The following is a 144,179-nucleotide window of genomic DNA, read 5'->3' on the forward strand; positions in this document are numbered from 1 at the left end:
ACTCAATGATGTGCATTTCTGCTGTGCAGCACAAAACCAGAAAGTACAGACCACCATCACTGTTGTATTTTTCTGATCTGTAGCCAAACAAAGCAGTACCTTTAGTATATAAAGGACAGCAAACAAGCTTCAGTGCATTTCTGATGTACAGCAATATAGCCCTTATAAGCAGAGATGTCACAAATCTCAATGTGTATATCTGCTGTGCCACAAAAACATCCCAGCAAGGACAAACTTTCACTACTGAGGTCTACTGGTGTGCAGCCAATGAGGAGTCATGGTCTATCCCTTTATGAAATAACCAACAGGCAATTTATTTCATAGGCATAGCCTGGGCTGTAGATACTAAACCCCACCACCAGTGAAGGAACAAATCCTAAAATGGTTGGACACCCTACTATTAGTAGTTGTTGTCCTACCTTACCTCCATAGACTGAGCAAACGCTAGCCAGCACATATCCAGGTGGTGCTGATTAGCAACTAAAGTCTCAAATGAGCCCAGCCCTAGAGACCGATTTAAGACAGCCTCTAGAAGAGGTGGTTACCAATTTAGCCTGGGGGGGTAAATATAGGGTTGCCACCTGTACGGGATTCACCCGGACAGTCCGGGTTCTGAATCATCTGCCCGGTTTTCAGACTGCCTGAAACCCGGACAGACCATTCTGGCAGTGGCAGGGGGGAGCTTCATTACAATACATGCCACTGTGGAGACAGTCACAGCAGCAGTATCGTTTTGTCTCAATAAATACACACACTGTGCTGGTGTGTGTGTGTTGGGAATCTGAAGCTCCTTTCTGTCTCCCCCCTCTAGGCTCCTGCAGGATCTCCATTATCTCTGTTCCCCCTCTGCAATCACTAGTGCCTTGGTCTGGAAGAAGGGGGAGGCAGAGCGGAGGAGATCACTGGAGATGCTGTCGGGCTGCCCACTGTTCATCAAGAGGTGAGCAGACTTTTTATTTTACTAAGCAAAGTTCCCGGAGAGTTTATTTTGTGAAGGTTAAAGATAAGCAGAATCGGAAGAGACAGCAGTAAGTGTATGGGGGGGGGGGGGGGGGAGTCTGCAGTCCATCACAGTATCTCCCAAGCAGCTCACTTATCTATGTACACAAACTTCTCCATCCTCTGTCAGGATTATGTGATGTCATTTATGACCATTCACTTAACCCCCTGTGTATGTGGTGAGTTTACACCCCTGATAGTCCAGACTCAGAGCCTGGACAACACAGGATATATGAATGGTCATACATTACCTCCCCATCATCTGTACATACAGAGTGCTGGGGGCAGCATCTTATAACACATTTTTTTTATTTAATAGTATTGTTGTATATTTTAGTAGATGATCACAATAGCTTTTTTTTTTTTAATTATAGACATCCCTATCTGACCACTTCTCAGCCCCCAACTCCCCCCAGCTTATATCACCCCCAGACCACTTCATACAGACATCACTCCGGACCGCTTCCTACCCCCCAGCTGAGGGACTACATCCCATAGTCACCCCACAGACACCGCAAGAAATCCCTCCCCATACTGCCTCCATCATACCCTCTGCACCCCTCTCCTGTACATACTGCCTCCATCATACCCTCTGCACCCCTCTCCTGTACATACTGCCTCCATCATACCCTCTGCACCCCTCTCCTGTACATACTGCCTCCATCATACCCTCTGCACCCCTCTCCTGTACATACTGCCTCCATTATACCCTCTGCACTCCTCTCCTCTACATACTGCCCCCATCATACCCTCAATAACGCCTCTCCTGTACATACTGCACCCATAATACCCTCCACACCCCTCTCCTGTACATACTGCACCCATCATACCCTTCACACTCCTCTCATGTACATGCAGCCCCCATCATACCCTCTGTACCCCTCTCCTGTACATACTGCCCCCATCATACCCTCTGCACCTCTCTCCTGTACATACTGCCCCCATCATACCCTCCGCACTCCTCTCCTGTACATACTGCACCCATCATAGCACTCCTCTCCTGTACATACTGCACCCATCATAGCACTCCTCTCCTGTACATACTACACCCATCATAGCAATCCTCTCCTGTACATACTACACCCATCATACCCTCCACACTCCTCTCCTGTACATACTACACCAATCATACCCTCCACACTCCTCTCCTGTACATACTGCACCCATCATAGCACTCCTCTCCTGTACATACTGCACCCATCATAGCACTCCTCTCCTGTACATACTACACCCATCATAGCAATCCTCTCCTGTACATACTACACCCATCATACCCTCCACACTCCTCTCCTGTACATACTGCACCCATCATAGCACTCCTCTCCTGTACATACTGCACCCATCATAGCACTCCTCTCCTGTACATACTGCACCCATCATAGCACTCCTCTCCTGTACATACTGCACCCATCATAGCACTCCTCTCCTGTACATACTGCACCCATCATAGCACTCCTCTCCTGTACATACTACACCCATCATAGCAATCCTCTCCTGTACATACTACACCCATCATAGCAATCCTCTCCTGTACATACTACACCCATCATACCCTCCACACTCCTCTCCTGTACATACTACACCCATCATACCCTCCACACTCCTCTCCTGTACATACTGCACCCATCATAGCACTCCTCTCCTGTACATACTACACCCATCATAGCAATCCTCTCCTGTACATACTACACCCATCATACCCTCCACACTCCTCTCCTGTACATACTGCACCCATCCCCCCCTCCAGAAATTTTATTTAATCACAAAACTATATGTATAGTGTATACAACATAAAAAAAGATGTTCATTACAATGTACAGTGGTAATGAATTTAATGTACTACAAAAAAAAAAATATTTGCCGATGTTCTGGCAGATAGTGTCCTGCCATCATATAGCGTCCGCCCCATACTGCGCATGCTCAGTACGGAGCAGATGAAGCTTCGGAAAATCTCCGAAGCTGAACAGCGCCTGCGCCGTGAGTGGAGGTGGTAGCCCCACCATCCAAGCGGACATAGGGTTGTGAATATTAGAGGGCCCCTCGCGGGCGAGCTTTGCTCGCCACGCTTTGGGCTCGGCCTCGCTGTGCTCGGCTCTTTTATATTCCTACTCTATGTCCACTTGGATGGTGGGGATAGAACCTAGACTCACAGCGCAAGCGCCGTTCATCCTCTGCAATTTTTCGGAATCTGTGTTGCTGTGTACTGCGCATGCGCAGTACACAGCGGACACTATCAGATGGGGGACCTTATATGATAGGACACCGGCGCTGCTAAAGTGTTCAGGTTTGGCTTGAAGAAAAGGTGGCAACCCTAGGTAAATAGCTATTTGCAGGCTTCAAACAAGCAATTATGTAGCTCTTGCATAGGTTTGCACAGAAAATCCTCAATTAAAAGGATGTAGGAAGCGATCTAAGGTGAATCGCCTTTAGATCTGCCACTGAGTGGATTGTAGCCCAAACCAATAAAAAAAAAAAGTTTCTTCTTACCTCCGATACTATAATATAACCACAGTGTAAACGTGGAGTGGGAGGTTGGAGCTTATGAAAGTTAACTATAGCACGCAACCCCCAAAAGGAGGATCTGTCACAAGGGAACCCCTACTGTGCCACACAGTAGCTTGGTCTCTGCCCATCCTTGAATGTTAGGTCAGCTTTTAAAACATTGTGAAGCAACTTCAGATTCCTAGCAGCTGGGTTAATAGGGCCGGTAACCTAGTGCACCTGCTGACCAGGGGAGCTTCTGAATCCACCAAACACTGCCCAATTAATCACTTGTTCAGCGGTATACCTGGCCTGTAAGTAACTTTGCATCTACCAGGTCCCCTCTGTACGCCATATTCATCCCTACTAATGTACCACAACTGGGCATGTAGGGAGAGGCTGGCAACCTACTGCTGCGATAACCACAGTGTCTCTGCTGTAAGAGGGAGCTGTGGCTGGTGGTTTTAGCAGTGGCGTCTGCGCTATTTGTATCCCGACCCCAGGTTCTGCACTGCACCAGTCAGTATATACACGGGGAAGGGGGAGCAATGGCCTACCTACCTCTTTCTCATCTGAGGTGGTTTAGGCACACTCGTTCCTCTGCACCACCTGTCCACCATACAGCTTCTCTGATGTAAGAGGGAGCTGCAGCTGGTGTTTTTAGCAGAAGCTTAAGGGCTATTTGAATCCAGACCCCAGGGGAGATCTCAAATGCCCAGAAACCCTCTGGCTGGAATTGGGGATTTTGCAGCTAAATTCCCACAGCAAAAAGGTAAGTACTCACCGTTGTCGTCTTCCTCTTTTTGCCACAGCCAGCGGGCTTGCTTTTCCCATCCTTATGGTCCACACGCAAGGAGGATAGCCACCAAAGTGCTTCCCCCCCAACTGCTGTCCCCATAGGGAGGTGCCAGGTTAGGCTGTCTCCTGCACTGTACCAGTCAGTCTATATACATGGGGGGGGGGGGAAATGCCTTCCATTCCTCATTCCCATCTTCCCATCTGAGGTGGTTAAGGCAGACATCCACCGTAGTAAACTGGTGCCTCCTTGCTCTAGAGAAAGGAGGATGTGGGCACCTGCTCCTACTGACTCTCAGCCTTCCCTCCTGGGTAAGAATGCTGCCGCCATTTTCCCGAAGTTTGAAAATGACGCGGGTGCTTGTTGCCACGCCCTCTCCGGCAGCCCACGCGAGCTACCGGGGACCCAGGAGTCGGGGACATGATCCCCCTGGAAAGAACCAATGGCCAGCTGTACAGGTAAGGAGGGGAGACAGGATAATGGCCCCTGAAGTTCTGGGTACACCACTGTACCCAGGGTCCTTCAGCTCTCAGGGGGGCTCTTCCAATTTCTGCTGCCCCCCCTGAGGAAAAGATAGGGGAACCCCCCAGGAAGGACAAGAATATCCTACCAGACCCAGAGGCTTCCCAGGCTTGTGGTCCGGCTCCCAGGGGGAGACCACCAGCCCCAGGCTTCGGGTCATTTGGAAAAAAACAAACAGTTTCGCTGTGTAGGGAGAAACAATCAAAAAACTGAGGATCAAGGGGAAGGGTGGGGACTTAAAACAGCTGTCGATTGATTGCGTTTCCTGTAGGGAGGAGCCTCTCATCTCTCAGGTGTGCAGTCCTGGAAGATGACTTGAGAAAAAAAGAATTGTTGCTCTACATAAAGATGGCCTAGACCCTGATGCCAAGACCATGAAACTGAGCTGCAGCACGGTGGCAAAGACCATACAGCTGTTTAACAGGACAAGTTCCACTCAGAACAGGCCTCACCATGGTTGACCAAAGAAGTTGAGTGCACGTGCTCAGCGTCATATCCAGAGATTGTCTTTGGGAAATACACAGATGAGTGCTGCCAGCATTGCTGCAGAGATTGAAGGGGTGGGGGGGTCAGCCTGTTAGTGCTCAGACCATACGCTACTGTCATGAACAGGTGTACCCAGATTGTGTGGACTGCAAAGAGGAAACCAAAACGCATGTAAAGTGAATAAGAATAATCTTTATTTAAGATAAGTGATATAAATAAGTAAACACCCCAAATAAAAATAGTGCTCAACCAACAGAAACCCACAGACAACAGATAATATATACAGCCGAAGGGAAGTACCGAAATCAAACACGTTGACCAGGCCTGGGTCGTAGCACTGATGTTGGATCAGAAGGCCTGTTTCTTAGTCTCTGCTCGAATTCACCCCAAAGGTGTTCTATCGGGTTGAGGTCAGGACTCTGTGCGGGCCAGTCAAGTGGCCCTTGCTTTGTGCACTGGTCTAAATCATTTGGTAGATGTGGCGATTATGGTGTGGGGCTGTTTTTCCAGGGATGGGCTTGGCCCCTTAATTCCAATGAAGGGAACTCTTAAAGGGGTTGTAAAGGTTCAGGGTTTAAAAAAAAAAAAAAAAAAATGTCATACTTACCTCCCCTGTGCAGTTGGTTTTGCACAGATCCTCCTGGGATCCCTGAGCAGCTCTCCTGGCTCCTCCCTTCTTGAGTGCTCAGTTGGAGAAGCGCTCTCCTTCGTGGACACCTGTGGGTGCACGCTCACACAGAAAGTGGGACTCGGCCCTGCCCCCCCGACACCCGTATCATTGAATTTGACCGACAGCAAACATTCCCATAGACACTCCTAAACCTTGTGGACAGCCTTCCCGGAAGAGTTGAAGCTGTTATAGCTGCAAAGGGTGGGCCAACTCAATATTGAACCCTACGGACTAAGACTGGGATGCCATTAAAGTTTATGTGCGTTTAAAAGCAGGTGTCCCAATACTTTTGGTAATATAGTGTATATAGATAGAAAGATGGGCACATATATTTATATTTATGAAAGGGGAAATGCCTCTGGAGCGTAAGGGCACTTTCACACTGGCAGCGCCCAGGCATCAGCAGTAAAGTGCTTCAGCTAGCGGGGTGCTTTTAACCCGTAAAAAAAAGGGTTAAAAGCACTGCCCATTCATTTAAGTGGGCAGGGGCGCTTTAGGAGTGGCGTATACACCAGTGCTACAGCGCCTCAAAGATGCGGCTTGCAGGACATTTTTTAGCGTCCTGCCAGCGCACCGCTCCAGTGTGAAAGCCCTTGGATTTTCACACTGGAGTGAGAGGAGAGGTACTATTTTTAGCGCTATAGCGCCTCAGTGTGAAAGCAGTATTATGCCGCGTACACACGATTGGAAAAAGCTCTGACGGTCTTTCCGATGGGAGTCCGCTCCAGCTGTCCTCCATACACAGTCACATTAAGTTCTATGAACTTTCGATCATCAAGAACGCGGTGACGTACAACACTACGACAAGCCGAGAAAATGAAGTTCAATGCTTCCGAGCATGCGTAGGAATTTTTCCCATCGGAATTTGTACAGATGATTGGAATTTCCGATCAGAACTTTTTCAGACCGAAAAATTGAGAACATGCTCTCAATATTTTGCTGGCCGAAATTCTGCCAGCAAAAGTCTGATGGAGCATACACACGATCGGAAATGCTCTCATCGGACTTTTGCTGGTGGAATTTTCAATCGTGTACGGTGCATAACTGAATAAACACATAGGGCAGACTATGATTGGAATGGTTTCACACTTTGACCTAACACATACTTCTTGAGCCTGAACTTGTATTTCCAATGCACAAACTACCACACTGTTCTCCTATACTGACTGGGGAGGGATCCTTTTCCTCATACTACACTTCCCAGCATTCCCTTCTCCTCGCACATGCGCAGTGTCAGCGCCCTGCGCTCAGTTGAACCGGGCAGCTTTATTGATAGACGGCGCGGTGTACATCGTTGCTATGGCTGAGCTGGTGCAGGCCTCGCAGTCCCGGAGCAGCCTGCAGTCTCCAGCCGGCGGACAGAGCGCGACAGCCACGGCGGCGGCTGGGGGGAGCAGTTCGGGCAGCAGTGACCCAGCTAGGCCCGGGCTGAGCCAGCAGCAGAGAGCCAGTCAGAGGAAAGCTCAGGTCAGGGCCCTTCCCCGGGCCAAGAAGCTGGAGAAGCTCGGCGTGTTCTCAGCGTGTAAGGTAAATAGAGAGAGCTGGGACCCTCCTCATAGGGCGCCTTCCTTCATTTCCATGACTGGTCTGCCTACTCATAGGACACAGGCTGTGTCTCCTACATACACTGCACTTCATTCAATAGGAAGGCTCCATCATTGATTCCTGGTCTGCCTGCCCATAGGACACAGGCTGTGTCTCCTACATACACTGCACTTCATTCAATAGGAAGGCTCCATCATTGATTCCTGGTCTGCCTGCCCATAGGACACAGGCTGTGTCTCCTACATACACTGCACTTCATTCAATAGGAAGGCTCCATCATTGATTCCCAGTCCTGGTCTGCCTGCTCATAGGACACAGGCTGTGTCTCCTACATACACTGCACTTCATTCAATAGGAAGGCTCCATCATTGATTCCTGGTCTGCCTGCTCATAGGACACAGGCTGTGTCTCCTATGTACACTGCACTTCATTCAATAGGGAGGTTGGTCCTCTGTAAGGCTCATAGGACACAGGTTGTGTCTTCTGCCTGTAGAAGCAGCACCTGGACTGCTACATACATACAAAATAGGAAACTGCAGAAAAGTGTTTTTTGGCTTGAAAAGCTCCCAGTGATTTGTAGGAGCGGACCCGCTCACAACCCTCCCCTATTGCACAGGCACCATCATTGTCCCGTAGCACTACCCCCAAAGGAGCTGCTGGTTAGATTTGGGCTTACAGTTACCTTCTGTTCTCCTCGTTTCACATCTAGGGGTGTCCCGTGGTAGATGGCCCAGTAACTCGAGAGACTGACAACAGATCCACTTCAATGGATTTTATTTGCAAAACGTAGACAATGAACAATTGGGATCAGAGGGTTGGAAGGGAAGTTCAGGTACTCTTAGTGTCAAAGTCAAAATTTTGAACTTGCTTACTTTGACTGCATCCAGAGAATAGCCATTCGCAACTGGATGTTCACCCAGGTTGGACAGTCCCTCTCTCACAAGGCCTAGTAGCCAACTAGGTGCTTACTCAGGAACAAAGTCTTTGTCACAGACGTTGTAGAACGTACAAGATAATGCCTCTGTCACAGACGTTGTAGAACACGTAGGGAAACTAACCTTGAAAACGCTCATAGGATACCTGGATCTTTCAGCCAGCTTGGCGATATCCATGAGACCGGATTCTCTTGGGTACTTCAGCCCTTCCAGGTTCTTACTAAGAAACCAACCCGTACATGGTCTTCTTCTGAAGAGTCCTCCCCTGCAATGCTTGAAGTCACTGGGTCTCTCCCAAACCAGAGACGGCACCCATAGCCTTCCTGGGGTCTGGACAGGAGGACCATGAAGTCAGTACATCATTCTGGACTGGAACCTCAAACCACATGATGTCCGTATCTTAAATACCCTCTCCCAGAACGCACAGCGAGAGCACCACTCCCACTGGGCGGGCTCAGAGAGAGAGAGAGTAACTTAAAGGGGTTGTAAAGGTACATTTTTTATTTTCTACATACCGTAGGTTCATTTAAGCTAGTGCATTGTTGGTTCACTTATCTTTTCCTTCGATTTCCCTTCTAAATGTTTTTTTTCTTTGTTTTCTTTGTCTGAATTTCTCACTTCCTGTTCCTCCTCAGTAAGCTGTTCTGGCTAACTAACCACCAGCTCAGATGATGGTGAGAAGTTTACTGAGGAGAAACAGGAAGTGAGATATTCAGACAAAGCAAAAAAACATTTAGAAGGGAAATCAAAGGAAAAGGTAAGTGAACCAACAATGCACTAGCTTAAAGGAAACTATGTAGAAAATAAAAAAATTACCTTTACAACCCCTTTAAGCACCTAACCAGGCCATAGTTCCATGCCTGCCAGAAGAGACAGTGCCCCCTGTGGCCAGGCTGAACATCTCACAGTCCAGTCAGACTGATGCTGAAGTCTAAATTGACACAATTGTACCCAAACCAAACTGCAGTTCAGGCATAACTTTAACTTTGAAAAAAGCATAGCGCGTGCTCTTCAGGAGCCGCCGCTACAGTCCATTACCATTTTTTTGCAATACACCTAGGGCATCCCATTCATTTTATTAGGCTATCCTCTGAATCGCAACACGCCTTTTTGATCATTGAGCTCTGTGTGTTTGTTTGCATTCCAGGTGCCTGCGTTTTTGCAATATTTGGGGTGTTGTTTACAATGAATGGCAACGCATGCACAGCAGATGTGCTTTTTTTTTTTTTTGGCTCATTTCGTACATGCAATTTTGCGAGCGGTCACAAAACATTAAAGTGTGAATGCAGCTTTACCACTTGCAGACTGCCCAACCACAGTGTACTACCAATGGGCAGCTATGTCATTAGTGCAGTGTATAGTATTAGCACGTTATAGGAGTTAGTCAGTTCCCTCAGCATCAGTTGGTGTCAGATTGCCCACCACACTGTCACAGTCCCATTATAAGTCGTTGATCGCCAACATTAGTAGTATAAAAACCATATATATACCATAGTTTATAGATGCACGGATGACCACTATCAATTTGTAGCTCTCCCTTTTGGCCTAGCGTCGGCACCATAAGTTGATTTAAAGTATCCCCTATAGTCAATTTTTGCAGATTAAATGTAACTATACACAGCATGAGGACTTTCAGAGAGAGTCAAATCTGTTACGGGATCGCCTTCTGGCCAGAGGGTACAGTAGGACCTGTCTGAAAAAGGCATATAATAAAGTTAGGGGCTTGAATAGACAGACTTACCAACAAGTTCAGAACATCTACCAGAAATTCTGGCATCTTTTGGCAGCAGATGAGAGAATTAAAACATTTCTCAATTCCTATGCAGAGATTACATTTAATCGATCACGCTCATTGCGAAACACTTTTGGTGTCTAGTCACTATGTGGATACAAGAACTACTAGGAATAGGATATCGGGTACATATCGGTGTGGGAAATGCGTTTTTTTTGCTGCTATATCCTAGAAGGCAAAAGCATTGCACTTCCGGATAGAAGTGTGTGGACTCCGAAACATAGGACTACCTGTCAGTCAGTGGGCTCAGTTTATATAATGAAGTGCTCTTGTGGAGCCTTCTATGTGGGCAAAACGAAGCGCTCCCTTATATTGCAGAATGAGGGATCATGTATCTCTGATATCGAAACATAAAATGGAGACTCTGACAAGCTGCCACGTAGGGCTACATCATAATTTCAATCTTAGTGTTATTGGATTTTTTAGCTTGGAACATCTGCTGCCACAAGGACGGGGAGGGGACCTGGATAATTGCTACAATTAGAGACTAAGTGGATTTATTCACTACGGGCGACTCGCTCTCTGGGTTTGAATGAGGGGATCCGTTATAAACCGTTTTTATAATGGTGGTCATGATCTATTCCCTCTTTGAAACTGTATAGTTTTCTTGGTTGACCTATTCCAGGTTCATTTATTTATTTGCTCTCTTCCCTTTTTCCTCGGCCCTTATCCATTTATGAATTGAACCCGGTGCTTTGTGCTTCTCCTTGGGGGGATTCTCTGTTGGTGCCCCGTTTGCTGTTGTTCTCCTCCTCCAATATTGGAAGGGCTGTATATAGTTTGGTGATGTTAGTGTTATTCACTTGTAGTGTATGCAATTTTCCCTTTCATTGGGAGCGGTCTAAATAGTTATTTTGGAAACGAATTGATGTAATGCAGATGGATGTGTGGTTTCAAATATTTATCTGTCTGTTTTCATGGCTCATACACTCCTCATTCCCAACCCCCCCCCCCCCCCCCCCCCTTTCTTTTTCTTTTTCTCTCTTCTTTCCCCCTTTTTTTTTTTCTCTCAGTTGCCGCAGTCATCTGGTCTATGTGCCACGGACGCCCAAGTGTCTGTGGGGGGGGGGGGGGGGGGCATCTGGCTTCTGCCCACTTTCTGGTGGGTATGGTTTGTTCTCTCCCCCATAGGCCCGTTTATGGAGGTCTCTGGAGAGATACAGTTCTCAGGAGCCTCTATGCAGGCTTCTTTATAACATCTTAGACCTACTGGGTCTCCCTTGGGCAGTGTCTGCAATGGGTCATTTCCCATTGCAGATCGGCAGTGTTTCACTTCCGGCGGACGGCTTGTGCTGTGTGGACTTCCGTTTTAGTGTCCACGTGGCGCCACAGCGGTGTGATGTCACATGCCGCTTTTTGGCGCCACTGAGAGGGGTTACTTAAACCCGGCTGGACAAGTGCCAGCCGAGGAGTATAGCGGGGCTCAAGATACTTCAGAATCTCCTTGTTGAGGTATAAAAGTAGTTACTTATGGATTTTGGGTGATGCTTGATTGGTTTCTTCTTTGGAATTCTATGGTTGTATGGTGTTTATTTGACATATACATTTTTTAACTAGACCAATTACTTGGAGTTCTGATTTTCTTGGGGTGGTAATCTGTTCCCGCCTAAAGACTTGGGTGATGATTGGGACCACTTTCCTCCCCCTGGGGATCCACTGAGATGCCCTTTTATAAGTGCTCTGGATGCCACTGAAAGTGAGAGCGCTATCATATATTTCTTGAGCACATTGGTGATTTTTTTTTTTTTTTTTTTTTTTTTTTATAACAAATGCTACAAGGTGGTGGAGCTGCGGATATTTATTGTTACTGTGTTCTTGTCTCCATCTCTATACAATATATTTTTTCATTTTGTCGGTGCAAGCAACTGCCCATCAGGCAACTGCCTGCTGTGAGATTCACCCGAGCCCCTGGATTTATTTTGAGGTTTCTATTTACCCATTAATGGGAGGTAGGTGCAGTTCAGCGTTGGAAGCCTGTTTTGTACGGTTTTCCTGCTTCCTTATATCTTTGCTTGATTGCTTTTTCCTTTTATTTTTTGCTGCTGAATGTTCTTACAGATATCGCGTTTGTATGGTATAGGAAAAACTCACCCCTCTCTGCGGGCATTCTGGCTCTTTTATGGACCACTTTTGGCTTGCGTGGGCAATGAGTCCTTTGGGGAATTGCTTCTGTACTGGATTTGGATATACATCTAGTGTGGGATATATTTCTCTATACTTAGATTACTCTGCGTCCTTTTTCCTGAAGAAGCCACATTGGCAAAACATGTCGAAATAAATGGGAACGGAGTGTTTTATGTATTTGAGTACTGTAATTCCTGTTTTTCTGTAATAGGCTTCATGTATAGACCTATGATAGCAGGCATGATTGCAGTCACTACATTTTCGTCTTAACTTTTTCTAAATAAAAAACACTTGTTTGTTTTAATTTGCTACCATGTGTTATTTGTTTCATTAAGTACCTTTTAAAAGTCCCGTATCTCCAAGTTTTTTTTCTATGTCTCTTAATCTTGGGATGTTGGTGCCATATTTTGTAGCTATGAAACTAATCTTTATCCAATACTCCTTAACTCCAGAAGTTGGTGTTGGTGCCGACTCAACGCCTGGAGTACCTGGGCTTGATTCTGGACTCATTAGAGGCGAAAATCTTTCTTCCCTTAGACAAGCTGCAGACTCTTTATTCTGCGGTGAAGTTGTTGGTGTCCAGCAGGTGGTTGTCGCTGCATTTTTTGCATGTGAGTTCTGAGTCTCATGGTAGCCACATTTGAGGCGGTATGGTATGCTCAATTCCATACTTGAGTCTTGCAGAAAGAGATCCTGTTCAAATGGGACAAATCTCCAACATTCCTGGTTTGTCAAATTCATGGGGAGTCAGCTAGTCTGGAATTCCCTTCTCTGGTGGCTGAGGTCTCCAGCCCTTCAACCTGGGAAGTCGTTCCTTCCTCTTCATTGGACAGTGATCAGAACGGACGCCAGTCTCACCGGCTGAGGGGGAGTTTGGGGGCGTACAGTCGGCCCAGGGTCGCTATACGCAAGAAGAATCCCTCCTGCCGATCAGTATGCTGGAGCTTTGGGCGATCAGGCGGTGCCTCTCCACATGGTGACAGGCTGAAGGGACGTCCGATCAGGATCCAGTTGGACAATGCCACAGCGGTGGCATATGTCAACCATCAAGGAGGGACAAGAGGCTCAGCTGCAGCATTGGAGGTCGCTCACATCCAGCAGTGGGCAGAGCGCGTGCCGGCTCTGTCGACCGTGTACATTCAACCTTTGGTGACTCATTCATTGGTGAGTACATTTGTTCAGGGTGTTCGACATATGGCCCCTCCGGTTCGACCACTGCTGCCTCTACGGGATTTGAATCTGGTGCTCTCGGTGCTTCAGAAACTGCCATTTGAAACCATTAGGGAGATTCTCTTATTGACACTCTCTCAGAAAGTAGCCTTTCTAGTGGCCATTACATCTGCAAGGCGGGTTTCTGAGTTGACGGCCTTGTCTTGCAAATCTCCCTACTTGATACTCTAGAAGGATAAGACGGTGCTGTGTCTGCAGCCTTCATTTCTTCCAAAGGTCGTTTTGGCCTTTCATCTAAATGAGGACATTGTGCTTCCGTCCTTATGTCCTTGGCCGTCACATCCCAAAGAGGTTGCCTTGCATTCTTTGGACATGGTCCGGGCTCTGCGAGGTGTATCTGTCTTCTACAGCTCCTTTCTGGAGGTTGGACTCGCTGTTTGTATCGGTGGCTGGTCTGAAGAAGGGCCTGGCGGTATCGTCAGCCACCATTTCTCGGTGGATCAGACAGATTGTGATTCAGGCTCATGCCATAAGACCAGGACAATTGGTGCCTCCTGCTCTTTCCGACATCAGTCGGCTGTTTCCCAGGTGTGTAAGGCGGCGACCTGGTCGTCTGTTCCCACTTTCACTAAATTTTGCAAGGTTGATGTGAGGGCATCTTCGGATGCTTGGTTTTGCAGGCAGCCGTTTAAGGTTGCAACTGATCTGAGGAGTTCTGGTTATGGGTGGAGTTTATTTTCTTGCCGTTACCACCCACTTGGGTTTTTTTTTTTTTTTCACACAGTTAGGGACGTCCGCAAAGGTCAAGATTAAAGGTGCTGTGTCCGTCAATGAACGAAAGAGGATAATAGGATTTTTGTACTCACCGTAAAATCCTTTTCTCTGAAGTTCATTGACGGCCACAGCACCCAACCCTCCTATTTAAGTTTGTACTGCTTTTTGGACAAACTGAGCTGCTGGAAGCAGGGTGAGGGGTTATAGCCAATAGGACCGCCCCCTGGGCGATACTGTGCAGTTTTTCTGTTGTTACATGTTCTGCCTAGTCCTCTCCTGAAAGTGGCGATATAACCCTAAGGTCAAGATTAAAGGTGCTGTGTCCATCGATGAACTTCAGAGAAAAGGATTTTACGGTGAGTACAAAAATCCTATTTTCCCCCTTAATGATCATGCCATTTTTTTGCAATACGAAACTGCATAGGTTTAAATGACAATTGCATGGTCATGCAAATTTGATGTCCCCCCCCCCCCCCCCCCCAGAAATAGAGCTTTCTTTTTCATGGTATATGATCACCTCCTGCGGTTATAGTTTTTTGCACTATAAACAAAAAAAAAAGCGTCAATTTTGAAATGTATTTTTTATTTATTTTTGCTATAATATACTAGGGCTGTGGAAATTTAAAGATGAATTTCTTGATTTAATCGCTAATGTTTGTTTTTTTTTTGATCGGTACTCCTCTCTGCCATCTTCAGGGTGTTCTGTCAGAGATCCGGTAACATCATGGACATCGATGTCACCGGACACCTAACAGACATTTGACACTTTTTTTTTTTTTTTTTTTTTTACAGTAATCAGTACAATAACAGTGCATGGTTTTTAGCACTGGCAGGGAAGGGGTTAATACTAGGGCCGATCAAGGGGTTAAATGTGTTCCCTCACTGTGTTTACTAACTGTATGGAGGACTGTCACTGGGGAAATACATAGATCAGTCTTCCTGCATAGCAGAAAGACAGGGTTTGTGTGATTTTTTTTTTATTTTTTTTTTGCCTTGTTTACACAGGCAAATCTATGTTCTATCACTGTGGGGAAAGATTGCTGGTGGCCAGCAGACATTGAGTCCGCCCCACCCGCTGATTGGCACCTCTGCCAGTGCACGCCCACAAATTGCTGTGTACTAGCTGACGTACAATGACGGTGATTCGTGGGGACCAGCCACATTGGCGGCGGCTGGTCCTTAACCACTTCAGCCCGGAAGGTTTTACCCCCTTCCTGACCATAGCATTTTTTGTGATTCGGCATTGCTTTAGCTGACAATTGCAGGGTCGTGCAACGTTGTACCCAAACAAAATTGACATCATCATTTTTTTTATTTTTCTTTCCTACAAAAAGCTTTCATTTGGTGGTATTTGATCACCTCTGCAGGGTTTTTTTTTTTTTTTTTTTTTTTTTTTTTTTTTTGCGCTATAAACAAAAAAAAAAGCCGTCAATTTTGGAAGAAACTGAATATAATTATTTTTTTTTTTTTGCTATAATAAATATCTTTAAAAAAAAATAAAATAAAAATAAAAATGCAATAAGCATATATTGATTGGTTTGCGCAAAAGTTATAGCGTCTACAAATTGGGGGCTAGTCTGATGGCACATTTTTATTTATTTGTTTTTACTAGTAATGGCGATATGCAAATTACTTTTTATTTTTTTTATTTACATTTTTTTATATATTGGGACTGCGGCATTATGTCTGACACTTTTATCACTATTTTGGGACCATTTTCACTTATACAGCGATCAGAGCTACTAATAGCCACTGATTACTGTTTAAATGACACTAGCAGTGTTTTTAGGGAGTGATTCTAACTGGGGGGGTGGCTCGGCTCACTGCTGGATCTCTGTCATGTTGCTAGACAGAACAGGGAAATGCCTTGTTTATAAAGGCATCTCCCATTCTGCCTCTCCTCACATCAATCGCAGGCCACCGGCGAACATCGGCACTGGGCTCTCATGTATGAAGATGCTGATTTCTTGGCTGTGTCTTCTGGAATTTTGAGTGCCGGCTTTGAACAAGAATGCAGCAAATTAAAGGAAGTGTCAGATTTCCTTGTCTGCAAAGCTTGTTCTGAATTGGTACTTCAGACACTATAGAAGACAGTCAAGCATTGAGGTGTGAATGGTACATTTTGTGTTTATACAGTGGAACCTCGGATTGTGAGTTAGGCCCCTTTCACACATGCGGATGGTATGTCCGTATTTCATCCATCCGTTTGCGGATGAAATACGGGCCATACATTCATCCCTATGGGATAGCGGGTGTCTGTGGATGAGCATCCGCAGACAGCCGCTATTGTCCGCCTCCGCAACTGTCCGATTCTGCAGACGGAGGAAAATCCTATTTTTCTGTCCGTCTGCAGAGCGGATCGGATGAACACGGACAGACGGTCCATGCTCGTCCTATCCCCATAGAGGAGAGTGGAGAGCTGACAGGGCGGTCCCTGCACAGTGTGCGGAGACCGCCCTGTCCGCCGCCGGCTCAGCGGGGACAACGGAGCGATCCCCGCTGAGCGAGCGGATCATCACGGGGCGGATCTTTACTGATCCGCCCCATGTGAAAGAGGCCTAATGCGGTTAACGAGTGTTTCTCAATAGGAGCAATTTAAAAAAAAATACTGACTCTGAGTGTCTTGCAAAACGAGCAGGACTTAAGCCTCTGCGGTCTGCAGTACCGCATTTGGCCAGAGGTGTGGGGGCACCAGTGACACTTGGAGCTGTTCGTAAATACTCTGTGTACTTTTGTTTAGAGGGCTAAACAGAATGGATTTGGTAGGGCCTTATTGTACCCATGAGTGTTGGCTATAATGTTTGTTTTACTTTGTGAGAAAAGTGGAACTACTGCATCTGGGAACCAAAAACACAATTTTTTAAATTCATTTTTAATTAGTAATCTCCCCCATCCATGTCTCCATGCTTTATTTTGCTGAGAAATCACTTTGATAAACGCCCCCCTAACATTTGTGGTCATAGCCATCTTAAATAAGGGTAGATGATTCATGTAACATTTACTTCCTGAAATCCATCTGCCCTTAGCTCAGGCAGGAGGGTGATTAGCTGAGAGAACCCCTCCTCCCCTCCCCTTCTGGAGACTACTGGGCTCTATGACATAATTTGCCTAAGCCCAGAAACCAGGAAATAACTGAAGAGAAAAAAAAAGAAAAATAATGTCCTATTTACTAAAGCTATCGGCATAAGCCTGAAAAATAGTCAGATTTGATTGAGAGACGTTACTCTAACTTGCAGTATTGCATGCATAACTTCTTTTTCTTTCCAGGCAAATGATGTGTGTAAGTGCAATGGATGGAAAAACCCAAACCCACAGACAGCACCAAGAATGGACCTCCAGCAGCCTGCGGCCAGCCTGAGTGAGCCATGCCGAAGTTGTGGGCATTCTCTTGGTATGAACACTTCCTACTACGTTACCTGACTTCTAATCGTATCCATTAGGATTTAATGTGTTTGCAAATTTTTACTCGTGTTCTGGTCATAATGATCAGTTCCAGCATGGACCTTCTTGCTGGAACTCTCCAGACACCTTAAATCGGTTGTCGGCAACCTGTAGTCAAGGTCACAGATCATGGCTCGACATCCTGATCGCGCCAAATGGCTGCAGCAGAGTGGCGAGTGCGCACCTGCACTTGGCACTAGTATGTAAAGTAATGCAGGGCTTGACAAATTTGCTTAGAATCTAGGAGCCAGCTGAAAAAATTAGGAGCCAGTTATTTAAATCCTCTGCCCAGCGCCCAGAACTGCATGTCTGGGGCATCGAACAATAAGAATTGCTCATACCTGATGCCAAGAGAAAAAGACCATATTTAAAAAAAAAAAAAAAAAAAAAAAAAAAAATCAACTTTTGTTTTGTTATAAGATTTTGCAAATACGTTTTTTTTCTCCTTCACTGATGTGCTTTGACAGGCTGCACTAATGGGCACTGATGTGGCGGCATTGAGGTTGGAACTGATGGGCACCGGCAGGTGGTATTGATGGCCACCAATAGGCAGCACTGAGGTGCCACTAATGGGAACTGGCAGGTGGCACTGATGGGCAGCACTGGCAGGTTGCACTGCTTGGCACTGGCAGGTGGCATTAACTGGCACTGGCAGGTGGAAATGGGTGGCACTGATTGACACTGGCAGGTGGCACTAACTGGCAGATGGCATTGGCAGGTGGCAATGGGTGGCACTGGATTGCACTGGCAGGTGGCACTGATTGGCACTGGCAGGTGGCATTGGCAGGTGGCACTGGATTTGCACTGGCAGGTGGCACTGGATTTGCACTGGCAGGTGGCACTGGTAGGTAGCACTGGCAGATGGCATTAGCATGTGGCACTAACTGGCATTGGCAGGTGGCACTGGATGGCACGTGGCACTGACAGATGGCATTGGCAGGTGGCACTAACTGGCATTGGCAGGTGGCACTGGATTACACTGGCAGGTGGCACTGGATGGCACTGATTGGCACTGGCAGGTAGCACGCACTGGCAGATGGCATTGGCAGATGGCACTAACTGGCACTGGCAGGTGGCACTGGATTGCACTGGCAGGTGGCAATGGGTGGCACAGATTGGCAGATGGCACTAGCAGATGGCACTGGCAGGGGGCACTAACTGGCATTGGCATTTGGCACTGACAGATGGCACTGACAGGTGGCAATAACTGGCACTGGCAGGTGGCACTGGATGGCACTGGCAGGTGGCAATAACTGGCAGATGGCACATGACACTGACAGATGGCACTGGCAGGTGGCAATAACTGGCACTGGCAGGTGGCAATAACTGGCACTGGCAGGTGGCACTGGATGGCACCGGTAGGTGGCACTAGGTGGCGCTGGCAAATGGCATTGGCAGGTGGCACTGGATTGCACTGGCAGGTGGCAATGGTTTACACGTGGCACAGGTTGGCACTGATTGGCAAGTGGCACTGGCAGGTAGCACTAACTGGCACTGGCAGGTAGCACTAACTGGCACTGGCAGGTAGCACTAACTGGCACTGGCAGGTAGCACTAACTGGCACTGGCAGGTGGCACTGTATTGCACTGGCATGTGGCACTAACTGGTATTGGCACGTGGCACTGTATTGCACTGGCACGTGGCACTAACTGGTATTGGCATGTGGCACTAACTGGTATTGGCAGGTAGCAATGGCAGGTTTCACAGCCGATAGTGTAACTGTGAAACTGAATGGTCCCTGCAGTGCTGCATGCACTGTGTGAAACTGTATGGAGAGAGAGGAGCTGACGCATTCAGCGTGATGTCAGAGGTGGGCGGGACCAGGGGTGGACGGGACCCGGCAGCTAGCCAGCCAATGATTGGGCTGCTTAAGAAAGGGGACGGGCCACATACACATATCGGCCCGCCCAGATCCCATCCCATTGGCTGGTGTTGGAAAGCAGGGTCCCGCCCACCCCGACATTTGGCCTCAATTTTGACAGCTCCTCTCTACACACAGTTTCACACACTGCAGCGCTGCTCTGCCAACAGTGTGGGGAGAAGGGAGGAGGATGTCAGGCTGCTGAGCCGCTCTCTTCCTGCTCCATCCCGACTACCAGACAGTGCTCTGTGTCTGGAGGCACCAGACACAGAGCAACAGAGGCACCTCTCAGTGACAAAAACCCAGGCGCCAGGGCACAATTTCTAGTCGCAACCGCGACCTGGCGCCTGGGATTTGTCAAGCCCTGAAGTAATGCATTCTGTCAGGCTGAGTACTCACCACCCGACAGACCGTTTTCATTCCCGGCCTTTAACTGGCTGTCATTCAGAGGCCTGGAGGCGGGAGGGGCAGTGGTTAACCACTTTCCGCCCAAGGCCATCATATGACTTCCTGGACTTTGATTGGAGATATCTGAATGATGCCTGCAGCATCATTCAGATATTATTTTCAGTTGGTGATTCGCTACACCATAAGAACAATCCTAGTGGCTCCCTCCCGTGCTTCTACTAGTTCACCCGTGCGATCAGCGAGCCAGAGAAGTAATCAGTCAGCGCCAGAAGTTGTAATGTGACTCCTGGCAGATGTAAACACTGCTGTGTACCCAGCTGAAAAGGCAGAGATTGCTTGTTTGTTTTTGTTTTTTTGATCTCGGTCTTTTATGCCTAGAGGACAGATGTGGGGGTCTTAATGATCCCACATCTCTCCATAAAGAGGCCCTGTCCTGCCCTATTACAAGGATGTTTACAAGTGAACAAAAAAAATAAAGCACCCTTGTCCCCGTGTGCTCACACGCAGAAGCAAATTCTGTAAAAAAAAAAAAAAAAAAAAAAAAAAAATATAATATTTTTTCTTGGTTTCTGTTATAAAATTTAGCAGATTAGTAATTTTTCTTCATAAATTTTGGCCAAAATTTATACTACTACATATCTTTGGTAAAAATAAGTACAAATTAGTGGATATTATTTGGTCTTTGTGAAAGTTATAGAGTCCACAAGCTGTGGTGCCAATATCTGAAAATTGATCACACCTGAAGTACTGACGGCCTATTTCAATTCTTGAGACCCTAACATGCCAGAAAAGTACAAATACCCCCCAAATTACCCTTTTTGGAAAGAAGATATTCCAAGATATTTAGTAAGAGGCATGATGAGTTTTTTTTTGAAGTTGTCATTTTTCCCACAATTTTTTGCAAATCAAGATATATATATATATATATATATATATTTTTTTTTTAATTGTCATATTATCAGTTTATTTCTCTCACACGGCATATGCATACCACACATTACACCCCAAAACACATTCTGCTATTACTCCCAAGTACAGCGATACCACATGTGGGAGACTTTTACACAGCGTGGCCACATACAGAGGCCCAACATGCAGGAAGCGCCATCAGGTGTTCTGGAGCACCCAGGACAATTCTGACATTTCTCTCCTACATGTAAAAATCATAATTTATTTGCTAGAAAATTACATAGAACCCCAAAACATTATATAATTTTTTTTTTTTTGCAAAGACCCTAGAGAATACAATGGTGGTCGCAACTTTTTTTTTTTTTATCTCGTACGGTATTTGCGCAGCAATTTTTCGAACAAATTTTTTTTTTTTTTTTTTTTTGGAACTGGTTAAAAAAACGAAAACAAAAAAAAAAACATAACATTAGCCCAATGTTTTTGCATAATGTGAAAGATGAGGTTACGCCAAGTAAATGGATACCTAACATGCACATGCTTGTGCAATGGCGCCAAACGTCGCTACCTAAAAATCCCCATAGGCGACGCTTGCTTTTTTTTTTTTTTTTTTTTTTTTTTTTTTTTTTACTGGTTACATGTTTGAGTTACAGAGGAGGTCTAGGGGCATCGCCGGCTGAAAAAGCTGATATCTGAATGATGCCTGTAGCTGCACCCATCATTCAGATATCCCCGCACAAAGTCAAGGACGTCATATGACGGCCGGCAGGCACAGAAGTGGTTAAAATGCATTTTTTTTTTTTTTAACAGAAAGTTGTCTATTTTATACAATATGTCTAACACATAGCATGTATATACCAAAAATGACACCCCAAAAATAGATTCTCCTACTGAGTACGGCGATACCACGTGTGAGACTTCCACAGCCTGGCCACATGCAGAGGCCAAGAATGGCTGAGCATGGCTGGGTATTACCGAGTATTGCAGGGTATCACCGAGTATGGCAGAGTATTGGCAGGCCATTGCAGATTATTGCTGGGTATGGCAGATTATTGGCAGGGTATTGCGCAGGGTTAATTGTCAGTGAGCAGCGCTGTGGGCACTACAGATCCAGCCCACAGAGCTGCTGTCACCGATCTTTCCCCTCTGCTGTACCGATTGGTACAGAGAGGGGAGGGAGGAACCGGTGTCATGACATGACGCCGGATTGTTTACAATTGATCGCTCCGTCAAATGATGAGTGGCCGTTTACCGTGATGTGCCGAGTCCTGTGGACCCGGCGGTCATGGATGCGCTCGAGTGCACGCCGAATTCTGGGAGGATGTGAATGTACGTCCTCCCAGAGTTAAGCAACCACCCTGTAGCCGTCATTCTATGGGCCAGTTATTTAACTGGTTAAGTACAGAAGTTTGGTGCCATTCCAGGAGTGTGCGCAATTTTAAAGCGTGTCATGTTGGACATCTATTTACTCAGCATAACATCTTTCACATAATGGCAAAAAATTGGGCTAACTTTAGGGGGGGGCTTTAAGTTAGAAAAATTGCTTCGCAAATACTGTGTGACATAAGTGACGACAACCACCATTTTATTCTCTAGGGTCCATTCTGCTGACGTACATCGTTGTGCGCAGATTTTTATTATATTTCAAATATTGAGAGCTGAGTTATATATTTTAGGGAGGTATAAGTGGTGTGTTTGTGTTTTTTTTTTATGCATTAGTCACAATTGAAAATTTAGTGAGTATGGTGACAGGTAGAGCCTGCATCCGTTGTGTAATGGCTCTCCTTTTTCTTTCTTTTTTTTTTTGCATTTAATTGATTGTGGATGGCCCCCGCGCCCAAAGTTCTCAAATTCTGAGGACCTAGCAGGGTAATTCTTTCGTGCTGTGTATCGACACTTATAAAAGCAATCCAGCAGCTAATTAGCCACTAGGATTGCTTTAAAAAAAAAAAAAATTGGCATCACCTGCCCAAAAAGAACAATATCGAGACGACCACTTTAAACCAGCAAAGTAAATGTACAGTAGCTGGGCGTAAACCTCACTAGCCTTAAAATTGCCCCTTACCCCTCCTAACACCAATGTTGATTAACAATGTGAACCAGAGGCATATGTAGGGGAGAGGAGGGAGCGCCCACAACTGGGACATGAGAACTTATGGCAGACATCACCGCTCCCAGATTTTACCACCTGTTGTCAAGTGATGTCTCCTCTGCAGCCACCGGTGGCTGACATGGGGAAGATCACATGACTGAGGTAGGCTGAAAATGGGTATTTTAACCACTTCAGTTCCGGACCAATAAACACCTTAAGGACCAGAGGTCTTTTTGCAATTTCGCACTGCGCTGCTTTAACTGGTAATTGCGCGGTCATGCAATATTGCACCCAAACAAAATTTGCGTCCTTTTCTTCCCACAAATAGAGCTTTCTTTTGATGGTATTTGATTGCCTCTGCGATTTTTTTTTTTTGCAATATAAATGAAAAAAGAGCGAAAATTTTGAAAAAAAAAGATATTTTCTTCTTTTTGTTATAAGAAAAATCGAATAAACTAAATTTTAGTCATACATTGAGGGCAAAATTTATTCAGCCACATGTCTTTAGTAAAAAAAATGTCAATAAGCGTATATTTTTTGGTTTGCGCAAAAGTTATAGCGTCTACAAACTAGAGTACATTTTCTGAAATTTACACAGCTTTTAATTTATGACTGCCGATCTCATTTCTTGAGGTGCTAAAATGGCAGGGCAGTACAAATCCCCCCCAAATGACCCCATTTTGGAAAGTAGACACCCCAAGGAAATTGCTGATGGGTATGTTGAGCCCATTGAATATTTATTTTTTTTGTCCTAAGGGATTGAATAATGACAAAAAAATAAATAAAAATTTTTTTTTACAAAAAGTTGTCACTAAATGATATATTGCTCACACATGCCATGGTTATATGTGAAATGACACCCCAAAATACATTCTGCTGCTTCTCCCGAGTACGGGGATACCACATGTGTGGGACTTTTTGGGAGTCTAGTCGCGCACGGCACCCCGAAAACCAATCGCCACCTTCAGGATTTCTAAGGGTGCAAATTTTTGATTTAACTCCTCACTACCTATCACAGTTTCGAAGGCCATAAAATGCCAAAATAGCACAAAACCCCCCCAAATGACCCCATTTTGGAAAGTAGACACCCCAAGCTATTTACTGAGAGGCATGTTGAGTCCATGGAATATTTTATATTTTGCCAAAAGTTGCGGGAATATTACAAACTTTTTTTTTTTTTGCACAAAGTTGTCACTAAATGATATATTGCTCACACATGCTATGGGCAGAAGTCAAATTACACCCCAAAATAAATTCTGCTGCTTCTCCCGAGTACGGGGATACCACATGTGGGGGACTTTTTGGGAGCCTAGTTAACTAGCTACCTAGCGACACTAGCGACACTGATGCAGCGTTCAGAAAAATTATCGCTTAGTGACACTGGCAAAAGGGGGTGAAAGGGTTAACTAGCGGAAATCAGGGGGTTAAAACCATTATTGGGTAGTATATCGGGGTACCTAGCGCTATAAAAACCTGGCGGTGAACCTAAAAAAATAACTAGCTACCTAGCGACTGTAGCGACACTAATGCAGCGATCAGAAAAACGATCGCTTAGTGACACTGGCAAAAGGGGGTGAAAGGGTTAACTAGCGGCAATCAGGGGGTTAAAAACATTATTGGGTAGTATATCGGGGTACCTAGCGATATAAAAACCTGGCGGTGAACCTAAAAAAATAACTAGCTACCTAGCGACACATGCAGCGATCAGAAAAATGATCGCTTAGTGACACTGGCAAAAGGGGGTGAAAGGGTTAACTAGCGGCAATCAGGGGGTTAAAAACATTATTGGGTAGTATATCGGGGTACCTAGCGCTATAAAAACCTGGCGGTGAACCTAAAAAAATAACTAGCTACCTAGCGACTGTAGCGACACTAATGCAGCGATCAGAAAAACGATCGCTTAGTGACACTGGCAAAAGGGGGTGAAAGGGTTAACTAGCGGCAATCAGGGGGTTAAAAACATTATTGGGTAGTATATCGGGGTACCTAGCGATATAAAAACCTGGCGGTGAACCTAAAAAAATAACTAGCTACCTAGCGACACATGCAGCGATCAGAAAAATGATCGCTTAGTGACACTGGCAAAAGGGGGTGAAAGGGTTAACTCTAGGGGCAATCAGGGGGTTAAATCTTTATTGGGGGGTGATAGGGGGCTACCCTGGACCTAACACTAACTGTCCTGACAGTTTTTACTGTCACAACTGACACTGAATGCATTGATCAGTAAAGAAATGATCAATGCAATCAGTGACACTGTGACTGGGGGGGGAGGGGGGGCGGGGGGGGGATCGGGGGGCGATCGGGGGGGGGATCGGGGGGGGTTTGTGTGCCTGTGTGTACCTACATGTCAGTGTAGTGTTCGTGCAGACTTACTTTTACTCTTCTCCTCGTAGTCCGGTCAAAAAGACCGCCCCGAGGAGAATGACATCACTTCCTCCTTCCTGTGTAAACAATACACAGGGGAGGAAGCTTCTCATTGGCCAGGAGCGATCCAGAGGGGGTGGCCGAAAACGAACGGCCATCCCCTCATCACGGAGCGCTCCTGGACCGAATCGGACCGCCGTATCCAGCGGGAGGGGGTCCGATGGGACCCCCCACCCGCTGGAAGGCAATCACGTAGATGTACGTGATTCTGCCTGCCTGTGCCATTGTGCTGACGTACAATGGCAATACGGCGGTCCTGAAGTGGTTAATATATATCAAAATTTCCCCTTTTATTTTTTATATATATCTTTCCGTTCTGCTTGGTGGGCAAAATTTTATAAAATGTCTAAAACAAGTTGTATCTCAACTGGCCCATAGCAACCAATCAATTTATGTCTTATTTTTGTACATGGCTTAGAAAATTTAAAGCTGATTGGATGTACTCCCGGTTTGAGTCAATTTGTCTACTTTATCTCATTCCCAATGCGTTCCAGTGCTTTTTTTTTTTTTCTTCTCCCTTCATCCAAAATGCATAGAAAGTAGGTTACATGGTTTACACCAGTGCTTGCAGTCCCATAAACAAAAGTAGAACATGCTGCATTTTTCCTGCACAGAACTGTACACGCACATCAAAAACACACCGGACCCCAGTACAGTAAAAAAAATAATAAAAAAAAGCACTTAAACAGCAAAAACACATCCGGAGCAGATCTGAAAGATGTTTTTGTGGTGTGAACTAGCCCTTGGCTTAAATATGCACCTCCTGGAGACAGGTTGAATCTGCTAAGATCACCTGGTGACAAAGGAAAAAAGCCCCCCCAAAAAAGGAAAATTAATGCTGCCACATCTAGGAACGGGTAAGCTTTAATTTCTCTTATATTCACCGACAGACACCGCTCCTCTCTGTAACTAAATGGGTTGTATAGCCTGCCATTAGGAGAACTAGGCAAAATTGTTACACAATACACAATCATGTACTTGTATGAGAAAGGATCCTGTTCTTTTTGTATTGCTTCCTGTATGTGAAATCCTTGGTTTCCCTGCCAGTCCCCTATGCTTTTCTATTATACTGACCACACTAAGCAGTAGAGCACTCTGATCAGTTCTCTAGCTATGCTGGGAACTGGGTATGCTCTCCTCCAGTGATCAGACTTGTCCTGGCATGTCCCTGCTGCACAACTATTCACTGGGAAACTCAATGTGCTGCTGCTTCTCCTCCCCCCAACTCTGCAGCTGAGAATGGAGGGAATATGATCAAGGTATTATAAAAATTAAAGGTCTACCGATATGGGTTTTTCTGTGGCCGATGTCGATATTTACAAATCATGGCGACCGATAGCCATATATACGATGCCGATTTTTTTGGGGCCGATATGTTAGGCCGATTTTTTTTATTTTATTTATTTATTTATTTATTTATTTTAAATCCCCCTTGATCTCATAAAATCTAACACACCTTTCCCACTGGGAAATTTTTCAGGCGCTTTTGGGCTAAAAATAGCGCCTGCAAAACGGCTCCCCTGCAGTCTGTGTGAAAGACAGAGTGCTTTCACACTGAGTGCCCGTTCACACAGGGGCGACACGACTTGCAGCGCGACTCAGACGCGACCTGCACACGACTTCAGCAGCAACTTGCAAAACGACGACTGTATAGAAGTCAATGCAAGTCGCCTGAAGTCACCCCAAAAATAGTACAGGAACCTTTTTCTAAGTCGGAGCAACTTGAGTCGCTCCTATTAGAACGGTTCCATAGTACAGAACGGAGCGCGACTTGTCAGGCGACTAAGTCGCCTGACAAGTCGCGGTAGTGTGAGCACTAAGTGTGGGCACTAAGGCGATGCGCTGGCAGGATCTTAAAAAAAGTCCTGCAAGCAGCACGTTTGGAGTGGTGTATACCGCTCCTCCACCACTCCTGCCCATTGATATGAATGGGCACCACTGCCGAAGCGCATGCAATGCGATTTGGCAGCGGTGCTTCACGGGCGCATTTAACCTTGGCCGCTAGCTGGGTTTTATGTGCTCCACTAGCATCCAAATAGCGCCGCTAAAATGATGGTAAAGAGCCACTAAAACTTGCAGCGTTTTACCATCAACGCCTGCCCGCTCCAGTGTGAAAGTGGCCTTCATAAGTGATACAGAAAATTTCTTACATTTGAACATTTATTAAACAAAACAAACCTCCAATCAGTTTACTTGTATGTATGATTTAGATAAAAAAAAAAAAAAAAAACGGTAGTCAAAACTTTTGGACGAAAAAAAAATGGGCTAACTTTACTGTTTTTTTAAATTTTTTTTTTTTATTTTTTTTTTTTTTTTTTAAGTGTATTTTTTCCCCCAAAAAATGCATTTGAAAGACCTCTGTGCAAATGCCGTGTGACATAAAATATTGCAACAACTGCTATTTTATTTCCTAGGATCTCTGCTAAACAAAAATATATATAATTATTGCGGGGGTCTAAGCGATTTTCTGGCAGAAAATATAGGATTTTTACTTGTAAGCAACAAGTGTCAGAAAAGATTTAGTCTTTAAATGGTTAAACTGAGAACTTCTACACAGAGATAATTTCATTCATTCAAGTGTAAACATTGTATCTTTTTGTTCTTTTCTTGGCAGGCTGCCCAGAGAGGAGGAAATTTCTATGAGGACTCAGGCAACTTACACTGACTTCTATTACAGAAGTCATTTCCAAGTCCCGCTGTTCTAAATCGGCCTTTTTATCAGCACAATCGGCCAATGCCGATTAATTAAAAAACTGCAAATATCGGCCGATATATCGGTCGACCTCTAATAAAAATGTATTTAGAAAAAACATATCTATATGAAAATGTTTTGCCTTTCATTTTTATTTTAAACTGAATGGGTTGTTTAAAAAAAAAAGTGGTTGTTAACCTACTTCTACTAAATTGTCTAATCCCTTCTGTACCATAATGTGTCCCTGTTTAACCACTTTCAGACCGGACCAATTTGCTGGTCAAAGACCAGACCACTTTTTGCGATTCGGCACTGCGTTGCTTTAACTGACAATTGCGCGGTTTCTTTTGGTGGTATTTGATCACCCCCTGCGGTTTTTATTTTTTGCACTATAAACAAAAATAGAGTGACAATTTTGAAAAAAACACATTATTTTTTACTTTTTGTTATAATAAATATCCCCCAAAAATATATAAAAAAAAAATTTTTTTTCCCTCTGTTTAGGCCGATACGTATTCTTCTACATATTTTTGGTAAAAAAAATCGCAATAAGCGATTATTGATTGGTTTGCGCAAAAGTTATAGCGTTTACAAAATAGGGATAGTTTTATAGCATTTTTATTAATAATTTTTTATTTTTTTTACTAGTAATGGCGGCGATCAGTGATTTTTATTGTGACTGCGACATTGTGGGGGACCCATCGGACATTTTTGGCTTATTTTTGGGACCATTGTCATTTATACAGTAATCACTGCTATACAAATGCGGTGATTCCTGTGTAAATGACACTGGCAGTGAAAGGGTTAACCAGTGGGTGGCAGTGTAGGGGTTAAGTGTTCCTAGGGGTGTGTTACTAACTGTGGGGGGGTTGGGCTTTCATTTAGTGAACACTGATCTCTGCTCCAATCACATGGAGCAGAGATCAGCGTCACTAGTTGCTAGGCAGAATGAAGAAATGCTGTTTACAACGGCATTTCTTCATTTGGCCGCTCCGTGAGACGATCGCGGGGATGCCCGCGGCGATCGGGTCCCGCGACTGGACTCACGGGGGTCCCGACCAGCGCGGGAGCGCGCCGCCGCCGGCGCGCTCCCGATGGCAGGGCGGCAAATTTAAAGGGAAGTACATGTACGCCCATTTGCCTGCCCGTGCCATTCTGTCGACGTACATCGTCGTGCACTGGTCGGCAAGTGGTTAATGTAAAATATCTGCCCATCTGTACCAATATAGGCCAAGGTGCTCAGCTTATTCCTCTCCTCTTTTCTCTCTGGCTCACAACTGCAGTGGGCGGGGTCAAGCCCTCCCTCTGACGTCAGCTTGGGAGGAGAGGGAGAGTGCCGACAATTGGCTGAGCGAGCGGAGCTTATACGGCAGATTTTTTTTACATTACACAGGCACAAGGACACATGTTATGGTATAGAGGGGATAAGACAATTTAATAGCAGATATGAGAGCAGCAGGGGTGGGCGGTCGCTGGTACGAGCAGGGGCCGGACAGAGGAGACACAGGAGAACTGCAGAGAGCAGGGCTGCGGATGACGGAATCATGAAAACTGACCACGGTGTCAGGGCTGAGCAGCCATGATTATCGTGGTCAGTTTGCAGAGGGGAGGATATAGCCAGCCAGGATCAGTGAGGTTTTTTAGGGTATGCAGGGGGCCAAATTTCACAGCACAAGCAATGTGCTGTATAACATGCTTTAACCACTTGCCGACCAGCCGCCGTCATTATACTGTAGCAGGCATGATCCCGTGAACCTGTCTGTCTTGTTAAATAAATCTGTTACAATCCTTTCAGAATATATCAACAAATTGCTACATATTCTGCACTTAGAGAAATGCATGACTTTAGCATTTGTTTGAAATTGCAGCTGACCACGTGTCGCATCTAGAAAATGTTTCAGAAGATGAAATCAATCGGTTGTTGGGCATGGTGGTGGATGTGGAGAACCTCTTTATGTCTGTGCACAAGGAGGAGGATACTGATACCAAACAGGTCTATTTTTACCTGTTTAAGGTAAGATACAAGCAGCAGCTTTTAATTTGTGTTGTTGTATTGAACTCGAGTTGATACCAATATTTAAATGGTTTTTTTTTCCAGCTTCTTAGAAAATGTATTCTGCAGATGATCCGACCAGTGGTAGAAGGGTCCCTCGGAAGTCCACCTTTTGAAAAGCCAAATATTGAACAGGTAATTTTTAGCCAGTTATTGATGTGTCCTCATTTTTATTATTACAGGCAGTCCAGTATGTTTTCTTAGTAGTTTGTCATATCCTTTAATACCAGGTGTCCATATAGTAATTACATAGTTACATAGTTAGTCAGGTTGAAAAAAGACACAAGTCCATCCAGTTTAACCAAAAAAAAAAAAATATATATATATTATATTATAATTAATATCATACCAGCCCATATACCCAATTCTATACCCACAGTTGATCCAGAGGAAGGCAAAAAACCCCAGCAGAGCATGATCCAATTTGCTAAAGCTTGGATTTTCCCCGGATCAACTTTACCTATAAATTTTAGTACCCAGTTATATTATGTACACTTAGGAAATAATCCAGGCCTTTCTTAAAGCAATCCACTGAGCTGGCCATAACCACATCTGCAGGAGGTCTATTCCACATTTTCACAGCTCTTACTGTGAAGAAACCTTTCCGTATTTGGAGATGAAATCTTTTTCCTCTAGACGTAAAGAGTGCCCCCTTGTCCTCTTTGTTGACTGTAAAGTGAATAACTCAACACCAAGTTCCCTATATGGACCCCTTATATATTTGTACACGTTGATCGAATCCCCCCTTAATCTCCTCTTATCAAGAGTGAATAAATTCAGTTCCTCTAATCTTTCCTCATAGCTGAGTTCCTCCATGCCTCTTATCAGTTTGGTTGCCCTTCTCTGCACTTTCTCCAGTTCCCCGATATCCTTTTTGAGAACTGGTGCCCAAAAGTGAACGGCATATTCCAGATGAGGTCCTACTAATGATTTGAACAGGGGCAAAATGATATCTCTCTCTCTGGAGTACATACCTCTCTTAATACAGGAAAGGACTTTGCTCGCTTTGGAAACCGCAGCTTGGCATTGCATTTATTGCAGTAGTTATTGCGGTCTGTGCCTGGTGCTATTGGCAGGGTGATAACAAGGAATCTCTGGGAAAATCTCCCTATGCTGTTTGTGGATGTCAGAATAAGCTAGTGGGTAATAAAACCTCTAGCATGTGTGTTTTTATTTTTTGTGGTTAGTGGGTAATAAGGCCACAGTGCTGATTTCCTAGATAATGTCACTGTTGGCGTAATAGGGCTCCTCAGACTGAGGGAACCTGAAACTAGCTTCAAACCTGGAACGTGTTGGAATAATCGTAGTGAGAATGTGTCAGAATCTACATTAACCACTTAAAGTGGATGTAAACCCAAAACATCATTTATTTTTTTTGATGTCATAATGTAGTGTATAAGATTGCCTATCATTTGAGCCCAGTCTTGCCACAAAGAGTTACTCCAGCTCTGAGCAATCCTATTTTATTGTTCAGTGAGAAATCTTGACAAACAGAGAAACTTTGTCAAATCCCCCCTTGCTGTGAGTAACAGGTGATTTACATATCTTGCGCACTAGCCTAAGAGACATGCGTTATTTTTTAATTCCCTCCCACTCCCTTCTGCTGCTCTACCAGGATTGGATGTTCCACATCTCATGATAATTGGGCATGCTGAAGTCATGTGGTTACTTTCCTGTCTTTTCACTGGATGTTAGAGATCATAGCAGAAGTTCAGTGTAAGAAATACACAGGAGAATATACATATTGACAAGGGGAGTGTAGAGGTGGGCGGGGAGACTACTGACATCACGACTCCACCCACCGAGCTCCAGACACCACCCACATAATCTGCAGTTTTCCGGGTCTCATAACAGACAGAGGGGACACATTTGACAGGTAAAGATCCATGCAGGAAGCAGTAGTTTTGGAAGGATGAGGTTGGGTTTACATCCACTTTAAGGACCAGAAGATTTTCCTGCTTAATGACCAGGCCATTTTTTGCGATACAGCACTGCGTTGCTTTAACTGACAATTACACGGCAGTGCGACACTGTACCCAAACAAAATTGATACCCCCCACAAACAGAGCTTTCTTTTGGTGGTATTTGATTTTTTATTTATCTTTTGCGCTATAAACAAAAAAAGCATCAACTTTGAATAAAATAAAACTTTTTTTTTTACAAAACAATATTTTTCATCAGTTTAGGCCAATATATATATTCTACATAATTTTGGTAAAATTTATTTTGGTAAAATAAATCACAATATGCGTAATATTGATTGATTGGTTTGCGCAAAAGTTATAGCGTCTACAAACTATGAGAAAGATTTTTGGCTTGCTAACTGTGAGGGGATGTGACTGACAGAGGAGGAACAGACTACCTGTATCTCCTACCCTGTCAGGACACATACAAATCCCTGTGCTGGCTCTCGTGACCATGATCGCAGGTGGCCACGTGCATCAGGTCCCCCGCTGTGCAGCGGGCATGCACATGTGCCTGCTGTGGGTCTTAAAGGGACAATATACCCATACGGGATTTCGCAGGAGCGTGACACTTTGCTGATGTATATCAGCGTGAGCCGAACGGCAAGTGGTTAAAACCCCTTTCTCACTTTTTCAGGCGTTTTAGCACTAGAAATAGCGCCTGAAAACTGCCTCCCATTTATTGCAATGGGTGCTTTCACAACCAGATGGTGCTGCGCTTGTGGGACGTTAGAAATAGTCCTGCAAGCAGCATCTTTGGGGCGGGTTGGGAGCGCTTTATGCAGCATCCCCAAAAGCCCCTGGTTGCTTTTCAGGCACTTTGGAAGCGCCGCAACACCTGTGTTTTTAACCTCTTTGGGGCTAAAAGTGCCCCGCTAGCAGTCGAAAAGTGCTGCTAAAACAAGCGGCGCTTTACCGCTAACACGCGGGCGGCCCCAGTGTGAAAGGGGTCTAAGGAAAATGTTCACACTATTTGCTCTTGGATGTGCTAGGCAGCATAATCCCAATTCAAACACAAGGCAATTTGTTTTATATTGTGTCTGTGCACACTGCTGGTGGTGTGCACTGAAAGTACTGCAAGGTTGTTTATTATGTATATTATTATACAGTATTTATATAGCACCAACAATTTACGCAGAGCTTTACAATATAAAAGGAGACAATACAGTTACAATAAAATACAAGAGCATTAAGTGTGCCCCGCTCAGAAGAGCTTACAATCTAATAGTTTATTTAGCATGGGTTGCAATGGAAACCACTGTGTCCCAACACTGCATTGTGAAAAGAACGTGATGAAATATCACTTGTGACATTTCAATAATGTTCTAACAAAGCAGGGGGGAAAAAATGAACTGCTCAATGTCCTGCAATCGGGGCGTTAGCACTGTGTCCTTCCTTCCCAGCACACCCTAGCAGATGTTCGATCAGCTTGGGTTTGAATCAGTCCTTGAGCCTAGGTTCACATTGATGCAATTTGACACGTCAAATCGCATGCCAAATCGGCGGCAATTGCCAGCAATGGCAATATCCGAATCTGTGCGACGCTGCATTTGCGGCGCTGTGCCGATTCTAAAAAGTAATTTCTGTACTACTTTTGGTGACTTCGGGATGCGATTTGTATAGATATCTGTGCATCTGTTTCATGTCTCTGAAATCTCCCCTGAAGTGGCATGATTTCAATCCTGCTGTCAGTGTGAACCTGGGCTAAGGCTGGGTTCATACTAGTGCAAATTGGATGCAAATCTCTCCACATCGCATGTCAGGAGATTGTGACTGGCTCTCTAGGGAAAATATGCTCATGAAGTCAACTCGCACTATCGGAGCGAATGCTTCCTGGGGTGAGTCATTGGTAAATCAGGGCAGTGAAAATGTCTTCAATATACTTGAGGGTAGGTGCTTTGTTGGTTTTCTGTTGATTTTTGGTAGCGAACAAATTAAACAAACATGGCCATATGAAACTTATGAAATGCAACTTTCTTATACCAGTAACGGGACTTTCAGTTGTAGCATCTGATCATTTAAATTCCCCCCCCCCCCCCCCCCCATATGTACAGATTGTAGTTGTGGACACATTCAGGCTTTACAACGGGGCCGCATCTTCTTTGGATCTCCACAAAGTTGTCATTGTGGATGGTAGAGAGGATGTGGACATCTTTCTTGTCTCTTCACTTCATGGCCAATACCTCATCTGCTGATTCTTCTCTCTTCCTCTCTCCTCCTTCCTCTCTCCTCCTTCCTCTCTCCTCCTTCCTCTCTCCTCCTTCCTCTCTCCTCCTTCCTCTCTCCTCCTTCCTCTCTCCTCCTTCCTCTCTCCTCTCTCCTCCTTCCTCTCTCCTCTCTCCTCTCTCCTCCTTCCTCTCTCCTCTCTCCTCTCTCCTCTCTCCTCTCTCCTCCTTCCTCTCTCCTCTCTCCTCTCTCCTCTCTCCTCTCTCCTCTCTCCTCCTTCCTCCTTCCTCTCTCCTCCTTCCTCTCTCCTCCTTCCTCTCTCCTCCTTCCTCTCTCCTCCTTCCTCTCTCCTCTCTCCTCCTTCCTCTCTCCTCTCTCCTCTCTCCTCTCTCCTCTCTCCTCTCTCCTCCTTCCTCCTTCCTCCTTCCTCTCTCCTCCTTCCTCTCTCCTCCTTCCTCTCTCCTCCTTCCTCTCTCCTCTCTCCTCCTTCCTCTCTCCTCTCTCCTCCTTCCTCTCTCCTCTCTCCTCCTTCCTCTCTCCTCTCTCCTCCTTCCTCTCTCCTCTCTCCTCCTTCCTCTCTCCTCCTTCCCTTTTTTGGTACCGCAGGCTTTGTTTACGGTAAAGGTGGTGAAAAAGGGGCAAGCTGGTATAATAATTGTCCACATATAAATGGTATCCTTTTTTGAACAGGGATTATGCCAGCTCCTAGACCATTTGCCCACTGGTTCCAATATACGTGGGGCACTCACGGGGCTGAAGCTGGGAGTCTTTGCCTTCATAAATATGAAATGTGTGATCGTATCCAGTGGCTCGATCACACAATTTTATTCAATTTCAACCCGTACCTGGCTCTCTTACTTGGGAATGTACTGCTTGAAGTGCAAGAATTAATTTCCCTGGGACCACAGTAGTCAAATTTGTTGCAATACGGGTGATCTTAATTTCACCCACAATCGGCTTCAAGGCCAGTAACATGGGACAATTATTAAATACTAATCTACCCTTCACACAGTATTAGATAAAATAAAAGTATACATTAAGATACAAATCCTATAATTTAGGGAAGAGAAAAATATTATCAATTATATGGTCAGTATCTCACTGCTGGGGAGGATGTATATTAGATTCATCCTAGCAGCATGTCCAGCGAGATGGGGAGTGGTTTCTTATTACCAAATTTGTGTTCATCCAGAGACTGTATGTCAGCGTGTGGGTCTGCGGTCCTCTCTATGAATCATGTGTGTCTCCTTTTTGTATGGTGCAAATTTTTGGATGGTAACCTCCCTCGCTTCATGTTTACCATCTTGTGATTGGTTGTTTCCAAACATGGGAGGTAACTGCCCTGATTCCCACCAACCCATTTTGTCATCATGGTAAAGGTATAATCAGAATATGATGTCTAGTGTTGTTATAAAATGTGTTTTAACATGTTTCATGTTAATATATGGCATTTGCTGGACTTATGCCCTGTTATTTGCTGTCCCCATCTCATGTACCTTTCTGGCTATAAGAAATCTCCACCTAACTAGATATATTGACAGATTTATGGAATCAAACATCACCCTTTAACCATAACAGACTGGTGCTAAATCCTTGTCAAATACTTGGATGACTACAGTACACATTGATTTTTACAACATTGGTTGCAACATTATAAGTTAACATAGTTAGTGTGATTATATATATATATATATATATATATATATATATATATATATATATATATATATATATATATATATATATATATATATATATATATATATATATATATATATATATAAATAATTTTCTTAGTTCCATTTTTAACTTGGATGTCTTCTGCCATTGTCTGGGGAAAAGATTCAACTCTGGGTTCTTACTAAGGAGACGATCTCACCCTCTCAACAATGGGGTTATTTACCCTGGCTTTCCTTTCTCAAAACACTAATTTGACCATTGTCAGTTGGTTTTGTGTAAAGTGGTACCATTGTTCAGGTTACTCTGTTTCAACATAAGGTTTGTATCTTGACCTCAACCCTCCACTGGAGGGGATAATTCAACCATTTTATGGTGGGGGATGCTCCCCTGGTATGACGACTCCAGGTTTCATGAATTATGAAAATTTTTATGTATCCCAGCCATGACAGTACTAAATATAAAACATGACCATGTGGTCAAGAGACATGAACAACATACAAATATGACATATTTACAAATGTTAGAGAGAGAGAGAGAGAGCACCCTGAGCCTTGAATATGCTGGCGCACCAAGAGTGGCCTGTAGAAGGCCAGTTCTTATTGAAGGTGTTCACATAGCAATTCAACGCATTTTGGATTTACATGTATTTTCCTTCAAGGAAAGGGTGCAAAAATGGAAAGTCGTCATGTATACAAAACTGTGTATAAAGTGGCGTATTCCAAAAGATATGTGCTTGTCACGACCATCCAGCCTAAGATAGATGTAGCAACACTGCAGATTACCCACGCTACTGCTGGGACCATAAGTTAGGGCAAGTATAATCTATCCCTCATTGTGTTCATATAGGTCTGCATAGATGTGTGATGGTATGTGGAAAATCACCATGCGAGTCTGAAAAAAACGGACACGTGGCCTTGATCGTGTGAAAGGGGCCTTAGATGTTTAAGGACATAATATTTATATACATGACATAAATACAGCATGTGATGTCATTTATATAAAATATTGCATATTTGTGTATATGTACTGAATTTATGCAGGGGCGTCAAGGTAATGCACCCCAACTAATGAATGTATTTTCTTTTGGTTTTGTGAGCTTATGGTTAGATGGCTGCCAATGGATGGCATTCCCTTATCCAGTTATAACATGTGTCCCTTGTATATTTAGGAAGCCCCATCCTTTTGACAGGGTCAATGGACAAATTTTAGACCACTGAAGCAGGAAGAGCATATCGGATTATTTAAGCCCTACCAACAATAACCTAAAATTATTATGCTTTTTTTTTTTTTTCCCTTCAGGGAGTACTCAATTTTGTGCAATACAAATTCAGTCACCTGCAACCAAAAGAACGCCAGACAATGTATGAGCTTTCCAAAATGTTTTTGCTTTGTTTAAATTACTGGAAGCTTGAAACTCCATCACAGTTCCGACAGAGGTCCCAGAATGAAGATGTTGCAAACTATAAGGTTAACTATACAAGGTAAGCTATGTTTTGGCTGCTTAAAGCAGAGTTCCAAACAAATGTTTAACTTATTAAAAGCATTCTTGCAGCATAATCATTGTGCAATGGATTATTATTTTTTTTTTTTCTGAAAGGTTACCTGGGTCTTCCTGTCTCTGCCACCCTCGGATATATCCATCATATTCGGCAGCGCAGTATCTCCTGGGAGCTATGTGTCATAATTCTCAGTGTGGATGGCCAGTGTGTCAGTGTGGATGGCCACTGCTCGTTATCGTGATATTCCGAAACCGGAAGTGACACGTGATGTTTATCTTTGTTACCATCACAATGGGACAGGCACTTCCGATGACACTGACCGTTGTGATGGCAACGTCTGAAGTGTGCGTCGCTGCGAACCATACATACTGTGCATACGTGCGAACGGGTGGTGCATGCTGGTCGCTCAGCTGCACTGTAACCCGGAAGATAGTGCTTGTGGGCTTCACACGCCCACACGCAATATGGAACATGTCAGGGGGAGAAGACTATAAGAAATCGTATGATCAGCAATCGAGCGGCGATCGATCCCTAAAGCGTGAGTCGTATAAATAATAGTATTTTAAAAAACTATATTCATCCAAAAAAATAAAAACGTTTATAGTTGGAATTCCTCTTTAAAGGATAAGTTCACCTTTGGAAACATGTTCCACCTGTTTATTAGGGTGTGGGTGGCTCCGCCCACCTGCCTGTGTCATTCATTGGCAGAGTTCTACGAATGAGAGAACTACAAGTACTGATACCCTTTGCAGCTGTCGGCTTGTAGTTCTCAAATTAAGTTCATTGATGCTTCCTGTCAGTGTGCAACTGCTGCTCGTACTAAGTACGAGCAAACCGCTTACACTGACAGTCTGCAGAAGTCCTGCATTGCACCCACAATCTATGGATCATGTGTGCAATGCTTTGCAGGCTCCTAGTTAAAACATAATAATAAATGCAAATGATTTTACCTGCAAAAGAATGTGAATTTATTATTATTATTATTATTATTATTATTATATATATATATATATATATATATATATATATATATATATATATATATATATATATATATATATATATATATATATATATATATATATATATATATATATATTTTTTTTTACGAAAGTAAACTTCTCCTTTTTAGGTAGATAACAAATAACTACCATATCTGGTTTAAGAAGAATTTGTCCTCAACCAAAACACCTGCCTAAAATCTTCAAGTTCTGGGTTATTAGCTACCGTATTTATCGACGTATAACATGCACTTTTTTTCCCCTTTAAAATCAGGGGAAAATCGTGGGTGCGTGTTATACACCGATCTCCGCTGATGGCGATGAGGAGTGAATGGAGCAGAGATGCACAAAGCCGAGTGTACTTTCGGCTAGACTCTGCTCCTCTCGCAGTCCCGCCCCTGACTGAGCAGAGCCAAGTCTAGCCGAAGTACACTCTGCTTTGTGTATGTCAGCGCCGCTCACTCCTCTCCTCTGATCGGCGCCAATTTTAAATGAAACGGGGCTGCATATGGACACTGGGAAGGCTGCAATGATGGACAAGGCTGCAGATGGACACTGATAAGGCTGCATTGATGGGCATTTAAATGTAAGTTTTTTTTTTTTTTTTTTTTTTTTTTTTTTTTTTCCCTTAAAATTCCCTCCTAAACTTGGGGTGCGTGTTATACACCAATAAATACGTTATGTGAAGGGACAGTAATTAGGTTCGTCTTCACTGCTTCAGAACCTGGATTTAATTTTAGGAGTTTGAGGGCTAAAAGATACTTTGATCAGAGGCTTTTGCAGTAGATATCCTATCTTTGTGATAGCATGCGTTAGCACTTCAACCTTGCAGCCTGTGTCTTGTTGCTTGGAAGTCTGTTTACATGAAGTTTCTGGTCTTCCATGGAAGTCTTCATTGCACGTTTCATCTTTGTTTCTCCTAGAAGTGACCACAGGAGCATTAGACTGAGGCCAGCCGGGTTTATCCTTGTGTCTAGTCTGTAGTATCTTTCTGGGGAATGACAAACCATAACAAACAAAAAAAAAAAAAGCCTCAGAAGTCACTATGTGGCATAGGGGAAGATTTTAATGTACAGGTGATCTTTGGGAAACTCTGCCTTATGTGGCTACCCTTGGTAATAAAATTAAATATTGGTTTACTTGCCCTTGTGCCAACATTTGTTTTCCATTGTGCAGAGGATTAAAATGTATATGTGTGAAAAAGCAGAAAATGGTAGGTGGGTATACTGTGTATTCTATCATCTTTGCTCCACCATAGGCAGTAAGAGGTGGATTGTATTTACTGCTACTAAGTGAATTGGATTGCTGTTGATGGAGGAGATAGTTGGGCAGGGCAAAGAATGGTGTACGAAGTGATTAGGAGATGTTGTATCAATGCCAGGGGATTTTTAAATAATTCTCTGGTCAGCCAGGATATGTTCTGCTTATGGTTTTCCCATCACTCATAGCTGTTCCAGTCATATATAAAAACTCCCTGTTCCACACCTTAAAAAATGCTCAAACTATTTTTCTCTTGATTTGAAATGTCTTCAGATGACTGAACTTGCCAAGATCATCTTTGGAAAAGTTTCCAGCTGACAGGTGTATACAATGGGCAAAATAAGTATTGAACCCATCGCCATTTTGCTAGGTAAATATATTTCTAAAGGTGCTATTGACATGAAATGTTCGCCACATGTTGGTAAAAACCTATGCAATCCATACATACAAATACATTCAGAAATTGGGTTATGTGTAATAAAATGGAATGACACAGGGAAAAGATATTATAAAGGGAGGTGCACAAAGGCATGGAAAGCTGAGATCTATTAGTAATTCGAAAACAATCCTTCCCCTTTTCAGTGCAAATTTAATATCAGCTGGTTCAGTCTCAACTGATAGCCCATAAAAAGGGTGTCAGATTACCAAGGTGTCGCACACAAAACATTCCATGATGGGTCAAAGTAAAGAGCTCTCTTAACCACTTGCCACCCAGGCAAATTCTTAAATTTATCTCCTACATGTGTAAATCCTCATTTATTGCTAGAAAATTACATAGAACCCCCAAACGTGTGTGTGTGTGTTTTTTTTTTTTTTAAGAGACCCTAGAGAATGCAATGGCCATTGTTGCAACATTTTATCTTGCACTGTATTTATGCAGCAATTTTTCAAACTTTTTTTTGGGGGGGGGGGGGGGGGAGACAGTTTCATGCTTTTAAAAAAATAAAACAGTAAAGTTAGTCCAAAGTCCTCTCTCGCCCCCCGTAAGAACAATCAAGCGGCTGAACAGCTATGATCTTATTGCTGGCTGAAAAAAAATGATAAATGAACGTCTGTAGCTGCAGGCATCATTCAGATATCCCAGCTCAAAGTCAAGGATGTCATATGATGGCGGGTGGGAAGTGGTTAAAGTGGTCGTATACCCAATTTAGAAAGAAACCTGCAAGACAAAGACATAATGAGCTAGTATGCATAGCATACTAGCTCATTTTCAAATACTCACCATATATCGAAGCCCCCCAGCAGTCCCGGCACACTGCTCTGCCTGGCGACATGTCTCCCGGAGTTATTTCTGGGTATCGTGGGCTCCGGCACTGTGGCCAGAGCCGCGATGATGTCACTTTGGTGCATGCACACAGGAGCCACCAGATAACGGCAGGTCAGCTGAAGCAATGGCACTAACGAGATGTTTCTTCAGTGCACATGTGCCAGTAACACAGGGCTCGACAAAACCCGGGCGCCCGGTCGCATTTGCGACTAGAATTCCAGACCTGGCGCCTGGGGCAGCACAGCTGGGGGTATGCTGTCTCCGTGGCCCCCCCCGGCGCGATCGCGTCGGGCCGCGCCGCCGCCGGCCGGTAATTTAGCCCCCGGCTTTGAGGCCTTCTACGATCCTATGGTTCCTTCTGTAATCTGGCGCCCTCTTGTGGTGGCCGTTGGAATTACAACCAGCAATGCTAATGGATGTAATGCTAATTTTCCCTGTCTGCCAGCCTATCTTTCTTCCCTTTACTCAGAACCCCTAAAAATTATATATATATTTTATTCTAACACCCTAGAGAATAAAATGGTGGTCGTTGCAATACTGTTTGTCACACCGTATTTGCACAGCGGACTTACAAGCGCACTTTTTTGGGGAAAATGTATTTAATAAAAAAAAAAAAAAATAGACAGTAAAGTTAGCCCAATTTTTTTTAATATTGTGAAAGATAATGTTGCGTCGAGTAAATCGATACCAAACATGTCATGCTTCAAAATTGCGCCCGCTCATCGAATGGCGACAAACTTTTACCCTTTAAAATCTCCATAGGCGACATTTAAAAAATTCTACAGGTTGCACTTTTTAAGTTACAGAGGAGGTCTGGGGCTAGAATTATTGCTCTCACTCTACCGATCGCAGCGATACCTCACATGTGTGGTTTGAACACCGCTTTCATATATGCGTTCGCTTCTGCACGCAAGCTTGGCCGGACAGGGCGCGTTTAAAATATTTTTTTTTTATTTTAACTTTTATTTTTATTTTTTTCACTGTTCTTTAAAAAAAAAAAAAAAAAAATGTGTGTCACTTTTGTTCCTATTACAAGGAATGTAAAAATCCCTTGTAATAGAAAAAAGCATGACAGGTCCTCTTGTATATGAGATCTGGGGTCAGAGAGACCTCACATCTCATATTTACACTAAAATGCAATTTAAAAAAAAAAATTGTCATTTGAAAAAAATAAATAAAATGTCCCTCTAAGAGCTATGGGGGGCAATGACTTGGAGACAGGTGGGGGGCTTGGGGCTATCTTCCCCTCACTTGTCTCCATGTCAGGCCAGGGACAGGTCCGGATCGCCATCACGGACCCGGCTCCTAACTTTTTTAGCTGGCTCCTAGATTCCAAGCAAATTTGTCAACCCCTGCAGTAACATATGTTTTGGGGGTTCTATGTAATTTTCTAGCAAAAAAAGTGCACATGCTGTTACAGGGACTGTCTCCTAAACCGTGTAGGAGATATCCACGGTAGCTACAGGTAAACCTTATTATAGGTTTACCTGTAGTGAAAAGTGGTTGTAAAAGGTTTACAACCACTTTAAGAGCTTTGCAACCTTATTGTTGCAAAACCTACTGATGGCATTGACTAAAGAAGCATTTCCAAACTTCTGAAATGTTCCAGTGAGCACTGTTGGGGCCATAATCCTGAAGTGTAAAGAATATTATTTCACCATAAACAAGCTGTGACCAGGTGCTTCTTGCAAGATTTCTGACAGAGGAGTGAAAATAATTATCAGCAGAGTTGTCAAAGAGCCACTTGTGGACAGCTTCAGAAAGACCTGGTATTATCAGGAACAATTGTTTCAAAGAAAGCAATAAGTAATGCACTCAACTGCCATGGCCTTTGTGCATGCTTACAACGCAAGACTCCATCGCTGAATAAAAAGCATGTTGAAGCTTGTTTACGTTTGCTGCACTACATTTCGACCTGTAAATACTGGGAGAATACAGTGTGGTCAGATGAGACCAAAATGTAACTCTTTGGATACCATAATACACACCATGTTTGGAGGTCAAATGGCACTGCATATCGCCCCAAAAAAACATACCAAGCGTGAAGTTTGGTGTTGGGAACATCATGCTGTGGGGCTGTTTTTTAGCATACCGTGCTGGCAAACGTCATTGCCAAACTTCATCTCGTTGAAGGAAGGATATATGGAAAATTTTACCAAGACACTCTTTCTAGACATCTGCTGCCATCTACCAGGATGATGAAAATAAAACAAGGGTGGACATTTCAACAAGACAAGGTTTCCAAATGCAAAGCCAAGGAAACTCTGTTGGTTTCAAAGAAAGGAAAATTAAAGCTGCTAGAATGGCCCAGCCAATCGCCTGACTTGAATCCAATAGAAGAACTATGGAAAGAACTAAAGAGGCGTCTTAAAGATGCCATTACCAACAAAGAATTTTGTAAAAAGTATTTAAATACATTTCAGTTAGCATGTGCAATATTTTTTCCATGCAGTTTTCATTTTATTACACAACTTAATTTCTGAATTTATTTGTATTGGTTCCCTTGTATGTATGGATTGCACAGGTTGTTGCTGGCGTGGTGAAAATGGTGATGTTTTCAATACTTATATAATCTGCTGTATATCGGGAAGGGCTAGAATAAGCAGAAGTTAATCATAATAGGGTAGTTATTTTTAGATTTTAGTGAAATATTTAATGTGGCGTAAATTTAGCGTTTAATATGTTAAATGTTTCTGTAATGGTTGTATGTAGTATCTGAATTGATTTTCTTTCTTGCAGGTGGCTTTGTTACTGTCACGTTCCTCAAAGCTGTGATAGCTTACCACGATATGAAACCACCCATGTGTTTGGACGGAGTCTTCTACGTTCCATCTTCACAGTTACACGCAGACAACTGCTGGAGAAATTTAGAGTGGAGAAGGACAAGCTGGTTCCAGAGAAAAGGACACTTATTCTTACCCACTTCCCCAAGTGAGCGCAACTGGAGAACCAAAATATTTTGGCTATGTTTAGGCCCAGCTAATCTGAAATGTTGTTTCAGGGTTGCATCGATACAAAGTATTGGCACAAGTATCGGTACTCGTGCAAATTCTCCAATATTAGAAACCGGTACCTTCAGGTTTGGTTCTTTCAACTGTCAGCAATTCTCCCCCCGACACCTGAAATGTAAACAAAAGAATGCTCGCAATTATTTCTTAACCACTTAAGGACCACCTCACACCGATATGCGTCGGCAGAATGGCACGGCTGGGCACAAGCACATACAGGTACATTGCCCTTTAAGTGCCCAGCCGTGGGTCGCGAGCGCCGCCCTCGCGACCCGGTCCTGAGCTCCGTGGGCCGCGGGACCCGATCGGGTCACAGCTGAAGAACAGGGAGAGGCAAGTGTAAACGAACCTCTCCTCGTGCTTCCTAGTGAGCCTGTCACTGATCGTCTGTTCCCTGTCATAGGGAAAGAATATCAGTGACATCACATGCCAACCCCTTCACTGGCAGTGACATTTTTACAGTAATCGGTGCATTTTTAATCGCACTGATTGCTGTATTAATGCCAATGGTCCCAAAAATGTGTCAAAATTGTCCGTGTCCGCCATAATGTCAGTCACAATAAAAATCGCTGATCGCCGCCATTACTAGTAAAAATAAATGAAAAAAAATGCCATAAAACTATCCCCTATTTTGTAGACACTATAACTTTTGCGCAAACCAATCAAACGCTTATTGCGATATTTATTATTTTTATTTTTTACCAAAAATATGTAGAATACGTATCCGCCTAAACCGAGGAAAAAAAATTTTTTTTATATATTTTTCGAGGATATTTATTATTTTAGCAAAAAGTAAAACCCGGGTGCCTTCCTCGCCTCCTCTCCCTCCCGCCTCCATGTCTTTCCAGCTCCCTCCACTGCTCCTAACACACACCACCTATCCCTCCCAACATTGTCCCCCACTCCTAAAGCCTCCTACTGTTTTCCATTGCTGCAAATGAATAACTGAATGACCTTGCATTCCTTTGTGTCCACAGCCAATACATAGCCCAACTTTCATGCCCTATCCTCTACCACCCCAATTTAATACTTGAGGTCCCTTCTGGCCATCCATCAATTTCCCAATGACCCTACCATTCCTCACCCCAGCAATCGCAGCCTTTTCCATCTCAACCACCCCAGCTCTCCCACCCCACCCTCAACTATTCTGTACTCACTTGCCCCCCTACAGTTTGGTTGTCCTGCATCTGCTGAGAGCAGTGGTATTCCTGCTGTGTTAGGTGCCCAACAACTCTCACACTACCCCTCCTTGTCTTAATTGCACCTATTTGATTTACTTCCCCAAAAGTTGACTTTACTAGACTGTCTATTACACTGAATTTACAGAGCAGATTCATGCGGAATAGAGAAGCGAGTCAAAACAAATGTAAGTGTGTATGTTCTATGCATGTGGGGTCCTTGTGGCAGCTGGAAATCACTGTAGTGGGCACTGGATCCAGTGCTGAGCAGCTGCCCCTGTTGTATAGTGAACACAGAAGGTCTCCCACTAGACCACTGCACATGGGAACACTGCATTTTCTCAAGGAGGCAGAGATCGTGGCATCACAGCCCTACCTCCCCACCGTGTTCAATCAGTGCATGTTGCATCCTTTGAGAGAATGCAAAGCGTTCCCCAAATGGCAGCATGAGCAACATTATGTGGAAAACAGATGGTGTCAATTCTTTTCCATTTAATATGCATAAAAACTTGGTACTCGGTTCTTGGTTATCATAGTGATGTTGGTGACTGAGAAATCTTCTCTGGAGATTAAAAAAAAAAAAAAATTCATGAGTATATTGGAGACGGTGTTGGTCCAAATGCACAATAAAGCATCTGAGTATCAGAGCGCACATTAATAGTTTACAAGCTAGCATAAGCTTATCTGCCACTGAGCAGTATATTTTTTCAAGCTTATTTAAAAAAAAAAAAAAAAAAAAAAAAGCTGGAAGGACCCTATTGTAAAAGACCATATAAAACCAGATCGTGTACTGAATATGAAAAATATGATTTTATTTTCTGTGAAAATGGGTTATTGCATATTTTATGGATTATCTCTGGTAATTAATTTCCTCCCTTTTTTACGTTTCAGGTTCCTCTCCATGTTGGAAGAAGAAATATACGGTGAGACCTCTCCAATCTGGGAGGCAGATTTCACTGTCCCTAACACAGAAGTTCCTCAGCTAGTGTCCCGTCCAGGTAGAGTAATTAGGCTGATAATCCTATTCAGCATCTTGCTGTTACTGGTTATGTGATACTATGCCTTGAAAAAAAAAAAAAAGAGGCCCCATAAGGTTTCATAGTCTTTCGAAGTAAAGAGACAGACATTTATTACCTATGGGTGCATATCATCCAGGCACGGTTTTAGTGAAAGAAGCAAAACCTCCACCACTGACACTATCACAGCAAATAGACCAGATTTTCTATGTACTTTTTAAAGCAACTGTCTTACCACTTGCAAAAAATGAATCTAGGTTTTTTCAAGACTAGCTTTTGGGCCTTCTGTTTTGTTTTAGTTACCAAGTGTTTGTAGTGTACTGCAGAGATCATGGAAGACCCCAAGTGCCCCGATCTCTGTGGTACAGGAAGTGATATTTCCGGTTTCCTGAATGTAAGCAGTGCCATTTTTAAATGGGCAGAGCTTCTGAACACATCGATCTTGGTGTGATCAGCTGCTTTTAGAGCAAAGGAGAGGTCTGGGGTCCAAAAGACCTCAGATCTCTCCATAAAGAGTACCTTTTGCTGTTAAAAGGGATGGTTTTTAATTGTGATAAGAAAAAAAAACTTTTATTTTTTTAAAGAAACCACATAACAATAAAGTTTAAAACCTCCACCATGTTCGCGTGCGCATTGGTCCCACACATGTACATAAACTGTGCTTGCACCACACGTAAGGTATAGCCGCGAACAAGTAACTCTAAATTGGCGACTTGTAACGGCTTTTAAAGCTTTGCCAATGTTGATGTAGTTTGTCGTAAACATCTTTTATATTTAACACCCATAGGATGTCCTCGAGTTTCAGTGGTTATACCAGGATGATGCCTGCACCTACAGGCATCATCCTGGTATGTATCTTTTCAGCCGGCCATTCCCTGTAAGACAGATGTGATCCGAGTGGCTAATTATAGCCACTCGATCACTTTTATGGGTGGCGGAAGGGGGTAACCCTCATCGTCGCTGCTTGAGGCCGCAACCCTCTTCAGCTGTCTTCCTTTTTGAGTCCGCAGACTCCGGCTGTGTGACTGGCCACAGCTGCGTGACGTCCCACGCGAAAGCCGCCAGTCACAGCACGGGCGCCCATTCCTTCAGAGCACCTGTGCTGATGACTTGATCGTCGCAGTATACAGTAAATATCTCCTAAACAGTGTGTGTTTAGGAGAGATATACAATGCCTATAGGTAAGCCTCATTATAGGCTTGCCTATAGGTACAAACATCAGAGGGAAGTTTACTTCCTCTTTTAAAGTCGTGTTTTATTTTTAATTTTTTTTGTTTTGTTTTTTTCCCAAAAATTTGCTTTCACCTTTTTAGTTTACCAAAACTATATATAATATGAGGACTTCCCAAAGCTAACCAATCAATCTGTATCCAATCTGGCAAACCTTACTCTGCATATAGTGGGTATAAAAAATATACACACTCCTGTTTAAAATTTCAGGTCTCTGTGGTGTAAAAAAACTAAGATAAATCATTTCAGAACTTTTTCCACCTTTTTAATGTGATCTCTAAACTGTACAACTCAGTTTGACAATAAATTAAATCTTTTAGGTGGAGGAAAGTAAAAATAAAAAAACACTGAAATAATATGGTTGTATAAGTGTGCACACCCTTAACCCTTTCATGACTAAGCCTATTTTCTTGCGCTCTCTCATATATATATATATATATATATATATATATATATATATATATATATATATATATATATATATATATATATATCTCACAGACCCTAGAGAATAAAATGGCGATTGTTGCAATATTTTATGTCACACGGTATTTGTGCAGTGGTGTTTTTAAACGCAGCTTTTTGGGGAAAGGGACACTTTCATGAATTAAAAAAAAACGAAACCGTAAAGTTAGCCCAATTTTTTTGTATACTGTGAAAGATGTTATGCAGAGTAAATACAAAATGTGTCACGCTTTATAATTGCACGCACTCATGGAATGATGACAAACCACCTAAAAAAAAAAAAATCACCATAGGCGATTTTCCAGTTAGCAGGTTAGAGTTAGAGGAGGATTATTGCTCTTGCTCTGACAATCGCGACGATACCGCACATGTGTGATTTTAACACAGTTTACATATGCGGGCGCGACTTCCGTATGCGTTTTCTTTTCTGCGGCTTCATTCCAGTCTGTCCCTAGCCGCCAGAAGTGGTGGATGTTCGATCAGGGCTCCCGATGGAGCAGGAGTCCCGGTAAGAACGGCGGGAGGGGGGACGTCCCCTCCCGCTCCTACGGTATAACAGCCGAGTGGCTTACAGCCACATCGGTTGCTATATCTGGAAAGCCGATCGCTGGCTCTAAATAAAAAAATAAAAAAAACTGTACCAGAATGATGCCTGCTGCTGCGGGCATCATCCCGGTATAACCCCTGAAAGCCGAATACGCACATCTGCGTACGCTCGGCGGAAAGGGGTTAAACGAATACTTTTGTAGAAGCACCTTTTGATTTTATTACAGCACTCAGTCTTTTTGGGTATGAGTCTATCAGCATGGCACATCTTGACTTGGCAATATTTTCCCACTCTTCTTTGCAAAAACACTCATTCTGTCAGATTGAGAGGGCCTCTCCTGTGCACAGCCCTCTTCAGATCACCCCACAGATTTTCAATTGGATTCAGGTCTGGGCTCTGGCTGGGCCATTCCAAAACATTAATCTTCTGGTGAAGCTATTCTTTTGTTGATATGGATGTATGTTTTGGGTTCTTGTCATGCTGAAAGATGAAGTTCTTTCTAGCATAAGCCTGAAGGTTTTGTGCCAATATTGACTGGTATTTGGAACCGTTCATAATTCCCTCTACCTTCACTAAGGCCCCTGTTCCAGCTGAAGAAAAACAGCCCAAAAACATGATGCTGCCACCACCATGCTTCACTGTGAGTGTGGTGTTCTTTTGTGATGTGCAATGTTTTGCGCCAAACAAATCTTTTGGAATTTATGACTAAAAAGTTCTACCTTGGTTTTATCAGACCATAATACTTTCCCACATGCTTTTGGGGGACGTCTGATGTATTTTTGCAAAATTTAGCCAGGCTTGGATGTTTTTCTTAAGAAAAGGCTTCTGTCTTGCCACTCTACCCCATAGCCCAGACATATGAAGAATACGGCAGATTGTTTTTACATGTACCACACAGTTGGATATTCCTGCAGTTCTTTTAGGGCCAGTTCACACCACATGCAGTCCAGGGCGTTTTTTTTTTGTATGCATCAAAAACGCATGGAAAGTAGGTTATATCTGCATTTAACACAAATGCAGAAAAGCATCTGGAGCGCATCCGAATTGCGTTTTCTATGGCCCTTAATGTTTGGCAGCCTCCCAGGCCAGTTTTCTTCTTGTCTTTTCATCAGTTTTGGAGGGACGTCCAGTTCTTGGTAATGTCGCTGTTGTGCCATATTTTCTCCATTTGATAATGACTGTCTTCACTGTGTTCCATGGTGTATCTAATGCCTTGGAAATTCTTTTGTACCCTTCTCCTGACTGATACCTCTTAATAAGATCCCTCTGATGCTTTGGAAACTCTCTGCGGTCAATGGCTTTTGCTGTAGAATGCGACTAAGAAAATGTCGGGAAAGCCCCTACAAGAACAGCTGAACTTTATTTGGGGTTAATCAGAGGCACTTTTTGGATGATGGCATGTGTGCACTGACTCCTATTTAACATGCGTTTGAATATGATTGCTTAATTCTGAACACATGCCCAGTTAAGAGAGTGTGCACACTTATACAACCACATTATTTTATTTTGATATTTGTATTTTATTTTTTTTACATCACAGAAACCTGACATTTTAACAGGGGTGTGTAGACTTTTTATATGCACTGTAAGTCTGCAATAATGTGCTAATATGCAGTACATTCTAGCACATTATGGCATAAACCATATTGAAGAGTTTTAATTCTGCTTAAACTGCAACTTACCTTCCACTATTTTTCTTTACCTGGAAAGCAGATGGTGTAATTTTGGAATTTTTTTTTTTTTTGTTTGTTTACAGCTGACTTTTTTTGTTTATCTTACTAGCTGCTGTAAACACTACTGCTGCCCCTAGTGCTCCACTCTTCAGCAACAGCCTGAACAACAACTCAACTCTAACATCCAATGGAGATGCTGGGATTTCAGAACCTCTACCTGGTAATGCATAAAATATTGCTACATTTTTTTTTTTTTTCTAATGATGATTTGCAGGTAAATTAATATTAAAAAGGGAACTGATTGCTCTACTTAATCGCTTAGTTAGTTTCCTATATATTTGGACAGGATACAGGCACAATGTTTTTTTTTTTTTTTTTTTTTTGTTTTTTCATGGTTGTTTTTTCAGGTATTTACCAAAACATTCAAGTTTTGGTAAATACCTGAAATAGTTAGTTCTATAATGAATATGGGCTGAAAGTGCACACTGTTTAAATTGAGGGTATGTGCATCCAAATCGGAGGAAGGGTTTAGGAATTGCAGCTCTTAAGAACAGCCACACCCACCCCAGCCCTCTTTTTTTTCAAGGGACCAAAAGTAATTGGACAATTTAAAAAGCTGTGTGTGATAGGGGAACAATGGCTCCGTACCAGCGCAAATTATGAAATTATAAAAACAGCTACCCATTCAAAAAGTAAAACCAGTGTAACTAGAAAATGCATTTCCTGGAGAAAAAGCGTGGGAATGCTGAATAGCATCAAAACTGCCCCATCAGAATTGCCCCACCAAAACTGCCCCATCATATTCCTCTATTATAAATCAGTACATGGTGTGTCTGTGCTCTCCCTCACTGCCCATCACTGTGTGTAAGAAGCTTTGGTAACCATGGAAACAAAACAGACAACAAAAGCCTGGCTGCCCTAAATTTAATGACATTTTCGGAAATGATCACTAAACTTAAACAGCTTTTTCACAAAAACTGTAAAAGATAGCAAACTGAAAAGATATAGCCAGATAGCTGAATATTTTGTGAACATTTTAAAGTTTGTTTGGCATCTGTAGGTGAAAATATGAAGGAGCTGAAACTTGGTGGAAGAAGATTTTATGGATTTTAAGCATGCGCTCATGGACTTCAATGTTAAAAAAAAAGTGTTAATCTTTATATTTTAAAAAGTATAAGGCCTCATGCACACGAGACGCTGTTAAACACACGTTCAGAGGCAGTTGGACACTTTTTTCAACTGCCCCTGAACTCATTCAATGTTATCCTATGTGTCCATGTACACAGTCTCGTTTTTTTGCCGTTTTTATGCAGTTGCATTTAACCTCGTTATTTCAGAAGCAAAAAAATGGGTTCAGGCACAAACGTTTTCCACGTTTCAGACACAAAACGCCGGTACCACCTTTTTGCCACGTTTTCGTTTATAAGCGTTTTTTAAAGGTGACTTTTTTTTTTTTTTTTTTTTACATTAAAATTCTCAAATGATGGCAAATGATGTAAAACCATTAAAAAAATATTTTAAACAATTGCAATGGCAAGTGGACAATCCACAACTTGTGACAAGTGGACAATCCACAACTTGTGGCAAGTGATGTGGCAGGTGGCGTGGCAATTGATGTGGCAAGTGGACAATCCACAACTTGTGGCAAGTGATGTGGCAGGTGGCGTGGCAATTGATGTGGCAATTGGCAATCCACAACTTGTGGCAGGTGACGTGGCAAGTGGACAATCCACAACTTGTGGCAGGTGACGTGGCAAGTGGACAATCCACAACTTGTGGCAGGTGACGTGGCAAGTGGACAATCCACAACTTGTGGCAGGTGACATGACAGGTGACATGGCAAGGGACGTGGCATGGCAAGTGGACAATCCACAACTTGTGGCAGGTGACGTGGCACGTGATGTAGCAATTGGCAATCTACAACTTGTGGCAGGTGACGTGGCAAGTGACGTGACAGGTGACGTGGCAAGTGGACAATTCACAACTTGTGGCAGGTGGACAATCCACAGCTTATGGCAGGTGATGTGGCAAGTGGACAATCCACAGCTTGTGGCAGGTGATGTGGCAAGTGGACAATCCACAGCTTGTGGCAAGTGGACAATCCACAGCTTGTGGCAGGTGACACGCTAAATACAAGTACACTGCTGTTCTCACAGCTGCTGCTACTCATTCTGGTCTCACAAAATGGCTGAAATGGTTAATAATACAGTTTTTTTTGAGCTTGGGGAGGGTCTATGATGTTAGCTTAACTAAACGCTTCTAGACGCAAATGTGGTAAAACGCAGCTAAATCGCGGCAAAACAGGCGTTTCTAAACACCGGTTTCAGCTTTTAAAAACCTGTGTTCAGCAGAGTTTGCATGAAGCCTAAATAGTAGAAAAAAAAGTTGAAGGAGTGCACAAATCAGCTGAAAGAGGTGAACGTTTTAAAAGTTTAATAGCTGGAAGTATGCAGAAGTTACGCAGAGCCAAAAAAACGTACGTAATAATAATAAAAAGATGATCGTGATGATTAATAAAACGAATAACAATAGCAGGACTGCTAAAGCACTCCCACTAATAAGTGTATATGGTGAACCGCGCTTATAATCTGATGATTATCTAATAGTAAAGTACAAACAGTACAAAATAAATTATAACTACAAAACCACCAGATTCACTCCAGTGGGGATATACACAACAATGCAGATAGTAACCAAACATATCTGCTGTGCAAATTTAAAATAAATGTATCAGTGAATAATAAAAATGAAGAATAAAAGTGAATCAAACCTCCCTTATCAGAAATGCTCAAGACCAAAAAGATCGTCCAGTATATTCAAGTGTTAAAGGTGACTTTTCCAATGCTTGAGTGATTAGAGAAATCCTCCACCAACACCGAGCAAACGGCCTACTCACCAGATGGATATGAACCCTATTACAGCGATCATAACTGCCTTTGAATTATCAAACTGCTCCCAGGGATCCGTCACTACAGGTCCAAATTATATCTCCAATACAAGGAATGGCCAGCGTATATCCAGCTTGGATATAGGGTAAAGAACAATCTCCCATGGTGAAGTATCTAAAAAAAAAACGTGGTTTATTTGATAAAAGAAATGGCGCTAAATGCCAACCAGCATAATAAGAGGTTGAAAAACAAACACGGGGACGCCGTGGTATGCTCCACCTGTGTTTCACTGTGGGCAGAAGTTACACCTCACGCTTGACCGTACTTGCGCGTTTCTTCAGTGCGTCTGACATCTTCAGGGGTCACATGGCCGGATACATCAACTTGACTATTACTAACTATTAAATTAGGTATTGGAATTTCCTTTTCAAATTTGGTTAGTGAATGTAACAAATTTATCCAAAGTTAAGAATTACCCATAATAACGAATGCTGTATCTAAACTAATGGAATGTAACAAATTAGTAACAATAATAAAACTTTACTATTTTGTTCTGTTCCATTTGTTTAGATTCTTTATTTTGGATATTTCTTAACTTCAGATACATTTTTATTCGTTATGTTCACGAACAGCCAAATTTGAAAGGAAATTCCAATACCTATAATTTAATAGTTGTGTTTTTTTTTTAAATTCTCTTAGATTTTCGGATTTTCGGTCTTTCGAATTTTCAGATTTTCCTTTTTTCTTGAATTTAGGAATTCCGAATTTTCGAAAAGAACAAAAAACGCAAATGAAAACCTAATTTTCTCTGAAGTTCATTGACTGACACAGCATCTTCATCTTGACCTTAGGGTTATATCACTCCTTTAGGAGAGGACTAGGCAGAAAGTGTTAAAAACGGCAACACTTGCACAGTACCGCCCAGGGGGCGGTCCTACTGGGTATTAACCCTTACGCTGCATCCAGCAGCTCCGTTTTTTTCTGCCTAAAATAGAAGGACCTGGCTCCCAGTGGGACCATTGGTCCTGGGAATTTTTTTCTTTTTTCTACATTTTTGATTTCCTGTGATCTACAATCAACAGCCGGGCTGGGTGACAGGCTGGATGATATAGATCCTGGTAGTCTCCCCAGCCTGGCCATCGAGCGTGAGCAGGCTCTAGCTACGTGCTGGGTCGGCCACGACATGCCCCATCTGATCCAGGGACGGCCGGTGAGCTATATGCTCCGGGGCACACACATAACCGGGCTACTACTGTCTGTCACTGTGTGACATGGCCGACGGCCACCCCATACTGCTGATGGGTCTATCTGTGGAATGCATCCAGCAATCCCTGCAGGAAGGGTAAGTATGGTTCCACCAGGATGGAGCAACTGGGCATTCTCTGGGAGGTGGACTCGGGTCTCTCGCTCTTCCTGTCCCTTCCCTCCTCCCCATGCTATGGGCCGCTGTGTGACTGGGCACATGGGGGTGCGATGCACGTACCTGGCCGGGGGTCCTCGGTGGGGGGGGGGGGCTCTGGGTCCTGGCAGGGGGCTGCGCTGGGTGTTTGGGGGGTCCGCTCGGCCTCTCTTCTGTTTCTGGGCCACGGTGGGGTGTTTGTGCTGTGTTTGACATGTAGGGAGGCCACCACGCGCTCCACAGCCATTCTCATGGGGCCATGGGCATTTTTATTTGTAGCCACAGCCAGTTTTTTGGCTTTCAGCCATTTCCTAGAAGGTTGGTGGCCATTTTCTCTGCGCCCTCAGACTCTCCTGCTGAGGCGGCCGGAGGCCATTTTATAGTAGCCTCAGGTAGTTTTGCCTCTAGCTCTGGGTGCTTGTTTCCTTCTAGAATAGCACGCTTTTCCCACAGACACCTCGTGGATTACACGGGAGAGTGGACAGCAGCAGCACAGCACAGTACCTGGGTCAGGGTGGTGAGTCCTGCGGGGCCCCTCAGTCTGTGGCAGGTAGGAGGCTGGACATTTTGTGACTTGCCTTGGGTCCCTAAGTGGTGACATGCGAGTGTGGGTCAGTATAGTGTCAGAAGCTGGCGCTTCTTCCCCAGACATCCCTGTTATTGTAACTGATTCCCCTGCACCTGCGGTGCCTATGGACGCTCTGTCGGAGGTCCTGGAGGCCTTTATTGCCAGGGTGGAAGCGGCGTACGGGCGCAAGGGGGGTAAAAATGCCCCCTCCCCCCACTGCCTTCTGGGGAAAACTCGGGCCCTGCTGTGACAGGCGGCCCTTGTTCTGACGTATCGGAGGATGTGGACTCGGACAGTGAGGATGACACCGTGTCTGGGTCAGCGCAGGAAAAGGTGCTGGTAGGAGCACTTATTACAGAGATGCAGGATACCCTAAAGATGGAGGATACGGCGGGGGCATCTACAGGGGTGTCGGTCCCTTTCGGGTCCCACAAGGTTTCCTTACCCAACTTTTTTTGATATGTTTTATTTACAAGGAGTGGGGAAAACCGCAGTTGGCCTTTTTAGTCCAGAAACGCATGGATGTCTCCTTTTGAGGAGAGTCTCCTGAAGAAATGGACATCTCCTCTGATTGTTGACCCCCCGGTATTCAGGTTAAATAAGGTAACCACAATTCCTGTGGAAGGGACTTCTGCTTTTTAAGGACCCTGCCGACAGAAGGGCCGAGGCGGTTGCCCGGTCCATGTTTACGATGGTGGGTTCAGCATTGCAGCCAGTGTTAGCCACGGTCCTGGTGTCACAGACGCTTATTGAATGGACAAAATTGTTGCACCGTGAGTTGAAGCAACAGGCTTCCCTGGTCTGCATGGAGCTGGTGGACCAGTTGGTGCAGGGCCTTAAGTATGTCTGTGATGCGGCCTTAGATACGGCCCCCTTGCTCTCTAGGGCCTCTGTATCCGCAGTAATGCTATGTCGCCTGATTTGGCTGAAATGCTAGTCTGCGGACCAGGCATCTAAGAAAGCACTGGCGGATTTGCCCTTCCAGGGAGAGAGGCTATTTGGAGCCTCGCTGGATGACATTTTTAAGAATGTTACTGGGAGTAAGAGTATGTTGCTCCCACAGTCCAGCAAAGCTAAGGAGCCACGCCATAGGCAAGGGCCCTCCCTTTCCGCTCAGAAGCGGATTTTTCATCCACCCGGGTCGGCAGGTAAGCGTTCCCAGTCCGAGGTGCCTGCTGAGGGACAAAGCGTCCCTGGTTTCACAAGCCAAACAAGCCTGCAAGCAAATCTATTATCGTATGAAGGTTTACCCTTGCCCGACTCTCGGGTGGGGGGTTGCTTCAGAGGACCTCCCTACTTTATGACCAGTGGATCTGCGAACTGGTTTCATCAGGATACAAGAGTTTCTTTCTTGTCAGCCAAATAGATTTTTTTTCCCTCCCAACCTTCATCATCTTCCGGCTCGTCGAAGCCCTGTTCGGGGCAGTACAGGACCTGCTGTTGCGCAGGGTGATAGTACCTGTATCGACGCCGGAAAGGTTTCAGGGATTCTACTCTAATCTGTTTGTAGTCCCAAAGAAGGAAGGGGTCCATCCGGTCCTGGACCTTAAGGCTCTCAACAGCTTTGTGAAGGTACAAAGGTTCAGGATGGAATCAGTTTGCTCCGTGGTCACTTCACTCCATCAGGGAGATTTTCTTGCATCCCTGGACATCAAGGACGCATACTTGCATGTCCCCATAATGCATCAAGCATCAGAAGTTTCTGCGATTTTTGCGGTCGGGGACGAGCACTACCAATTTGTAGCTCTCCTTTTTGGCTTGGTGTTGGCACCAAGGGTCTTCACCAAGGTGCTAGCCCCAATTTTGGCTTTACTAAGGCAGCGAGGGATCTCAATCGTGGGTTACCTGGACAACCTCTTTCTGAGAGCAGCTTCCGCCTCAGAATTAAGGGAGAATGTGGCAAACTCTCCGGGAGTTTGGTTTGGTACTGAACCTACAGAAGTCGGTGTTGGTGCCGACTCAACGCCTGGAGTAGATGGACCTGCTTCTGGACTCCTCAGAGGCGAGAGTCTTTCTCCCTTCGGACAAGCTGCAGGCTCTTCAAGCTGCGGTGAAGTTGTTGGTGTCCCGCAGGTGGTCATCTGTTTTTTCATGCGAATCCTGGGTCTCATGGTAGCCACTTTCGCGGTAGTACCGCATGATCAATTCCACACTCTAGTCTTGCAAAAAGAGATCCTGTCCAAATGGGCCAAATTTCCATTGGCCCTGGATTGTCAAATTTGGGTGAGCCAGCTACTCAGGGATTCCCTGCTCTGGTGGCTGAGGTCGCCGGCCCTTCGGTCTGGGAAGTCATTCCTTCCTCTTCATTCGACGGTGATCACAACGGATGCCAGCCTGGCCGGTTGGGGAGTTTGGGGTGTACAGTCAGCTCAGGGTCGCTGGACCCAGGAAGAATCCCTCCTGCCCATCAGCGTGCTGGAACTTCAGCCAATCAGGCGGTGCCTCTCCACATGGTTGCAAAGGCGGTCGGTCAGGATCCAGTAGGACAACGCCATGGCAGTGGCGTATGTCAACCATCAAGGAGGAACAAGGAGCTTGGCTTCAGCACTGGAGGTCACTCACATCCTGCGGTGGGCAGAGCGGCACATACCGGCTCTGTCGGCTGTGTACATTCCGGGTGTAGAAAACTGGCAAGCGGACTACTTAAGTGGTCAGATTCTGGACCAAGGGGAATGGTCACTTCATCCGGATGTATTTCAGGCTCCTTTGCCTAAGGTGGGGCATGCCAGATGTGGATCTCCTGGCTTCTCGTCTCAATCGGAAGGTACAGAGGTTTGTGGACAGGTCAAAGGATCCATGGGTGGACGCGGCAGATGCATTGGTGGCTCTATGGAGGCATTATCGGTTGATTTATGCTTTTCCCCCACTTAAACTTCTACCTCGTCTGCTTCGCAGAGTGGAGGCCGAGGGGATTTTGGTAATTCTGATTGCCCCAGCTTTGCCTCAGCGTCTGTGGTACGCCGACATAGTACGAATGGTGGCGGATGTTTCTTGGCAACTGCCGATGCGAGATGACCTGTCGCAAGGTCCAATACTTCATCCTGCTTTACAGTAACTGGCTTTAAAGGCTTGGCTGTTGAAAGCCAGGTGCTAAGGGACCGAGGTCTGTCGGATTCGGTAATTTCCACTATGCTGAGGGTACGGAAGCTCTCTTCTCGGTAGATTTATCGTACGTGGAAGGCCTACATTTCCCATGTGTGAGGAGATGAGGTAGCGTCTGCGGACATACTCTATTTCCAGGATCCTGCTGTTTTTGCAGCGTGGAGTGGATCAGAAACTTGCCTTAAGCACCATCAAGGGGCAGATACCGGCTTTGGCTGTCTTTTTTTTTTTTCTTTTTTTTTTTTTTTTTCTTTCAGAGACCCTTTGGTGACTCATTCATTGGCGAGTACATTTGTTCAGGGGGTTCGACATGTGGCCCCTCCAGTTCAACCACAGCTACCTCTGTGGGATTTGAATCTGGTGCTCTCTGTGCTTCAGAAACTGCCATTTGAAAACCTTAGGGAGATCCCCTTATTCACACTGGCGGCCTGGTCTTGCGAGTCTCCCTACTTGATCCTCCACAAGGATAAAGCAGTGCTGCGTCCGTAGCCTTTGTTTCTGCCAAAGGTTGTTTCGGCCTTTCATCTAAATTAGGACATTGTTCTTCCGTCCTTATGTCCTCGGCCATCACACCCCAAAGAGGTGGCTTTGCATTCCTTGGATGTGGTCCGGGCTCTGCGTGGTGTATCTGTCTGCTACAGCTCCTTTCCGGAGGTCGGACTCTGTTTGTATCGGTGGCTGGTCCAAAGAAGGAACTGGCGGTCTCATCGGCCACCATTTCTCAGTGGATCAGACAAGTTTGTGGTTCAGGCTTATGCCATAAGGGGGTAGGCGCCTGCCTTTCCTGTTACGGCACATTCTACCAGAGCAGTTGGTGCCTCCTGGGATTTCTGACATCAAGCGTATGTTTCCCAGGTGTGTAAGGCGGCGACCTGGTCGTCCATTCACACTTTCACAAAAATTTTCAAGGTTGATGTGAGCGCATCTTCGGATGCTTGCTTCGGCCGCAAGGTTTTGCAGACGGCTGTTTAAGGTTGCAACTCCTCCGTCGAGGAGCTCTGGTTATGGGTGGAGTTATTTTCTTGCTGTTCCCACCCCTTGTTTCTTTGACACTGCTTGGGGACGTCCCTAAGGTCAAGATGAAGATGCTGTGCCTGTCGATGAGTGAAAGAGAAAATTAGGATTTTTTTACTCGCTGTAAAATCCTTTTTCTCTGAAGTTCATTGACAGATCCTCCTATATATGTTTGTACTGCTTTTGACGAACTGAGCTGCTAGGTGCAGTGAGGGGTTCTAGCCAGTAGGACCGCCCCCTGGGTGGTACTGTGCAAGATGAAGATGCTGTGTCCATCAATGAACTTCAGAGAAAAGGAGTACAAAAATCCTATTTTTCGGCAGTGCACATACAATGTGAGTGTTTTTGTAATATATATTTTTTTCTCTTTCCCTGTGGTGCCACTGGGCACTTGCATGTCCTGCTCTTCCCTGCTTTGAGCACTGAAGGGGGGGGGTTCCCTGTTGACAGCTGGGAGTAAAGGAGAGCAATGGGAGATCAGCTGAGAGCCAAGCGGCACTGTAGCGAAGGTGTTTGGCACAAATTTACAAAAACGCTCACGTTGTACATTATATAGTACTGTAATAGTGGATTATAGGATTTTACAAGCACCTTAAATTAGGGCTTATTATACAACCCTCCTGGAAAACATTTTCGGTGGACTACAATTGAAATATCTCCTAAACTACACACGTTTAGGAGATATTTCCACTACCTATAGGTAAGCCTAGAATAAGGCTTACCTATAGGTAGAAGTCCAAAAAGTGGGTTTACAACCACTTTAATGGCTGTATGTTGAATTATTTTGAGGGGACAGCAAATTTACACCGTTTTACAAGCTGTATACTTACTACTTTACATTGTAGCAAAGTGTCATTTCTTCAGTGTTGCATGAAAATATATTTAAATTAAATATTTACAAAAATGTGAGGGGTGTACTTTTGTGAGATGCTGTATGTATGTATGTTTGTCCTTGTAAGGAAGCAGTGATGACCAGGATTATGGCTGCAGCCATGGTCCTGGTATCAAAACTTGCAACAAGCGATGTACAGGAAAGCCCAAGTGATTAGAGCGGCTCTGCAGCCACCCGCTAGCTTCTACAGGGCGTTACTTCGGTTTCAGTTTTGTAAAGCATCTGATGAAACAAATTTTGGTTTGTACAGATAATTTTGAGGGCAGAGGGGAGATCTAATAGACCCCAGATCCCTCAGTAAAGAGTACCTGTTTTTTTCTTTTGACAAAGTTGATCCAAAAAAAAATTTAAGCGACAGCATTAGAAATAGTTAACCACTTCCATACCGGCATATAGTTATGACGCCTGCAGGAACACTCTCCCACCCTGGGTCATATGACGTCCTCTACTTCTCGCCGCTACTGCAGGAGCCCGCAGCGCAGGGATCAGGCATGTCCACATCCCATTCCCCGATCAGGGTAAAGAGCTAATGAAATTGTCTTTACCACATTACTGGCTTTTAATATTATTATTATTATTATTTATACATTTTTTTTTTTTTTTTTTTTTTTTTTTTTTACCACTTCAATACTGGGCCTATTCTGGCACTTCTCTCCTCTCCTACATGTAAAAATCATAATTTTCTCTTATATTCACCAACACAGCTCCTCTTAGCCATTGGGTTGTTTGCCTTATTACTAGGAATTAGTTGTAACACAACACTCAGAACTCTTAGTTCCGCCCAGGGGCCGGTCCCCTGGGCAGCAACCCTCCAGTCTGCTAGACAGGCTTGAGTTTTATTTTGCCTAGTGAAGGAGAAGGACCTAGGAACCCTGCGGGCCCATCAGTCCGTGCTTTTTTTTTTTTAATGCAGAAGCATAATTTTTGCGCAAGATGAATGATCCTGTGATCTACTATCAACAGCTGGCTGGCTGACAGGCTGGATACCCTTATCCTTGTAGTCTCCCCAGTCCCCTCTCTGGGGAGCTGCTGCATGTGGCTGCTGAGCGGTGTGTGTGTGTGTGTGTGTGCCTATACAGGGGCTCTCCTGGGGGGGGGGGGGGGCTCTCACCTGTGTAGGGGGGGCTGCGCTGCCTAGCTGTGTCCTGTTTTTCATGCCCCTGGAAGGTGTCTGTGAGGTTTTGCTGATGTCTTGTACAGCGCTGTGTTGACTGTCATCATTTTCTTTCTGTTCCTCATGGAGCTGCTTGGCGGCCATTTTATGTGTGGGCAAGGGCAGCATGCTTTCCTGGGCTTCAGTGGCCATTTTCCTAGTGATCTCCTATACAGGACACTGGCGGCCATTTTCTGGAAGCCTGAACACTTTTTTTCAGTGTTTCTCTAGCAGCAGCATGTGCTTATGTGCTCTCACAGCCATTTTCCCTGTGTTTTATGTCTTTGTACTGGACGCTGGGTGGTCATTTTATTGATGCCTGACCACATTTCAGAGCGGTTTTGCGCTATTTGCAGTGGCTGCCACCGACACAGCTTTTGGTTCCTCTGCACGACACAGCTTTTGGTTCCTCTGCACCTGGGAGTCCACTGGGACTACAGGCACTGCTTGTGGGATAGTGCAGAACTCCTCAGGGTGGCGAGTCCAGCGGGGAAAGAGCCCCTCAGCCAGCGGCAGTAAGGAGGGTGGGACTGTCACTATCCCAAGTCCCCTTCGGGTGGCAGACGGGGTAGAGTCAGCATGGCTTCAGAAACTGGTGTCTTCCCCCGAAATCCAGGCAATTGCAAGCGGGTCACCTGCAGACTGCGCAGTGCCCATGGACACCCTGACGGCGGTCCTCAATAAGTTTTTTGCCAATATGGAGGCGGTGCGTGGGAAGAAAGGTGCACTAAAGCCCCCCCCTCTGGGGAGAGCGCTGATGCAGACTCAGGTCCTGCTGAGGCTGGTGACCCCTGCTCTGTTTTGTCAGACGACACTGACCAGGACCGTTCGGACAGTGAGGATGAGTCCCCGTCCGGGTCCGTGCGCAACAAAGCTATTGTTGGAGCACTTATCACAGCTGTGCGTGATACCCTGAAGATTCAGGAGCCAGCAGATCCCTCTGCTGATGTGTACCGGTCACCTAAGGTTTTCCCGTATCTGACGTATTTTGACGAGTTCATTTACAAGGAATGGGGTGGCCCGCAACTGACCTTTTTTTCGGTCCCCAAGTACATGGTGATGCGTTTATGCTTTTGAGGAGAGCCTTCTCAAAAAATGGTCGGCTCCTCCGGTCGTGGACCCCCAGTATCCAGGTTAAATAAAGTAACCATGATCCCAGTTGAGGGGACTCCTGCATTCAAGGATCCCACAGACATGAAGGCCGAGGCAGTGGCTCGTTCCTTGTTTACGTTTGTGGGGTCCGCCGTGCGACTAGTACTGGCATCCGCACTTGTGTCGCAGACACTGACTGAGTGGGCAAAACTTTTGCACCACGAATTGGGAGAGCAACAGGCTTCTCCTGTCTGCGTGGAACTAGCAGACCAACTAGTGCAAGTCCTTAAGTACGTCTGTGACGCGGCCCTGGATACTCTCCCTCTATTATCCAGGGCTTCAGTGTCAGCTGTGGTGCTGAGGCGCCTGATTTGGCTAAAATGCTGGTCTGCTGACCAGGCATCCAAAAAAGCCCTGACTGCTCTTCCCTTCCTTGGCGACTGACTCTTTGGAGCCTTCTTGGATGACATTATTAAAAATGCCACCGGTGGTTAGAGTACACTACTCCCACAGGCCAGGAAGGCTAAGGAGCCACGCTGTAGTCAAGGGCCCCCTTTTTTTTTTTTCCACTCACAAATGGCTTTTTCGTTCGCCCAGAGCCTTGACAAAACGTCCCCAGCCCGACAGGAAGACCACGGCTGGTCAAAAACTTCCCTGGAACCGCAAGCCTGCGAATAAAAGTGCTACTGCATGAATGTTTGCCTCCACCCATGTCTCGGGTGGGGGGTCGCTTTTGGGAGTTTGCAGCCCGGTGGTCCTCTCGGTTATACCACCAATGGGTCTGCGATCTGATTTCCACAGGCTACAAGATGGTTTCTCTCTTGGCCTCCAAACAGATTCTTCCCCCTCCAGCATACCCGTATCCCCGGCTCACTGAGAGGCCCTCTTGGGAGCAGTAAGGGACCTGCTGAATCGCGGGGTGGTTGTACCAGTTCTGGAATGAGAACGCTTCCAGGGATTCTACTCAAATCTGTTTGTGGTTCCCAAGAAGGAAGGGGTACTTTCCAATCTTGGACCTAAAAGCCCTCAATCACTTTGTAAAAGTGCAGAGGTTCAGAATGGAATCAGTTCGCTCAGTAGTCACTGCACTCCATCAAGGGGACTCCCTGGCGTCCTTAGACATACAGGATGCGTACCTGCACATACCCATATGACTTCGGCATCAAAAAATTTTGCAGTTTGCAGTCGGAAGCCCACTACCAGTTTGTGGCTCTTCCTTTTGGTCTGGCATCAGCCCCCCAGGTCTTTACCAAGGTATTGGCCCCAGTTTTGCCATTGCTACGGCAATGTGGGATCGCGATCGTGGGATACCTAGACAATCTCCTCCTGAGGACATCTTCCGCCTCAGAATTAGAGGAGGATGTGGCGATCACCATGTAGACCCTGCAAGAATTTGGGTGGCTGTTGAACCTAAAGAAGTCTGTACCGACCCAGCGTCTGTAATACCTAGGCTTGCTGCTGGACTCCATGGAAGCGAGAGTGTTTGTTTGTTTCTCCCTTCAGACAAATGGCAGACTCTCAGATCCACGGTCAAACTGTTGATGAACCGCAAGTGGTTGCCGCTCCAGTTTTGCATGCGAGTACTGGGACTCATGGTAGCCTCCTTTGAGGCAGTACCATGTGCCCAGTTCCACACCAGAGTCCTGCAGAAGGAGATTTTGGTGGTTGAGGTCCCCGTTGATTGTCTGGAAATTCGTTCCTACTTCTGAAGTGGACAGTGATCACAATGGACGCCAGTCTATCCGGCTGGGGTGGAGTGATGGGGGTTCAGTCGGCTCAGGGCCTCTGGTCGACGGAAGAATCCAAGTTGCCGATCAATCTGCTCAAATTGGGAGCAATGAGGCTATGCCTCTCCACATGGTCGATGAGACTGCAAAGGCATTCTATCAGGATCCAGTTGGACAACGCCACTGCAGTGGCACACGTCAATCACCAAGGGGGAACAAGAAGCTCACATACTTAGATGGGCAGAGCGACACGTACCAGCCCTGTTGGCCATTTACATCCGGGAGTGGAGAACTGGCAGGCGGACTATCTGAGTCGACAGATGCTGGACCCAGGAGAATGGGCATTGCATCCGGAGATTTTCAGGTTACTGTGCCTGAAGTGGGGCACACCAGACCTGGATCTTCTGGCCTCCCGTCTCAATCGGAAAGTGCCAAGATTCATGTCCAGGACGAGATCCATGGGCAGACGCGCTGGTGGCTCCGTGAGATCAGTACCAGCTGATCTACACCTTTCCTCCACTGAAACCGTTACCACGCCTGCTTCGCAGAGTGGAAGCCGAGGGGATCCCAGTGATACTGGTTGCCCCAGATTGGCTTCAGCGTCCTTGATACGCAGACCTGGTGCGTTCTGGCGACTGCCGTTGCGAGAGGACCTTCTGTCTCCAGGTCCAATTCTCCATCCTGCTTTAACGGCATGGCTATTGAGGGCCAGGTGTTGAGGAACTGGGGTCTGTTGGACTCTGTGATCCCAACTATGTTAAGGGCATGAAAATTTTCTTCCCGGAAGATATACCATCGTACCTGGAAGCCCTACATTTCCATTTGTGAGGAGAAAGGATGGCATCTGCGCTCCTTTTCTATATCCAGGATCCTGCTGTTTCTTCAGCAAGGAGTAGACCGGAAATTGGCGCTAAGCACCATTAAGGGGCAAATTTCAGCCTTGGCTGGCTTATTTTATTTTTTTTTTCCCAGCGACCCCTGGCGTCTCACTCATTAGTGAGTACCTTCATTCAGGGGGTACGACATGTAGTCCCTCTGGTGCGTCCACCGTTACCCCCATGGGATTTGAACCTGGTGTTGGCGCTTCAAAAACCGCCGTTTGAAAATATCAGGGAGATTTCCCTGTTGACTCTTTCCCAGAAAGTGGTCTTTCTAGTAGCCATCACCTCGGTCAGGAGGGTTTCGGAACTGGAGGCTTTGTCATGCAAGTCGTCTTATCTGGTTATCCACAAGGATAATGTGGTGTTGCCTCCGCAACCATCTTTTCTGCCGAAAGTGGTCTCGGCTTTTCATATCAATGAGGACATTGTATTACCATCTCTGTGTCCTAAGCCAAAACACCCTAATGAGGTGGCCCTTCACGCTCTGGACATGGTTTGGGCTCTAAAGGTGTATTTGTTGGCCACTGCTCCCTTTCGGAAGTCAGATTCACTGTTTGTTTCGGTTGCTGGTCCAAAGAAAGGCATGGCGGTCTCGTCGGCCACCATTTCCAGGTGGATCAGACAGATTGTAGTGCAAGCCTACGCCTTAAAGGGGCAGGTGCCCTCCTTTCCAGTCACGGCCCTTTCCACAAGGAGAGGAGGTCTAGTGCTAGAATTGTTGCACATGCTCTAACGCACGCGGCGATAACTTACGTGTGGTTTGAGCGGTGTTTACATATGTGGACGAGACTTGCGTGCGTGTTCGCTTCTGAACGCGAGCTACCGGGGACAGGGACATTGTGTGGTTTGTGTCATTTTTATTCCTATTACAAGGAATGTAAACATCCCCTTGTAATAGGAATCTATTGTGACAGGTCCTCTTTATGGGTAGATGCGGGGTCAATAAGACCCCCGCATCTCTCCTCCAGGCTGGAAAGCATGAGATTGTGAAAAAATTTTTTCGCAATCTCATGCTGACAGCCGCAATGTTGTGCCCGGGCCTCTGACGGTCCTAGATGACTGGTGACCATCTGGTCACAGGAAATCTTTTTCCGGTGCCAGCCGATTCTTTCTCCGGGCCCCCGATGGCACGGGAGAGCCTGGAGAAGCACCGGATGGCGCTATGATCGCTCTTATCGTGCACAGAAACGCCAGCTGGAAAGAATATCTGAACGATGCCTGTAGCTGCAGGCATCATTCAGATATCCTCGTACAAAGTTAAGGATGTCATACGACGCCCTAAGGTATTGAATTGGTTAAAGGGTCCCTGTGTGTACACAAGCACACAAACGTGCATGTAGGTCCCACACACTTGTGTAAACTGTGAGTGCACCAGACCTCCTGTTTAACTCTAAACTGGTAACCTGTAAAGGCTTTTAAAGCGTTACCTATGGATATTTGTTTTGTAGCTTGTCATCATTACATGGACATGAACAATTTTAAAGTTGGGTATCCATTTTCTCTGCATAACAGCTTTTATGTTTTACAAAAAAAAGCGGGGGGGGGGGGGGGGTTTATTGTGTTTTTGTGTGCAATAAAATTCATTAGTGATTTTGTTTTTCCTGAAAATCTGCATATGATGAACTGCTGTGCGAATATTGTCGGACCATAAAATAATTGCAACAAGCACCATTTTATAGCAATACGTTTGCTTTCACAAAATATATAGTTTAATTAATTTAAAAAAAAATCACCTGAATATGAATCTGATCTGGATAGATGGATTTCCTACTCCTCTGTAGACCATACTGCTGTAGTCGGTTGAAATTTTAACCACCAGGATTGCTCTTTAGTGGTACAAATGCACGGTACAATAACAGCAGGTATCGGGATGGTACAAATCTTCAGAATGAAGTACAAACACATGTGCATAGACCACATATATCCTTAAGCAGGCCAGAACAGTAAACAGGTGCAGTAAAAGGTATAACCCAGGACATGATGAAAAGGGAATCTTCAAAGATAAACAAAGGTCTGGAGGACAGGACGTATGACAGAGCCTTTCCTTGTTGTCCTGTATACCCTACAGTGCAAGCTCTGGAGAAAATGGAAGGAATAGTTGGAGATGGTTATTAAGATCAAAGCTTTGTGTCCTAAGCTGTCAGTCTAGGGCAGGTACAGAAAAATTCATTATGTTCCACCATATGAATGGCAGTGTGAGGAGTCGGGAGACCTTTTGAGGGTAGAATCTGTGCAAACCTCCTGAAAAATATTTTGTCGGAATCAATTTATCCCATGGGAAAGTGGTTTCAAGCTTGTTATCGTCAAAACATTCCTAACAGGACTTCCTATCAAAAGTTGAAATTTTCTTTTGTAAAAAAAAAAGTTGAAATTTTAGTAGTACACCTTGCTGTATTTGAGCCCACATAATAGCCAAAGATGTTTATCCAAGGTGCGATTATTGCTAACTAAAAACTACCACCCAGTGATTACTTGATATATATCATTGGCAATTTTCGACAGTCTGTACTGACGAAGAAAAAAATTGATTTCAGCCTAAATGAATAGTGGAACCCAGAATTTCAATAAGGAGCACAGCATGCTGGGTAGCTACAAGTCCAAGCTTCAACCTACCGTTTAACTTAAATTTTTTACAGCTACTGAATTTGACGTAAAGTATCTATCTCTACTTTTTGTGAAGTGGGGGATTGCTAGTCTCTTGGCTTTTTGAGATTTTTCTTTACTGTTGCAGATTCTCCCCCTATTTCCTGTCTTGTTAAAAGGCCATCCTCAGAACAAAGTGAGGGGAAATCTTTCTGATGGCAACTGTACACACTACAATGGTACAATCTTTGTACTATCAGCTTTAGCTTTACCAAAAATATGTGATCAGGACCTACCCAGCTAGCCAGTCAAGTAGGTCCTTGCACTACATACTTTATGCAATCTCCTTTAGAGCTACTATATGAGACTGTAAAGTGTGGGGTAAACTTTAGATTTTACCAACTATAGTGGATATAAAAAGTTTAACACCCCTGTTTAAATGTCAGGTTTCTATGATGTAAAAAAATGAGACTAAGATAAATAATTTCAGAACTTTTTCCACCTTTTAATTTGACCTATAAAACTATAAACTGTACAACTCAGTTGAGAAACGAACTAAAATCCTTGGGGGGGGGGGGGGGGGGGGGGTAGAGAGTAAAAATTGAATGTGGTTGCATAAATGTGCACACCCTCTTATAACTGGGGAAGGATGTAGTTAAGAATTCAGCAGTTGCTTTCAAAATCATGTTAAATAGGAGTCAGTACATGCCTGCTATTGTTTAAAGTGCCTCTGATTAAACCCAAAGTTCAGCTGTTCTAGTAGGTCTTTCCTGACATATTTTCTTAGTCACATCCTACAGCAAAAGTAATGGCCTGCAGAGAGCTTCCAAAGCATCAGAGGGATCTCATTGTTAAAAGGTATCAATCAGGAGAAGGATACAAAAGAATTTCCAAGGCATTAGATATACCATGGAACACAGTGAAGACAGTCATCATCAAGTGGAGAAAATATGTCAACACTGACATTGCCATCCAAAATTGATGAAAAGACGAGAAGAAAACTGCTCAAGGGAGGCTGCCAAGAAGCCTACAACAACATTAAAGGAGCTGCAGGAATATCTGGCAAATACTGTCTGTGTGGTACATGTGACAATCCCCTGTGTTCTTCACATGTCTGGGTTATGGGGTAGAGTGGCAAGACGGAAGCCTTTATTTACGAAGAAAAACATCCAAGCCCAGCAAAATTTTGCAAAAACGCATCTGAAGTCCAAAAGCATGTGGGAAAATGTGTTATGGTCTGAAGAAACCAAGGTTGAACTTTTTGGCCATAATTCCAAAAGATACGTTTGGCGCAAAAAAAACACTGCACATCACCAAAAGAACACCATACCCACAGTGAAGCAAGGTGGTGGCAGCATCATGCTTTGGGGCTGTTTTTCTTCAGTTGGAACAGAGGCCTTAGTCAAGGTAGAGGAAATTATGAACGGTTCCAAATATTGGCACAAAACCTTCAGTCTTCTGTTAGAAAGCTGAAAATGAAGAGGAACTTCAGCTTTCAGCATGACAACAACCCAAAGCATACATCCAAATCAGCAAAGGAATGGCGTCACCAGGAGAAGATTAAAGTTTTGGAATGGCCCAGACCTGAATCTGATTGAAAATCTGTGGTGTGATCTGAAGAGGGCTGTGCACAGGAGATGCCCTTGCAATCTGACAGATTTGGAGTGCTTTTGCAAAGAGTGGGCAAATCTTGCCAAGTCAAGATGTGCCATGCTGATAGGGTCATACCCAAAAACACTGAGTGCTGTAAAAAAATCAAAAGATGCTTCAACAAAGTATTAGTTGAAGGGTGTGCACACTTATGTTACCATATTATTTTATTTTTACTTCCCTCCACCTAAAAGATTTCATTTTATTGTTCAAGTTGTACAGTTTATAGATCACATTTAAAGTTGTAAAAAGTTCTGTAATGATTTTAATCCTTTTTTTTTTTTTTTTTTTTTTTTTACACCACACCTGACCTTTTAACAGGAGTGTGTATTTTTTTTTTTTTATATCCTCTGTATGCAGTCAAGGTTTTCCTGATTGGATACAGATTGGTTAGATTAGGTAGGTCGCATTACATAGTTTTAGTAAACTAAAGTTAATAGTACAAAGATTGTATAGTCCGGTTGTAATCGTAACCACTTTAATACCGGACGCTTTTACCCCCTTCCTGCCCAGGCAGTGCTGTCCCACTTTGGCAATTGGTCATGCAACACTGTACCCAAACAAAATTTTTATCATTTTGTTCACCCAAATTTTTTTTTATATACTGTCTCCAGTGTAGTACATTGTCATCACTAACCGGTGACCGTATGGGAGAAAAATTACTTGTGTAAAAAAAAAAAAGAAAAATCTTAATACACTTTGACAGAGCAATATCACGTTACCAAAGTAACCTTGTACTACTCTGGGGAAGTGATCAGATTTATTTATTTTTTTGTTTTTTGAATTTCATTGCTATAAGCAAATGAATGGAGCTTGTTTTTGTTGTGATTGGCCACAGATGGGCTGCAATTGGCCTAGTCTGTACCATGTGATCACTGACCAATCGCAGCAACACAATTGTATGCAATGGATGGCTTGAAAGGAAGCCATTCAATGTTTACAACTGTCATATGACCTGCTGTGATTGGTCACCATATAGTTCCAGCAGCGGGCCAGTACAGTGATCCACCATCAGCTCTGTCCCATGGACGCAGCCAGTAACAGATTGTGCTGCAGCGTGGCACAATCTGGATGTTGCATGAGAGAGGCCGCCCAGCTTTCAATTTACTATAGGCGGGAATTGGTTAAAAAAAATATATTTTGTATTGATTTTCTCGATTCTGCATAGTTTTCATGTCGTATCACACATTTTACATGTTTTATTGCCTGCTGAATAACCTCTTTATTTCACACAGGAGAGAAAAGAAAACTGTCAGACAGCCTAACCATAGAGGATGCAAAGAGAATCCGGGTTATGGGTGATATTCCTATGGAATTGGTGAATGAAGTTATGCTAACCATCACTGACCCTGCCGCCATGCTGGGTCCAGATGTAAGACCCGCTGATACAAAATTTTGTTAGTGTGTGTTTTTATTTAAAACATTTTTTTTTTATATAATGTTAACCTCCTCGCGCCCGCCCTATAGCCGAATGACGGCCGTAGAGCAGGCGCTTTCGTCCGGGAGGCCGTCCCTGGACGTCCTGTTATTTACTTCCGCAATGCGCGCCGCCGCGGGCGCGCATCGGGGAAGTTCTGTTTTTGCCGTGTCTCCCGGAGACAGGAAAACACAGATCGCTGTAAACGGGCAATCACAGCGGGCGTTTACAGCGCGATCGGCGTGTCCAATGGGAGATGATCTCATATGTAAACATATGAGATCATCTCTCAGCGCCGCTCTCCCTCCTCACACAGACAGCGTGTGAGGAGGGAGAGATGGATGGCTGCAGCGGCCGTAAGTGTAAAAAAAATAAATAAAATAAAAAAAAGTGCCATCCTGCCCCAGTGCCATCCGCCCCAGTGCCACCTGTCATCAGTGCCACATAGTGCCACCTGTCATCAGTGCCACGTATTAGTGCCACCTGTCAGTGCCACGTATCAGTGCCATTTGTCATCTGTGCCACCTGTCGGTGTCACGTGCCATCTGTCGTCAGTGTCACGTGTCATCAATGCCACTTATCAGTGCCATCTGTCATCAGTGTCATGCGTCATCGGTGCCACGTATTAGGGCCATCTGTCATCGATGGCACGTATTAGTGGCACGTATTAGTGCCATCTGTCTTCAGTGCCACATATTAGTGCCATCTGTCATCAGTGCCACGTGTCATCAGTGCCACGTATCAGTGTCACGTGTCATTGTCCCGGTGCTCCAGGGCCTTCAAAAGTGTAATAGGTAGTCAACAAGTTAGATGTGTAATTTATTCTCCTAGAACACGTGACGGCGCTCCCTGCATGTTGGGCCTCTCTTGTGGCCAGGCTGTGAAAAAGTCCCACATGTGGTATTGTAATACTCAGGAGGAGTAGCAGAATTTATTTGGGGGTGTCATTTGTGGTATACACATGCCATGTGAGAAAAATAACCTATTACAGTGACAATTTTGTGGGAAAAAAAAAAAAATGAAAAATCTTAATTTTGCAAAGAATTGTGGGAAAAAAATGACAACATCAAAAAGCTCACCATGCCTCTTAGTAAATACATTGGAATGTCTACTTTCCAAAAAGGGGTCATTTGGGGGGTATTTGTACTTTCCTACTTGTTCGGGTCACAAGAAGTGAGATAGGCCACCAGTACATCAGATGTGATCAATTTTGTGCGATTCGCACCACAGCTTGTAGACTCTCTAACTTTCACAAAGACTAAATAATATCCACTAATTTGGGTTATTTTTACCAAAGACATGTAGCAGTATAAATTGTGGGCAAAATTTATGAAGAAAAATTTATAATTTGCATAATTCTGTCACAGAAACAGAAAAATATGTGTTTTTTTTTTTCTAAATTTTCGGTCTTTTTTCATTTATAGCGCAAAAAATTAAAACCCCAGAGGTGATCAAATACCACCAAAAGAAAGCTCTATTTGTGGGGAAAAAAAGGACAAAAAATTAATTTGGGTACAGTGTTACATGACTGAGTAATTGTCATTCAAAGTGTGAGAGCACCGAAAGCTGAAAATTGGTCTGGGCAGGAAGGGTGTTTAAGTGCCCAGTAAGCAAGTGGTTAATATATGAATTGTTAGGAGGATAAATGCCTATGCAATAGCTATTTCACGCATCCTATCTTGACCTATGAAAAAATCAACACAAATCGCCTATATCTAGGTGTAGGGATCTTAATAATTAACCACTTCAACCCCGGAAGGATACCCACTTCCTGCCCAGGCCAATTGTGAGGTCGTGCGACGTTGTACCCAAATGAAATCTGTCCCTTTTTTTTACCCCCCACAAATAGAGCTTTCTTTATGTGGTATTTGATCACATCTGCAGTTTATTTTTTGCACTATAAATAAAAAATTGAAAACTTTGGGAAAAAAACAATTTTTTACTTTTTGCTATAATCTCCAAAAAAAGTCTTGCGTTTTAGGCCATTATGTATTCTTCTACATATTTTTGGTAAAAAAAATCTCAACAAGTTTATATTGATTGGTTTGCACAAAAGTTATTGCGTCTACAAAATAGGGGATATATTTATGGCATTTTTTTATTTTCTTTACTAGTAATGGTGGTGATCAGCTTTTTTATTCTTTTATTTTTATTTTCTGGACTGCGACATTGCGGCAGACAGATTAAACACTTGACACTTATATTTGACATTTATGCAGTGATTAGAGCTAAAGATGGCCAATGATTACTGTATAAATGTCACTTGCAGGAAAGGGGTTTTATATATATATATATATATATATATATATATATATATATATATATATATATATATATATATATTATATATATTTAAATATATACAATAGGGGACGATCAAGGGGTTAAGTGTTCCCTAGGGTGTTATGCCTGCGGGGGGGGGTTGGGCGGGGTGGTCTGATTGGGAGCAGAGAGAGATCACTGTTTGCTAGGACCAGCAGGTCTCTCTCAACTTCTCTGAACGGGGATCTGTCAATGTAAACAGACAGATCCCGTGTGTCCCCTATAGCCCTTAAAGTGGCCAACCATACACCTACAGTGGTTTGCGCTGCCGTGCAAACCTCCTGCAGTATGACGGCGGCTGGTCGTCAAGCAGGTAAAGTATAAAAGACAGTAAAAATGCACTCACTAGATAAGTTGATCAAGGCTTGTCATAAACCCATATAAAACTCCATATGTTCACTGTGAGGCTGCAGAGCTCTGCATGCATCAGACTAGTTGTGTAAAAAATAAAGGCTTCAGTGCAAGCGCTAGACTCTTGAGTGTCCTGACGACAAAGTGAATAAAGTCACAGTATCTGTAATCTGCCAAAGGAACGGTTAATCTGTACAAGAGCCATGCAGCTCCATAGGTCAGCGGGTCACTTGGGGCTCTGTTTTTTCTCTTTTTATGTGGCTTGTTGAAGCAGAGTTCTTGATGGTAGTACAGCTGTCAGGCTGGAACAAAACATGGCTATGGTTTGATAAAGGGGTACTCCTGACTGCCCTGAAGCATGTAGCCACATCCCCTCCACTTCCTGTCATCACCCAGCTGAGAGGGGTGTTGTTTGGAGCCACAGCCATCTTGCCACTTCTGAAAGCTGCTGATGCTTATGTTCCAGCTTAAAGGCTGGGTTCACACCGCTGCGGGGGGAGAACCGGATGTGATTCGCACAGCAAATCACATCCGATCTCCGTAGCGATGCGAGTTCAGCCATACAGATAGTATGGCTGAACTCGCAGCGGTCCCGCAGCAAACTCGCACGGGACCCTTTTTTGGGTCCGCAACGGAATCGGATCGCATGGGGGTTCACACCATGCGATCCGATTCCTGTGCGAGTCGGCAGATCGCACTGCGATATGCCGACGGATCTGGGGGTGTCATTAACATAACATTGACACCCCCAGCCGTCCGCATAGGGCAGTGTGAACTGCCGGCGGGAGGTATGCGATGCGGGAAAACGCCGCGGATTCGTGGCGTTCCCGCATCGCAGCAATGTGAACCTAGCCTAATGGCTGCACTTCATCAGGAACTGCAGAGCTCTACAGCCTTGTGGTGATCCTATGGAGGTCTATATGGTTCTTTGATAAGCCTTGATCCACTTTTATCTACTGGATACATTTTTTTTTTTTTTTTTTTTATAAATTGCTACACCTATGTAGGGGCGCCCTCTTGTGTTTTCTTTTATATGTGCATTAGGATTTTCTTTGGTATCTTATCTTGACATTCTTACATGCATTCCGGATGCTCCAGTTTCATTGTGTTTAACTTTTTTCTTTTTTTTTTTTTTTTTTTTTGTTCTGTAACAGACAAGTTTACTATCTGCTAATGCTGCACGAGACGAGACAGCACGCCTGGAGGAGCGCAGAGGAATTATTGAGTTTCATGTAATTGGAAACTCTTTGTCTCAGAAATCGAACAAAAAGATTCTTATGTGGCTTGTTGGCTTACAGAATGTCTTCTCGCATCAACTTCCACGGATGCCAAAGGAATATATCACGCGGCTCGTCTTTGACCCGTAAGTCTGCAGCATGGCTTTGACACTTGTATTTGACTCTAATGTCACCTGTAAACGAAATCTGTTTCTTTACTTCTATGCCTAAAAACATGGAATTGAAAGGCTACATTTTAGCATATACATGTAGCTTTGTTAAAAAGACCAAAGTTAATGTGTTTCTATGACCATGGATAATCTTAATAAAAAGCCAACACTGCATCATTATGATAAAGAAATAAACTTACTACCTCCATTTAACTTCTATAAGGACTTTTTTTTTTTTTTTTTTTTACATGGTGGTTGGAAGCGAGGGGGAAGAAGCTTATTGTATAAATCACAGCAAACTACTTTTTTTTAGAAAACTTTAAACAAAAGTCCTCCACAGATAAACCATAAAGAATCATAAAAGATCCATTGCTGGGTCCATTTCAATAGTGCTTGATCCACCACCAGAACACAATTAAATTTGCCGCTTACCAGACGGGCATGACCCCCCACTACAGAGGGTCACAAAAGGCCTTTGGATATAAACACGTCTTCCAGCCTACCGGCTTGCCACGCTGGAGATTTACAATCTTTCACTAGGCTGCTTTCCGCATGTATGGACACACACAGGGCTTTGATGCCCCCACCCTGAGTCCCTCTGGATCTATAAGAAAGACCCCTGGGAGTGTTTACTTCATAACCCTTATTTGGAGTGGTGACGCAAGGAGAACACTAAGGACCCCTCTAGGCTGGAAGAAGTGTTTATATCCAAAGGCCTTTTGTGACCCTCTGTAGTGGGGGGGTCATGCCCTTCTGGTAAGCGGCAAATTTAATTGTGTTCTGGTGGTGGATCAAGCACTATTGAAATGGACCCAGCAATGGATCTTTTATGATTCTTTATGGTTTATCTGTGGAGGACTTTTGTTTAAAGTTTTCTAAAAAAAAGTAGTTTGCTGTGATTTATACAATGACTTATTGTTCATACACTGGGTGTGTGTTTTGTGTAGAGTTTCTTTAGAGTCTATACTATTATAGGCATATGCTATGTGATTTTACACTGCAAGGAATGAGTGATTTTCATAGCCTGAATTTATAACTTGTATATGTATTTTGTTACTTATGACACAAGTGTATACTAATTTACGTGTAGAAGATACTAACTGTTCACGATTTTTTCCAATTTTTGCACAATTTGATGTTTATATGATTTAGCGCGGCTTAGTATTTTTCGTTTTGTTTTCCTGTATTTATGTGACACAGTTAAGCTGCAGCAAAATCTTTCTTATTTAAGAGCATCACATATGATTAATTTTTACGTTTTACCTTAGCGCAGTTTTTTCTTCCTTTTTTTCGGAAGAAGCTGATTGCTTTGAATTTTAACTATTTCCCATCCTTGGGAGATCTGTCTATCTATCCTTGACAGCAATTGGTTTTACCAAGATCAGCCACTAGCCGTGTGTGTGTGTGTGTTTGTTTGTTTGTTTTTTTTGTGCCGGCAATCAACTTTCAGGTACAAGTGATCTATGCAGCTCTACAACCCACTTGATAGCTTTTACAAGGCTTGGAAAACTTGATTTTGATAAATGGCTGCGCAAATATTGTGAGGCATAAAAAATTCCAACAAAATATACAAAAAATAAAAGCAACACATAGTTTTTTTTTGTTTTCCAGGGCCTTTGCTTTCAGAAAATGTGGTGACTGGGTGTACTGCCCCTTTTTTGACAATGATACTTTTTGCATGCAGAGAAAGAAAGTGAGGTGATTGGAATTTCAGAGTTAAGCTTGCTGTTACTCATTTGCTTTGTCATTTTGTGAGCTTTGAAAAACTGATCTCTGGACATAGCATTTCTTTCCCTTCATACTTTCTTTTCTCTTTTCACAGTAGTACTTCCTACTTAGAATTTTTTGTGTACTTGACTCATGTACTTTAGCCTGCATACAAAAATAGTGCAAGGGTGGGTACTCTCTAGTGTGTGGAAAGTAGTGGTGTAGCAAGTTCTATGTTTTTTGTTATGCTTTAGTACTAGCTCTAACTCCGACTAATCTGTTTATAGAATTACTGCAAATAATATGGAGCTCAGGGCATAGTCCTCAGCATTTTGAATAAGGACTAATTATCTTGCATCAGGAACCGCTTTTAGGGATCGCTGCTGTAATTCAACTTATGGCATCCTTAGGAAACTAAGGACAGTTGAGCTAATTGCACAGGATGGGCAGGTAGGGAGTGGTATTGGTGTGCTGCATTTTAAAAAAATAGTGCACGCACCTTTTTTTTTTTTTTTTTTTTTTTTTTTTGGTGTGTTAGGCAGTCCATTAAAATCGAGTTCTGCGTAAACTGTCGGCACTATTTAAAATCCTGTATTATTATAATAATAATAAACAGGCTGCCTTAAAGTGGAAGTCCATGCTAAAACTAATATCCCTGCATCTGTAGACACCCACGATTTAACACTAACCTATCTAGCCCTGTAAAGAAAAAAAAAAACAGTATCCATAACTTTTTATGCAGGCAGTCGAACAGATCCCATGCTGAGCTGTCGGCCGCGGCTTCACTGTGTAGGCGGGTGCAGAGGACAGATGACAACAGAAGCCCCATAGTAACTCTATGGGTTACGCCAATTCCTATTCATTTTACAGCCGTTGTCAGCCGTGTCCTCTGCAGAGCTTCTGCCGCTGGAGATTGGATTGGATCACCTTCAAAAAGGGGTATGTATACAGATTTATTTATTTATTTATTTTTTTTTTCTTTACAGTGCCTAGATAGGTTAGTGTTAGTTTGTGGATGTCTCTAGATGCAAGGATTTTTAGTTTTAGCATGAGCTTCCACTTTAATGAAACAAAGTTAATGCACCACAACAGTATGAATCCAGACAGTTGAGTGTCTACTAATTTAGTGATCCTCTGCACAAGCTTTCGTATTCCATTGACCTCCCAGGTACCCAAATAAAAGATGGTTACTTCAGACACAAATGACTAGACAGGTTATCACACTTTTATCCAAACTTCCAAGCTCCCATTGCAGCTGCAAATCTTTGCAAACATTCCGACCTATTGTATGTCCCATTTATACAATATTTTGTTCACTGTGGGTTCTCCAACATACTCGCCTTATATTGAAAATTGGGGGGGTGGATGCCAAAGACCTTTGTTCAAGGAACAAAAATCTACAATTAAATGCTTATCCTCAATCGACTCTAAAATGTAGGCACCAGCTCTGTGTTAACCATTTCCGGACCAGCAGCCGCAGTCTTACTGCGGCAGTTTGGTCCAGCTGCGCAAAATAAAGTTAGTATACGTTCCGTAATGATCTGATTTGATCAGTAACTGATCAATCCCCAGGCTCAGCCTAATGAAATCTGGTCTGGATCTGGTGATCGCTCCTGGCGAATAAGATCCTTCCCCTGCATGTGTAAGTGTAAACACAACAGGGGAAGTGATGTCATCTCTCCTTGTGTCTGTCTTTTCGTTCCAGACCGAGAGGAAAGGGCATTTAACAGTGAGTTGCACCAACAGTACACCACTGACACCAGGTCACATAGGCACACGATTCACCCCCCCCCCCCCCCCCCCAGTTTACCCCTTCACCACCTGTCACTTTGTCACCCAGTACAGCAATCTGATTTTTTTTTCTTTTCTGACCGCTGTTCTGGTGTTATTAGTGACAGAAATCAGTGTTGGGGTAATTTGGTCTTAGGTCCAGATAGGTCTAGGGACCCCCCCCAATTGAGGTTTTACCCCCTGATTGATTATGGAATTGGCGCACGTGGAACCGTGCGATCTAATCGCTGGGGCTTTCCCCAGCGGCTTGTAGAATCCTGACTTAGATGGGGGGAGAGCCTGCTTGAGGTGTAATAATTTGTTGGCAGTGAAGTGGAGGGATTCAGAAATGTTTTAGTTCTGTCCTCACTTCATGCAGACATTGCCGTCCAAATTCCTACGGCAACGAATACAACCTTAACATGGGAGGAGTGTACCTCAACGACCAGTTATTGGCACTGTACCTAATTGCCCGTAAGACCAATTTTGTCCAATACAAAGCTTCAGGACGGACTGGATCCTTCTTTAAATTCCAGGAAGAGATCGTCGGAGCCCTTCTGTTTCCAGACGGTGCTCTTGCCCAACTTCCAATCCAAATGCAGTGAGCCGGCTGCATGAGAGGCGTTTCCCTTTTGTCTTCCAAAGGTACCCCTACCCAAAGAAACCCCCAAAAAAGATGTTATGTCTGCAGCAAATGCGGATTTAGGCGCGACACCCACTTTTATTGTTCCTCCTGTCCTGACCAGCTTGGTGAATGCGTCAAACGCTACCACACATTAGTGGAGTTTTAGCGTAGGGTACAGCACCACAGGGTCTCAAAGATGTGATGGGCATCACATTTTGAGAGACCCTAATCTGCAGCGTTCGGTTTACAGTTGTTTTTTTTTTTTTTTGTTTGTTTTTATAAAAGTGAAAAAAAGCACAAAAAAATATAAAATAAAATCCAAAAATAGTTGTGGTTGTATTTTTTTCTTCTCTATTCTTTAAGTCCACTCTGTTTACTCACTATTGTTCTATATCTATCGTTCTCTCTCTGTTTTTATTTTTACTATGTTTTATTGTATTTGCTTTGCAGGTATGGTATGTTATACTGTAATGTTTGTTTTATTGTTAACCATCATTTGCTTAGCAGGTATGCCATTCAGCTGCAGCACGGGTTTATTTATCTTGACAGCAGCAGCGTTTGCTCCCATGATACATAAAGCTGTCGGAGGTGATTTTTCACCAAAAAGACCCCAATTTTTTCAAAAAAAAGAGTACCAATCACTGCCTATTGCTATCATAGGGGATATTTATATTCCCTGAGATAACAATAAAAATGATTTAAAAAAAAATGAAAGGAACAGTTTAAAAATATAATAATAAAAAAAAACACCCTTGCCCCCCCCCCCCAATTGACAATTGCGAGGTCATGCAACACTTTTTATCCCCCCCCCCCCCACAAATAGAGCTTTCTTTTGGTAGTCGACACCATTTTGAAAAAAGATATTTCTCTTACGTTCACTGACTGACACAGCTCCTTTACTTTAGACCATCGAGTTGTTGCGCCACCTTCAGGAGAGGACTAGGCAGAACATGTTAACGTGTACAAAAAACAGAACTTTCTAGTTCCCCCAAGGGGTGGTCCCTTCAGTAAAAACCTCCCAGTCTGCAGCCTCTTTTTTTTTTTTTTTTCTACCTGGTGAAAGAGATGGACCTAGCAGCCCTGCAGGCCCATCAGTCCGGGGATTTTTTTTCTGCAGAAATTGTCTCTTGCGCAAGATTAAGATCCTATGATCTGCTATCAACAGCTGGCTGGGTGACAGGCTGGATACCCTTATCCTTGTAGTTTACCCAGCCTGGCCAGCGAGCGTGTGCAGACCAGAGCACCACTCTGTCGGCCATGACATGCCCCTCAGGCTCCAGGGGAGGCTGGTGAGTGCAATGCTTCGGGGCACACATATGACCGGGCTATTGATGTCTGCGTCAGTGTGCCGTGGCCAGCAGCCACCCCGTACTGATCGGAGAGTGCGTTTATGATGGAATGTCCCCAGCTCGTCCGGAATGTTAAGTACAGCTCTCCCTGCCTCAGTGGAGCTGAGCAGCTGGACATTCCCTGGGAGGTCGATTTGGAGGTCCCTCCTCCTCCCTCTCTTCTCTCCCTGTCTCTATCTGTAGTTTGGCAGCCATTTTCCCTGTGATTATGTCCTTTATACTGGATGCTTGATGGCCATTTTGTTGTAGCCAGTTTTCAAGCCCAGCGCTGTTCCCTGAGGCTCAGAACCAGCGCGGTTTCCTCTCACAGACACGCCTAGCTGGACGTCGCAGAACTCGGTCAGGGTGGTGAGGGCCCCTCAGCCTGCAGCAGTTAGGAGGGTGGGACCATTCACTGTCCTAAGTCCCCAACAGGTGGCAGATGGGGTGGGTCAGCATGGCTTCAGAAACTGGTGTTTCTTCCCCCGAACTCCAGGCGATTACAACCGGTTCGCCTGCAGACAGTGCAGTGCCTCTGAACGCTTTGTTGGCGGTCCTTGACATGTTCGTTGCCAAGATGGAGGTGGTGTGTGGCTGCAAAGGTAGTAAAAAGCACCCCCTGTCCTCCGGGGAGAGCTCTGACCCGGACTCAGGCCCTGCTGAGGCTGGTGACCCCTGCTTGTCATTTCAGATGACGCTGACCAGGACCGATCGGACAGTGAGGATGAGTCCCCGTGTGGGTCCGTGCGTGATAAATCGCTTGTTGGAGAACTTATCACGGCTGTGCGTGATACCCTGAAGATTCAGGATATAGCAGATTCCTCTGCTGAGGTAGCAGTCCCCTTTGGGTGCCGTAAGCCAGCCCGTGCACCTAAGGTTTTTCCGTATCGAACTTATTTTGATAAGTTCATATACAAGGAATGGGGTAGACCGCAACTGACCTTTTCGGTCCCAAAATATATGGCGGTGCTTTACCCCTTTGAGGAGAGCCTTCTCAAAAAAATGGTCGGCTCCTCCGGTCGTGGACCCCCCCTGTATCTAGGTTAAATAAAGTAATCACGATCCCAGTAGAGGGGACTCCTGCCTTTTAAGGATCCCACAGACAGGAAGGCTGTGGCCCGTTCCTTGTTTACGGCTGTGGGGTCAGCAATGCGACCATTACTGGCCTCCGCACTTGTGTCACAGAGACTGACCGAGTGGGCAAAACTTTTGCACCGTGATTTGGGGGAGCAACGGTCTTCCCCTGTCTGCGTGGAACTACCAGACCAGTTAGTGCAAGGCCTCAAGTACATTTGTGATGTGGCCCTGGATACCCTCCCTCTCTTATTCAGGGCTTCAGTGTCAGGATTACATTAGAGGTTTACGAACTCAGCGTTTGTGGATTGATGTTGCTATTATTTTAAAAGTGAGTATCTTTTAGGTCTGCCTTCATCCATTCACTTTTTCTTCTATGGAATTATGCTATAAGTTTTCATTTTTTCTTATGCCTTAACTTGCTACTGAGACCATTTAAGAAGGACTTAAACTATCAAATCCAGGAGGTAATCCTTGAGCACTGCACCTGTGATCTATCCATGCTGTATACTTGACGGCAGTAAGGTCAGAGGCTTGCAGATATACCAGTGTCACCACTGAAGATTTGTTTTTTCAGCATTTCATTTGCAATTTTGGTGGTGGGATTTACTTTGCATACCTGGCACAGACTTTTGTTGGATTTGTCACCCTATTTTGTATATTGACATAGACTTTTTTTGTTTGATTATTTTATCACGTATTTCACAAGGAATATATCATGTTATTAATGTAGTTATATGTTTAACCACTTGCTTACTGGGCACTTAAACACCATTCTGCCCAGACCAATTTTCAGCTTTCGGTGCTCTCACAATTTGAATGACAATTACTCAGTCATGCAACACTGTACCCAAATGAAATTTTTGTCCTTTTTTTTCCCACAAATAGAGCTTTCTTTTGGTTTCTATTACTATTTGATCACCTCTGGGGTTTTTATTTTTTGCGCTATAAATGAAAAAAGAATTATGCAAATTATTAATTTTTCTTCATAAATTTTGGTCACAATTTATACTGCTACATGTCTTTGGTAAAAATAACCCAAATTAGTGGATATTATTTGGTCTTTGTGAAAGTTAGAGCGTCTACAAGCTGTGGTGCGAATCGCACAAAATTGATCACACCTGATGTACTGGTGGCCTATTTCGCTTCTTGTGACCCGAACAAGTCAGGAAAGTACAAATACCCCCCAAATGACCCCTTTTTGGAAAGTAGACATTCCAAGGTATTTAGTAAGAGGCGTAGTGAGCTTTTTGATGTTGTCATTTTTTTCCCACAATTCTTTGCAAAATTAAGATTTTTCATTTTTTTTTTCTCCACAAAATTGTCATTGTAATAGGTTATTTCTCTCACGTGGCATGTGTATACCACAAATGACACCCCCCAAAAAATTCTGCTACTCCTCCTGAGTATTACAATACCACATGTGTGTGACTTTTTCACAGCCTGGCCACATAGAGAGGCCCAACATGCAGGTAGCGCCATCATGTGTTCTAGGAACATAAATTACACATCTAACTTGTTGACTATTTATTACACTTTTGAAGCACCAGGACAATGACACGTGACACTGATGACAGATGGCACTGATACGTGGCAATGATGACACTTATACGTGGCACTGATGACAGGTGGCACTGATGACAGATGGCACTAATATGTGGCACTGATGACAGATGGCACTAATATGTGGCACTGATGACAGATGGCACTAATATGTGGCACTGATGACAGATGGCACTAATATGTGGCACTGATGACAGATGGCACTAATATGTGGCACTGATGACGCGTGGCACTTATATGTGGCACTGATGACACGTGGCACTGATGACACGTGGCACTAATATGTGCCACCGATGACAGATGGCACTAATACATGACACCGATGACACGTGACACTGATGATAGATGGCACTGATAAGTGGCATTGATGACACGCGGCACTGACAACAGATGGCACGTGACACTGACATGTGGCACTGATGACAAATGGCACTGATACGTGGCACTGATGACAGATGGCACTATGTGGCACTGGGGGCAGGTGGCACTGGGGGCAGGTGGCACTGGGGGCAGGTGGCACTGGGGGCAGGTGGCACTGGGGTGGATGGCACTGGGGGCAGGTAGCACTGGGGTGGATGGCACTGGGGGCAGGTAGCACTGGGGGCGGATGGCACTGCTGGGGGCGGATGGCACTGCTGGGGGCAGATGGCACTGCTGGGGGCGGATGGCACTGCTGGGGGCAGATGGCACTGCTGGGGGAGGATGGCACTGCTAGGGGAGGATGGCACTTTATTTTATTTTTTTACTTTTTTTTTTTTTCACAGGCAGAACGGCTGCCGCTGCAGCCGTTCATCTCTCCCCTCTCGCACTGTCTGTGCGAGGAAGGAGAGCGGCGCTGAGAGATGATCTCATATGTTTACATATGAGATCATCTCCCATTGGACACGCCGATCACGCTGTAAACGGCCGCTGTGATTGGCCGTTTACAGCGATCTGTGTTTGCCTGTCCCCTGGGGACACGGCGAACACAGAACTTCCGCGATGCGCGCCCGCGGCGGCGCGCATTGCGGAAGTAAACATCAGGCCGTCCAGGGACGACCGCCCGGACGAACGCGCCTGCTCTACGGCCGTCATTCGGCTATAGGGCGGGCGCGAGGAGATTAATATCTTTGTTGGGTACACATTTTTAATACACGCTTATTATTTTTGCTTTCACAGTGCGCTCTCTGTAATTTTACACAGCGCAAATACCACCCTTCATTCATTTACTTTTTTCTGTCTAGGATCAGATTAGCAGGTGTTTACAGCAGTGTCCCCTAGGCTTAATATAATTTTCAGACAGCGCGGGAGTTCCAGCATTTGAACGCTAAAGTGTAAATGAATATTTTATATGCTAGTATAAATAAATTTAATACATAAAAAAAAAAAAAACTGTCCCATACCTTCTCCCCCTTCCCCTTCCCCATCCTGCCATTGGTTGTTACTTTTCTGACTATTATTAATTGGTACATGCACATCCTTGGTTTTATGTAAAACCTTTTATTGCATTTTCCTGAATAAATTTTTTTTTTAATAAAAGATAATTTAAACCAAAAGATGGTTACCTCAGTGAAAAAGCGTATGTCAATGCCATCTGTAGATCTGATGACAAGCAGCTGATGACCCGCTAAATGTTGTTCATCATATGCTCAGTTCGATTACCATAGGTTTATGATATTCTTACTTATTTGAACTATTACATTTAAAAAAAAATCTAAATCCCCACATAACTTTGGTCATTGGTTGTTTACCTAACACTCTGCTTTTCTTTATTATGCAGGAAACACAAGACTCTTGCACTTATTAAAGATGGTCGGGTTATTGGTGGCATCTGTTTTCGCATGTTTCCCACTCAAGGCTTCACAGAGATTGTGTTTTGTGCTGTTACTTCCAATGAACAAGTCAAGGTTTGTAGATTTTTATTTTGCATACATTTTTGTCATTCGTAACACATAACCATTGGGTCTTTTGGCTTTGGTGCTCAGATCTGTTAATGCAAAAGTAACCTAAAAGTTAAATGTCTGGTAGGTAGAATTTGTATGACAGAAGAGACCCTTTTTAGTGTTTTCTGTGACTGCTTTTCCCTGCCTGGCAGTGTTTGTGTAAATTGAGCTTTGTATGTGCAGCTCCGTATACATCTGCCGGCTTTGTGCTGAGATGTGTAGCCTATGCTCATGCATGGCAGTGATGTCATCCCAGCCAATCGTGTGTCTGAAAAGTTAACCCAAATGGGAGACTGAAAGAAGAATGAAGCGTCCATGACCTTGAGGAGCGTTGATACCACAGTGCTGAAGGGGATTTCTTTCAAGGCAAGCCTGCCATAATGTAGTTATGCTGTGCATACTAGCACATAATGGGTTATTTTATTTTTTTGGCAAAGGTCTAATTCTGCTAATGCACATTTATTTAAATACTTGCTTCCATTTCCACATATATCATATCACATAAACGGTGAAAAATATTTGCCCTGGGCAGCAGCTTTGAACTTGATCCAACCCATGGGGCTATGGGTTGTACAACTATTGTAAATGGTCCTAGATTTCCAGCATAGTTGCATAGTCTGGAAAAAGACACAAGTTCATCTAGTTGAACCAATAGCCATAGCTTATTCTGCCTTTTTGTATTTATTTGATTTCTTCTTTTCCTTTTCAGGGATATGGTACCCATTTGATGAACCATTTAAAAGAGTACCACATTAAACACAACATCCTTTACTTCCTCACATATGCAGATGAATATGCTATTGGCTATTTCAAAAAGCAGGTGGGTATCTGCTGGGTAATTTTAAACAATATGGTTATTGCAGACAGCATTATTATTTTTTTTTTCCTTCATTTTCCTGAATAAATGTATCAGTACTAAGCAATTCAGCTTTGTGCCTTTGTGTCTTTATTGAAATGAAGACCTGTTAATACTAGGATAATGCTGCTTTCACACTGGCACTAGGTTGGCAACAGGCTTTGCTTCATGTATACATCATGGCCTATTTTTCTTAGCTGACCACTTGTGTGGATTGCCCCAGGTGTTTCTCGTTCTTCACAAAAGCAGGAGGGTGTCCTTAGAAATGCTGTGCTATAACACATTTTTAGTTTCCCTGCTTTCTTTGTGTTTTTATCTTTCTACTTAATATAATACTTTTATATTGTTACCTTTTTTGTAGGGTTTTTCCAAAGACATCAAAGTCCCCAAAAGTCGCTATCTGGGTTACATCAAGGATTACGAAGGTGCCACTCTGATGGAGTGTGAACTAAATCCTCGCATTCCATACACTGAGCTCTCCCACATCATAAAGAAGCAGAAGGAGGTGTGTGCTCTGAGTCTTTCTATGCTGCTGCCACTTTCTCTGTTACATGTTCTGTGTAAAACTAGCAGTTGTGTAGATGTTGCTTTTAGTAATGGATAACAAGCAGACCTCTTAAATTTAATAGAAATGTGTAGGCTGTTTATGGCTTCCTTTGCTTTCAAAAACTGCCAGTTGCCTGGCTTGAATCTGATCGAATAGCTTAAGTACATTTTTGATGTATCCTAAACCTGTATACAGATCAGGAAGACTAACTACTTTCTGGCTTCACCTGCTGCATACTTGCTTTAGGTTAGTGGCTCAGTAGTAAAGCCAGAGACACAGTCAATTAACCAGCATATTGAGAAGTAGGTTAGCACTAAAACCTATGTATTTTTTATTTTATTTTTTTTTCCCTCCATAATGGTATACTTTAGTCACAGCAGTGTAAAAATTACAGTAGCCCATAGAAATCAATAAGCAACCCCCTTATGCTGACTGTTGAAAAGCTTTGCTACAGCTAAGATTATATTTAGAGTTTTGGATAGAGTGGGAACGAGTTAAAAATCTGTCAGGTTTTCATTTTTGTCTCTGACTCCATTGGGGATACTTTTACTTATTTATTTTTCTCTTTTGACACCCATACAAGAAATATTGGGTGCAGTTTTCACTAGGACAGAGAGGCACAGCAGTAACAAAAACATTCAGAAGTTTTTAACCTTTAACATTGCTTAAAAAAAACACCCTTTTTTTATATATTTTTTTCTGTGCCCACAGTGGAGGGATTTTTAATTGCTTCCTGCTCCGACAAGTGTAAAGAATCTCCTAAAAGACACAAACAGTAATAAAATCTTCTAGTTTCAACCATTCACCACTTTTTCCAAAAAAAGGGTTTTGGCTGGATCTGGGCTTTTATTTAATGGTGACTGGGTGTGGTACTAACGCTAGTTGTGCATCATTGCTGTTTAACCACTTTCAACCCAGCTTATTGTAAAATGATGGCTGGGCAGGAGCTTTCTAAACCTGGTTGGACATCATATGAGCACACTGTGTGTGAACCCTAGGGGGCACGCAGAAGCAAGATCGGTGTCACCCTTTGAAGACAGATTGTTGTACTGGGCCAGTACCATGTGACCAGTCGCATGTAAATGGTACACAATGGCTATCATCCATAGCCATTCATGGTGCACTGGAAAAACAAAAAACACAGGTCGCATCAGCCTTGCGCATTACATAAAAAAATGTAAGCAACATCCACAGTGACCTGCACACTCTGGTCCACTCTGCCAATCTCAGCATAGTGTAGTAACATTCAATGGCTGACGTGTTTGGAGGTTAGATACCATCTTCTTCAGAGCCAAAGCTCTGAAGAAAAGGGTAGCTACCCTCAATGCATCAGTCATTGGAAGTGTCTTCTGTTTGCTGGGATTGGTGCAGTGGACCAGAGAGTGTGGTTATTGATGAGCTTGATATCATGTGCTGTTTGTGAGTATACGTGTTTCATTTCTTCAATAAATATTTTTTTAAGGTAATGTGTAAGGCTGGTGCTCCCCATTATTTTATTTTTTTCGTTTTGTTTTAATTTTTGTTCGTTTTTCGGGTGTTCTCTTTGGTCTTCTCAAGTCCTCAGGGGGCTGTAAAGTCTTGCCTAACTTCAAAGTATACGTTTCTCCATTGCTGGAACATCCACCTCGAATGCAGGAGGTTGATTTGTTTTGCTTGTATTCATGTACTATTTTTATCTCTGTGATTGGCCACAGCTATCACATGATACAGATCCGCAGTGATTGGCCCTGTACCATGTTATCACTGTGACCAATCACAGAGATAAAAATAGTACATGAATACATCTCTGTGATTGGTCACAGTGATAACATGGTACAGGGCCAATCACTGCGGATCTGTATCATGTGATAGCTGTGGCCAATCACAGCTATCGCAATAGTACAGCACGGCATATGAATGTATGGCATTCATAAAAATGATTGCTTATAACAGTAATCAGATCATCACTCTAATAAGCAATCGTAGTGTGAGTGGGATCCCGATCACCTCCCTAGAGCAGTGCAGTGTCACTATTGTGGCACACTACTTCTCTGGTCACAGTATGAAAAAAAAAAATAATTAAAGTAGGGATCACTGCCACTCCAGTGATATGTCTCTGTACAAAAAATTGTGACTTCAAAAAACTCACGATACCTCTTACTAAATACCTGCCTACTTTCCTAAAAGGGGTCATGTGAGGTTATTTGTACTGTCCTGACATTTTAGGGCCTCCAGAAATTGATATGGGCTTGTCAGTACATTGATCAATTTTCAAAAATAAATACTGTAGTTTGTAGGCTTTAGCTTTCCGAGAGACTAAATAATATACACTAATTTGGGTTATTTTTTACCAAAGTAATGTAGCAGAATACATTTTGGCTTAAATTTTATGAAAAAATATTTGCAAACTTTTATAAATGAAGTGAAGAAAAAACGAAAAAAAATTGTTGGGTTTTTTTTCTTTTCATTTATGTAGCAAACACAAACCCAGTGGTGATTCAGTGCCACCAAAAGACCTCCACCTGTCTCAAAATATGATAATGTAATTTGTGTACAGCCTTGCATGACTGAGTAATTGTCATTCAAAGTGTGACAGTGTTGAAATCTGAAAATTGGCCTGTGCAGGAAGGAGGTGAAAGTATCCATTATTGGGGTGGTTAAATAGTACTTCCTATGCCAAAAGGTCCCAGCCTCTGAGATTTTAATTGTATCAATATTGCTGTATCTCTGTTTGAACCAGATCATTAAGAAATTGATTGAACGCAGACAAGCGCAGATACGCAAAGTCTATCCTGGCTTGACATGTTTTAAGGAGGGTGTACGACAGATCCCAGTAGAATGTATCCCGGGCATAAGTAAGTGGTGAATAGCACACTTAACGGATGTGGTTCTTTTAAGAGGTCTAGTGGCAGCACTGATGTATAGCTCTATATATATTTTTTTTTTTTTCAGGAGAAACTGGGTGGAAACCATCTTGCAAAGAAAAGGGGTATGTATTGTATTACTCTGATGCCATTACAGAGTGAGGGGACATTTTCAATCTGATCTAAACCTATACTAGCAGCTCCTCTGATCACTAGTATATTTCATGGTCATAAAAGATGTGCTCAGGCTCTTAAATGATATAAAGTATTTTTAATCCATATTTGGGGGTGAACTTTGATGCACTTTTGAAGGTCACCCTTTCCTTTTTTTTATTTTTTCTGATCACTTGAAGTGCAGGGAGTTATAATGAATAGACAAGCTCTAAGGCCCCATGCACATGGGGCGTATTTACAGACACGTTTAGGAGCGTTGGCTTTTTTTTTTTTTTTTTTTTTTTTTTTTTTTTTACAGCTTGACACCTCTCCGTTTATTATATGGCCTCGTGCACACACAGGCTTTTAAGAGCTGTAAGTGGCAAAGATGTTTTTGAGCTGCAAAAAAACTCCATGGCCAGCGTGTTCTGAGGACCGGCGTTAGCGCTGTAAAAACATCTGACGCTGGTAAAAGCTGCTAAATGCGACTTAGCGTTGGATACAGCTGCGTTAAGCCTCATCAAGCGTTTTTTTTTATTTATGTCAAAATCAATAGTTCCCTATGAGAGCCCATTACTTTGGATAGAAAAACAAATACTTTGGGGGCACACCCTAAAAAATGCATCAAAGATGGTGCAGCCATAAGACCATATAAACACAACAAAATACTACAGCGCACATGTACAAAAATGGCATTTGACTCCTGCAAGGCTTTTTAAAACACCACCATCGGGGGCACCCTGGACAGAAAAGTGTTCTTTTTATCCCTTCTTTAAAAGTCAGCAGCTGCAGTATTTTTTTTTGGTGCTTTAAGCCCACTTACTGTGTACTGAATGGGGGGGGGGGGGGGGTGTGACGGGTAATGTTATGCTCTGGATGACCCTCCTTCCTGACCTGCATGCTCGGATAAGGGGTCTGGTAGGGATTTTGGGGTGGGGAGAGGGGTCCCCTTAAAATTCATACCAGACTGAGAGGGAACCCCACACCAGTGTGTTATTTTTTTTTTTAATTAATTTATTTTTTATTTTTTTCATTTTGGCAAGGGTTCCCCTTCAAGATCCTTGTCGTACAAGCCGCATCATCATGATCCAACTTGTGATGCGACTTTTCAAATCAATGGGTTCTCATAGTGAACCATTGAGTATGAATAGGGGGAGAAAACGCTGCTAAAAGCTAGCACAACTCAATGCAAAAAGCACTAAAAGCAAGTTTTTACAGCTGCTTTTTCCTGGCATTAGTAGTGGCTTTGCAGCTCATTTTTTCTAATGCCCGTATGCATAAGGCCTAATTGCAAAGCTGGTTTACTTGTCGTGCTCTCATCTGTCACTGTTTTCTTTTAAGAACAGCCTCTTTTATCTGCTGTTTTGTGGTCCAAATTTGTGTCGTCGTAGTATTTTTTTTTTTTTTTTTTTTATATAAGGGAAATAAAAAAACGAGGCACATAACTGATATCCCAGCTCTTTCCCTAGTGTTACTGAATTTAAAGATGTTTCATTTTAATATTGTTTAGTCCTCCATAATGGTTGACTGTATTGATTGTGGATGTAAATTTCAAGAGGTGACTCTTTCAGCATCAACAGTAGTTTTCAGTGAGCTTTCGAAGGCTGACTAATTCACGGTTTATTTCTCAGGGACTCTTTTGAAGAAGGCTCCCTTTCTTTGTTCTGTCATGTCCTATAGCTAGTATTAATGATACACCAGAATCCCCATAGCATTGTTTTCAATGCATATTTAGTGTAACTTCTAACTGGAAGGCTAAAACCCCTTTTAGCGTCTGTGGGTAGTGAGCAGGATTGGCCTTTAGGTGCCAACAGTTAAGACTGGTGAGAGATTTAGTCCTTGGCATCTTTGCAAAACTGACATAGAAACAGTTTTTGAAATCTTGCATCAGCAGATATAATGCTTTGTTGTGCTTTATTCATAATTTCTATAACCTTTTCAGGAAGGAGATTAAGGATCCTGACCAGTTATACAATATGCTGAAGAACTTGTTGGCACAGATTAAGGTAACTGCTTTATGTGTAGTTCAAATGAAAGCTTCAGTAAGATGCATTTACAGCTAAACTTACAATGTGAAAGCCTTTTTTTTTCCCCCTTTGAAAACCACCGTTAAAGTGCTTGTAAACTCTTACATATACCCAATAAAGTGACTTTCCTCAGGTGATACAGATATGAAGCACATACAAAATCGTACCCGCTTATCTGCAGTCTTCTCTTATCTACTGAGGCTGGAACTTCCTCCCCGTCATCTCTTGGTGTCAGGAAAACTTGCTGATGGCAGAGGAACGAGGCAGCAGAGAGAAATGACACTTGTTGCTCTTAACTGACAAGTAACACACTATTGAGCAGGCATCACTAAATGGTGGACTGCGGTCTGAAACCGTCTGAATGCCAGTTTTATGTGGACCATGGTCACTTAGCAGCCTAGGTATCCTCTCCCAGGTGACCTCCTCCTTCCCCCGTCTCTACCACAACATTCATCCTAGTATAGCAGATGGACAGAAGGTGCAGCATGTCCAGAGGCCTGGGACACGCTTTTCAAGTTGAAGTTGAAAAGGCAGAAGGGTGTTTTTTTGTTTTTGTTCTTTGTTTGTTTTTTATCTTAATGCATTAAGAGGAAAAACCTTTTTGTTTGGCTGAGACACGGCATTGACTCCCACGGCTGTCAATCAAATCAGTCAGCCAATCGGCAGAGGTGGGGCTGGGTCGAGGCTCCATGTCTGAATGGACACGCGGAGCTGTGACTCTGCTCCAGTGCCCCCATAGGAAGCTGCTGACTGGGGGCACTTGATAGGAGGGGCCAAGAGCAGCAAAGAGGGACCAACTGCACAGAGGAGGTAAGTTTTTAACATGTTTGTTATTTTAAAAAAAACGAGACTCTACAATCAGTTTAACAAGGCAGTGATTTATTGCTAGGATGTCTTACCAATCACCTGCCTGTTAACGTGGAAAGCATGTCCCGCCCTCTGTCCGGATGTGCTGTGCCTTCTACCTGCTGCGTAAGGTAGGATCAAAAAGGTTGGAGGAGTGTTGTGATTGGCAGGGGGAAATGTAAGGGAGGGGGCATTCATATAAAGGGGTCTGGATACAATAAAGGAAGGGAGGCTGTTGAGGGCACAGGTATACAAAAAAAAAGGGGGGGGGGGCTTTGAAGGGGACTAAGATGCAAGTAATGAGAGCCTGTAAAGGGGACTGTGACGGAAGGGGGGAGGGGGAGACACTGATGTTGAGGTCTGAGATGTGAAGGGGCACAGAACATTTAAGTAAAGGAGATGCTGTATTGTAAGGGGGGCACTGTAGTGTAAATGGGGGACCATATTGTAAAGGGGGTTCTTTGATGTAAAGAGGGGGTTCTGCAATGTAAAAGGGGGCTGTGATGTAAAGGGAGGACTGATGACACTGATGTAAAGGGGAAACTGTAATGTAAGGGGGTGGGGCTGTGATGTGAAGAAACAGTCATAGCGCAAACAGACTGGGACCTCTGGATGAAAATTCAATGACCAGACCTCCATGAATTTTAATTCAATACCCCATGCTATGGAGGGATATGCTTTGCTCATATTTCATGTCTGAGGTTTACAACCACTTTAAGGTTTTCCATGTTTCTAACAGTCAAACATAGAGAGGAATTAAAGAAAAGAAACTACATCCACGCCACTTTCTTGGCATACCCTGGCCTAGAATTAGGCCCCTTTCACACATGCGGACAGTATGTGTCCGTATTTCATCCATCCGTTTGTGGATGAAATAAGGACATATATGCATTCCTATGGGATAGCGGGTGTCTGCGGATGAACATCTGCTGACACCCGATATTGTCTGTCTCCACTATTGTCCAATTCTGCAGACGGAGGAAAATCCTATTTTTCTATCCGTCTGCAGAGCGGATCAGATGAACACGGACAGACGGTCCGTGTTCATCCGATCCTCCATAGAGGCGAGCAGATATCTGACAGGGCGGTCCCTGTCACAGTGTGCAGGCATCGCCCTGTCATCCGCCAGCTTAGCGGGGATAAATGGAGCGATCCCCGCTGAGCAAGTGGATCATTACTGTTCTGTCCCGTGTGAAAGGGACCTCAGGTGTAGTTGCAGCATTCCTAGAAACTTCAAACAGCTAAAAAAGGTGAAATGTATTAGGCCCCTTTCACACGGGCGGACCGGACCATTCATAGAGGACAGGTCCGTCACTGCACTGCAGTGTCATCCGCTGGCTCAGTGCGTAACAACGGAGCGATCTCCTCTGAACAAATTGAGTCCGTCAAAACGGAGAGCCTCGTATGAAAGGGGCCTTATGCCCCGTACACACGAGAGGGATTAAGTCTGACAGACCTCCAAAGGAGTTCCGCCGGAGTTCCGATGGAGTTCTGGCGGACTTTTCGATCGAACGGACTTGACCACACACCATCACACCAAACTCCGACGGAGTCGAACGTGATGACGTACGACTGGATTCGACGTAGGAAGTTCATAGACAGTAGCCAATAGCTGCCCTAGCGTCGGTTTTAGTCCGTCGGAGTAGCACACACACGAGCAAATTTTTCGAAGGGGACCGGGTCCGGCGGAGTTCCGTCGGGAAAATTTGAAGCATGCTTCATTTCTAAAGTCCGTCAGACTTTGGCGAAGCTAAAGTCCGTTGCAGCCCACACACGATCGGATAGTCTGACGGACTCGGTCCGTCGGAGTTTGGATGTCGAAAAGTCCGCTCGTGTGTACGGGGCTTTAGGCTTACCATTTTACCTGCTGAATAATTTATAAACTTGGCTAGCCATTGCTGTGATATACACATGTCTGTAGAGTCAGGGGGATTGAAGTGCTGTTTCCTGATTTAGCATCACCATTTCTGGGTCAACATGCTTATTGGGCAAAGCTGATGATGCTGACACATTGAGGAGGCAAAGAGTGACCAGGCAAGCTACATTGCTGAACTAGTCCTCATCCCCTGGCTGTACTTAGGTTGGTAAATCTCAAAATTAGCTGAGCAAAGTTATAAATCATCTCTATTGTGTATATAATACAATATACACTCACCAGTATGGGTCGAGCTGGTCTCCTCCTGGATACCGTTTTATGCAATATAGCAAGTCTATAAAGAATGTTTGAGTACCACATTTTACAGTTTTTTATTTATTTTTTGTATTTAATCTGTCATGTCTTGGTGACACCCTGTGTTAAAGTTGCTCTAAGTGTAAAGCGCTGCGCAAGTTGTTGAAAAAAGCCTGTTGTACCTATTTCGAGTGTATATATAGTTGTGCTCATAAGTTTACATACCCTGGCAGAATTTGATTTCTTGGCCGTTTTTCAGAGAATACGAAACACAAACATTTTTAACTCATGGTTGGTGTTTGGCTGAAGTCATTTATTATCAATCAACTGTTTACTCTTTTTAAAATCTTAATGGGAACAGAAACGACCCAAATTACCTTGATCCAATGTTTACATACCCTGGAGATTTTGACCTAATAACATGCACACAAGTTGACACAAAGGGGTTTGAATGGCAATTAAAGGTAACCATCCTCACCTGTGATCTGTTTTCTTGTAATTTAGTGTGTGTATAAAAGGTCAATGAGTTTCTGGACTCCTGCATCTTTCATCCAGTGTTGCACTGACGTTTCTGGATTCTGAGTCATGGAGAAAGCAAAAGAATTGTCAAAGGATCTGTGGGAAAAGGTAGTTTTCCTGTTTTATACAGTTAAGGGATATAAACAAATATCCAAGGAATTGAGAATGCCAAACGGTAGTGTTCAAACTCTAATCAAGAAGTGGAAAATGAGGGGTTCTGTTGAAACCAAACCACGGTCAGGTAGACCAACTAAATTTTCAGCCGCAACTACCAGGAAAATTGTTTGGGATGCAAAGAAAAACCCACAAATAACTTCAGGTGAAATACAGAACTCTCTGAAAACGTGGTGTGGCTGTTTCAAGATCCAAAATAAGGAGGCACTTGAAGAAAGATGGGCTGCATGGTCGAGTCGCCAGAAAAAAGCCATTACTATGCAAATGCCACAAATTATCCCGCTTACAATATGCCAAACAGCACAGACACAAGTCTCAAACCTTCTGGCACAAAGTTGTTTGGAGTGATTAGACCATAATTTAGCCTTTTGGCCAAAACCATAAATGCTACGTTTGGAGAGGAGTCAAAAAGGCCTATGATGAAAGCTACGGAGGTGGATCACTGATATTTTGGGGCTGTGTGAGCTCCAAAGGCACAGGAAATTGGGTTAAAGTTGTTGGCAAGATGAATGCAGTATGTCAAAAAAATACCAGAGGAACCTTTGCATTCATCAGCCAGGAAGCTGCGCATGGGACGTACTTGGACATTCCAACATAATGATCCAAAACACAAGGCCAAGTCGACCTGTCATTGGCTACAGCAGAGTAAAGTGAAGGTTCTGGAGTGGCCATCTGTTTCCTGACCTCAATATCATTGAGCCACTCTGGGTGAGATCTCAAACGTGCAGTTCATGCAAGACAGCCCAAGAATTTACAGGAACTAGAGGCTTTTTGCTAAGAGGAATGGGCAGCTTTACCATCTGAGAAGATAAAGAGCCTCATCCACAAATACCACAAAACACTTCAAGCTGTCATTGATGTTAAAGGGGGCAATACATGGTATTAAGAACTGAGATATGTAAACATTTAATCATGGTCACTTAGGTAGTTTTTTGTTGCCATTATGATTTTAAAAAGTGTAAACACAGTTGATTGATAATAATAAATGGCTTCAGCCAAACGCTAACCATGCGTGAAATAAGTTTTTTTTGTGTTATCTTTCATTTTCCCTGAAAAATGGCCAAGGAATCATTAATTCTGCCAGGGTATGTAAACAGCCTTTTATAGCACATGTAAAGTTGTGCTCGTAAGTTTACATACCCTGGCAGGATTAATGATTTCTTTCTGACACACAGCAGAGATTGATTCATCGCTTTTGTGGTGTGGAATTAGGCACAACTTGTTTTATTAATTTTTTTCAGTCACACCCAAGCGCTTGGCCGTTCATGGAACCAGTGAAGAAGTCTGAAGCCCCAGATTACTATGAAGTGATTCGTTTCCCAATTGGTAAGGTCCCTCCCCACCCCTGTCTGTAACACTTGACTGTTGCTCTAAGATACATGTCTGTAAATGCTCACATAAGTGGGGTCTGAAATTCAGAACATGACAGATTTTCCTGTATATTCCTCTTCCCTATATGTTGCAAGCAGTTCTTGCTTACTATTGAGCCCGGTGAAATGTGGGGCCTCTCACTGCTGCAGGGGTGATTTTTGCCCCCTGCCTTTTTGAGGATTGGTTTTGGCATAGAGTAAACTGGAGTATAAAATGAAAATTTCTCTAGTCCTCTTCCAGGAAGGCACACTTGAGAGATGACTGGTCCAACTGACGGAAAACGCAATCCACACACCCTGCCTTCCCCCTGCACATCAGTTCTTGATTGTGTTTCCCGCCAGCGAAAATTTTTATTTTTTGTAGACCTGAAGTTGGTAGCGAATGTTCCCCCTGGCTGCTGGACACCATAGCCGGGGAGGCCTGTGGGTTCAGCCAGGATTTATTGCCACTCCAGGGGGCCCCTACTGCTGGGGGTCCTCCCTGGCAAGGAGCTTCCCAGACACACAGGAAGGGTTCCCGGTGCTCCTGTGGATGTATACCTCCCCACTTACCTTCCATCCAGGCCAGGGGGCTGAAGGAGATGGCGTGTCTGCTGGAGTCCAGGTCAGAGGTGGGGCAGGAGGCTGATTGGGCAGGGTTTGCCCTGATTGAAGGGCTGTGTAAGCCTTCCAAGGAGAGAGTTTCCCAACCACTGGACTCCAGGATGGAGCAACATGGCGCCGGATCTCTTTCCGGGTGGCGGCGCTTCCGGCAGCTAGGCTATGAAAAAATGATGGCGTTTTGCCCGTTTACCCCAGTTTTTTCCCATAGCCGCACATTCTCGGCTCCTTGGGGAGATCCCGGTGAGGCAGTTCATAGGTCTAGGGGGGGTGAGGGAATTGGTGGGTTTTTAGGGTTTTCTGGGAGGGAGATGAGGAGGGAATGGAACTAGGAAGTGTTCGTTACATGGTCTGTGCTGTTGTTATATGTACTATTTTTGCATATGATTAATAAATGTGAGGAGGTAGCCTTTTGAGTGTACACAATTATTTTTTTTCTTCGTTTCCACCCTTTTCCCATCCTATCACACACCTGAGCCACCTCCTGATAAAACCTTCAAATTCTGTAGTAGTCATTGCTACTATGGTGATTCCTGTCCTGCGATTTTTTTTTTTTTTTTTTTTTTTTTTTTTTTCTGTCCCATTGCATATAGAGCACAAAGGGGTCTTTTGCTCAGCACTGCTCTCATTTACAGAATGTCTTTTATTTTTGGTGGAAATCATGGCATCACTGCCCCTCTTCTTCACTCCCCCACCAAGATGCTTGCTGGGGTGTTAAGAACTTGTATCTGTGGTCACCACTCCCCAAGATGTATAAGAAGCAAGCGCATCCTTAACGAACGTATACATTTTCGATGGACTGCCCCTTTAACCACTTAAGGACCAGGCCTCTTTTTCAGATTCGGTGTTTACACGTTTAAAACAGTTTTTTATTTTTTTGCTAGAAAATTAGTTGGAACCCCCAAACATTATATATAGTTTTTTTTTTTCTAACACCATAGAGAATAAAATGGCGGTCATTGCAATACTTTTTTTTCACGCCATATTTGCGCAGCGGTCTTAAAAGCGCACTTTTCTTGGAAAAAAATTAACTTTTTTGAATAAAAAAATAAGACAACACTAAAATTAGGCCACTTTTTTTTATATTGTGAAAGATCATGTTACGCCGAGTAAATTGATACCCAACATGTCATGCTTCAAAATTGTGCCCGCTCGTGGAATGGCGTCAAACTTTTACCCTCAAAAATCTCCATAAGCGGTATTTAAAAAATTCTACAGGTTGCATGTGTTGTTACATAGGAGGTCTAGGGCTAGAATTATTGTTCTCACTCTACTGATTGCGGCGATACCTCACATGTGTGGTTTGACTACCGTTTTCATATGCGGGCGCTACTCACGTATGCGTTCGCTTCTCATTTATTTTATTTGATTTTTACACTTAAATTTTTTTTTCGCTTTTATTCCTATTACAAGGAATATAAACATCCTTTGTAATAGAAAAAAGGCATGACAGGTCCTTTTTAAATGAGATCTGGGGTCAAAAAGTCCTCAGATCTCATATTTGGACTTAAATGCAATAATAAAAAAAATAAAAAAAAATAAAAAAAGTCATTTGAAAAAATGACATTGAAAAAAAATGGACCTTTAAGAGGTATTGGCGGAAGGGACGTTTTGACGTTGCTTCCGCCTTCTGGTATAGAGACAAGTGTGGGCCATCTTAGCCTCACTCGTCTCCATACTCAGCCGAGGAAAGGTCCCGATCGCCTCCGCCGCTACCGCCAGCTCTGGTAAGCTGCGGGTGGGGGGTGGCACCTCTCCCGCTGCCAATAACGGTGATCTCGCGGCGAACCCACAGCGGAGACCACCATTATCGTACACAGGACCGCCTCCTGTAAAGAGGGATATCTCGGTTGTGGCAGCTGGTACTGAGATATCCTTCTTCAAAGTACTGACGTATATGTGTACATGAGGCGGTCCTTAAGTGGTTAAAGAGGGACCGCAATTCTGATGATAAAAAGCCCTCTAGAGCTGTATACATTGCTAGGATTTCGGCAAACTGACAGCTTTCACTGTTCTAAAGAAATAGCTGTTTGTTTCATCATGTCCTTTCTACAACTAATTTCTGAATGTAAGGGCCATCATTCATTTCAACCACCTGAATAAGTCTGTGTTCTAATGGGAAATGCTGCAATGTCTGTTAGAAGTAGGCAAGTTTCCCTAACTCGCAAATCTACTTTTCCCACGTTCCTTTGCCCTTTTTTTTTGTTTTGTCTTTCCCTCTCTATTTTAGGAATGGATGTTTTTGCTCAACTAGTTTTCACGCTTACTGAGGTAGTCTTTGAGTCTATAATGAAAAGAAGGAAAAAGGGTGCAGTACATGCTGTCTTTGTGGGTTTTTACACCCTTACTGAGACCTGCCCACTGGTGATTTGATACATGTATGTACAGCCGATATGTATTTTGCTATGTACTCAACGTATAAAAAGAACCTACAAGAAAAGTAGGCAAGTTGTACAGGCCCTATGCCTTCAGAAATATACAGTGGATATAAAAAGTCTACATACCCCTGTTAAAATGTCAGGTTTGTGTGATGTCAAAAAATGAGTCAAGCTCTGGGGGCAGAGTGTAATGTGTTGGGGTTGTGGCCTGGTCAAGGTCCAGGCTGAGGTTGCCACTCCACCTATCTCTGTAGGACACCATAGATGTGTGACTTCCAGGAGTCTGTCTTTCTTCCTTGTACTTTCGCAGGAGCGTGGGTGGGCGCCATCCCCTTTCAGCACTAGCAGCACTTGCGGATGCACTACCTACATGACCCCTCCTTAACCACTTGCTTACTGGGCACTTAAACCCCCCTCAGTCCCAGACCAATTTTCAGCTTTCAGTGCTCTCACATTTTTAATGACAATTACTCAGTCATGCAACACTGTAACCAAATGATTTTTTTTGTCCTTTTCTTCATACCAATAGAGCTTTCTTTTGGTGGTATTTTATCACCTCTCGGTTTTTTATTTTCTGCGCTATAAATGAAAAAAGACCGAAAATTTTGAAAAAAAATGAATTTTTCTTTGTTTCTGTGACAAAATTTAGCAAATTAGCAATTTTTCTTCATAAATTTTGGCCACAATTTATACTACTACACATCTTTGGTAAAAATAACCCAAATTTTTGCATATTATATGATCTGTGTGAAATTTATAGAGTCTACAAGCTATGGTGCAAATCATAAAGATTTGCAAAAAAAGATCACATCTGATGTACTAAGGCCTATCTCCATTCTTGAGACCCTAACAAGCCAGGAAAGTACAAATGACCCCTTTTTGGAAAGTAGACATTTCAATGTATTTAGTAAGAGGCATGGTGAGTTATTTTAAGTTGCCATTTTTCCCACAATTCTTTGCAAAATTACGATTTTTTTTTTTTTTCACAAAATTTTCATTGTAATAGCTTATTTCTCCCACACGGAATGTGCATACCACAAATAACACCCCAAAATACATACTCCTACTCCTCCTGAGTATAACGATACCACATTTGTGAGACTTTTACACAGCCTGACCACATACAGAGGCCTAATTTTGAAGTAGCACCTTTAGGCATTCTAGGAGCATAAATTACACATTTCATTTCTCAACCACCTATTACAATGGAAAGGCAATGGAAACGTCCAGAAAATGACCCCATTTTGGAAAGCTAACACCCCAACGTATAATCTATGAGGCATAATGAGTCTTTTCAATGGTTCATTTTTTTCCAGAACTTTTTGGAAAATGTGGAAAAAAATGAAAACGCATTTTTTTTTTATTTTTTACACAAAGTTGTCCGATTATAAGATATTTCCAACGCATAGCATTTACATAGCAAAATAACACCCCAAAATACATTCTACTACTCCTCCTGAGTATGGCAATACCACATGTGTGAGACGTTTACACAGCCAGGCCACATACAGAGGCGCAACATGCAAGAAACACCGTTGGCGTTCCATGGACACATAGCCTGCACATACCAAGAATTTCACCCCAAATACATTATGCTGAGCAAAGGGTAAAGAAAAGATTACCTGTGGTTTTAGAAGCGCAGTTGTCCACAGGAGGATATCACTGTTCCAGGCAGCAGGCAGGGACTTGGTCAGCAACAGCGAACACAGTTTTTCAGGCAGCAGGCAGGGATACTGTCCATATTACAGTCCAGGGTCAGTGCAGAGATGTCAGCAGTGCCAAAAATATTGGTCCTGGTATTAGGCAGGTCTTTGTGGTGTGGTCAGTGCGGCATGACGGCAGTAAGTCCTACAGGCAGCAGACAGAAGTAGAGCCTCGTTCAGGACAGAATGGGGATAGGGGTAGAGGCTTCTCCCTCCCAAATCTCTTTGAAGCCTCCGAGTCTCCAGACCCTAATCTAGGAATAAGAAAACAAAGAAAATTGTTTTCTTCTTCCAGAAAAACTATACTGGAGCCCCTCACATGTGAGACCCCGTGTTGAATCCCACTAGTCCAGTTGCAGAATACAAGATCAGTCCAAGAGGCAGGCAAATATCGTGGTCAAACAGTCCAAGGTCAGTTCCAGATCAGGCAGAGATATGTACAGAATTGTTAGACAGAAGCATGGTCAAATAACAGTCCAGGGTCAGTTCCAGATCAGGCAGAGGTATGTACAGAATCGTTAGGCAGAAGCATGGTCAAATAACAGTCCAGGGTCAGTTCCAGATCAGGCAGCGGTATGTACAGAATCGGCAGGCATAAGAGTGGTCAAATAACAAGCCAGGGTCAGTTACAGAGCAGGCAGTGGCATAAGGGGTGTGAAGGTGTATGAAGGCAGGAACTGAGGATTATGTTTACCATACTTCAATACATTTTTAGTGAAGTATGGTAACGCCGAAAACAGTCGCCTATGCAGAGGCCTGGTTGGGAAGGACATTGTGCACAATAATAAGATGTGTCTCTTCTGACTCCTGCTCTGGTACACACCTTACATCTTTTTTGACGTCTTTGGCCTGTTGGTTTGGGAGGGATTTTATCGGGAAAGTGACGTTCAGAGAGTCGACTAACAACGACTGATCGGATATTTTCTGGTGGGCCATTTGGGAAAATAAGGGCAGTGAAAACTTCCTCCTGGTAGCCAAAGAAACGTTTGGGGTTTTGGGTGGCGTTGCGGTAAATGACATAGGAATTGTAAATGGCCAATTGAAAAAAAATAAATTGCTACTTTTTTGTACCAATGGTATGTCCGTCTTGTGACAAGATATGGTTCCATCATTTGGTCGTTGAAGTCGACTCCCCCCATGAACAAATTGTATTCGGAAATGCATTTGGGTTTCTTTACGGGGCCATTCCTTCTGGGGATTTCCACGAAGGTATCATTGTGGATAGAAGACAACATATACATATCCCTTCTGTCCCTCCACTTCACTGCCAGAACCTCCTTGTTTCTCAGACTTGCGGTTTCTCCTTTTCACAGCTTCTTATTCACAAGACTTTGAGGAAAGCCCTTCCGATTCCTTTTTACGGTGCCATATGCTGGCGTCTTCTTTCGGTGAAGGTTGTGGAACAGGGGCAGAGATGTGTAGAAGTTATCTACATACAGGTGGTAGCCTTTATCCAATAGGGTGTATATGAGGTCCCAAACAATTTTTCCGCTGGATCCCAAGTAGTCCGGACAATTAGGGGGGCTGCAGCTGGGTGTCCTTCCCTTCGTACACTATGAATGAATATGTGTACCCTGTGGCTCGGTCGCATAATTTGTAGACCTTCACCCCATAGCGTGCCCTTTTGCTGGGCATAAATTGCTTCATTCTAAGCCTGCCGCTAAATTTAATAAGGGACTCATCCACACATATGTGTTGGTCCGGGGTAAACAATTTGGGGAATGTTTCTGAACAATAATTAAGTATTGGTCGAATTTTGTAAAGCCGGTCATAGTTTGGATCATTTCGTGGAAGGCACTGGGAATTGTCGCTGAAATGTAAGAACCTCAGGATCATCTGATACCTGGTTCTGGGCATTACCGCGGAGAAGAGCGGTGAGTGGTGGAGGGGGTGGGTTGACCAGTAGGTACGCAATTGATTTTTTTTGTTGAGTCCCATATTAAATGTGAGGCCTAAAAAAACCTTGAACTCCTCCACCGTTAGGTCTCTCCATTCGTAGGGACGGGCATAATAAGAGGTCGGATTTTGCAAAATAAATTGTTGTGCATACAGGTTGCACTGGGCCACAATTGACGACAACATATCCTCCGTAAAAATTTAATTAAAAAAATCTATTGGGGTAAAATTCTCCGTGTCCACCTGGACTCCTGGCTGGGCAGTGAAAGGGGGAACATTGGCCTCTCCTGAATTAGGAGGAAGCCACAAGGGGTTCTGAAGGGCATAGGGAAGGCCGGCATGGCTCCTAACACTTTGGGGCTGAGATGACACCCCACTGGTACTTGGCCTTTCTTGCCGGGGCACTGCGGTGCTGGTGGACGGCACTGCGGTGCTGGTGGACGGCACTGCGGTGCTGGTGGACGGCACTGCCTCACTATAACTCCTTCGTTTGATGGGCCGGATATCTTCCTCCTCGGATTCAGTCAGTGTTTCACTGCTGAGGACTGGCTCATAATTTATGTCGGCTTCAGAATCCGAATCTGAAGAGGAGAGCTCCCCGTTGCTCTCGTCGGCCGTGGAAATAATTTGGTACGCCTCCTCAGCGGAAAAGACTCGTTTAGCCATGGTAGCACTGAAGGGCACTGATGAGGTGGCACAGATGTGTACTGTTGAAGCAGCACAGAGGTGGCACAGATGTGCACTGATTATACAGATGGGCGCTTTTGAGGTGGCACAGATGGGCGCTTTTGAGGTGGCACAGATGGGCACTGCTGAGTCGGCACAGATGGGCACTGATTTATTGCACAGATGTGCACTGATGAGGCAGCAGATGGGCCCTGCTGAGGCGGCACAGATGGGCCCTGCTGAGGCGGCACAGATGGGCCCTGCTGAGGCGGCACAGATGGGCACTGCTGAGGCGGCACAGATGGGCACTGCTGAGGCGGCACAGATGGGCACTGCTGAGGCGGCACAGATGGGCACTGCTGAGGCGGCACAGATGGGCACTGCTGAGGCGGCACAGATGGGCACTGCTGAGGCGGCACAGATGGGCACTGCTGAGGCAGGACAGATGGACACTGCTGAGGCGGCACAGATAGGCACCGATTGGCACTGGCGGGGTAGATCTGGGCACTGGCGGGGTAGATCTGGGCACTGGCGGGGTAGATCTGGGCACTGGCAGGGTAGATCTGGGCACTGGCAGGGTAAATATGGGCACAGATGGCACAAAAGACTTTTTTTTTTTTTTTTTGCTCACTCACAGTATCTCTCTCCTCACACGCTATCGCTGTGTGAGGAGACAGATTCGGCAATGGGTGATGACCTCATTTGTTTACATTTGAGATCATCACCCATTGGAGGCGGCGATCGCGCTGTAAACGGCCGCTGTGATTGGCCGTTTACAGCGATCTGTGATTGGCTGTGTCCAGGGGACACGGCCAACACAGATTTTCCCCGATGCGCGCTCCCGGGAGCGAGCGGGGAGCCCTTAAAGGGGACAACGTCAATAGACGTAGTCCCGAAATTTGAGATCCGCGCTGTAGCCGTCATTTGACTATAGCGCGGATCTCAAGTGGTTAATGAGCCTGAGCAGCACATATACCCTTTCCAGGTTCCAGACATATGTACCTGAAGGCATACAGCCCTAAACATGAGCACCACTTGGTACAGCATCAAGCTGCATCATGCCTGTCACTTTGACAGGCTGCAGGCAGGAGAGTTGGATACTGCACCAGTGCCTGACACAAGAATGCCAGGATTTGATGCACAGGGGCTCAGTGTGCATGAGGCTTTGGGGATTGTCTTGTGAAAAATAAAACTACCGTTAAAGAGTGTCGTCTCCAGGTTGCCCTATTAAAAGAAAGCAACATTTTAATGTTTTCAGACTTTTTTTTTTTTTTTTTTTTAAGCAAAATTTCAGTGGCTGCTCATAGACATTGAATGGAAATCTGAATATTATTAAAGCAGAAAATGTTTTGCTTATCTAGCAATTATAAATCTTCTATTAATTGTAGTTTTCCTTTTTAAAGGTGGCGTTTATTCTACTTATATTTTTCCTTCCCTCCCACACCCTCAGATCAACGCGCGTCTTGCGATTTTTAAATATTAATGACATATTTTAGACCCAGTGATGTCCTGTCTGGGCCTCTGTGCTTTTATAGGCAATGTGTAGTGAGTTGATGGCTGGTTTGAGGGGGTTCTGTACATGGCTTCTTGAAAACATCACGGCATTTTGCCTTGGTGCCCCTGTCAAGAGCCCTCAGCCACCCCCATGCTGCAGCATCAGCCCGATGCGCTCCTTTGACCCAGAATAGAGGCTCTGGCCATAATTCTCTCCTAAATGATGCCAGGAAGTGAGATGAGCTCTGACATGCTGCAGGTTCTAATGCACAGTATGAGTAAGCAGGTTCAGTGCAGGGGAAGGCCCTGTTCAGCTCTGCAAGACTGAAGGGTAATCTGAATGTAGGCCACTGTAGCTATCACAGTACTACACACTTAAAATGATCAATATGTATCTTCTCTATGATTCAAAAAAACAAATAAACAAGAAAATGAAATGATCGATAGATCATCTTGACCCACATAATTATGCACAGACATGTACTTGATGACCACCTTAAAGAATTCTGATGTAAACAATGTGTGTTTTTATAATCCTCTACTAAATTCAAATATTGTCTTTCCCTTTTTAAGATCTGAAAACCATGACTGAAAGGCTGAAGAACAGGTATTATGTAACCAAGAAGATCTTCACCGCTGACCTGCAGAGGATCATCACCAACTGCCGAGAATACAACCCTCCCGACAGTGAGTACTGCAAGTGCGCCAATACCCTGGAAAAATTCTTCTACTTCAAGCTGAAGGAAGGCGGACTAATAGACAAATAACTCTAGATGGAAACTGCTGTGGAACGCGTTCATTCTTCCATCACAAATTTAAAGGGGTTCCACAAGCTCAGTGGCGCCACTGCCTTAGGACTAGTGCAAAAAAAGCCACGTTCATGTAGGTTTACCACCCTCTACGAGGAGTCTAGACTGGGAGAGTCAGTGTGGGGATGTTTCTGGAAGGCACAAGTCTCTGCACTTTGAAGTGACCTCACCTGATCAGACTGCAATTTTCTGTTTACAGGACAAGTAGAGCCCCTATTCATTCCACTGAGAAACCTTTACCCCCAAGTTTAAATTGCCATAAGAAAAACAAACGCCCATCTTGCCTTTTTAAATGCTTCATTCTTTCCTGGAACTATCTTGGACACAATTGACTGAGCAGTGCTGCAGCTTTTCTTCCTAATGCTTTGAAATTGCCAAAGTTGGATAAGTGCAAGTAACAATTGGTGCACCTGCTCTGGTTTTCATTAAGCGGAAACTCACAAGCTTTATGATTTTTCTTTTTCCTTTTTTGGAAGCTGCCATATTAGTATTAAATCTAGACATCACTGGGCACAATGGAGGAACGAATCATAGGCTGTAACAAAGTATGTTTATGATGGCTACAGATTGGAAAATGAAAACAAACGTGATACATGAGAAATGCTCAGGCATTGGTGGTGAAAAAGATGAAACGAACAAGGATGTGTGCATTTCTGGGACCAAGCATGAGTTGCAAATATGTGACTTTACATATGAATAGGTGGTGATTGTGTTATCCACACGCATGACAATAGTTTTCATCTTCCTGGGACGGTAATGGGCATTGGGTGATGAGTTGGAAAGCATCACACAGAGGAGGGGGCAAAGTCATTCACCCAGGACTGTTGGCTACTATGTTTCAAATATTGAATCCCCAGTCACACAGATTAAAGCTGAAATCCATGCACATACACTGTGTATTCACTTATATGGGAGATGATTTACCTGCTTAAAAGAGAAGTATGCTTGTGTGTTTTTTTTTTTTTTTTGTTTTTTGTTTTTTGTTTTTTCAGAATCTTATGTACTTAAGTGGGTGCAGCCCCCTGCTGAAATTGAGTCCTAGGATTGCAGAATAAACTGCATGTCTGTGATCCATAGTAATACAGCCAAACCAGCTTTGGCTCTACTTTTTTTTTTTTTTTTTTTTTTTTATATTTGTATCCATTCAGTCCTAAGATTTATACAGCTCAGAGCAAAAGCAGACCCAGGTTTGATTTATCTGACTTTCTCTTTCTGAAGGAAGGGATCCCAGCCTATAATTGGACAATCAAGGAGAAGCAGCACACTGATCTGCTCACTCTGCTTTGTAAGGCTGCACTCACACTGATTTGTAGTCATGGTACAAATTTCAACAGGAAGAATATATTGATTCCTGCTGTTGAAATTGATAGCTGTGGCCACTGAACCCGTGCATTCTGACAGGCAGGCACAGCTATTCATGTCCTTTAAGCATGTTCAGGTTAGGCTGCCTATAGACATTAGGGACCAGTCAAATTTGTAGACATGATCTTATTGCCCTCAGAGCACGAATTCTCACATGGCTGACAATGCATTTTTATAAATGCATGTGAATGCAGAGGAGGTGGTGGTAGGTTGTGCAGGCAGACATTGCCACTTATCTCAGATGAGAACATGAATGATCACCCAGGACAAGTTTTCCAACCGGTATTGATGCTACTGTATCGCTGAGCTCATTGCTAAGTCTAGCAGAAAATGGTCACATCGGACAGCGATCATGTTATTTGAATAGGCTACTTTTTACATGGACATGTGCAAAGCTAATGAGTCCTGGAGAAGCTATAGTGCAAAATTTTATTTTCTTAGCTTGAGTGCTGTAGTACATAAGAAATTACAGGCATTAATCCAAAATCAGAATTTATATATGTAAACTAATCGGAAGTATTAAAGTGATTGTAAAAGTTATTTTTTTTAATTATTATTATTATAAAAATAACAAACCTATATTATACTTACCTGCCCTGTGCTGTGGATTTGCACAGAGCAGCCCAGATCCTCCTCTTCTTGGCTGCCTTTCTGGTGCTGCTGGCCCCTCCCTCCTGTTGAGTGCCTCCACAGCAATCGGCTTCAGACATGGAGCTGTGGTGTAGCCCTGCCCCTCTTTCTCCTGATTGGGCAATGTTGCCATTGCTGTGTGTCAGCCAATCGGGAGGGAGAGTTTTGGATGTCTGAGGCTTATGGACAGATATGGGGCTCAGGTAAGTATTAGAGGAGTCAAGGAGGGCTGCTGCACACAGAAGGCTTTTTAACTTAATGCATAGAATGCATTAAGATAAAAGGAGTTGTAAAGTTAGAAGGTTTTTTTTTTACCTGCTGAGAACATTTTGCAAAGTTGATTTTTTTTCTTTTTGTGCCTGACCTTCAGCTTTAACTTTCTTGAGCATCTCTTTAGTATTGTATGCTATGCAATGTTTACAGTGGTTGCTACAAAGGTGAGGGCAAAAGAAAAGATGTGTTCCCATAGTGACTCCGTGTTTATTTATTTTCACATCTAACCTGAAAAGGAAAACTGATAAAAATAGCTACCTGGAATTTAACTGATTACATTTAGATGTTTGTGTGACTAAGTACACTCCAGTATCATCTGAAATTATGTAAAAAGATTAAACTTACATGGGTCATTGCCTAACCCCCCCAGTGCTTTGGTCTTGTATCCTGGCATCTTCTGATTACACTGCCCCGCAGTGTAAGATCCTCGGTTGGACAGTAACCTGGTATAATATCAAATACCTAATTCAGAATCTGTGATTCCACCTATACAGTATGTAGGTGTATGCACGTATTACTGATCATCCTCACTGCAGTTTGTAGGAAACATTGCTCACAGATGTCATTCTTATAAGGATCTTGTACATAATACAATACATAGCATGATGCTGCAGTGCCAATTGGGGGACACTTGAAAGCCCAGTTCAGGCTGTCGGGAATAAATTATGCCAGCCTATCAAGGTAAACTGAGAAGACCTTCTGAGGTTTGGCAGCGTTAGTGTTTTCTGGAGAGCATTATTACATGACTTATTTCTTTTATTATGCTGTAGGTTGCTAGGGAATTATCCACTATTTCTTAAAAAATGCCAGTATACAGTTGCTTGGGCATTTAACGTGGCATTCTGAAACATGGAACCTTGGGTTGCAGCGTGAGTGTCCACAACAGCAACACTTGGGGCCAGTTCACACCTGTGTGTTGCATTTTTAGGAGCACTACCACTAAACCCTACAGTATTCATGCAGGACTTTGCTTAAATCGCCACACCTAAAATGCACTTAAATAACACCGGTGTAAATAGGCACTTAAATCTTCATCTTACACATAATTCTTAGTACTCACTAAAAATTCTCTTAGAGCAGGACATGACAAAAATGCAACCACCTGGGCATGACATTTCTGAGCAGGTTGCCACTGACCCTGAACTATTATATTTCTCCAAGCTATCTGTATGGTAGGCATAGTAGCTTCTGAAATATGGATTTGTAATTAAACTCTTACCAAACCAAACATATTGGTGAGCTGATGTTGTCAGGGTCCGCATCCTAACATGAGTGTCCGTAAATTCAGTATAGCTGTTCTCCCAGGTTAATATGTCAATTGAGCAGAATAGTTTTGTATACCTCAAAATATTTAAAGCCTGCGTGCTGAAAATTTCTATGTCCCTACCTACAGTTGCACACTACTCAGCGCTTCAGGATGAGATATGACTTAAGTGAGTAAGTACTACTTAAACACTAAACCAACAAGTTACAATCACAAATGAAAAATTAGAAAATAATAATAATAGTAGCTGCTGCTTGTTTAAAACATGAAATCATAAAAATATATAAAAAGCTCCAATCTTAAAAACAAGAGTCCACTAATTATATATAGCAGCGCTCAAACATGCAGAATCTTGTTCAGATGTCATTCATTTTTGTGCTCATGAAATAGTGGTGATATAGTCCAGTTTGTGAAAAGGAGAGAGATAAAACCCAGCTTCCACCTCACGTTCCACCTTTCCTGCTCCAAAATAAGAGCCCCCCCCTTGGGGGTGCACTCACCAAAAATTCTAGAGAATATGAGCCTTCAAGATATCAAATCAAAATACTCCTTGGCCGCTAGATGTCTCAAAGATGGGAGGTCCGATATTTTTCATAAAAGAAACAAAATTATACCAACATTGTGGGATATTGTTTAAACTTCTTTATTAGAACCCCCATAAAAATAAATATGCGTACCAAATAACAATAGAAACAATCGCATTAAAAGTGTGTACTGTGCCTTATTCCTTGTAATGAACAACCTCCGGTCACCGCGGACGTCCGCTCTGTGAACTGAGGTTGTTCATTACAAGGAAGGAGTATTTTGATTTGATTTTTGTTTTGATTTGTTTTGTTTTGTTTTGATTTTTGACTCTTGTTTTTAAGATTGGAGCTTTTTATATATTTTTATGAGTTTTGTATACCTGCTACAAAGGACACATCCATATAGCATAAAATGGACACCATGTCTGGGTGACGGGTACACTTGAATTTTTTTCTAAACTGTGGAAACGCATTATATAGTCTTCTTGCCTTCTAGTTGTTGTCCTATCAAAGAATAAAATGCACTGCAAATAATTTAGAAGACACAGTGTAAGGAAAAGTAAATCTGCTCTCATCAGAGACTGCGATTTTTTATTTTTTTTTGGCTTTGATTTTGTGAGTGTTGTCCAGTCATCAGATACAGCTTCCTAATGTGAAGCTCATTCTCATTCCTGTTACATTAAGGTACTAATAATGCTGATAAAAAAAAACAATATTGATTGCAGACTGGGCAGTATGGAAAAAAATTTACCTTTTGCTTAGACATTGCATATACATAATGGTGACCTTTGTCATCCATTACTACTGTTCTGGTCAATTATAAATGGTATTGGGATCCATAACGGTCATTCTGCCTCTGACACATTCATTTGCTGTGTCAAGGCAAAGCCTTCACTGCTCCTGGCTGTAGCATTGTTCACCATTTTACCATTCCTTATCTTTGTCTTGCTGAGCTGTAATTCCATTTCTGTACAGAGGAAAAAATTCAAGCTTGACATTTTTAAAGGAAACTTATACTGACCCCCTTCAATTGTAAAGTTACCTACCTGTCAAGCAGATCCAATGGTATCAATACTTTTGGTCACTGACCTAGGACAAGTATGCAGATCTGGTATGCTGACTTCACTTGCAGCATACTTGTTCCAGGTCAGTAAAAAGTATTGAAACGTGAGATTTACTAAGCTGTTAGTATTATCTGAAGATGATTAAAATGGCATTTCTCTTAGCACAGGTTTTCTAGCAAGGAGACATCCCAGACAAATGAGGAGAAATGGCAAAAACTGCTTGATACAATCTACCTATCTGAAGTAGTACACAGGCATAAGTAACTTGACACAACATGGTCACCTTTACATAATGTGCTCAATTTATTATCAATTAAACTGTTACCGTAGTATGCTTTATTTATATATATATATATATATATTTAAATTTCAAAGCAGCATTTGACCAAGGATTCAATAACACTGTAAGGTCAAGCCAGGTAATATCCTTCAACATGCATGGAGACAAAATGGACGGCTTCATTTATGCTACACAATCGAGGGACCATCTGTGCACTATTTGTCAGTGGTTTTTTTTTGCCTTACCCTGCTTTTAAATCTGTGTCTTGGTATGAACATAGCTCTGTTAATATACTGTGCGTTTATATGAATGCCTTGCTGTCCATAAAAATAAAGATTGATGTATTGATGCACTAATAAAAAATGCTTGCATGTCTGAATCTAAACAGCAGTTCAGGTGCAAGACTTACAGATTCCGAGTACCCTATTAATCCCATGGGACATTTTTAGATTGGTGCCCCTTTCCTGATGTCTGGATTGAGAACTCCTAATTTTGAAATCTTGTTTGAGAGTGGTGAGTTATTAGAGCACATTTTGTGCCTGTGCATTTACATCACAAGACAACATACCTGACAGCTCCAAAGCCAAGGTAAATGGTTAGGCTGAACAGGGAGCTTGGCAGATGCTTAGGATGTTTGCCAAGAACCCCCTAATTTATGGGCATAATGGGACCTACTGAGCCCTTTCGGGTGAATTGCAGACAGCACCTTGTGCAGCAGCCCAAAAGCTATCTGCAGTATTCCATCCACTACAGTCTGCTGATTTGTATTGCTCTTCTGCAACCTGGTCCAACATGAATTCTAAATTTGTAGTGTCGCAACAGGAAAATTATGTTTCAAAACCGTAATTAAACCCAAAAACAAACCTTTATTATATTGCAACTTACCAATTCTTAAGCCTCGCACACATGATCAGATTTTCAGACTAATGCTCGTCAGTTTTTTTTTTGTTGCATCTTAGTCTCCTATCGAAAGTGAAGAGGTTACTCAACATATGAAAATTCTCGTACGACAGAATTCAACTTCAGAAGTAATGTGTTGAATAGTTTTGTATATGTATTCTTTCGTTTCTGAGCATGTGTCTTGCTCTTACAATTTTCTTCGGAAGAAAACGACGAATTAAATGAAAGTCGTTGTGTTCACATACAATTAAAACATTATAGTCTGCACATCCAGCTTTTGCTGTGCGAAAAATCGGATTCGGCTGTCGGAAGCAGCATACCAGCAATCCAAAAAAGACAGATTGTTCTTCGGATGAAATTTAACTTCTAATTTTCTTATCGTGTGTATGGCCTTTTAGGTGGCTGCATTCATTTTCTTTTATGCTTGCTTTCTTATGTTTTCATCTGGTAATCCAGCCAGCAAGTCTGTTTTTCACAGCACAGGCTCTCCAGCTGAATATATCGGTTTACATGGATGAGACCAATCGCTTAACGTTGACAGGGGTGATTAAAATGATGAGCTTTTATTTATTGATGCAAAACCTTTATCCCAAAAGGAAACAAAAAAACGTTGTAACTGATTATAAAGTGTTAGCTGGAGTCGGAAGCGCCTTCAGCGGTTACAGTGCAGTGCTGTAGTGCTTCGTTCTAAGGTAAGTATTATCTGCGATGCATGCTAGCACATTATGCCTTTACCTTGCGGGGTTATAAAAAAAAAATTGGTGCGGTTTACCACCACTTTAACACTACCCTCTCCCACAGACTGACAGTGCTGCTATCTGCTTTACCTTCTGTACTCATGCCTCTAGAGTTGTCTCGCTACTACAACAGGTGTGTTACTGGCCAGATCACCAATTGAGAACGGGGAAAAATACCAAAGATAAGGAAACAAATGCAGGGGGTGTGGTCTGGATGTGTAGAGACATGTGTTAGGAGCGTTTCTGTCTTTGCCTTCCTACCCCAGTTTATGTTGCTCACTTTCCACCTGTATGCTCTCAGTGAAGAGGCAAAAAGAAACCTGTACACTCCGCTTATCTAAGCCTGTAGGGCAGGGATATGCAATTAGCGGACCTCCAGCTGTTGTAAAACTACAAGTTCCATCACGCCTCTGTCTCTGGGTGTCATGCTTGTGGCTGTCAGAGCCTTGCAGTGCCTCATGGCACTTGTAGTTCTGCAATAGCTGGAGGTCCACTAATTGCATATCCCTGCTGTAGGGGAAATTCTGCACTTTCCTAGGCAGTCTCCCCAGAATACAAGATGGCGGAACCATGCGGCTCTCACCTCTGAGACACAGGACCCCCCCTGAGCCTCACCCTCGGGACCCTCAGAGCTCTCATGTAAACGCCAAGGCGAACCTGCTGCTCCACATAGAGGATCAAATCCATTGCAATAACCTGGGGCTTTATAGGCCACCGGCACAGAAGACCTGGTAGAAACCGTGGTTGCCATACTCCGCAAAGTGCTGAGTGACTAACCCCAGCCAGACTTGGTTTGATCGGATCCATAGGGCCCTTGGACCTTGGTCTGCAGATTCTAATAGACCGTGTGATATCGGCTGTAGGCTACTTGCATAAAGAGATAGTCCTCTGCAGGGCTTGAAAGTATGGCCCCATAGACTTTGATGGAGCGGTGATTAAGATCCTCCATGACCTTTCGCGGGTGACTCAGCGATGCATTGACCAGTTCTGGACTTAGCCCGTCATCTTGGCTTCCCTTACAGATGGGGCTAACCCCTGTCAGTAATGTTCCGCAAGGGCCAACTCAACCTTCACACTTTGGAAGACCTCACCGCTCTCTTCACATTCATGAAAGCAGCTCCCATACAGGTGCAGCTTCTCCCTTGGCCGGGGGGTCACTCGGGACTATCATTGTCAGGAAGTTATCCCCCTTCAAGACTACAGAGAGGTGGCGTCCCCATAAACTATCCCTGACAAGTCTATTGGAATCTTAACCGGATCCTGCCTGCAGAGTGACTGCCGCTTCCTCAGTGTGGCGCCTATGACAGGAGTCACTTTGGGCAGGGGGCTTGTGGAACCCAGCTTACTTTGGATAGCTCTGGAAACTCCTTGTCCAGCTCCCCCAGCCCCTCCTATGTGTAAGTAACCCTGTGTCTATTAGGGGCACAGAGTGGCCGAGAACCCCAGTCTGACCTCAAGAATATGAGGCCATTTCTAGATGGTTTGAAGTGGGGTGGGAGTTACTATGTGTGTGTTAGTCACTGACCTAGGACAAGTATGTAGATCTGGTATGCTGACTTCACTTGCAGCATACTTGTTCCAGGTCAGTAAAAAGTATTGAAACGTGAGATTTACTAAGTTGCTAGTATTATCTGAAGATGATTAAAATGTCATTTCTCTTGGCACAGGTTTTCTAGCAAGGAGACATCACAGACAAATGAGGAGAAATGGCAAAAACTGCTTGATACAATCTACCTATCTGAAGTAGTACACAGGCATAAGTAACTTAACATAACATGTTCATCTTTACATAATGTGCAAAAATATATAATTTTAAATTTCAAAGCAGCATTTGACCAAGAATTAAATTCAATAACACTGTAAGGTCAGGCCAGGTAATATCCTTCAAGACTACAGAGTCAGGTGGCGTTCCCATAAACTATCCCTGACAAGTCTATGGGAATCTTAAGCGGATCCTGCCTGCAGAATGACCAACGCTTCCTCAGTGTGGCGCCTATGACAGGAGTCACTTTGGGCAGGGGGCTTGTGGAACCCAGCTTACCTTGGATAGCTCTGGAAACTCCTTGTCCAGCTCCCCTAGCCACTCCTATGTGTCAGTAACCCTGTGTCTATTAGGGGCACAGAGTGACCGAGAACCCCAGTCTGACCTCAAGAATGTGAGGCCATTTCTAGATGGTTTGAGGTGGGGTGGGAGTTGCTATGTGTGTTTTAGGTGTGGCTGTATCCCATTGATCTATTGTGTCTGTCTGCCTTGGGAACAACCTATTATGATGTACATGTCTATGTAGATTAGCTGGCAGAGGGGAGGTGGAGAATTCCTTCCGCAGCTCTGCCTGCTGATCAGACAGTCTACTGATGAGAAGTTTCAGAATCTCTGTGTGCCTGTGTTCAACTAACCAGTTTCATGTTCAGCAGCCAAAACAAGTTCTGCCTAATTTGTAGTTGGAAGATCTGATATCTATATTCAGACTGGAAGGAAGTGGTATATTACAAATGCACTCAAGCGGAGTGTGGGGAGTTTTGTTACGGCGCCCCATACCAAAGCGTTCATACCCCCTCCTATGCACAATGTCGGTGATTACCAGTAGGGATGAGCTTCGTGTTCGAGTCGAACGCATGTTCGACTCGAACATCGGTCGTTCGTGCGTTCGCCGAATTCCGAACGTTTGGGCCGTTTGCGGCAAAATTCGTGTGGCCCACAATGCACTGCGATGGCGCAATGCATTGCTGTCTCACGATTGGCCAAGCATGCACTGTGACCCCGCATGCTTGGCCAATCGCAGCGCCAGCAGCGAGGAGAGCAATGGTTGGACACAGGCATCCTGCCTGTGGCCAATCATAGCTCAGCCTGTGTAGTGCACGCCCCACACTATATAAAGCCGCCTTTCAGGCGGCCTCGTGTAGTGTTTGTTAGCATCTGAAGCAGTGGGTGTTCTGTGTACCTTCAACACAGTTACACACCAATCGTTTTTGGCTGATTTACTATTTTGCTCTTGTGTAGTGGTTACTGTCTGTGCCCTGACCGCAGTATACACCACTATATTCACCTCACCTATATAGCTAGTGATCTAGCTTTAATAATAGAGCTTGCAGTCAGTAGTGTTAGTGCGTGCTGTCTGCGTGCTCTGTACCCAGTACATACCACTATATACACCTACATAGCTGTTCTCTATTTGAGCCCACTTGCCATCTGCAGGAGTTATTGGAAGTTGTGCTGTGCTTCCAGCACAGCACAGTATACATCTGTATATACCCCTTTAACTCTGCTGTTTTCTGGTTATTGTCTGCGTGCCCTGACCGCAGTATACACCGTGATATTCCCCTCACCTATATAGCTAGTGGTCCATCTTTAACAATAGAGCTTGCAGTCAGTAGTGTCACTCAGGAGATAGTGCGTGCTGTGTGCGTGCTCTGTACCCAGTACATACCGCTATTATCCACCTACATAGCTGTTCTCTATTTGGGCCCGATTGTCATCTGCGGGAGTTATTGGAAGTTGTGTGTGCCTCCAGCACAGCACAGTATACATCTGTATATACCCCTTTAACTCTGCTGTTTTCTGGTTATTGTCTGCGTGCCCTGACCGCAGTATACACCGTGATATTCACCTCACCTATATAGCTAGTGGTCCATCTTTAACAATAGAGCTTGCAGTCAGTAGTGTCACTCAGGAGATAGTGCATGCTGTGTGCGTGCTCTGTACCCAGTACATACCGCTATTATCCACCTACATAGCTGTTCTCTATTTGGGCCCGATTGTCATCTGCGGGAGTTATTGGAAGTTGTGTGTGCCTCCAGCACAGCACAGTATACATCTGTATATACCCCTTTAACTCTGCTGTTCTATAAAAAAGGCATCTGCAGGAGTTAGTGGGTGTTGTGTGCCTCCAGCACAATATAAACTACCCAACCACTGTTTTACCCAACTCCCTTCAGGCCATTACCATGTCTGGAAGGCCAGCAAGGAGAGGCAGACAGGCGCGAGCCGATAAAAGAGGGCAAGCAGGCTCTGTGTCTAGAGACAACAGTGCTGGTCGTGGACGCGGTGCATTGTCATCAGCACGTGGCCATGGGACATGCTTGTCCTTCTTTTCTGCAGCTGGACATGTTGAACCGCAACATGCCAACGACTTGGTAGAGTGGATGACCAAGCCCTCTTCATCCTCCTCATCCTCTCTCACCCAGTCTCAGGGTAGTAGAAAAGCAGCTGCCAACACATCGTCGTCCCTCCTCTCAATGTCATCATCAGTGACTCCTTCCCTAGACCCACCACGTCCTCCTGAGGAGTCTCCTGAACTCTTTGAGCACAGTGTTGGGTACATGCTCCAGGAGGATGCCCAGTGTTTGGTGGGCTCTGATGATGACACTCAGCTAGAGGAAGGCAGTAGCGTGAGCGCAGAGAGAGAGGATGCTCAAGAAGCACAGCAATCTGGCAGTCATGTTCCACAAGCTGCAGCATACTGCCAGGTTTGCTACAGCGATGAAGAGGGAGGGGATGATGAGGGCACTGACTCCACGTGGGTGCCTGGGAGGAGGAGGAGGAGGCACATGTCCAACGAGGCAGGATGCCCTCCGGGGGCCAGCTTAGGGGCAGCACACCGACGGAATCACACCGCAGAGCTCCGCCTGCGCAGAGCGCTTCCTCTGCGCGTTATTCTAAAAGTTCTTTGGTGTGGGCCTTTTTTGAGACGAGTGCATCAGATCGCACCGCTGCTATTTGCAACACATGTCTCAAGCGTATCTCACGTGGCCAAAACATCAGCCGCTTGGGCACCACATGCTTGACCAGACATATGTTGACCTGCCATGCAGCTCGTTGGCAAGCGTACCTCAAAGACCCACACCAAAGAACAAAGCGGACCTCTCCTTGCTCCTCATCAGCTGGCATCTCTAACCCCACTAGACCTTCAGTCCTCTCTGAAACCTGCTCTGAGAGGAATGAAGGTGTAGAATTAGGTGTGTCACAGCCAAGTGCTTCCGGGAACTCTGCTAGTGGTACATCCACATCCGATTATAGCAGGCAAATGTCCCTGCCCCAGCTGCTGGACCGGCGGAAGAAGTTTACTCCCAGCCATCCACATGCCCAGCGGTTGAATGCTAGCTTGGCTAAATTGCTAGCACTTCAACTGCTGCCTTTTCAGTTGGTAGACTCGGCCCCCTTCCGTGAGTTTGTACAATGTGCGGTTCCTCAGTGGCAGGTCCCCAAACGCCACTTTTTCTCACGGAAGGCGATTCCGGCTCTCTACCGGCATGTGGAAGGCAATGTCCTTGCCTCGCTGGACAGGGCGGTCAGCGGTAAGGTGCATATTACCGCTGACTCATGGTCCAGCAGGCATGGACAGGGACGTTACCTGTCTTTCACGGCCCATTGGGTCACTCTTCTGGCTGCTGGGAAGGATGCAGGACAAGGTGCAGTAGTGTTGGAGGTTGTTCCGCCACCACGCCTCCAAAATGCTACTATTGGTTGTGACACACCTCTCTCCTCCACCCCCTCCTCTTCTTCTTCCTCCATGGCCTCTTCCAGTGCTCTGTCCTCAGAACCAGCGGTGCTCCGTAGGCGTTGCAGGGGCTACGCAAGTACGCAGGCAAAACGATGCCATGCCGTGCTTGCGCTGGTTTGTTTGGGGGACAGGAGCCACACTGGGGCGGATGTTTTGTCAGCTCTGCAGGGGCAGGCCGAGAGGTGGTTGACGCCACGCCAGCTTAAGCCAGGAATGGTGGTTTGCGACAATGGCACCAACCTCCTCTCCGCCCTCCGACAGGGACAACTGACCCATGTGCCCTGTGTAGCTCACGTCCTTAACCTGGTGGTGCAGCGGTTCTTGGGCAGGTACCCCGGCTTACAGGATGTCCTGAAACAGGCCAGGAGAGTCTGTGTGCATTTCCGCCAATCATTTAATGCCTGTGCTCGGCTGGCTGAGCTCCAAAAGGAGTTGAACCTGCCCAAGAACCGCCTTATATGTGACATGCCCACCAGATGGAACTCAACATTGGCCATGCTGCAGCGGCTGCACACGCAGCAGAGGGCCATCAATGAGTACCTGTGCGACTACGGCACCAGGACAGGGTCAGGGGAGCTTGGTTTTTTCTCACCACGCCAGTGGGGCATGATCAGGGATGCATGCACTGTCCTGTCACCGTTTGAGGAGGCCACAAGGATGGTGAGCAGTGACAGTGCATGCATCAGTGACACTGTACCTCTTGTCCACCTCTTGGAGCATACGCTGCGTGGAATAATGGACAGGGCACTTGAGGCAGAACAGAGGCAGGAAGAGGAGGACTTCCTTGCCTCTCAAGGCCCCCTTTATCCAGACAGTGTTCCTGCTGTGCCACCCATCACACAGGAAGAGGGTGAGGAGGAGGAAGAGGAGGAGGAGGAGGAGGATGATTGTGTCAGCATGGAGGTGGAGGCTGGCACTCAGCATCAGCAGCAGCAGTCTTATAGGGATGATTTACAGTCCCAAGAAACACGTGGACTTCTACGTGGCTGGGAGGAGGTAGCTGCGGATCATGTTGTCCTTAGTGACCCAGAGGACTCCGGACCGAATGCCTCAGCTAACCTACGCTGCATGGCCTCCCTGATCCTGCAAAGCCTGCGGAAGGATCCTCGTATTCTTCGGATCAAGGAGAGGGACCATTACTGGCTGGCCACTCTCCTTGATCCACGGTACAAGGGTAAGGTTGCCGACCTTATTTTGCCATCGCAGAGGGAGCAGAGGATGAGACATCTCCGGGAGGCCTTGCAGAAAGCTCTGTGCAACGCGTTCCCAGAGACTGGGAGGTCACAAACTCCTGGTCCTGGACAACGTGTTGCTGAGGCATCAGTCAGAAGGAGCGGTGGAGAAGGTGGCCGTCTGACTGATGCTTTCAGACAATTTTTTAGTCCGCAGCCCCAAGGTATGATTGGTTCCAGCACCCATCGCCAGCGTCTAATTTACATGGTGCAGGAATACCTAGGGGCAAGGTCAGACTTGGACACTTTTCCCACTGAAAATCCTCTGGCTTACTGGGTCTTGAGGATGGATCACTGGCCAGAGCTTGCACAGTATGCAATTGAGCTACTGGCCTGTCCTGCATCCAGCGTTCTTTCGGAACGCACCTTCAGTGCTGCTGGTGGCTTCGTTACCGATCACAGGGTGCGCCTGTCCACCGAATCAGTTGATCGACTGACCTTCATCAAGATGAATCAGTCTTGGATCACCCACAGCTACCAAGCACCTGAAGCTGATGTAACCGAATAATTTTTTTTGAAATACCACATCCCTTCAAGACTGCCTATGCTGATGCTGAGTGACTGTCCTGTTATGTTGATTGTCTATCCTTTTCCTCCTCCGCTGATATGTTGGAAGAACATTTTTGGTTCTGGGTGATGCCAGCAGCCCAATTTTTCTGCCCCTGTTCAACAGGGGCGTTTAAGTACAATTTTTGATGCAATGCTTTGCAGCAGGGCTAATTCCTGCAATAAAACTAGAGTGTATGGCAGAGGTTGCAGTGTGATGGCACCAGTGCCTAAGGCCCAATTTTTCTGCCCCTGTTTAACAGGGGCGTTTAAGTACAATTTTTGATGCAATGCTTTGCAGCAGGGCTAATTCCTGCAATAAAACTAGAGTATATGGCAGAGGTTGCAGTGTGATGGCACCAGTGCCTAAGGCCCAATTTTTCTGCCCCTGTTTAACAGGGGCGTTTAAGTACAATTTTTGATGCAATGCTTTGCAGCAGGGCTAATTCCTGCAATAAAACTAGAGTATATGGCAGAGGTTGCAGTGTGATGGCACCAGTGCCTAAGGCCCAATTTTTCTGCCCCTGTTTAACAGGAGCGTTTAAGTAAAATTTTTGATGCAATGCTTTGCAGCAGGGCTAATTCCTGCAATAAAACTAGAGTATATGGCAGAGGTTGCAGTGTGATGGCACCAGTGCCTAAGGCCCAATTTTTCTGCCCCTGTTTAACAGGGACATGTAATTACAATTCTTGATATAATATTTCACAGGAGGGCCCCTTCCTGTGCCCACCCAGAGTAACGGTGAGGACTTATAGTGTTGTGGCACCAGCACCACAACCACCAAAGGTCAATTTTTCTACTACTGTTCAACAATGGCATGTAATTACAATTCTTGATATAATCGTTCACAGCAGGGCGCTCCAGCGCCCACCAAGAGTCACTTTGAGGGCTTACAATGTTGTTGCAAAACCAACACCTTGTTCCGCCATTTCTGCAGAGCATATAGGGCAGGCCCCTACTTTCAAACATCCAATTTAAAAACATCTCCTACTTGCAAACGGAAGGAGACAACAGCAAGTGAGATGAAAAAAGATGGACGACAAAACAAATTATACAGGGGTGATAACCCTTCCCTATGTTTTCCAAAAAGCTTAAAAATAGTTTTTTTGACTGGAGCTACACTTTAAAAATGTACCAGTTGAAAATTACAAACAGATTCAACTTAACACAACAAACCTACACAGTCCCTGTCTTTTTTGCACCGCCTGTATACTGCTGTTCTGAGTATATAGGGCCTGGGGGGCCACACGCATTTCCTTTTTTTAAATATGGGTACGGGGTTCCCCTTAATATGCGTACGAAACCCAAAGGGGCTGGTAATGGGCAGGGAGGGCTACCCATGCCATTTTTCTGAATGATTTTCAACCATATTGCAGGAACCAGATATAACATTAAAACCGCAAGCAGTTTTAAATGGTGTTATTTCCGTTTAATGTCATTTTGTGCAGGGACTGTTCTAAACACGGGAAACACGTGGCACTTCACAGGCATACTACAGACACCCCCCAGGCACCATATTTAAAGGAATATTTCACTTTTTTTTTTTCACTTTAATCGTCATTAAAATCAGTGCTCCCGCCAAAACGGTAGTTTTTAAAACTTTTTTTGCAGTGACCCATGTCCCCTGAGGCAGGAGGCAGGTCGCCAAACCCTTTTTAGGACAGTATCTTGCATATTAGCCGTTAAAATTAGCACTTTCCAATTCGAACGTTCGAGTCCCATAGACTTCAATGGGGTTCTAACGTTCGTACCGAACGCGGGGGTCGTTCGCAAGTTCTGGTGCGAACCGAACCGGGGGGTGTTCGGCTCATCCCTAATTACCAGGTATTATAGCCTTAATCTTGTGGAGCCTAGCTCTAAAGCCTGGATGTTGACTCTTTAGCTTGGAGACATTCCATTTAGGTCTTGGCCTGATTGTTTGTTTCCCAATGTACTGGAAGACCTACACACTCTTTTTGGAAAGGCTTAGTTCTTTAATGTTTTTCAATGAGAGGACGGTGGATCGCCTTACCGTCCTCGGAATATGACATTTTATGACTTTGTTTATATACCCCCTCTGATTAGGTGCCTTAATCACCCCAGGCTGGAATTACCAGGTTTTGCATGTCTCCTAATTTTTATGCATTAATGTTTTTGCTTACTGGCTGGAGTGTGCATTTCCAGAAAATATACAGTTAAATGTAGTGTATATATTTCTTTGTATGGCTCTCTTCCTTAATCACATGGATAATACAGTGCGCTATGGAATTAATTTTTAAAAATACCATTTGTTTAATGTGGATGCCCTTCTTGCTTTGCGTCTTGGGGGGGCCAGCCCACCATGGGAGACTCTGTGTAAACTTTTTTTTGCTGATGGTGGTATCTCCTGGGAGCTGGTTCTGATTGACGATTGTGACAAGAGTGTGCACTACATGAGACATCTGCTAAGATCGGTCAGTGGGGGATCTTGGTATTGCTCAGATGGGGATGCATGCTGGCCATACGGGTGGTCCTCCAGACAATGGAATCTCCAGTTTATGCCCCCCCCCCCTTCTGAGATTGGGAACTTTCCTATATATTCTTTGTTTCATGTGATGGATACAGGATACTTTTGCTGCCATAATGCTCCTCATATTTAGACATAATGGTCCTGACACAGAATACGGTCTCCCTTCCATTCTACCTGAGTGGCTCTCTTCTTGCATCTACTTCACTGGGGAGTGAGGGAAGAGTCAAAGAGTGATATTTTCTAAATGTTTTTACATATCTTTGTCTTTGCTGGGGTGGGAGGAACAGGCTGGAGCCGCTCTCTCAAGGCTTTGTGTAACTATTCCCCCACTTAGGTTGGCGCATGTTCCCCCGACAGTTGTTGGCCTGCGCTTCTGCAATATTTTTCCGAGTTGGATTCAGAAGGTTGCATTAAAACAGCCTCCTGAATATCTTTTATTCTTCAACTCTGTCCTCTTTTCCGTTCTTCTCTTTTTAATACCCTCCCCCCCCCCTTTTTTTTTTTTGCCATGGATGTTATTCTGGTGGTTTCCTTAAATAGTAAGGGCCTCAACGTCCCTGAGAAAAGAGAAATGCTGCTGCACAATTTGAAACGCCTACATGCTGATGTGGGGTTTCTTTGAGAGACCACTTCAGAGATGACAAATTTCCTGTTCTTAAAAAGCGGTAGTACTCTGTGGCTTCGTTCTACTTGCATGGCCACAAAATCAAAGGCGGTCACTATACTGTTTTGAAATGCTATCAGGCAGCCCACTTAAGTAGGTTCCGCGTCAACTAGGGATGAGCAGAAACACCCCCTGGTTCGGTTTGCAGCAGAACATGTGAACAGGTAAATAAATTTGTGCGAACACCGGTAAAGTCTATGGGATGCTAACGTGAAAAATCAAAAGTGCTCATTTTAAAGGCTTATATGCAAGGTATTGCCATAAAAAGTGTTTGGGGGCCCGTGTTCTGCCCCAGGGGATATGTATCAATGCAAAAAGAATTTTTAAGAAATGCCAGTTTTTCTTTTCATACATCGGGGGACACGGAGCCATAGTAATTACTATGTTGGTTATAGGCCACCTTCAGGTGATGGACACTGGCACGCCCTAAGACAAGAAGTGCACTCCCTATATAACCCCTCCCACTACTGGGAGTACCTTGGTTTTTTAGCTAGTTTTTTAAGGTGTTGGGCATGAGTAAAGATGTGCTGTGCAGAGCTCCACTGGAGCAATCCTTGCTGGGGCTTTTTGGCCCAAATTGAATGGTAACCGGGCCTTGAATCTGAAGAAACAAGGTTTTACCTGTGAATGTTTCTCTTTTTTTAGAGAGCTGGACCCTGGGATCCAGTACTTTTTGATAGTAAGGCCATAAAGTTTTACTGGCAGCGTGTTGTTGCAGGTCCATGATTGTGGGTTTCCACTAGGCTACCCTGCTCCTGAAGGTCTGACGGAGCCCACCGTGAAGGGTGAATATTGGATCTGTTGGTTTATCACAAAAACCCTGCGTCGGGAAGGTAAGTTCTCCGAAGCCAGGGGCATGTGGAGGCCAGCTTTTAAATGCATACTGTGTGCTGCTGCTGGCTGTGGAGGGTTTGGTGACACAGGCATTTCCTTTTGACACATTGTTACTGCTTCAGGCTGGGCATTAATAGCAGTAATATTTTGCTGGACTATAGCTTGGCAGTGTATACATTCCTTCTGGTAGTGCCTCTGCTTTGTGCATCAGGCTATGAGTGGAAGGGGGACAAGGAACTCCGCAAGGGTTCTAAGGGATCAATTGTTTTACAACAACCTAAAATCATGTCCAAGAAAATGTCATCCTTTAGAGTGATGTGGCCTGGTTAGAGTGAGCTGTCAGGGGAGACTGGTGTTGCAGCAGCGCTGGAAATTTCAGCCCCTATATATATATATATATATATATATATATATATATATATATCTATCACACGGGAGGTTTTTTTTTCTTCTACCATTTCTAGTTTGGAACAGAAGATTTGTGCCATGATCTCTTTCCATAGTGGATCCAAGTGTAGCAGATCCCCATCCAGTGCTCGGGACCCTCATCCTGATGTACAAGGGCCTGGGGATCAGGAAGTTCTTCCCAAAGATCAGGAAGACGCTGATATCTCCTCTTCCGAGGATCCTAATATAAAGGGTGTAGTCTCACAAGACAGGTTGTTAGTACACTCCCTTACTATATTGGTTCGCTCAACCTTTTTGCTGCCTATAGTGCAGTCTATTGATGAGCCCACCTCTGGTTTGGGATCACTAAAACCTCCCGCTCATCAGAAATTTCTACTCTTCAAGGTAGAAAATTGCCATTTTCAGTTTGTGGCTCTGCCATTCGGTCTAGCCACCGCACCACGTGTGTTCACAAAGATCCTGGCACCTCCTTTAGCCAGGATAAGGGCTCAGGGTATAACTGTCCTAGCCTATCTAGACGATCTGCTTTTAGTATCTATGTCTAGTAAGGGGAGAGTGGGTTCAAATTACAATAAAGTAGTCTGACATATACAATTCTTATAATTCCTTATATAATTTATATTCCTTATAAATTATAATTTTATATTAGTTAACTTGTTTTTAGCATTCAATAGATTTTTATGACATTTTTTTAAGATGTATTTGTATAATACTGATTTTTTTATTCTTGTCTATGCCATATATGATAGTTGTCAGTGCTGAATATTATATCTATGCAATTTTTCTATTTATGCCTTGAGATTGCAATGCGCATTATGTGCTATGAATGTATTAATTCTTAATTATTGTCATTGTAGCAAGTTAAATTCTTTGCTGTTATAAGTTAGCAAGAAAAAATCCATGCCGTTATAAGCTCATGAAGGCATAGTTTAATAGAGCCAGTTAAATGGTGCACAGCGCGAGTGATTGGTCACTTGCGCTGCACATCAGAAATGCAGGGAGTCCGATTGCCCTTGAGATGCATATATAAACTGGCTTCCGGCGGGTAGGTCTCGCCCTCAGATGAAGTCAGGATATGATGAAACGCGTCAGTGTCATGACCTACTGGAAGTGACGTCTGTGCCTCAGCATATACGCTCCAGCTAGCCAACTATCCAGGAAGCCATCCACCGGTGTACACAGTGGATGACTTTGAGTCTTCCGGCGGCCAGAACCACTAAGGCACAGTGCACTTTATATATATATATATATGCTCTTATTGAATGCATTTATGGTACGCATAACTGGATGTGTGGGGCTTTTTTTTGGAATCGATAAAAAGTTAAATGGGATTACACAATGCGGATGTTCCTTTGCTTTTCATATACTTCGGGAATCCTTCTTATACATTACTGAAATCTGGTGGAGATAATCAGAGAATCAGGGGGAATAGTGGAGAAAGATTGTCTAGATTGAAGGGCTTTAATATTACCGGTGAGTGCATCCCCATAGGAGAGCTTCATTGCTTCAAGTGGTGAAATTTGGTGGAAGCTTCATACAGAGTACAGCAAGGACTTTCTTACTGAGCCACTCTTTTACTTCTGTTTTCTGCGACTTCATGACTGTTTATTTGATTAATTTCAGTGTCCGCAATTGCATGGGGGCATAAAAAAGCGCTGCTGCAATATTCCAACATTTATTTGTGAACTATTTTTATATTGTCTTTTTCTCTTTTTTATTTTTTTATTTTTTTTACATTGTCTTTTTTAAAATAGTGGCTGCTTAAATGTATATCACCTGTATATTGGGTAAACCTCAGAGTATTTTCCATAAGGTACAGAGTGGTGACATTTAGGGCACAGTTTGTACACCAATTGGATTGTTCCTCGGATCAGAGTCATGGATCGGATCATTTTTCGGATCAGCAAATAATAATCGAATTTGCAAAAACCTGTGAAAATTGCACCACCATATAGTTCCCACTGTAATAACCACAATCTCCCCCACTGTAATATCAACGTCATCTCCCCCAATGTAATATTGGCTGAGCATAGCTGGGTATCACTGAGTATTGGCAGAGTATAGAGGGATGGCTGTGACTGCAATTGTCACAGAGCAGCGCTGTGGGCACTACAGATCCAGACCACAGCGCTGCTGCCATCCGATTTCTCTCCTCCACTGTATAGATCTGTACACAGAGGGGAGAGAGGAACCGGAGTCATCATGACGCCGGTTTGTTTACAAGTGATCGCTCTGTCATTTGACGGAGCGATCACATTGTAAACGCTGACGGGTGCACCAAGATGGCTGCCTTTCCGGAACTAGGCTGAAGTCGCGCCGTTTCCTAAGGCCGAGACTGCGGAGCATGCCGATCTGAACGGGGTGACCCGTTCGGATTACGGATCTGTTGCACCCCTAATAGATAGTGTTCAAAAGAAGGTATTCTTACCCCAGGCACGAGTCGGCTCCATAAAGGAACTGATTCAACTTGACAAAACAAAAAAATCCTTCCATTCGGCTGTGCATGAAATTGTTAGGAAAGATGGTGGCCTCTTTCGAGGCCGTCTCTTATGAGCAGTATCATTCAAGACTGCTACAAAACACCATTCTGTTGGCCTGGAACAATTGGTGGTTGATATCCAGCAACCTCCAAAAGGGGAAATCATTTCTACCAGTATCCTGGAAAGTGATAACGGATGCCAGCCTTTTAGGCTGGGTAGCAGTTCTGGAAGAAGTATCTGTCCAGGGGAAGTGGTCCAAGTCTGAAAGGACCTTGTCCATCAACAGTCTAGTAATTCGGGCAGTACGTCTGGTGCTAGAGTCCTGGATGCTCAGACTACGGAATTGTCCTGTCAGGATTCAATCCAACACTGCCACGGCTGTGGCCTACATCAATCACTAAAGGGGCATGAGAAGTCAAAAAGAGGTGAATCATGTTCTAGCTTGGGCAGAAATTAACATTCCTTGCCTATCGGCGATTTTCATTCCAGGGATAGAAAATTGTCAGGCGGACTATTTGAGTTAAAAACCTTTGGAAAACAGCGCTGTCCAAAAAATAACTCAATTCATCAAAACAAGGCATAAGCCAGTGAAACAAACTCTAAAATGTGATAATATAAATACCAGTATAAATTCTTGCTGCAGCCCAATGTGAGATACCCACACTAAACACAAACCAAAAAAATATAGCCGCGCTAAAACTTATACATTAAAATAATATTGTGACATAATAAATTCTAGTATTAAATCCTAGACCATGTGTGCTATCCAAAATTTGTGTAGAAAATCATCCAACTTAAAACACATAGAAAGTCCAAAAAGGAGGGAGGCACAAAGGTATGAATTTAGTCCATTGAAGTGACTCTTAACAGACACCATTCAGATATGTAGCAGGTGCGCCCAAAGGGAAAGTTCTATCCACCACCTATTTCAATGAGGCTTACCAGCTGCCAAGATCTCTTTTTAGGGAGATCGTACAAGCATGAAGAAAAAAACGATCGTTCCTGGTCTCTCCAATGGATTCTGCTGGCGTCTCCACCTCTTATATCTCTTTCCCACAGCGTCTCACTTTCCACCGTATTTATTAGGCAAAAGAAGAAAGAAAAGCTCCCATAGCGTAATACTGCATAAAAGTTTTAATCCGAACAAAATAAAAGTAAAACAAACTCACAAATTCCAGTTGAGTACAAGCGTAAGTACAATCACGAGCCGGCCGGCTCTCTCCTATTAACACTGCCCGTCCTTCCTGGTCAGCGGGGAATGGCGGTAACGTCAGCACGCCGCTCACCCTATGTCGTTTCGTCAAAAATGACTTCTTCCTGGGGTACGGGCGGCGCGCTGACCCACAGCCTAAAATACTCACTGGCTACAGAACATAACCGCCCACTTCCGAGCTCCTGGCTACAGCTCCCAATCAGCCATTTTAAAAAAGGGCAAAAATGAACGTTCGCCCTAATCTTTTAAATAAAATTAAAATGTAATACACGAACGCTCTAAGGAGTCGGACACGAACCGTTTCCCAAATACGTTAATATCCATTTAATCTTTTTAACTTAAAAATTTTTTTTTTATAAACTAAAAACAACTCTAGAGAATCAGCGCTGACCCGTTTCCCGAATGGGATCATATCTAATAGCACAGCTTAGTCCCTTGATTACCCATTAGGAGAGCACAAACGGACCGGGTCAACCCCCCATAACCTATCGCACAATTCCAGTAAGTGCAACCAGAACATGGGAGGGCCCACCATCATTCCCCGACCCTGCTCATCCCCATGGGCAAAGGACATAAGATTAACAGATCATCAAATCACTTCTTAAACCTAAAAACTTCATAAAACTCTATATAAATCGGAAGAAAAGGAACATCCTCATATACAAGCCATTATTCCAATTAAGCCTTATATAACAAAGGCCATTGGAAAAATAATATACTAAAATAAGCCAAATCTATCAAAACATCCCCAAGGGAGCTTAGTTGAGCCAATCCCATAGGGGGAATTGCTATCCCATACTTTAATATGGGTCGCCTACCAGTTAGGGTAGACTTCTTAAAGGAGGGTAGTCAAATGTTAGTACTACCTCATACCACCTCATATCCAACGTTTAATCTATACTAAACCCTGAAAAATTGGGGGTTCTATGACGTTCCCATATACAAATGGGAGGGATTATTGGGCCCTCCTCATCACCCAAATGATGAGTAAAAGATGATGGGTAAAAGGGGGAAGAATACTACATACCAGTCACCTAGGAGGCCTTTGGGCATGGGGAGAGCTGGGCAGCCCATGGGGAACCCAGGTCGGAACCAGCCATATCCACAAGGAAACATGGGCAGCAGCAGCCGGGAGTATGGTCAGCATTACGAGAGTATGCAACCCCCGTACCCGAGGAGAAATCCCTCTTCTGGTAGGGGACCTGCTAGGGGGTATTATGATAATTATGTGCATAATATGCCTATTTATCAGGGCCCCCAGTATGACAATAGACCCTACTATAATAGGGAAAGTGAGGAGAACGACTACGACTATAGTGTGGATACACACAATCGTTTCTTTCCTTTGAGGGATAGAGTTGGTTATTCTAATGGGGGATATAATGAATTTGAATTTTGTGGTCGTGTAAGAGAGCCATTTGGGGACTCCAATGGGAGGTCCAATGTCGGTGACCAGTCACAACAAAATTGGGGTTTTCCCAGGGGCGCTCAAGGAGTAAAAAGACCAGTAGAAAACAAAGAGGAAGCAGAGGGGGGAGGAGAGCATAGTCAAAAAAGATTAAGGAAGTAAAGGGAGAGGGAATATTCAATCTTAGTACCCAGACACTAACCAAACCAGAAATTGCCTTACTCAATAAGGGTTTGAAATTTGCGCCACCAAAGAAACTTGACAGGTTTCAGACATATATGGACATCCATAAATTTGTCCGTAAGGTGAACATTAAGAGGCATTTTGCAACCTTGCCGACTATTGCACTCGGGACTTTCAAACGCCTCGACGTTTAACCCCCCAGGGACGATGGCACCTTCATTAAAAGTTTTTAGGGATGTATTATTAAAGGATTTAGAACAAGTTAGGATTGTCAACCATAAGATGGATAAGAGTATGGAAGAAGGTCTAGACTCGCTGTGTAATAATAAAAATCTAGTCATCCGCCCTGCGGATAAGGGGGGTGGCATAGTGGTCCTGGACCGGTTAGATTACATCAAAGAAATGCATAATATAGTTGATGACGGCGATACGTATATCATATTGCCAGGCAATCCCGTCGTCCAATATAAAAAGACCTTGCAGTCTCTGGTCGATAAGGGATTCCAACTTAAGATATTGAATGACAAGGAGAGAGTATTCCTTGTCCCTAAGGCACCACGGACTCCAAGGCTATACTATTTGCCGAAAATCCATAAGAACCTTATTTCCCCCCCGGGACGTCCCATAGTGAGTGGTATAGACTCTGTCACGTCCCGGGTGGGGAAATATATTGATTTCTTTCTCCAGCCCTTAGTCCAGAAAACGCCCTCTTATTTGAAGGACACAAGACAGGTGATCAATTTACTCTCTGGGTTGAGATCGAATGAATGCACGTTATTGGTGACAGCTGATGTCACCTCGCTTTATACGATCATTCCACATGAATTAGGGGTTGCAGCTGCGACATACTATCTGAATACCATGTCGACCCTGTCAACACAGCAACAGCAGTATTTCATTGAGTTACTTGAGTTTGCGGCAAGCCATAATTATTTTTGGTTCGAGCAAAAGTATTATAAACAGATTCGGGGAGTGGCAATGGGGGCGAAGTACGCCCCTAGCCTAGCGAATCCCTTTATGGCTAAGTGGGAGGAGGACGTCATCTACAAAGACCGAAGCCCGCACTTGAGGTTTTGGGTGAGGTATATAGATGACGTCCTCCTCCTGTGGGAGGGGACTAGACCCCAATTGGAAGACTTTTTTCTTAACATCAATAACAATGATAGGGGCATCAGATTTTCAGTGGAGGCCAGTCCAGAGAGAGTTCACTTTCTAGATTTGACCATTAGTAAGTCTGGAGGGGGTTTTAAAACGATATCCTACTTTAAGAAAACTGATAGGAACTCTTTTATACCCACAGAGAGTTGCCATCATAGCTCATGGTTAAGATCAATCCCTAAAGGTCAGTTTATAAGGATGAGGAGGAATTGCTCTGATGTGAGCGACTTTAGGTTACAGGCTAATATTTTGAAAGGGAGACTGGAAGAAAAGGGGTACGATGCCGAATCCATGAACACAATGATTGAACAGATTGCCGAGGGTGATAGAACTGCTCTTCTGAGGGCTAGTCCAGGTAAAGAAAGGGATAAGCTGGTTGTCCCTTTTGTTACAACTTTTTCCACCCAACATTATTTAGTCAAAAAGATGTTGCGTAAACATTGGCATCTGTTGTCGAATGATAGAGTCATCCGTACCTTTCTTCCAGCCAAACCAGAGATTATCTTTAGAGGGGTCCCCTCCCTGAGACATAGGATAGCTCCTAATGTAATTGATCCCCCCACTAAGAATATTGCCTTTTTTCAGCATATAACTGGATACCATCAATGCCGAAGGTGTCAGATCTGTATGTTGAATAAAAGTAAAAAGAGAAAAACTGAAACCTTTGTTTCCACCAGTACTCAGAGGGAATATCAAATTGAACCCTTTATAACGTGCAGCTCCAAGGGCGTTGTATACCTTTTACAATGCCCTTGTGGGCTCCAGTATATTGGGAGAACCAAGCGAGCTATGCTATGGGTATAAATTTCACTCAGTATCCAAACATTATGATTTACATCATGGCCGTAATCCAGCAAACACCTTATTTCTAGGTATTGACAAATTTAGTGCGCACTGGAGGGGGAGTTCCCTGGTGCGAGATTTGTCTAGACTAGAAATGATGTGGATACATAAAACACGGTGTTATACTCCCCATGGTCTTAACGTGGATGTTGACGTGAATGCCTTCATAGACAATGGTTAAACCCCTCTACTGTGAACCACTTCCGAGTTCCCGGGTTGGGTCCGCATTTTTTAGCCCTGATATGATTAGAGAATAGAATTATTGAATTTTCTATCTTTTTGACAAATCATTCTGAATTACAGTAATTAATTATTGGCCTTGCGGGATTACATCCATCTATTCGATAATATCCACCGTGAGGAGAGGTGATGGGTATACCCCGCTTTGGTATTGACCAGTAAGGTTTGGTAGTTCTTTGGCCACCCTTTATAGCATTTTGGGCCACCCTGAGAATGAATTTTATTCTTTTGGTGGGTGATGAGGAGGGCCCAATAATCCCTCCCATTTGTATATGGGAACGTCATAGAACCCCCAATTTTTCAGGGTTTAGTATAGATTAAACGTTGGATATGAGGTAGTACTAACATTTGACTACCCTCCTTTAAGAAGTCTACCCTAACTGGTAGGCGACCCATATTAAAGTATGGGATAGCAATTCCCCCTATGGGATTGGCTCAACTAAGCTCCCTTGGGGATGTTTTGATATATTTGGCTTATTTTAGTATATTATTTTTCCAATGGCCTTTGTTATATAAGGCTTAATTGGAATAATGGCTTGTATATGAGGATGTTCCTTTTCTTCCGATTTATATAGAGTTTTATGAAGTTTTTAGGTTTAAGAAGTGATTTGATGATCTGTTAATCTTATGTCCTTTGCCCATGGGGATGAGCAGGGTCGGGGAATGATGGTGGGCCCTCCCATGTTCTGGTTGCACTTACTGGAATTGTGCGATCGGTTATGGGGGGTTGACCTGGTCCGTTCGTGCTCTCCTAATGGGTAATCAAGGGACTGAGCTGTGCTATTAGATATGATCCCATTCGGGAAACGGGTCAGCGCTGATTCTCTAGAGTGTTTTTTAGTTTATAAAAAAACATTTTTTTAAGTTAAAAAGATTAAATGGATATTAACGTATTTGGGAAACGGTTCGTGTCCGACTCCTTAGAGCATTCGTGTATTACATTTTAATTTTAATTTTATTTAAAAGATTAGGGCGAACGTTCATTTTTGCCCTTTTTTAAAATGGCTGATTGGGAGCTGTAGCCAGGAGCTTGGAAGTGGGCGGTTACGTTCTGTAGCCAGTGAGTATTTTAGGCGGTGGGTCAGCGCGCCGCCCGTACCCCAGGAAGAAGTCATTTTTGACGAAACGACGTAGGGTGAGCGGCGTGCTGACGTTACCGCCATTCCCCGTTGACCAGGAAGGACGGGCAGTGTTAATAGGAGAGAGCCGGCCGGCTCGTGATTGTACTTACGCTTGTACTCAACTGGAATTTGTGAGTTTGTTTTACTTTTATTTCGTTCGGATTAAAACTTTTATGCAGTATTACGCTATGGGAGCTTTTCTTTCTTCTTTTGCCTAATAAATACGGTGGAAAGTGAGACGCTGTGGGAAAGAGATATAAGAGGTGGAGACGCCAGCAGAATCCATTGGAGAGACCAGGAACGATCGTTTTTTCTTCATGCTTGTACGATCTCCCTAAAAAGAGATCTTGGCAGCTGGTAAGCCTCATTGAAATAGGTGGTGGATAGAACTTTCCCTTTGGGCGCACCTGCTACATATCTGAATGGTGTCTGTTAAGAGTCACTTCAATGGACTAAATTCATACCTTTGTGCCTCCCTCCTTTTTGGACTTTCTATGTGTTTTAAGTTGGATGGTTTTCTACACAAATTTTGGATAGCACACATGGTCTAGGATTTAATACTAGAATTTATTATGTCACAATATTATTTTAATGTATAAGTTTTAGCGCGGCTATATTTTTTTGGACTATTTGAGTTGCCAAAAATTGTTTGCGGGAGAATAGTCCCTTCACCCCGACATCTTTCTGTCGATATGTCAAGGATGGGGTGTTCCGGACATGGATCTGTTCGCATCCAGATTCAACAACAAAGTCGACAACTTTGTGTCAAGGACAAGGGATCTGCTAGCGTGCGGAACAGACGCCTTGGTCTTTCCATGGGATCAGTTTTCACTGATCTATGTATTTCCTTCGGTTCTGCTGCTTCTGCACCTTCTCCGCAGGGTCAAGCAAGAATGGAAAGAGGTGATTCTGATGGCCCCGGAGTGGCCCAGAAGATCTTGGTTTGCCGAGATCACAAAGATTGAGGTAGGAGACCCTTGGACCCTGCCGCTGTGGCCAGACCTTCTAGCGCAAGGTCTAGTATTCCATCCTACCTTACAAACGCTAAATTTAACGGTGTGACTATTAAAACCCACATTCTAAAGGACCGTGGGTCATCTCCTTCAGTAGTGTCTACTTTGGTTAATGCTAGGAAACCGACCTCCAGAGTCATTTACTATGGAGTCTGGAATTCATATGTTTCCTGGTGTGGATCCAGGGGTTGGCACCCCAGGAAGTATGTCATAGGTAGGATCCTTGAATTCTTGGAAATTAAGCTGGCCTTGAGTACTATCTCAGCCTTTATCGGTATAATTTCAATGGCCTCTTGCTTCTCACTCTCTGGTACGTAGTTTTTATTTGGGGGTAACATGGATTAATCCTCCCGTCAGGGCACCCCTAAATCCTTGGGATTTGAATTTAGTCGGCTTTACAGAAACAGCCTTTTGAGTCTATATGGCAAATTCCCTTGCTTCTTTTGATGAGAAAAATAATCTTTTTGATTGCCATATCCTCTGTCAGAAGGGTATCGGAATTGGCTGCTCTGTCTTGTAAAGAGACATATTTGATCATGCGTAAGGATAAGGTGGTATTGTGGTCTCATCCTGGTTCGACTGAAAACCTGTCGTCACCGCCTTCGGTAGGAATTCAGGATATTATTCTGCCTTCTTTTTCCCCAGAACCTTGATCTAGGGAAGAGAAGGCACTACATTCCCTTGATGTAGTGAGAGCGGTCAAGGTCTAGTTAAATGAAACCTCTCAGATTCGCAAAACAGATGTTTTGTTTGTACTGCCAGAAGGTCCTAAAAGAGGACAGACATCATCAAAATCTACTATTTCCAGATGGATTCATCAAGTGATTGTTCAAGCTTATGGTCTAAAGAAGAAAGTTCCTCATTTTCATGTTAAAGCACACTCCACCAGGGCTGTTGGTGCCTCTTGGGCGGTGCATCACCAGGTCCCTATGGCTCAGATCTGCAAGGCCGCAAATTGGTCTTCAGTCCATATATTTACCAGATTCTATCAAATTGATGTAAAAGGTCATGAGGATATTGCCGTTGGGAATAGTGTACTGCAGGCTGCAGTATAAGTCCTCTAGCCTTTTAATGCCCTACCCTTTTTTTTTTTTTTTTTTTTATTGTGTCTCCCTCCCTTCAGTTGCCATTGCTATGGGACATCCCATATACTAACTACTATGGCACTGTGTCCCCTGATGTATGAAAAGAAAACAGGATTTTTAAACGGCTTACCTGTAAAATCCTTTTCTTTGAAGTACATCAGGGGACACAGAGATCCCTCCCTTCTTTAGTATACACTGCAACAAAACTGAGGTACTCCCAGTAGTGGGAGGAGTTATATAGGGAGTGCATGTCTTGTCTTAGGGTGTGCCAGTGTCCATCACCTGAAGGTGGCCTATACACCACATAGTAACTACTATGGCTTTGTGTCCCCTGATGTACTTCAAAGTAAAGGTAAGCTGTTTTAAAAATCCTGTTTTTGGGAGGCAGTGATTTTAATAATGCTTAAAGTGAAACAATAAAAATGAAATATTCCTTTAGATATCCTTAGTCTGCCTGAAAAGTAGCACATCTTTCCCATGTTTATGACAGTACCACAGCAAAATGACATTTCTAAAGCAAAACATTTATTTTAATCACTTAAGCCCTGGACCATTTGGCTGGCCATAGACCAGAGCATTTTTTGCGATTCGGCACTGCGTCGCTTTAACCGACAATTGCGCGGTCGTGCGACATGGCTCCCAAACAAAACTGATGTATTTTTTTTTCCTCACAAATTAAGCTTTCTTTTGATGGTATTTGATCGCTTCTGCTGTTTTATTTTTTGCACTATAAACAAAAAAAGTGCCAATTTTGAAAAAACGCAATATTTTTTACTATAATAAATATCCCCAAAAAATATATAAAAAATTTCCCTTAGTTTAGGCCAATTACGTATTCTACATATTTTTGGTAAAAAAAAAAATCACAATAAGGGTTTGGTTTACGCAAAAGTTATAGAGTCTACAAAATAGGAGATAGTTTTAGGGAATTTTTATGTATTTTTTTCCCTAGTAATGGTGGTGATCAGCATTTTTTTTTTTGTTGTTTTTTTTTTATAATCATGACTGTGATATTATGGTGGACAGATCGGACACTTTTGGGTGCTATTTTGGGACCATTCACATTTATACAGAAATCAGTGCAATTAAAAATTAATTGATTACTGTGTAAATGTGACTGCCAGTGAAGGGGTTAATCACCAGGGGTTGTGTGTCCTTGGGAGTGATTCTAACTGGGGGGGGCGACTATGTCATGACATGACACTGATCACCGCTCCCAATGACGGAGCTGTCATCAGTGTCACTAGGCAGAACGGGGAAATACTTGTTTACATCAGCATTTCCCCGGTCTTCCTCTCTGTGAGTGTGATCGCGGGTCCCGTGGACTCGATGGCCGTGGGGATACCCGCGATCGTCTCGTGGAGAGGAAGACCGGGGAAATGCTGATGTAAACAAGCATTTCCCCGTTCTGCATAGTGACACTGATGACAGCCCCCTGTGAAGCTTGTGGAGGCGTGCACGAGACTACACAGACCTACCTGGATGCCCATTTGCCTGTCCGTGTTATTCTGCCACTGTAAATGTTCGTGTGGCGGTTGGCAAGCGGCTGTAATATGTTGTTGGATCCTGGCAATATAGATCAAAATCATTGAAAAAAAACAATGGAGTGGGTCTGGTATGAGTATTAAGGGGGAACCCTGTGCCAAAAATACAAAAAAAAATGGCGTGGGGGTCCCCCAGGCACTATATACTCTAAACAGCAGTGTATATACACTATATAGCCTGCCCTATAATACTCTGCAGAAAAATTGGGCCTTTGGTTTTGGTGGCAGCAGAGCAGGGTAATCCCGCACAGCTACTCTTGTTGGGTGCAGGAATGGGCACTGCTGTGAAATATTATATCAAAAATTTTAATTACATGACCCTGTTAAATGGGCAGGAAAATAGGGCTTTTGGTAGTGCCAGAACACTGGAACACCTCACAGTTACTCTGGTTGGGCACAGGAACGGGCCCTGCTGTGAAATATATACAAAATTATAGCAATTTGGCCAAGCTAGCATTTAGACGCTGAGCATGTGGATGGCTCGGACCAAATTTCTTTTTATGGTTTAGCAACTGGGGTAGGGAAATTTCCCTGCTAAAATCAATTGGTGGTGTACTGCTAGCAGATGGCTGCAAGTACTTGAGACACCTATTCTTATACCTTCATTCCTCTCAGTGCAGGTTTTTGAGAGGACTGGAAGTATAGTAGGGTTGGGTTGGGGATCTCAGATGAGGGGCAAGGAGAATTTTGTCTTTTTCTCTGATGTGGGTCTTTCAAGTGCTGTTGCCACCGGACTGCATGGCAGGTCATCATATGTCTGGTCATGTATTTGATGCCCAAGTGGCTGCTGTTCTGGCCATGCTTGATCCACTTCAGGCATAGGTTGCAAACAGCAATGGTGTGATCTGCTGCACACGTGTCAAAAAAGGCCCACACCGAACTTTTAAAAGTCAGCATGGAGTCAGCAGCACCCTGCACCTGCGGAGCGATGCAATAGGATGGCTGCCCCCTAGAGGGCATCCTGCCTCATTGGTGTTGTGCCTCCTCCTCTCTTCTCTCAGGCACTCAAGTACAGTCAGTGACCTCATCATCCCCTCTCTCCTCCTCACTGGAGTAAACTGGGCAGTATGCTGCAGCTGGGGGGAACATGACTGCCAGTTTCTTGTCCTTCTGTGGCACCCCCTCTCTCTAGGCTCACGTTATTCGTGAGCCTAGAGACGTTAAGGGGCGGCACAGTGGTGTAGTAGTTAGCACTCTCGCCTAGCAGTAAAAAGGGTCACTGGTTTGTATCCCAACCATGACACTACCTGCCTGGAGTTTGCATGGTCTCCCTGTGCCTGCGCGGGTTTCCTCTGGGTACTCCAGTTTCCTCCCACACTCCAAAGACATGCAGGTAGGTTAATTGGCTTCTGTCCAAAAATTGGCCCTAGTATATGAATGGGGACCTTGGATTGTGGGCTCCTTGAGGGTAGGGACAAATATGAGTGTGCAATGTACAGGGATAGGGACAATTGTAGACACTCACTCAGGTTGAACTGGATGGACTGGTGTCTTTATTCAACCTTACTAACTATGCAACTATATTCCCTTCCTCCACCTGGGAACCAACAATCGGAGTCTTCAAGTCTCCGGGCATCCTCCAGCAGCATATAACCGACACTGTGGTTGAATAATTCTGGGGGGCACTTCATGCATGACGGTGCGGATGCGGAAGGAGTGACTGTGGACAAGGATCCGGTGGAATAGGACGCTTTGGCTGTTGCGTTGGAAGGCAAACTACTCTGAGCCTGGGTGACAGAGGATGATGACAGCTTTGTTATCCACTCCACCAACGCATTTTGTGGCTCCATCGAATGCACTGTAGATATAAGCTACACTGAATGCAGAGTAAATATACACACACTAGACTGTGTGTGTATGTGTATATATATATATATATATATATATATATATATATATATATATATATAAAATCTCAAATACACTGCCACTAACTGAATAACCTGCCTGCTTATTCTAACTCAAGCTATCTACCTGTCCCATCTGTCCACTCCAACAACACTACACATGGCTGCTGTGTAAGCAGCCTTATATAGTGTGGGGCGTGGACTTAGTCCCCCTGAGCCATGATTGGCCAAAGGCACCCTGCCTTTGGCCATTTATGGCTCTCTCAGCAGAGTGCGCTGTGATTGGCCAAAGCAAGGTGCATGCTTTGGCAATCCTCATACAGCAATGCACTGCGATCTGGCAGTGCATTATGGGGTGTTCCACAGCACTCTTAATTTCCCACGAATGCCCCATATGTTTGGTTTGTTTTAGAACAAACACCTGATGTTCGAGTCAAACTTACGTTCGAGAGAGACAACACACAGAGACCAAATTTTGGGTTGCAAATTGAGCAAGCCCAAACTGAAATACCTTTGAAGGGAACCCCTTGGTTCTACGACGTGTCACCTCGCATGATAAAAGTACATCCTGTGATAGGACTTACAATTTGTGTAAGTGCATCCCTTTTCTAACAAGCCTCTATATTTACACCAGACTTGCCTTTATTGCCAATATTAAGGAGTCCACATTTTTCCTGCTGAGCCTTCATGAACAACCATTCCGATCCTTAAATCATACTGGATGTCATCAGGCTTCTCATTTTTTGTTGGCCTTCCATTGAAGTGCTAATGGAAATATTTGGCCCTTACCGCTTAGACTTCTGGAGAGCGCTCCTTCTGCGCCATTACTTACAATCTTTGCCAAATCCACAAGGTTTCAGTCACAATTTGACAAGTACCCCACCACAAAACTTATGATTTACTAATGACCTCCACCGAACCTTCACAATACAACAGCGACAAAACATTATTAGGTTTTCCTTAAAATCTTCGAATTGCACAAAAATTCAGGTAACAAGATTACCCAGGGCTTCACTGACTACGAGATTCCTGATACTCCTGTTTTTTCCTATTACATGACTCCAAAATCCCAGAGAAAATGTATAAAAAGTCCATTATACGGCACCTATTGAATGTTGCCAAAACTTGCATCCCTCTGTACTGGAAAAATCCCCAGCCCCTCAACTATTAGGTGTTGGCTCCGTAAAGTGGATGAGATAAATAAGATGGAAGATTTGATACCGCACAGAATAAACACAAAAAATAAAAAGATTATAGAACATCTAGGATGGCGCATTACATTACTATTGTTTTTAATATTTGCTGGCACCCAGAAAATCCCCCTAAAAAAAATTAGCATCCATTCAAATTTCAGGTGTGTTGGTGCCTTTTTGAGCCTGTCACACATCCATTTTCACATCCCCTCTTTTCAATATATAGGTTTACCACTAGACTGATTATGGATTGGTGACATTGTCAAATGTATGAAATTTGTTTGAATTTGTAATAATACTGTATATTTATTTTGCTTTGTTTATTCTGTGCACAGTTTCTGCCATATTTACAAATTTATTACACATTTGTGTCTTCAAGAGTAGGATTTATTTACACCGTATTCAATGCCAGATTTTTGTGGGCAGGCATGGGGGAGGGTCTAATGCCCAAGATTGAACAGTCCCACCAGACCTTTGGTATTAAGGCAGAAGACCTAGATAGGTAATTTACAAGTCTCCGATGTCTTTTGGAGAAAAAAGGTATGGGTATTTTGGCATAAAAAATATTATAAAAAGTATTTGGTATGGGTATTTTGGCATAAGAAATATTATAAAAAGTATTTAGAAAACAAAACCATAGCCTGGGGGCTACGAATCCAGATTTTTCCTAATCTCTAAAAGATTGATGACAGTTTCAAATTTATTTGGAAGCCTAATCTACAAACCTGCTCTTTGTTCCCAATATGAGAACAAGATCTCCATTCTTGATGAACAGTTACAGAAGTGGATCCTCAAGCATACTTCGGTCACTTCATCTACTGTGTTTGTCCAAAAAGAAAAAGAGGTCAAGGAACATATAGAAAAATATACTATTGAAGTTATTAAAGGTGTCAATTAGCTGTCCCCTGAAAATAACTCAACACACAGCCATTGATGTCTAAACCACTGGCAACAAAAGTGAGTACACCCGTAAGTGAAATTGTCAAAATTGGGCCCAAAGTATCAATATTTTGTGTGGCCACCATTATTTTCCAGCACTGCCTTAACCCTCTTGGGCATGGAGTTCACCAGAGCTTCACAGGTTGCCACTGGAGTCCTCTTCCACTCTTCCATGATAACATCACAGGGCTGGTGGATGTTAGGCATTCCTCCACCTAGCATTTGAGGATGCCCCACAGATGCTCAATGGGGTTTAGGTCTGGAGACATGCTTGGCCAGTCCATCACCTTTACCCTCAACTTCTTTAGCAAGGCAGTGATCATCTTGGAGGTGAGCTTGGGGTTTTTATCATGATGGAATACTGCCCTGCAACCCAGTCTCCGAAGGGAGGGCATCATTATCTGCCTCAGTATGTCACAGTACATGTTGGCATTCATGGTTCCCTCAATGAACTGTAGTTCCCCAGTGCTGGCAGCACTCGTGCAGCCCCAGACCATGACACTTCTACACCATTCTTGACTGTAGGCAAGACACACTTGTCTTTGGACTTCTGATCTGGTTGTGGCCACACACGCTCCATCTGAACCAAATAAGTTTATCTTGGTCTCATCAGACCACAGGACATGAGTACAGAAATCCATGACCCTTGTCTGCTTGTCTTCAGCAAACAGTTTGCTGGCTTACTTGTGCATCATCTTTAGAAGAGGCTTCCTTCTGGGATGACAGCCGTTCAGACCAATTTGATGCAGTTTGCGCCATATGGTCTGAGCACTGACAGGCTGACCCCCACCCCTTCAACCTCTGCAGCAATGATGGCAGCACTCATACGTCTATTTCCCAAAGACAACTTCTGGATATGACACTGAGCATGTGAACTCAACTTATTTGTTCAACTATGGCAAGGTCTGTTCTGAGTGGAACCTCTCCTGTTAAACCGCTGTATGGGCTTGGCCACCGTGCTGCAGCTCAGTTTCATGGTTTTGGCTATCTTCCTATAGCCTAGGCCATATTTATGTAGAGCAACAATTATTCTTTTCAGATCCTCAGAGAGTTCTTTGCCATGATGTGCCATGTTGAACTTCCAGTGACCAGTATGAGAGAGTGAGAGCAATATCACCAAATTTAACACACCTGCTCTCCATTCACACCTGAGACCTTGTAACACTAATGAGTCACATAACACCGGGGAGGGAAAATGGCTAATTGGGCCCAATTTGGGCATTTTCACTTAGGGGTGCACTCACTTTTGTTGACGGAGGTTTAGATATTAATGGTGTGTTGAGTTATTTTTAGGGGACAGCAAATTGACACTGTTATACTGTACAAGCTGTACACTCACTACTTTACATTGTAGCAAAGTGTAATTTGTTCAGTGTTGCCATATGAAAAGATTTAATAAAAGACTTACAAAAATGTGAGGGGTGTATTCGCTTTTGTGAGACACTTTGTGTGTGTGTATATATATATATATATATATATAACAATTCTACATTTATCCATGTAAATAATCATTTTATGTGATATTGATGAGTCAAAATAATACTGTTTTGTATATTGTACCGGTTACCAGAGTCCCTGAATAATATACAGTACCTTGCAAAATTATTCACCCCTTTGGATTTTTACCTATTTTGTTACATTACAGCCTTTTATTAATTTTTTTTTAATCTGAATTATATGTGATGGATCAGAACACAATAGTCTAAGTTGGTGAAGTAAAATTAGAAAAATATGGGCACGTGGCTTGGCAGTGGTTGTAGCAGGATGCGCGACTTGTGAGCTCCACCGAGACTCCGTGCAAGTATCCTGTTTAATGCCCGGAGACACCAGCTTTTGGAGCCATACAGCCTTCTGGTGGCTACCATACCTGTCCCTGGTAGTGGCGGCATCTTACACCCGCAGGAACGATGTCCAGACGCAAACTCACATCTAACGTCGTCCTGGACCATGCAGCCCGGCGCATAAGTCAGCGAAAGAAAAATATAGGGAGGCAGCACAGAAGCTATACTCCCCCCCCCCCCCCCCCCCGGCTCCCGGGACACAGCAGATCTGCCTGGAGATGTGCCGGATGATCACATCAGCTCACAGACAGACGCTGATGATGACACAGTGCCACTGGAGGATCTGGCGGCACCATCACTGTCACGGGACAGTGAGTACAAACTCTGTGAGTCAGACCCCACATGCTACTACATCTCACAGCTCAGCTGGGCCTGAACCCACACTGAGAGATATATTCTCTGCGGTGACATCCTGTAACTTATTGAGCACAGCACTAGCATCAGAGGTTAAAGGAGTAAAAGCTGAAATGTCCTTCTTGCGCCAGGACATGCAAAAATTAAGGGATCGCACCTCATCCATTGAAGGAAGCATTAGTATAACAGAAGATAAATTGGCGTCCCTGAATCGCAGAGAATCTCATGTGCAGCAACTGCTAGTGTCCAAACACGCCGCAAGACTTTACGATTTGGAAAATAGACTCTGTAGAAACAATAAAAGGGTCATCGGTAGTGATGGCCGAACGGTTCGCCCGGCGGTCGTTTCGCGGCGAATTTCCGACATTCGCGGTCCGCACGTTCGAACGCCTTTTTCCGTCGTTCGCCGCGGCGGACTTACGTGTTTAATGTATACAAGAACTTTAACCTTTGGTGACACGTTTATCATGTGATACAGGACAGCCAATTGAGACATGACAGCACATGGACACTTGTACATTCCCCCTAACCTATAAATACACCCGATCCGGTGGCCATTTTACATTCTTTCTTCTGTTACGATAGGGACAGGTTCCTGTGTGGAGTAGGGAGAGATAAACCACTAGCTATTTGGTACACAAAAGTTCTTTTCAGGACTGGTATAGGTGTTAGGTGTTGATAGGTTTGCTGTGCTGCTGATTCTTGCAGCAGCCTGAGTGTCTTTTGTTAGTTTAGAGAAAGGGAAAGGACGGTGTATGCTACAGGGACAGCCAGATTAGTCTTTCATCATCATCATCATCATCATCATCATTAGCTGTTACTATCAAGGTCCACAAAAGAGCTGTTCCAGTAACCACTAATCGTTCTCTTTTTTTGCCAATTTGTATAGGGACAGGAAGGAAGCAGTGTTGTCAGGCAGTGAGGGTAATTTTAAAGACTTGCTGTTATTATTAGTTCCACAAAGGTTCTTTTCAGGACTGGTATCAGTGGTACAGTAATAGGCTTGTACATGTATAATATTCTTTCTTCCAAATATAGAAAGGATATTATACTTGACTGCTGCCCTTCTGCTGCAGTCTGCTAAACATTCACAACTCACTTGTTCCACAAAAGTTCTTATAAGGACTGGTAACTTGGTATAGGGTGCTACGGTACATAGGCTTGAGTGCGGTACAGTCTGCTGTTCTGTAAGGACCGCTATCGGTCCACAATAGATAGGGTTGACGTGCACCACTGCTGACCGCTGCCCTATACTGCAGCAGTCCTTCAGCGGTATAGGGACTGACGTACAGTCTGCTAATCACTAACACACAACCTGCTTGTTCCACAAAAGTTCTTATAAGGACTGGTAACTTGGTATAGGGTGCTACGGTACATAGGCTTGAGTGCGGTACAGTCTGCTGTTCTGTAAGGACCGC

At 43.9% G+C, this 144,179-nt stretch overlaps 1 protein-coding gene across 1 annotated transcript; it reads left to right on the plus strand.

Moving 5' to 3' along the window:
• The first annotated feature begins 7,209 nt into the window (after positions 1 to 7,209).
• Positions 7,210 to 108,217, plus strand: KAT2A (lysine acetyltransferase 2A). The gene is made up of 18 exons (XM_077459542.1): positions 7,210 to 7,481; positions 17,562 to 17,685; positions 29,987 to 30,132; positions 30,217 to 30,306; positions 37,281 to 37,462; positions 43,748 to 43,939; positions 46,086 to 46,192; positions 50,235 to 50,345; positions 70,310 to 70,446; positions 74,319 to 74,527; positions 84,378 to 84,504; positions 85,250 to 85,360; positions 85,758 to 85,901; positions 88,663 to 88,777; positions 88,875 to 88,911; positions 90,882 to 90,945; positions 95,917 to 96,001; positions 105,356 to 108,217. The coding sequence occupies exons 1-18, from the start codon at positions 7,254 to 7,256 to the stop codon at positions 105,547 to 105,549; spliced, it is 2,403 nt and encodes an 800-aa protein (XP_077315668.1). The 5' UTR covers positions 7,210 to 7,253; the 3' UTR covers positions 105,550 to 108,217.
• The last annotated feature ends 35,962 nt before the right edge of the window (positions 108,218 to 144,179 follow it).

Source organism: Lithobates pipiens, unplaced genomic scaffold (assembly GCF_037356315.1).
Source record: "Lithobates pipiens isolate NorthernLeopardFrog02 unplaced genomic scaffold, aLitPip1_a1.2 Scaffold_28, whole genome shotgun sequence".
NCBI classification, from domain to species: Eukaryota; Metazoa; Chordata; class Amphibia; order Anura; family Ranidae; genus Lithobates; species Lithobates pipiens.

Bases quoted from the DNA above. Each gene is read 5' to 3' on its own strand.
- KAT2A (XM_077459542.1), top strand. From the start codon at position 7,254: ATGGCTGAGCTGGTGCAGGCCTCGCAGTCCCGGAGCAGCCTGCAGTCT. The intron at 17,686-29,986 runs GTATGAACACTT...TTGAAATTGCAG, and splicing joins AAGTTGTGGGCATTCTCTTG to CTGACCACGTGTCGCATCTA. The intron at 30,133-30,216 runs GTAAGATACAAG...TTTTTTTTCCAG, and splicing joins TCTATTTTTACCTGTTTAAG to CTTCTTAGAAAATGTATTCT.